General features: G+C 39.7%; 5 protein-coding genes across 10 annotated transcripts in view; 3 read left to right on the top strand and 2 right to left on the bottom strand.

Annotated features, from left to right (window-relative positions):
- plekho1b (pleckstrin homology domain containing, family O member 1b) overlaps positions 1-20,882 on the bottom strand; it is a 33,233-nt gene extending 12,351 nt beyond the window's left edge. The window contains exons 1-3 of the mRNA XM_017706875.2: positions 20,454-20,882; positions 18,845-18,991; positions 892-1,032 (exon numbers count right to left, since the gene is read on the bottom strand). Coding sequence (XP_017562364.1) covers positions 892-1,032; positions 18,845-18,991; positions 20,454-20,480 — 315 coding nt within the window. The 5' untranslated portion in view covers positions 20,481-20,882. The remainder of the gene's footprint in view (positions 1-891; positions 1,033-18,844; positions 18,992-20,453) is intronic.
- A 27,570-nt stretch (positions 20,883-48,452) lies between these two features.
- Positions 48,453-57,315, bottom strand: LOC108432772 (retinol dehydrogenase 13). 2 transcript variants are annotated; one of them, XM_017706872.2, is made up of 7 exons: positions 57,134-57,315; positions 54,071-54,205; positions 53,800-53,991; positions 52,747-52,908; positions 51,067-51,186; positions 50,749-50,953; positions 48,453-49,559 (listed from the first exon to the last, which is right to left on the bottom strand). In XM_017706872.2, exons 1-7 carry the CDS (start codon positions 57,198-57,200, stop codon positions 49,454-49,456), a joined length of 987 nt encoding a protein of 328 aa, XP_017562361.1. In that variant the 5' UTR covers positions 57,201-57,315; the 3' UTR covers positions 48,453-49,453. The 2 variants fall into 2 exon arrangements, with proteins under 2 accessions (XP_017562361.1, XP_017562360.1); XM_017706871.2 differs by lacking the exon at positions 52,747-52,908 and having other exon boundaries at positions 57,134-57,302.
- A 3,994-nt stretch (positions 57,316-61,309) lies between these two features.
- Positions 61,310-82,551, top strand: pogzb (pogo transposable element derived with ZNF domain b). Of its 4 annotated transcripts, none has more exons than XM_017706869.2 (21): positions 61,310-61,341; positions 61,986-62,103; positions 62,298-62,422; positions 65,936-66,040; positions 66,130-66,287; positions 66,453-66,552; positions 69,478-69,741; positions 69,920-70,105; positions 70,341-70,426; positions 70,511-70,782; positions 70,973-71,127; positions 71,517-71,617; positions 71,744-71,890; positions 71,978-72,112; positions 72,312-72,538; positions 73,376-73,516; positions 73,644-73,697; positions 73,806-73,918; positions 77,896-79,560; positions 79,741-79,774; positions 80,374-82,551. In XM_017706869.2, exons 3-21 carry the CDS (start codon positions 62,305-62,307, stop codon positions 82,190-82,192), a joined length of 5,880 nt encoding a protein of 1,959 aa, XP_017562358.2. In that variant the 5' UTR covers positions 61,310-61,341; positions 61,986-62,103; positions 62,298-62,304; the 3' UTR covers positions 82,193-82,551. The 4 variants fall into 4 exon arrangements, with proteins under 4 accessions (XP_017562358.2, XP_017562359.2, XP_017562356.2 ...); XM_017706870.2 differs by having other exon boundaries at positions 61,334-61,437; positions 77,896-79,359; XM_017706867.2 differs by having other exon boundaries at positions 61,334-61,437.
- A 3,397-nt stretch (positions 82,552-85,948) lies between these two features.
- selenbp1 (selenium binding protein 1) lies at positions 85,949-100,634 on the top strand. The gene is made up of 12 exons (XM_037537322.1): positions 85,949-86,275; positions 91,794-91,850; positions 91,935-92,047; positions 93,462-93,647; positions 94,449-94,569; positions 94,710-94,892; positions 96,556-96,737; positions 96,860-96,938; positions 97,025-97,146; positions 98,929-99,021; positions 99,476-99,594; positions 99,696-100,634. Exons 1-12 carry the CDS (start codon positions 86,272-86,274, stop codon positions 99,856-99,858), a joined length of 1,422 nt encoding a protein of 473 aa, XP_037393219.1. The 5' UTR covers positions 85,949-86,271; the 3' UTR covers positions 99,859-100,634.
- A 6,673-nt stretch (positions 100,635-107,307) lies between these two features.
- pi4kb (phosphatidylinositol 4-kinase, catalytic, beta) lies at positions 107,308-131,785 on the top strand. 2 transcript variants are annotated; one of them, XM_017706864.2, is made up of 12 exons: positions 107,308-107,441; positions 111,681-112,741; positions 119,549-119,593; positions 123,063-123,290; positions 123,982-124,209; positions 124,301-124,410; positions 126,865-126,969; positions 127,060-127,183; positions 127,456-127,721; positions 128,834-128,966; positions 129,066-129,186; positions 129,878-131,785. In XM_017706864.2, exons 2-12 carry the CDS (start codon positions 111,701-111,703, stop codon positions 130,057-130,059), a joined length of 2,583 nt encoding a protein of 860 aa, XP_017562353.1. In that variant the 5' UTR covers positions 107,308-107,441; positions 111,681-111,700; the 3' UTR covers positions 130,060-131,785. The 2 variants fall into 2 exon arrangements, with proteins under 2 accessions (XP_017562353.1, XP_017562354.1); XM_017706865.2 differs by lacking the exon at positions 119,549-119,593.
- Positions 131,786-132,247: the final 462 nt, after the last annotated feature.

Raw genomic sequence — 132,247 nt, 5'->3', positions numbered from 1 at the left:
GTTGATGTGAGAGGTCAGAGGAGAATGAGCAGACTGGTTCCAGATGATAGAAAGGCAACAGGAACTCAAATAACCAACCAAAATCTCTGAGGAACGTTTCCAACACATTGGTGAAAGTATGCCATGAAGAATTAAGGCAGTTCTGAAGACAAAAGCGGGCCCAACCCTGTACTAGCAATGTGTACCTAATAAAGTGGCCGATGAGTGTATATATGAAAATGAGCTTTGTTCTAATTGGCTGTCCTGTGTTGTGCCTCATTCATAAAGCTGTCCAGGCTGACATACTCCTTATAGCTTTAATGTGAATGTATCAGGCTAAACTTCTGTAGGCTTAATAGGCAGATATTTGTAAATGATTAGTTTTTCTTCACAAAAAGACTTCACAAAAACAGTGAATTACAATGGGTTGTTGCAGCTTAGATTCCATATATGCAGCATACGGACTGAGGAGTGAATGTTACATTCTGAAACTTTAACACTGTACTACATTAAACTTAATTGAAACCTTATTTTTAAAAAAGTGAGAAAAATGTAGTTTTCACATATGGGCACCTTTAAGTATTTATTTTTTGGCCTTGTTATGCATGAGTGTCAAAATTTCAGCAAAGAGTGAAGAAGTAATTTGTTAAGACGTTGCATCACTGACTTGAGAAGGATTGGTCTGGAAGGTAACGCTCTAGTCACATGAACAGGATGTGTGGTGCTGAGCACTTGTGAAAGGCGATTAGCTGAAACATTCTTACTGAAAGCTAATTATCCAGGACATGATGATGACAAGACCTTGGACTGAGGGTGTTTTAAGGTGTGTCCCAGGTTGTTTACATGGTCCATCATTCACTGCACATAAATACAGAATACAGCCAATAACTCATTCCCCTCTGTACTACTCACTGTGTTGCCTGGCTGGCGGGAGCACAGAAGAGTGAACTTGCTGTGGTTTTTCTTGGTGCGACTCTTGGCCTTGCGAAGCTCCTCAGACCTCTCGTAGTCTGTAAGGTCCACCACCTCATGGATTTTCTTCTCATCCTTCACCTGAACCAAAAACAAGACATTTAAACATTCCTGTAACTGCTGTTTGAATGATTCATGGTGCTCTACTGCATTAAACAAGAAGTTGAGGGGTAGAGATGGGCTGCTCTGTGTTTTTGGCCAAGATGACCAACAAACACAACATTTTGTCACTCAAGAACGCCGAACATACATTGCCCAACTGACAGTTAGTAGTGTTTGGGTTTTCGTGACATGGCACATTGGTGTTTGGTTTCTTGTGCTTGGTCTCACTGATCTACAGATGATGATACATTTCCACACTTTCAACTTGTTCAGACAACACTGTTGATAACATAGGCTAAAATTTGCACCCTTTCAAATTGCCATTACAGTATAAAAATGAAAACTTCCATGTTGCTGTTTTTGTCCATAACCATCTAAAATATGTTCCTGTTGGGATATTCTAATAATGTTCATTATGTTCATTTTATTCATGGTACAGCTTTGTTTTTTGTAGCATGGTCTCATCTCTGTTTGGGTTTGATGGGTCTATAAGGGGCTATTATGTGTCTACAGACCTAATTTCATGCAGCAATTAGGTCTGCGGGCCAGGGTAATTATACCATTGCATGGACAGTGGCTAATACAGCCTTGATTGCACAGCGGAGTGGCCATAATGTGAAGCACTTGGCCTTCTGTGTGGCAGCTTTGGACCCTGGCAACAGTCACAGCACACATGACACTACTGAGACACATCCAACCTGCCAAAATGTGGTCTAAGGACAAAGCTGTACCTGCAATATTTATACTGCCTGCAGTTCACTAGGGCTGTTAAGAGAGGGATGATTAGCAGTCAGCTTATACCGACAGAGATACTCATGCCAGTCAGTCAGACATGGAAAAGCAATCTGACCATTTCCAGAAGTCACCATGGTGCAACATCTTAAACAATATGAAAAACAGATATTAGGTCACTATGCTTTGTGTGCTTTGTTTTAGATTGATCATTTACATGACAGCACTACTGATTGTGTACCATGCATTTTTTTCTTTAAAAACTAATAACAGAATTTTAATTTAAGCACTTCTCTTAGGGCTGCAACCTAATAGTATGCTGAGTAGTCTAGAATTAGGATGAATTAGGATTTTTCATATTCTGTGTAGACTTTCTGCAAAGCTCTATGTTCTCACACTGAAAAATCATGAGATATCTGAACTGAATATTCCACCAGAGGGAAGTGAAAAGCCTGTGTCTTATGTTTTGGTCAGTTTTTTATGTGTTTAGGCCAAAAAAGGAAGCACATAAAGCCACCAGCCGACAGCTGCAGCCAGCTACATGCTACCCACATAACATCACCAACTGCTCTCTGACATGAGGCAGTCAACTGTACAAAGTGTAACTCTCTGTTACTTAAGAAGACAATTTTATTTAATAATTAGTCGGCAGACAGCTAACAGGCTCATCGATACCATTCAAGTTTTAGTTTGAAGTATTTACTAAATCAGGGGTCAGCAACCCAAATGTTAAGAAGAGCCACGTTGTTCTTACAACAAAAATCAAAACACCTTGGGGACCATGTCCATTTTACCATCTTGGCTGTAAATATGTCTCAGTATGTGCTGATGTCCTAGCACAGGCTAAAAATATAAACGAAAATCCAGACTTACTGTGCTCTGCTTTAAGCTTTAGCTCAGCTGTAGCTGCTTTTCTCACATTTCCAGCAGGAAACTCAAAAGTAGAATAGTTTCTTGTAAAATGTCTCTGAATGTTTGTTTTTTCACGAGGCTGAAGTCAGCTCCTCATTCACCAACTTCTTGTTTGAATTTTCCCGTTCCACCTTAAAGTTTGCCTGAAGTGCCAGAATGTAACTGCTGCACCATTTAAGGTGGAACGGGAAAATTCGAACAAGAAACTGACTTCACCATCATGACATTTTAGTGTTTGACACTAAAAAGTCTTGAACTTACTGAAAATGGTTAAAATGCTTTTCCACACTAGCTACTTCCTTGCTTCCTTGGCTGTCAGTAATTCTGTGATATTTCAGGCTAGATCTGTTGCAGAATCAGTTCAGATATCTGATCCAGCACTGTCTGCTGATATCACCCAGATACCGTTACCAGGTATCAGACGGATGCCATTTCTATTCGATGGCATGTGCAACAGACTGACACATTTCAATCATGTTTATATTCCACTCAAGACTACTACATTGAACTACCCTGATCATCTTTACACAAACAGTCATGAACACCACTCTGGACCTGAACCTGAGACGCAACAAAATAGCATTTCTGGGGGAAAATGTCAAAACCTGAACCTTTAGAGTTTTGCCCCAAACGTCATGGCCTACATTAGCGTCAGATAACCCTGCAGAAAGACCCCATTAATTGCAATCAATTTCCATTAGTGAAGTAGAGGAGGGCACACATGGCCACATCTAGGTGAGGGACAGAATTGGTCAGGCTCAGTGTTTTGGCAGACTGCAGTATTGGTGTCAAAGAGGGGACAGACTGCACAGACAATACAAGTACTGTTCCAGCAGCGCAAATTAAGTGCCAACCACATCAGCCCCCTGTCCCAGCAGGGATACAACGTGTTTACAGTTATTGCTGTTAGCAACCTATCAATGCTATTTGTATATTTGCCATTCTGTTCACTTTATGCTTAATCACACTGTGAACTTAGTGGCCTCTTAAACCTCCACTAATGCAGTAAAATCCATTCACACTGGCACAAACTCAATAAATGTCTCACTGGCAGAATGCTTGCATATCTGTCCCCCGTCCTTCATATGTGTACTAGACCAATTCATTTCATTTTTTGAATTAGTTCATAGTTATTTAGTATATAATCCACACACCTGAATAAATAGACCAAGGTAAACAGTATCTTTTATCCAGCAGCTATCCTCAGTGTCTGCTTGGGGAGTATAAGAATGAATGTGACAGTGTTTGCTTGTTTTCCTTTAGAATGTATTAAGAAACCTGTCCTCAGAAAGCCTCTTTTCAGTGCCCAGAGCCTTTCATTTGTTATTTTCAATAGCAACTGAGCAACGGTTTCTCCTTCAACTGAAGTGGATCATACACATGCTCTTTAATAAATGATCAAACAGTAAAGCCATCACAGTGAACTTTTCTAGAACAGGTCACTGTTTACTAGTGCTAATGTCATGCATTTAACTTTAAGAGGAAACAATGTGGTTTTCAGGAGGTGCAATGTGCAGTACCATAAATAGAATAGAAAATAACCTCAAAATGAAACTAAAGTATGCAGTACATCCTTTCACAGACAACTATGTAGTTGTATGCAAAAATTTGGGAGTCCCTGGTCAAATGGCATGTTTGGTTGATTTTCTAAGTGAAAATAAGTTAACACATCCTCTAACACATTTAAATATGCCACTCTTTTGCAACTTTTAGTGCCCTACTTATATTTGTTTGCACAGTTTAACATACTGGGGAAAAACATAAAATAACTTGCACAGGCCACATTTAATGGCTTTTGTTTTCCCAATATGTTAAATTCAGCAAATAAACTGTAATTGTGTATTAAAATGTGCAAAAGTGTGCTCTTATTGTAGAACAGAAGATGTGTACTTATTTTCACTTGGCCAAGTGTGCCAAAACCTTTGCAAATGACTATATATATATATAAGGGTAAAAGGACGTTTAATTACTTTGGAAATATTTATTCAGTTCACCCTCAAACACTTCTAATTGCACAGTGAGGAACTTCTTTTGAGGAACAAATGACTATTAATAAACTTCCCTTTCTGTAACAGGATACGATGAAGGGTGGATTGCTCAGAGATGCTTTGCTCAATTGCTTCATGCTTAAGGCCAGTCTGTTTGGAATCTTTTAGGCCTTGTCGTATTTTGTTTGCTTCCTCTATTAAGATTGTTTGACCTTGCAACAATATTAGATATACAGAACATCCCAGGCAGGGAAATGACATCAGTGAAGCTATGGGAGCAACCTGAAGAGGTGGGAAAAATAAACCACCTCCATGAAAGTGGTGCACGCATGAAACAATCACAGCATGTTGTTTGAGCAGAAACCTGTGAATGAGAGAGCTAAGAGGCCAACGACACACTGCTGCAGCTGCACGACAGCCTAACACAACAGATTGCCATGTGTCTGCTCAGACTCTAAGTGCATGGGCCAAAGGAGCAGGATTACTCTGGTTTGTGATGCATCAAAATAGAAACGATCCTGCACTCTTAAAAAAAAGGCACCAAAAAGGTTCTGTGCACTTCCTATGAAGACCCTTTTTGGTTCCCTAAAGAAGCTTCCATTTTTGTAAAAGTAATGTGGGAGAGTGAAAACCCTTTTTAAAGTTTTAAAAACCTCCACACAATATAATGCTTCTGATCTGTACCAAATACAGGATTCATAGAATTTTCTAACCTCTCTCTATCCCCTAGAATTAAACAGGCAGTTTTTGCAACTGTAACTTCAAAACTGAAAAAAAAAAAAAATAAATGTAAATTAGCTTTATTCCGATTACCTGTCCTGTATTGTGCCTCATTCAAAAAGCAGTCCAGGCTGAAACACTCCTAACTTCTTTGTGAATGGGTGGATATATTTAAGCAGGTCGGTTTTTGTGATGTCACAAAAACAACGGCCTGCTTTTGCAGCTTAGTTTCCACACATGAACTGTATGGACTGGGGAGTGAGCAGTGAGTGGTTCTGAAGCTTTAACCGTGTTTAAATACTATGTCAAAACTCTTATTTAAAAAAAGAAGACGACTCCATGATGCAAACCCTTTAAAGACTGTGCCTAGAACCATGTCTAAGGCGAAAATCAGTTAGGATACAGTGGTAGTGTACACAGGTTAAATACTGATGCAAAAAGAAAATGAGGCAGAGCAAACATAAAGCTCAGAAACTCCTCATACACTGTGCAGTAAAATCCTCCAGAGAGCAGCTGAGCTAACTGCAGGCAGGGTGGGTTCAAATGAACTTTGAATGAGTTAATGTTGTCTTTGTGCCATGAATGAGCAATAATAGTGTTAAAAAAGTGGTGAATCTAAAAATAAATAAATAAATGTTCTTCCTGTACCTCTTCACCTTGAATTTATATGTAACAAAAAAGAAGCCAAAATCTTATCGCAAACCTATCATGAAACAACGTCTCGGACGTCAGACAACAGTCATAACCACTTCATGTAATAACGTTCATGAGGGCGAGATTTAGAGGAATTATACACCATATATGAATGGTAATTTACAAAAAGCTGAAACCTGTCAACTATTCAAAAGTCTGTGAAGCTACTTATGTAAGCTTTGTAGATTGCAATATGAAACATTTTATCATCATCATCACTAGGTTTTCTTTAAACCCTCCTCAAATAGTGGGCCCTCCATAAAGAACATACTGGTTAGGCTGGGTATCCTGGGTGAAACCGAACGGCGCTTTCATTTTTCACACCAGTGCACTCTGAATGAGCCTGAAGGCACAGTAACCTCAGACAGTCTCTTCTCAACAGAGGTTTTATAACACTACTGTCAGACAGCGGGGCAGAACCAAGCCACGGCCTGACCTGTGAAATGAACTCATTTTATTTGATGCTCCACATGTATTAATCTAGTTGAATAACTGTCCTCCTCAACTTGCTCTTTTTTGATGCTCTTCCTCTTAGCAACATACGAATAACCCATAACTGTAGGAAACAGCTACAGAGGGAAGAGCACAGTCATTTGCCAAAAAAATAAGCATGACTTGGGCTTTTCAGGTCATCTTTAAAAAGAAATAAAGCCATCTGCTGATTACAGTGCAATGCCTTTTTACTGAGCTAATAATTATTTTAAATAGTGCTTTCAGCTTTATTTTCTTCTAAATACTTATCTTAACCTTCAGCAGCTCTCATAAACTGACATCAGACGGAGCCTAAAGAAGAACACCCACACAGAGCTGCTCATGAATGCCAGGAGTAGGAAAAGACTTTTAAAAATGTGACATGCCAAACTTTCAGTGCAGCAACATCCAAATGTCCTCGTCTGCACACTGGTACCTTCTTGTCTTGAGTCCTTTTGCTATTTGTTTTGCAATGGTTATTTAGCTCTTGATGTGACTTAAAATAACTTGCAATGGTTACTTGCAAAGTCCTTAAAGGCAAGTCTGTTCACTCAGCAGCCATCTTTACAACATCACCAGGCAGTTATTTCCAGCCATACAAGACCAGATTTACATCTCATAGAATGGAGAGAGACCAAAATACTCAAAATTGAAAGTCAAATTGCCGCTTAAGAGCATCAACTCATAGTCTGTAGCATTTGGCTCAATAATGCACAAAACAATTTTTTTCAGGTTGTTCTGGCAACTGCGTTTGCGCAGGTCTCCCAACTCACGCCCCAATGTCACCATAACTTCCTCACCTGTGGTATAACCAGCAAGCTGATTGGCTCTTTTCCTTAAGCACAGGGTTTTCTCTGGAAACAGATGCCATGTTGAGCATTACAAATTTTCCCACTCGTATTTTAACCAGTGACTGGTCTCCTCATTTCTAACATCTCTGGTCATCCCTATCTGTCAGAAGGGCTAGACTTTACATTCATTAGAAAAGCATATAGAAGTATGTTGTCATCCTGCCATATCGGTGTCATATTTTACCACCTTCTTATGAACAAATGCTATGAAAAGCAAAGTAAGCTATATGAAAGGCAGGGATGTATATTTGATTTACTTTTATATTTGAGTATTTCTAAGTGTTAGTGACTGGGCAGCTAGGGTAGTTAGCCTAGTTACAGCAAAGGCAACATCACACATTGATGATGCAAATGTTTCTATATAAAACTCATGGCTTTACTTAGAACATTCCCTTTTCTGAAGTACCCTTAAAGAACCATTCTTTTTTTAAAGTCATGGAGAAAAAAGTCACTTTGGCCAAAATTAACATGTGGCTAGAGGCTTACTCTTTCAGGCAACAGCTCTGGTGTTAAAAATACACTGCTCAAAAAAATAAAGGGAACACTTAAACAACACAATATAACTCCAAGTAAATCAAACTTCTGTGAAATCAAACTGTCCACTTAGGAAGCAACACTGACTGACAATCAATTTCACATGCTGTTGTGCAAATGGAATAGACAACAGGTGGAAATCATTGGCAATTAGCAAGACACACTCAATAAAGGAGTGGTTTTGCAGGTGGGGACCGCAGACCACTTCTCAGTACCGATGCTTTCTGGCTGATGTTTTGGTCACTTTTGAATGTTGGTGGTGCTTTCACACTTGTGGTAACATGAAACAGACTCTACAACCCACACAAGTGGTTCAGGTAGTGCAGCTCATCCAGGATGGCACATCAGTGCGAGCTGTGGCAAGAAGGTTTGCTGTGTCTGTCAGCGTGGTGTCCAGAGGCTGGAGGCGCTACCAGGAGACAGGCCAGTACACCAGGAGACGTGGAGGAGGCCGTAGGACGGCAACAACCCAGCAGCAGGACCGCTACCTCCGCCTTTGTGCAAGGAGGAACAGGAGGAGCACTGCCAGAGCCCTGCAAAATGGCCTCCAGCAGGCCACAAATGTGCATGTGTCTGCACAAACGGTTAGAAACCGACTCCATGAGGATGGTATGAGGGCCTGACGTCCACAGATGGGGGTTGTGCTCACAGCCCAACACCGTGCAGGACGCTTGGCATTTGCCAGAGAACACCAGGATTGGCAAATTTGCCACTGGCGCCCTGTGCTCTTCACAGATGAAAGCAGGTTCACACTGAGCACATGTGACAGACGTGACAGAGTCTGGAGACACCGTGGAGAGCGATCTGCTGCCTGCAACATCCTTCAGCATGACCGGTTTGGCAGTGGGTCAGAAATGGTGTGGGGTGGCATTTCTTTGGAGGGCCGCACAGCCCTCCATGTGCTCGCCAGAGGTAGCCAGAGGTAGCCTGACTGCCATTAGGTACCGAGATGAGATCCTCAGACCCCTTGTGAGACCATATGCTCGTGTGGTTGGCCCTGGGTTCCTCCTAATGCAGGACAATGCTAGACCTCATGTGGCTGGAGTGTGTCAGCAGTTCCTGCAAGATGAAGGCACTGAAGCTATGGACTGGCCCACCCGTTCCCCAGACCTGAATCTGATTGAGCACATCTGGGACATCATGTCTCGCTTCATCCACCAACGCCATGTTGCACCACAGACTGTCCAGGAGTTGGTGGATGTGGATCCCTCAGGAGACCATCCGCCACCTCATCAGGAGCATGCCCAGGCATTGTAGGGAGGTCATACAGGCACGTGGAGGCCACACACAATACTGAGCCTCATTTTGACTTGTTTTAAGGACATCACATCAAAGTTGGATCAGCCTGTAGTGAGTTTTTCCACTTTAATTTTGTGTGTGAGTCCAAATCCAGGCCTCCATTGGTTAATAAATTTGATTTCCATTGATGATTTTTGTGTAATTTTGTTGTCAGCACATTCAACTTTGTACAGAACAAAGTATTCAATGAGAATATTTCATTCATTCAGATCTAGGATGTTTTATTTGAGTGTTCCCTTTATTTTTTTGAGCAGTATATATAAATAAATTAAATATCGGACGCTATCTGTGGTTTTTGTATTAGATGTGTAGCGGAGGCTTCCTCCTCAGATGTGAGCTAAAGTATGGCTACCTGGTGCAACACTGGATGCTGGAGGACAAGGTACACAATTTTTTTTCCCCAATATCAGCAGGAGCAGTCAGCCTAATTAGAAATACAGCCACATTCTCAGCTACATCTTTAAGTTAAGTGATACTTTTTTAATCCCACAAATGGGGAAATTCCTCCTCCGCATTTAACCCATCTGTGAAGTGAAACACCACATACACACTACTGTATACACACACACTAGGGGGCAGTGAACACACTTGCCCGGAGCGGTGGGCAGCCCTATCCACGGCGCCCAGGGAGCAATTGGGGGTTAGGCACATAGAGTGGCAAAGTGTAACATATTTACACTCAAATACAGGCAAAACATAGTCTTGTAAAAAATCAATACTGTGTTTCATTGAATTTGTTTGTCTTAATATTGTCTCTATTCCCTGTGATACAACAAGTATCCCAATAGTGATTTCAGTAGTTGAACTCAAATGGTTAACCATAGTGAAAGACTCTAAAAGCTCAATACAATCTTAATTGGATGATGCATAAGAGATAAATAACCCCTAAACTGTTTTTCATATTTGGTTTTATCTCACTGTTGATATAATCTGTTTACCCATATTAGGTATATTTAAACCTGAAGCACTACAGAATTTATTTCTGATATTTCCACTGAATTGCCTTTGTCTGTCCACACCAATTCTCTGGAGGTTTGATCATGGGTAGCTTCTAGGAAATCAGCAAAAGATGGCAGGAACACACATCATGAAAGCTTGCACATCTTTGTCTCCAACTAATGACGCACATTTCACACTGCAGAATGATGAAATGGCTAACAGGGCATAAACTGAGAAACCTCTTTACTACATGTTTTTGGTCATGCGTGTGGTAATCAAACACTAGGAGAGGTCATTGTGCCACACTGAAGAACTGGAGATGCGGACATTTTCATGTGACTACACCCTCATGCATGTATTGAAAAAGCAGAACAAAGCACAGGGGAACATTTCAACATACAGAAATATCACCACGCTGCCTTATTTGGAATAGTAACATGGTGTACAGACACTGCATCCTGTGGGTTTTCTGTTTCTTTTATCAGGTTCTCATCTGAACTGCTTGGAGTAAAACCATCTGCCTTTTATCACAAATAATGGCTGTGTATAAAAGTGAAAAGTAAATGCTTTCAAATGCTTGAGCACCAATGATACAAAGCCTTACTACTGCTTTATCTTACATGATAACTTCAGAATGTGCAATATTACAGTAGAGTTTACATTCTTCCATCATATCCTAAGGTTTATGGCTACCAGCTTGAACCTACATGCTTTATAAATACCCGATTACAACAATTTTAGTGCTGTTATTTAAATATACTGGAGCTAACAAAATCTACAGTGAAGTTGGTCTGAACTGGCAAGCAGGCTGCATTTAACAATGAAACATCCAGTTTATGGTAAAATGCTGAGTGGTTATGTAATCTCAGGTCAGATGGTCTTATGTGGTTTCTATATGACACTATATGATATTCTGGCACTCTTATGTATAAAAATGAACAAAAGTACAAACAAATTCAAGCTTCAAGTGGTAGCCACTGTTTTTAGTTGTTTTTAGTTTTACATGACAGTCTGATTTTTGTAGGTGATGCCAAATGGCGGCTTTAAGTTTCTATTATTTGTTAGCCTCATTAGGCTCACAGAAGCAAACTTCAGATTTCAAAAATTGTCTTGGTTGATGGACTGCATGCTTTCTTTTCAGGCCGACCTTTTGAAGACCTTTTGAAGGTTGTGTGTATGTAGTGTTATAAATGTAGGGCTGAAATAGTAAATACAGAGAATACATTCTCTATACATTTAATTACACAAAGCGCACCTGTGTGTTCAGGAAGTCATTTCATTTATAGTCACTGGTTTTCACGGATTTAGTTCTCTTTTTCACTGTGACCAGCTTCTGACAGCAGTTACTAGTTTCACAGATCTACATCTCCTTTGTTGCTCTTTGTCATCGGTTGTCGCTGGTTAATCTGAACACTTCTGTCTAATGTCAGGCTCAGTTCTTTTATTTACTTAGCATTTACTATTACATGTTCACTGTCAAAGCTTTATTCTTTGTTTAGATTGCTCTTGTTGTGTTATTGTGTGGCTCTCTGGTGTCATCTAGAGAAGGGTGATTCCCTTTTTGAAGTTTTGGTTCCTCTGAAGGTTTCTTCCTCTTGCTCTTGGGGCATTTTTCCCTTGCCACTGTTGTTCTTGGCTTGCTCATTTGGAGCTTGGACCTGGATTTTCTGTAAAGCTGCTTTGTGATAAAGTCCATTGTAAAAAAGCCACTATACAAGTAAATACTGAACTGAACTGACTTGAATTTCAGAATAATGAATGTGCGACTGAATGTTTCACAATTCACACTGGGACAGTCAATTATTCACATCTGTTTTTGTAGAAATGTGTAGGAATGATGTTAATAATTCCTTAAGACACCACTAAGTATTGTTTGGACTGTCAAGTCTATAAGAAAGTCCAAATATACCTGCTATTGATTATTTGGATTGGAAGAATTCTATAGGAAGTCTATTGCTAGATTTCTGCAAACACCCTGAAGAAGCCATGAAGCTGGGGGTCCTTCCCCAACAACCATTTCACTCAGTATTATTATTATATCATCTCTGCTATGGACAATAACACTTTATCACTAAGGCACTTTAAAGAAAAATAACACTGAGTCACTTAAGTCACTTTAAAATGTATATTTCTCTATTTTGTGTATATTTCTCTATATTTTGTGTCTATTTAATATATTTCAATTGGATTATTTTACTTTTACTTATTTACTTTCTGTAGAGTGATTATCTGAGCCTCACCACAAGCATTTCAATGCATAAATGTCCTGACGTTGCGTAAATGACAAATAATCTTGAAACTTCAGCTTGAACACCCACAATCGATGATAAAACAGTAACGATGCAAAAAAAAAAAAAACAACCCTCATTCACATTTTTTAAGACCACATTTTAAAAAAGCCACTACAAACTTAGATTTCGTCCTTTTTGTTCTTTGAGGAAGACGATCTTCTGAGATTAAAGGGTACTGTGACTAAGATGTTAGATGACTAGAGCGGAAGCATTATAATAGAATTAGCTAGATGCTTCGGATTTGGCACATGCCAGCTTTTCTCTGCCACACACTGCTATATCGCGCTGCTGAATCAATGATCGGACCTGCACTGGACCACAAATCTGAATTTAGCACATATTTGCATTTGAAAATAGATTGAGGATTTTGCTTTGACCAAAAAATGAGTGCATATTACATAAAAACAAATGCTAAGAAGCAAATGTTAGCCTGCCAATTACATCCTAATGTCAGTATCTCATCCAAGCTGGGCAGCACATTGAACTTTCCTGTTTTATGGTAAGAGAAACACTGGCGTGAATTTGGGGAACAGGGTAAAACTGTGTCAATCTGATTTCTAAATTAAGTATTATAAAAAAAAGCACAGAGACAAAGATGAGTCAGACAAAGAGCAGAGAGAGTAAAGAGAGTGAAATTAAGCTCTCCCACACGTCTGTCCCACTCCCCACAGCTGTCCCGCTATGAGGACACCCATCAGCGTGGGAAATCTGATCCCATGCACAGATGAGGAGAGACTCCAGCGCTGAGATCCCGTTAGGGCCCACACCCCTTTGAGCGCAAGAGAGGACACTGGTTCAGTTTACAGTGACTCACTGACTCTCTACCACTTATTTGACACGATTCTCATCGTCAAATGTTTTGTTAGTGAAACAGAATCATTTGTGAAATCCGGTGCCGTTCCTGAGCCCAAACAAAAAAGTCAATGAAAATCAATTAAATCCTGCCAGATGTCTCAGTGTTTAAAGAAAAAGGGTATTTTATTAACTGTGCCAGCTGGCAGGGATCTTTAGAGGTCTTCGTGAAAACGTTGGCAATCCTCTTGTTTGCCCTTCGTCTAATAAACGATTACACCAAAACAACAGCGCTGGTTCATCAAGGGTGTCTGTCTAGACAGCTGCACGAAACATCTAGTCAATGATGAAACCTCAGTCTGTTAAGCACTAGCTAAAAGGGTCAATCCTCCCTGTAGCCACGAGCCATATGCTGGCTCGGCATTGTTTGATCTGATGCTGAGCACAGCAAACAGCTTTCTGCATGAGCATGACTCAAACCCGTTCCATCTTACCCTCACTTAGCCCACTCAGTCTTCGCTGCAAAACAGCCAAATGAATAACAGGCCATTTATATTCCTCATGCTTATAGGAACCAGTTAACCCTTTAAGATAAACCCTAGCTTTATTATTTTAGTATTAATCTTAAGACATACTATAAGGGTGCTATTGTGTGATACATATAAATGAATATATAATATATAAATGAATATGTAGGCTATGTAGCATAGCAAGTAATTCAACCAGGAAAAAAAGAGACACTATAAAACACAACAGCACTGCACACATCTTGAAGGGAGGAACAGTTGTTTACATGATATTTTCTTCCACAGCTTTATACACTGGTGGCCTGTCACGTTACATCCTGATCCACATAGTGTGTCCATGATTGGATCAAAGTGTTAATCTTGCTGAAAGGCACTCTTAGATCTCTCAGTAAGCCTTAGCTTGGCACAACGTTAAGAATGTTCCTGTTGAGGAAAAGCCAGATAGACTGGAGCTGGTTCTCTGCATCTCATCAGCTGCTATGATGCATCGCCCATTTCATACATGAACTATTTACAGGCAGCTAACACACCACATGAATGATGGTTTATCAAATATGATACGTCCACTGGCTCCTTGAACCCTAGGCTTATTATTCAGTGGTTAATATAAATGAATTGTCGGTTGATATGTATGTTATGTAATTATGAGATATGGATGGTATTTCAGTTATTTGTAAGGCATTATTGGAAAAGTGGATTTGGAATATTTATAGAAATATGAGGCAAAAGAACTGAGTGTTCATTTTAGGGGCCATTGACCATGTTTGTTTTAAGGTAGGGGTGGGCAATTTGGCAAAAATATCACAACACAATATTCCGACACATATACTAACAGCATATTTAAAAAGTGCCATCAAAAAATCTGGGCACGTGACTTTCACCGAACATTTTAAACACTGCACTGGACTATATCGAGTTAAATAGGACTAATTATGTTCTCTTTTTAATTAAGCATGCGCTAGGTCAGAGTTCTTTAAGCGCTGATGGTCTCCATTATATGCTTTAAGAAACATCAGCAAACAACGTCATCCTGTCCGCTTCCATTTTAATGCTCTGTCCAGACCCTGCATTTTACAAGAGCACATTGGAACAGATGAATGAATTTCGGTTTTAAATGCTTCTAGTTGCACAAATAACTGTTGCTTATTCGATATACGAATGAATGTTTGGATGTGCACTCCCGGGTTTTACCATTTGCTTCTGTGTTTGTTGTAAGTCCATAAGTCTTGAGAGTCAGTAGAGACTCAATATCACTCAGTAAAAAAAGCTCAATCATTATGGATACTTAAAAAGTAGTCAGTAAGAGCAACAGCATAAGCAACTGTCACAATATGTATTCCAAAGAAATCCCCAAAAGATGCTGTAATGACAATAAAATAAAGAATTACTTCAAAGTAGGGATGTAAATGAACAACAGATTAACTGTTAACCAACAAATATTCAACTAAGGCTATCAGTTAAAAATGTTAATTCAACTGAAGTTCATTTCTAACGATCGTTTCTAACTGAGCAGGTGGGTTTATCATTCATGTTAAAGAACGTTTTTGAATCGGATGTATGAGGATGCGATAGGTTCCGTTAGATAGGCCTACTGAAAAACGAAGCATGTGCTAAAAAAGATCAGGAAACATAAGCAGACAGCTACAGACAGACAACTATTTTGAGAGAAAGTGTGATGAACGGCAGTGTGAGGAAATCAAACATGCAAGCACAAAAATGATCGTGGTGGACGCCGACGGCTTAAGAAAGCTATTATAGTACAGTGAGCCAAAGCTAGCTCCCATCATAGCATTTATGTTCATTCAAACTTGGGCCAGTAAGGACTGATAAATAAAACTTTAGAAAATCGGAATGTGAGACTTTCAGTAAGTCATCGTTACGTATTTCAGCCATTCAGTATCTTTGTAACATTTAATAACAGACATATTACACAGTGCCGTTATTAGAATGAAAAAGCTGTTTATTTGGCACACTAACACTGATGTTAGAATAAATAAAAATAACATTAATAAAATACATTCATTTACCCATTACCAAGCCTCTCCTCGTGGCAGCCCAGTATTATGTGTAGCTATCATCTAACCTGATTTGACTAATCAATGATTCCTAATTAATGCTTCACAGGGGTTAAATCAAGCATGCTGATGATGTTATTTGTAAAATCCATGTAATTGCTAGGAGCGTGAAATCTTTAACCAAACTTTGTTCTTTAAACCAGCTCACAAAATCTAAAAAGACTACTTTTTCAAACTAAGAAATTCTTGTTACTTTTTACTATAGATTATTAGCATCTATTCTAAAGGTTTTTACTAGCAAAAACATATTTAATGCCAAGATAAATGCTTTGAAATAATGTGCTTAGATGCCTTAGACTGCGTTTACACCTGGTCACTTTATATGACTAGTATAAGGACTGGATCCTGATGAGATTTTAGCCACGTGCATTAATACTTGGTGGTCAACTGCCTTTTTGTCTGCAGTTTGTTTTGCATAATAGTGTCTGTTCATCATTGCTATTGAGCATTTCATTTCATCCAGTCCTCAACCTTGTGCATCCTCCATGATTATCTTCCTTGCAGACATGGGCCCGCACCCAGTGACATTCTGCATGGGGAGGGGTTTCGGTTGTACTAGGAGAGGTCTTGGATGTACCAGGAGGGGTATTGTGTCTTGAAAAGATGGCTGTGTTTACACTGTTAAAACGTGGACTTAATTCGCCTCAGACCACCTCCTGAAGTGCTTTGAGCCATCAGATTTGTATCTGTTTTGCATCTGTGTGTTTGCATTTGTGTTTACACTTGCATTTTTATGTGGCTTGGCCTTATCCAGATATTATCCTAATACTCAAGATGCATGAAGTGCCCGGATGCAAACGGGGTCCTAGACTTTTGCGCAGTACTGCAGTTGTCAGCCCCTCAGTTTATACCAAACCAGACTGTTTAATACAGTTTTGGGCCTTTCACATACACATTTATGCCTGGCCCCACCACTACATTCCACAGCCTATACAAGGAGGACTCATATCTCATTAAAGCAGAATTCAGTTGATGATAACTGTCTGTAAGTATTTGACAGTCACTTTGAATGTGACTTAACCAATCAGATTTCAGAACCAGAACTATTCATTGAACAACTGATATTCTGATGGGTCGCGTCCTTGATCTTAGACTTGCTGCTTAACAATTAATCATTAAACTAGTAATCAGTAATGTCTCAGTAAAAAAAACTTGCCAAAATTTGCATCCCTATGAAAAATAAAAGATGATATTGTGCACAATCTTCATTTATCTTCAATTCAAAGCTAAAACATTTCAAAGATAATACTATTTCACTGCTTTTGGAGAGCAAGGCAGACTGAGGTATACCACAATCCTTCACAATCAGGTGGTGCAATTTCTTTTTGAAACACACAGATTGCACATCTTACTGCAAGTTAACTGGTTATGACTGCTGGAACAAACAGACTTGTAATGTAGGTGGCTGGCTCTGCTCAGCTCAGTACATTTTCGCACAGAGTGTGTTGTCACTCCCATCAGGGGACAGAGACAGAGGGGGACAGTTGCTCGCTTGCAGAGCAACAGGTGTAGTAGAAAAATGCACAAACTAGGACAACAACACAAGCATGCAGCACTGCTAAGAAACAGTTGCTGTTACCTATAACTGCAACATTACTGTATTATTACTAATAAGTCATTACAATTCATTACATAACAGGGTTTACATAGTACTTCACACTACTTAAAAAGCAAGGGAAATTTGGTCTTCCATGATATGGGCCACTTAATAGACTGCTATCTATATAAATGGACAAAAAGTGCACACTAAATTCAGGCTTCAAGGTGCTATTGCAAAATATCAACAAGGTAAAAAAGCAGCTTGTACAGAAAGGATCACAAAAACAATCAATCTGGTAACAGTGCTGCACCATGCCAGTGCCAACTCCTAAAACAGTTCCCTGACCAGCTGTAAAGCAGATGACCATTGATCTCAGTGACCTGTCAGTGTGTGTGCAGGAGGAGCATCAGGCATTGCAGACAAACAACACACCAATTACTGTTTAAACATCCTTAAAGCCAAACTGAACTATTGTGAATTTGGTTCTATCAGGTTTACTTCATGTAAACATAGCAATTCCTTGTAGATGCTTCAAGAACTCAAGAGACATTTTCTGACAGTTTAAAGTTCCTGATTTGTTGTTCACAGACAATGATATCGTAAATATAGCAGTCAGAGTTCCACTTCTAATCTGAATTACAAATGAATCAGAGATCTACTTCTCATCTACTGGATTAAATACTTCCTCATATTTGGAGCGAAATGAGTGTCATGTTCTCTGTTTTATTATTCTAAAAGCCTAGGGTGAACATTTACATGAACCAGCATAGTTTAGCAACAAGAAAGCTTTCACTCATCATCAATCAGCTTGACAAAAGCACCTGATTTGTCAGACAATAAAGTAGATTTATTTACAATGTAAATGATCTCTATGCATATTGCTCCTTTTCACATCTTTAACTATTTACATGTTGCTCAGTGAGTGCCCTCCACACTATAAACCTGAAATTCTGTATAAATTCTTTTAGCTCACCGTTTGTCTGCATTATGTAGCGTAATAGTCAGCCACTTAGAAAGCATTAAAAACAATGGGGCTAATTCACCAATATATTTCCAAGTTCTTTTTCTTAAATGTGTTCTACTCTGTGTCAGATTCATGGCGTGATTTTAGAAGATTTCAAAAAGAGAAAACCTTGGAGAATGTCAGAATCTTAGAAGTACTAAGAAGTAGTTTCTTCTTAAGAACGGTTGGTGAATAAGGCCCAATTTTTTTTTTTTTTTATTTAGACTCAAACCAGCCCCTGTTAGATGCAGCGAATATTATACATATGTAAGGTTTATAGTTCATGTATTAAAGAAGTGTATGAATTAAAAAAACAAGTTTAATGTTGGACATATGACGGGTCACTGAACAGCATATTAATATCACAAAAAACATGTAAATACTTTTGCAAGTAAGTGCTTCACACCACCAAATGTAAACTAACCTCTTTTTCGGAGATGTAGAGCTTCTCTCCTTTTAGCACGACGAATCTGTTTTTCCATATTTCCCTGAAGAGGCCTTTGCCACAGTACTTACGGATCCAGCCGATTTTGTCTGGTTGAGCGGGGTGCTGGCTGGTGTCCTGCAAGCCCTGAGTGTTAAAAGGAACCAAAAAGAGGACACAGCAGTGAAAAATAGGCTTCCGATTGTTTGAGTGGCTCACTAAGGTACAAAAAGGTATTTCACCAAATCTCGATAGGCTAGGTGGAGACGCCAAGACCTCTCCTTTGTCATGTAGATTCTTTGTCCTCCACACAAGACTTTAGATCAAGTGAGAGCATGTAGAAGCTGCCTCTTGTGAGAACAGAATAGGGCTCTAGCTCTACAACTTGCCAAGAATATTTGTTGCAGGCTGTGAACTGGGCCTACGCATAGAAGCGTTGATCAAGCAGTAGAAGAGAAGGCAAAGGAAATGACAATGGAGAACGGTCAGTTCGGCAACAAGCCATTTGTTTAAATGCGGTGATGAAGTCTGGCAGCCCATGCCACAGCCTAATGAACACTATAATATCACAGGATAGAGCTCAACACAGGGCTGCGTGACATACTGTCTGTATAAGTACACAGTGATACTGACACACTTTAATTGCCTTTTAGCATTAACAATATTTTTTGTGAGCATTAAATCCAGGATAAAATTCCCATAGCGGTTTCCTTCAGCCAAACTATTTGTTTTTCCATGACTTCACAGTTGACTATAATGTATGTCACTTTGTGAGCTGAGAACAGCTTAAAATTCATAAAAAACTGAATAAGTAGCTAGTTTTCTTTCTGGAAAATATTGTTTCACAAGACTTTATAACATTTCCACAATACACGCTATGATGTTTAGTTTTTCTGCGATTTAATAAGTTGGAATAGACAAAATAGAACCTATAGTGGCACATATAGTAATAATAATAATAATAATAATAATGACATATAACTATGATTATTGGTAAATCTGTACTAAATCCAGTTCAACAACAGTTTAAGCTCACTTTGTGATGAAACATGTAGTTAGTCAGCACTGATGATGTTCACGATATGCTCAGAAAAGCATACTGTGACTTAATTTATCACGAGAACGATATAATATGGTCATATTGCCCAGCCCTATTTATTCCCAAGCCACTTACTTTATAAGACGTTCTTTCAGTGCAGCAGTGCTGATCAGCCATGGTCCAATCACCGTTTTAACACTAACTCAAAAATCATCTGAAACCGCGATACCGAGATTTATTTGGAAAATATCGTGATACTGAATTTGAAATCAATCCAATTCGCCCAGCGTACATCAGCATGCGTGCTAAACGGCGACGTTTCAGACGAGAGTGTTAAACACAAAGACGCACGCGAAGCTGAAGTTCGTCTCCCAATTTTCAGTTCCACCTTAAATGGTGCAGCCCTTCCATCCTGCTCTACAGACACGAGGGAGCAAGGCGAACTGCTGCGCCGTTTAAGGTGGAACGGAACATTCCTATAAGAACCCAACTTCAGCCTCGTAGGACACACGTTAGTTAAAGCCACAGCGCAGATGCAGAAAGCAGCCCAGCCGGGAGCCGCAGCGTTACCCGCTTTGTTGAATTGTTCTTCTTCATCGTGGGGTCTCTCGCCGAGCTCCCTCGGAGTGGTCCCGCGTCCTCGGCCGAATCCGTATCTGCTTTTCTTCAAACAAGTCCAGCCTCTGGAAGAAAGAGGAGACGAGGCGAAAACTACCGTGCGGTGTCGTGTCTCTCACACCGCCGCCTCTCTCCCTCTTTCCCTCCCTCTCTCCCGCTCTCTCTCTCTTTCTCTCTCTCTCTCTCTCGCCTGTCTTCTTCCACTCTCTGCCCTCCCGCTCCGCAATGTTCAGCATGCAGCGCGAAGCTTATCAGCTCCCATTTACACGGAACGAGAACAATAGAAAACTGGCTTTCAGTAGCGCAGATTATAAGAGAGCTGCCATCTCCGCTTCCACCTTTCCTCCACCCGTTAGAAGTGCCTCCAGACTTGTATGGGTTGGAGGAACTTGCAGCTGTGGACCCTCCACAGCGCCCCCTATGGGCTGCATTAAGGGGAGGTACACGCAAACTGAACACAAAGACACAAAGAACTGAGCCGTTTCAGATGCTCAGGCGGTCCATCAGCATGTCCAAAAGTTTGTAGACACCTGCTCCTACATTTCTTATGAAACCAAGAGCATACTGAGTCTATCCTTCGCTGCTACAGCAACAGTCTTTACTCTTCTGAGAAGTCTTGTTGGAACGATTGGTGTGAGGATTTGATTGCATTCAGCAGCGAGAGCATTAGTGAGGTCAGGTACTGATGTTGGGTGATCAGTTTTCGATCACAAATTCCTCTCCAGCTCATCCCAGAGGTATTGGATAGAGCTCCATTACTACAAAGAACACAGTTACACTACTCCACAGTCCTGTGCTGGGGGGGGCTTTTTACCCCTTTAGCCGATGCTTGGCAATAGGGAATGGTGACCTTCGATTCACGTGTTGCTGCTCCAGAGCATCTCATTCTACTACCAAGGCTTTTCTACAGAGATACGTGGAATCGCAACACCTGTGACAGCAATCGCTTCACTTAAATGGGAATTCTGCCATTCTTTTTCATTTTTAATTCCTATATGATTGAATGATTAGCATGAGGGGGTTGATGTGAAGTGCTACATTCTAGAGAAATGTACGGAGTCAGAATTATTCAGGTGATGGGAACCAGACATCATCCCCGAAGAAAACTTATTTTTCAGATTTTTCACAATTTTAACATCGTCAACACTACATTCAGAACAAAAATTCAGATGTGTGGTTCACTGGTCATTTTGTATAGTAAATAAAATGGTTATATTTGTGTTGTAGATTTTGTGATTCCTGTTTCCTATCACCACAACTATAAAGAAATCTGAGTCAGTAAGGTGCTCTCCAATGAATCATTTCACATCAGACCACTCTGAATGACTTTATTTACAACTCACCCACTGAATTATGCAGAGTGTTTGGAAAAATTGGCGGTGTATTGGACATGTATTGTTGTGGATGTGTGTTGTACATCAATCTAAATCAAGATTACAGAGATATAACTTTTATGTCTGTAAGGTTACAAAAGCAATAAAGTCAATAAAAAGTGAGTGAAAAGATATTTTACGCCCTGGCCCGGTGTCACCGAAACATTCTGCTCTTCTGGAGAGTCAAATCCAAACATCTGACCGATGCTGATATAATTCCAAAGTTATGGCACATCCTGAAAAATGTAAACAACTGAATAGGAATTAAACCCTTTAACAGGCCATCTTTAATGTCCATGCTGTTCCCTCATGAAGGAGAAACTGGTTGGAGTAACCAAGTTGGAAAGCACTTTTCAAAGCCTTTTCCAGTAATAGTAGTCTGAGATTCTGAAAACGGCAAATGTGTCATGGAAAATGACATTATTAGTCTCTGGTCTAGCAGTTTCTGTTCCTCAAACTGGTGTGAATGTGCTACATTTTCATTTTGGAAATGAAAAACTGTCCAAATGACATTCAGACACTTCTAAATATAGGCTCAAACAGTTCCCTCTAACTTGTAGGCTATTCATACATTTCCTTTAAAGTCAATGCAGAATGATACATGCATTTTCATTAACGTGACGTATTTCTGACTGAAACATGGAATCATGTTGTCTAGCTGGGGAGGCACAGTGTTTTTGATGTAATCAAAATCATTATGTTTGGATGGCAGAATAAAAACCAAGAATTCTGTCATTTAACTTATACAGTATAATGAATCTTCCCTAATATGACCAGGGACGTAGATTAGCAAGGTAAAAAAGATCAAGTATAATTCCATGTTGATTTTAATTACTAGCTGTTTAGGGAATAGAGAGTTATATTGTTTTAAAAGAGAAACCATGTTCAGTGAGGGCACCACTGAAGGCTTGACTTGCATTTGAACAAAGGGCATTACCTGTTCTAGGGTGCAAAAAACACGATTGGGTCGTGAACCTGATGCAAATGCACATGCCCATATGGAAATCTCATATATGGCAATAGACTGATTTCAAATACACAACATATACTGTATTTGCATATGTGGTTTTTCCTTATGTGCAGCATGTATTTGTTACATATAGATATATCTGTAACATGTATGCTATCTTATTTGAAACTGGCCATTTTCAAATCTGGGGCATATATTTCAGCCATTTATCAACATAAACAAGCTAATACATTTAACAACAGTTGATAGAAAACATTCATATATGGATGACATATATTACTCATATATGCTATCATCCTGTTATATAATATAAGGTTTTTGGCTGTGCAAATGTGTGCCTAAGACTGTATTCATATGGACATGCATATAAATAGATCAATAGGAAATATGTTTATTTTTTGTCATACTTTGGAAATAAAAATATATAGACACACATCTTCCATGTTTCTTCCACATAGTACTTCCTAATGAAGTGAAAGTTAGCATGAAATGCAATAAAATCATTAAAACAAGAAATAAATGAAAAGATTGTTCATTGAAACATTATATAAATTAATATTTAAAAACCAGTAATGGAGAAACATTTATTACTGTTCACCCACCTATCAGACCTGTATGTATGCTCCAGATATTAAGCACACGTCCAATTTTTAATGCTTACATACATATATTTACACAACTTATACTGTTTGTACATATATTTTGAAATATTTGTGTGACCCTTTATGATACATGTGCATACATGGCCATATATCAGATTGTCAGATTTCCACATGGGTACAGTCTCAGCTTGGTTGGTTTAAAGAAATATCTGTATTTCCTGAGACCCTAATATCTGTATATAATGGTCTTATACATTGACTTGTAAAAGCATTACTCAAAGTGGCAGCACTGTTTTCTCCCAGGAAGTGGATCCTCTAAACAACTACGTCTCTACTGCTGTGTATTTACATATAAGCTACATTCAAATAGTGTCCCTTTCATGTGTGGAGGAACAGACATACATTAGGCCTCAACAATCAGCAGTAAAAACATGACCACCTGCTGTCTGTAACTCATCATGACCTTTCTTAGATATCCCAAAACAGCAGGATTGGAAAGCTTGTGTCAGCAAAGTTCAACTGAAACTCTTGAAAGCTGATCAAATCAGCCTGCAGTTCTGCAGATTTGATGGTGAAAGCTTCTGCAGTTGAACTCCATAAACCTTAAGGCATCATATATGGCCCACATTTCAGTTTATCACTCTCATAACTATATACTTTACATATTAGTGGCTTTAGGATGCAATATTATGTAATACTATGTAGTAACTGAATAATAAAGCTCAATATTAATAACTACACAATAGTCTACAGTACTGCATAAAAGTTGGAGACCAAACTTCATTTTCCACTCGAACTTTAAGTAAAAGTTATTTATTTTTCCGTAGATTTTCTGAGGAGATTATATGTAAGTTAATCCACTTATATAAGGAGGGAGAAAGTCAGGGATATAACTGAAAGAAAGTGTTCTGTCTCCATCAGATAAACAGCACTAAAAGTTTTCATCTTTGAGTGAGAGGAGAAAATCAAGCTCCACTCTTGATTCAAATCTGAAAAAATCCACAGGTGTTTCTGTCCATCCTTCCACGGTGAGAAGACAACTCAGCGCTATGGGTCTGAAATGATGATGTGTAGCTGTCAAGAAGCCGTTACTGAGAAAAGAAATAGATAAAAGTGGGAAATTTCCACTAGAACACAGAATATCTGAGAACACTGGACATCTGAGATGTGGAGTAAGATTGTATGGACTGTTGAGTTTAAGTTTGGATGGTGAGAAGCAGAAAATGCAACCAACTGATGAAAAGTGTATGTAGTTGTTGAGGCGTTTGTTAAATATATGTTTTAAGCTTTTTCCTGACACTAAAAATGAACAACTTCTATTTAATGACTTTTAACTGGAAAAGAAATAAATGAAGGGGTGGATTTTTGCAGGGGACTAATTAAACCAGAGAGGTATCTAGAAGAATTTAGTGAAAAGAATCTGTGATTTCAGGTTTCAATACAATGAATGTTGTGTGCAAGCATAATGAACTGACTCTGGTCACCTATAACCCTCCATTGTAAACCTGACTGAAGCTGAATTACATGTCTGTCTAATTTTGTACATCCCGTTTGTATCTTTCATGAGATCACATCGACACCCAACCACCAAGTTCCTAATGAGGCCATGTTCCCAGCTTATGTCTTTAAATAATTTGCCACAATGGAGCTGAGTTATAGTTTTGGTCAGTTGTTCAAAGTTAAATTTAAAGTCTTTTGGAGTTGCTTCAGGCTTTACTGTGTAAAGACATTTGTATTCCTTCCAGTACATGTTCTTTCATCATTTCAGTCGACAGCAAGCATTAAAACCTAAAGTAATCACACAGTGGCATCAGAGCAATGACACCCACTAATCCAGCACAGAGGCGGAATTAAGAAGAACCACTGCTCCAGTTTCAGTGGGCCTATTGCACAATCATGGTGGAAATCAGCTTATAGAGTGGCCTCTCACAAGCCACTCAATTACTGAGAAAAACACAGGCTTGAGTATGTTTTTAAGGCAAGTGAAGGTAAAGGAATATCTGCTTCAAGCAGAGAAACAGATGTATGTGAGAATTTTCTAGTCATCTGCAGTGCAGTACAAAAGCCAGAGACCAGCCTTCATGTGTTTACTCTCCTTTCAAAGCATCAGGAAAAACTCAGCAAAACATTTATGTAACAGAAAATTACAGCTACAAATATTATTATATTTTTCAATATTCATTTTGTCCACATTTTGCCTTTACTATAGCTTCTATTGATTCTTTGAGGCTTGCTTTCAGTTTTTCAAAGAATTCAGTTGGGATATTTTTCCACCCCTCCCAAGTTCAGTCTTAGAAGTTTGTTGCTTTTTCTGCTTCTTATGATCCAAGTGACACAGTGATTCAGGGATTTTGAGGTTTGGACTTTGTTGGATTAGCAAAGTTTCTTTTGTCTTCGTTTCTTCGTTTGCTTTTTTCATGTAAGAGCTTCTCGACAGCTAAACGTCCTTTCAGACCCATAGTGCTGAGTTGTTTTCTCCCAGTGGAAGGATGGACAAAAGCACTTGTGGATTTTCAGATCTGAAGCATGAGAGGAGCTTGATTGTACATAAACTGTATCATGTCTTTAACAACAATTCCATCCTTTTGTTGAATATCAAGCATCACAACTGAAAGTAAACAAGATGTTTTGAGTACTAAATGAACATTTGTGTTATTCTATTGGCTTTTATATTATTCTGCTTACAGCCCATCAGGCATTGCAGGTCAGTACAAGACAATGTCATCCTTCTGACCATGTCCAGACAGTCTCGTTAACTGTCCGTACAGCTCCTCCTGCTCCTGTAGTGTGTTCAGACACTGATAAGATCAAGCCCTCTTATAAAGTGCTCACACTCACATCTCCCTTTGTTGTGAGAGAAAAGGTCGCCCCTATAAATAGAAGTTGGTTTTCTGAGAGAGCTGTCAGCCGCCTGGTGGACTGCTGGTTGGCAATCACATTTGTGTTCCCATCCAAGGTCTATTAATTTGACTCTGGGCCACTAATTGTCCATTAGTATTAATCAGACTCAGAGTGCACAGAAAGCTCAGTTCAACAGCAGACATGGCAGAATGATTTGATGAGACTGTCTATGAACATATCAATAGTGCAAATATAACCAGCAGCATGCAGATCTCACTTTCCTAGCAGATGTAAGAAATTAAAAATGTTGTTTTTTTTCCCACGAGGGCCACTTCTAACATTAGCATGGGTTTATTTATCAAACCCACTCCAGCTTTTCAACAATGGTGTTCCAGCTTCTCTTTATCAGTATTAAACAGGCTTGTGTTACTCCACCTTTAATACTGATATATGTAAATAATCTCTGTTCTGATTGGCTTTCCAATATTGTGGTTCATTTAAAAAGCAATTCAAACTGAAACACTCTTTATACATTCACTGTGACCATGCAGAGCTAATCTGTTATAGGCTGAGTAGCTGGATATGTGTAAATGTGACATTTTCATAACATCAAAGAAACTATGAATTCAAAATTGGCTGTTTAAGCAACTTAGTATATAAACCATATATAGACCTTTTATTTTAGCAATGGTTTTATACTATATCAAACTATTTTTGTTTTCCAAGAATGATGATGTATTTACTGACTCAACCTAAATTCTAACCAAAATATTGTTTTATTCCACTCATCTCTGCACAGACCAAGCACCCTTTAAACAGAATTACAAAGTGGCGTCTCACCTCATGACACATTTTTATAAGTCCAATGTACTGAGTGCAGAGTGAAAAGCATGTAATCATTTTTATATATGATTGATATCTGACTGAAAGCAGAATGACGACAATAACAAAATTGAGCCCAGGCTGTTTTCCTCCTAAAGCTTTATATTTAGTAACTAATGGACTACAGTGCAAACCAAAAGAGTTAGGGTATTCCAACCTTTTAAAAGGGTATTCCACCAAAAAACTCTGCATAATTCAGTCATTCAGAGTGGTTTGATGTGAAATGATTTGCTGTAGAGAAACTTACTGACTCAAATTTCTTTGATATGTTAGGGACCAGCAGTTGTTATGTCTACAAATATAAAGCCATTCTATTTACTATCCAAAATGACATCTGAGTTTATATGTATGTTTGTATGTAGATGATGGTAAAATAGTGGTTAATCTGGAAAAATACAAGTTTTCTTTACAGACTATTTTGTCTTACCACACACTGTATATACCACTCTGCCATGAATGGATAAAAAATACAGTTTAGAGCAAAAGCCTATCACAAAACTTTTGCAAAACGATGCAAAACAAGGCTCTGTTCAGAGGCTTTAAACCCGTCAGACGTCAGGTTCCTATCACCGTAACCGGGAACAATCCTAACTCTATAGGCTTTTCTAGCATTTCTGATATCAAACCATTCTGAATTACATTGTTTACATCTTCATGTTTTCATTTCACAGAAAATTTGAAAAATCACTGGAATTATTTTTTAAGTTCTAGAAATGTGTGATAGAAGTTTGGACGTGCTGGTGAGTCCTGGCCACTAAAGAAATAACATTTCATGTGATGTTAGATGTGTACAGGCACAATCACGTGATCTTAAAGAGTTTGAAAGAACACAATGACATGTAATCATTGGTGACTGTTGTGAGCATAAAGCTGATTTAGTGGTTTTATAAACCCACATATATACCCAAAACCTGCATGATGGCTGTTTACCAACAATTTCATGCATCATTTTAGACATTACTGTGGCTCTCACTCAGTTCCTTTGGTGGTTGATGAGCTCCACCACTATGTTTGATCTGTAGGGAAAGAGCAGCATTGCAGTTCCAGCACCACTGGGAGAGACAGATTAGGGGAAAATCAGACCCCTAGACAAAAGCACTGCTGCAGGAACTGGGGGCAGATGGTCTGGGTTTATCCAACAATTTAGGCCAAAAGAGCTTGGACAAACACAACCAGACCAGGGGGGTGGTGCTTCTTGTTTGGTATTTTGAAGGTTAGGATACACCCAATATTCAGAGATTAGAGGCTGTAAGGACTCCAGCAGCATTACAGTAAGCAGTGAGCCCCCCAAGATAGCTTTTACTCAGTAAGTATATATATATATATATATATATATATATATATATATATATATATATATATATATATATATATATATATATATATGCCAAGGATGGCATGTTGACATGATTATGAAACTCCAAAAATGCAGGGAACAAGTGAAATGGGTTACAAACATCTACTGGTGGAGAATAATGAACACCAACATCCTTATTATTGTACTTGCAAACATTTAGTGGCGGAGAACAATGAAGATCACCATCCTTATTACCGTACTTAAAGAGGAATTCAGCTGAGTTTTCTCTGAAAGTCATTCAGTGTGGTTTGATGTCAAATATCCAATTGCAGAGAAGCTTACTGAGTCTGAACTGTGTGATAGGAAGTGGTTGTGATAGGAACCAGACATCCCAGGGGCCTTAATGTCTCTAAAAGCTCCCTCAGAAAATGATTAGACGCAATGGTTATGAACACCCCTCCTGATGCCTGAGATGTTGTTTTATTATAGATTTAGGATTTTTGAAGGTTTTGGCCATGAACCTTTTTAAAGAGGGACTTCCAGGGTGTTGTAAAGCAAAATAGTCCCTCCCCCAAAAAAGCTTTTTAGACTTAACACTATTGTACCATTAGGAAAAATTAGATACATTTCATCAAGATTATGAACAAACTTTATTCAAGAATTTTATTCAAGAATAAAATGCTTGACTAAAGTGTATACATATATATATATATATATATATATATATATATATAGTCATTTTGTTCTGAAACATGGTCACTGCTCCATTAGTACCCTCTTTACAAAGATGGTTCTTCAAGGATTCCTCAGTAAAGACAATGAAGATTGAACGTGAACACTCAAAGAACCCATTGAATGGTTCTTTGCATGGTGAAATGGTTCTTCATATTGATGGAGAAAGTGATGTATGTGGTTCTTTTGTTCATTTTGAAAATGATTCTCAATAGCCTAAATACAGTTCTACTATTGTTATGATGTCAAGCTTGTAACAATCTGTCAGCTTCAACATAAAGACTGGTTTGTAATTTGAATGGTTAAATATGCTGATGAACTACTGCTATTGCTACTTTAGCACGTTGAAAAGTATATACTTTTATAATTGAAGCTTTATAGAACATTTATCTCAGTAATTCCCCTTTGACTATTTCCGCTTCTGCAAACGTGGTGAGATCTTTGCTCTGTCTGGAGATTTGAATATGTGGCTTGTATTGCTGGGCTGTTTGAATGAGTATGTTTGGTTTGGAAATTTTTTGTGTGTATTTTTTCTAAAAGGAGTGTATACTTAAAATGGTAAAGGCATCCAAATGATGATTTCACATCTTAGAAAAGAAATTCGTCAGAACTGCATTAGAAAAATACGGGGTAAGTGTGTGGTTGTTCAAAAATATAACAAAATATGTGGCTTGCATTTGTGCATGATTATACAATGAAAATTAAACAGTTCATGAATTTGTTAAACTATCCTATGCTTTACGTAATATTCTAACATAGTAGTATGGTTTCTCTATATGGTTGGTATATTCAAATATTAGTTGTTTAAAAAAAAAATAACTGCATGTTCATGATACTAAGCCTACTTGCTAGCTAAGTTTGATTAATTTCCCTGATGTGGGTGAACATCCATTATGCCAGTGACAGAAAATGTTGCAGCAGTTATGCCAATGTTTTAGGCTTTATCAGACATACAAATGCTATGTAGATCAATCAGTTTTCATACTACATGTCAGAGCTCTTCTACATCCCTAGAGATAATCTGTATGCTGCGGTCTTAGGAGTTAGGAGTTAGGCTGTCTAAATGCATTTCCCCCAAAACTCAACAGCACAACAAATTAAACTGAGGATAAAATGCATTGGCTCCATCACTCCAGGGAACACATTCCCACTGCTCCACAGCCCAATGCCGAAGAGCTTCAATTTTGGTACAAAAAACACACAAATGCTATGGACCTCAAAAAATATTGTTTGTTAGCTTGATAAGCCAACATGAGTCCAACATGACTGGATGATTGATTGAGATGGTTGTGTCTGTATAATGTTATGTCTCTGTTGTCTTTCATCTACTATGCAGATGTTACTGGCAAATATAATTAAAGTGTTCATATCATGGAAACCTGATTTTAATACTGGACAATATTAAACATACTAAAACAACATATATAAACAAACATACTTAAACAAACTTTAACACAGTTAAAGTTTAAAGTTAAAGCATACCGTTCACTCCCCAGTCTTTGGGATGTCACACGAACTATAACAAACACATTTTTAAAATCCTACTCAAAAGTATAAGCTACAGAAATTCAGCCCTGCTCATCTGTGCTGAAGATATAAGTAGTGTTTCATCCAGGTCTACTTTTTGAATGAGGCACAATACAGTACAGCCAATCAGAAGCTCCTTTATGCTATATGCACAAAAGTACTAGGACACATACACTTTACACCTGCCCTAGGTTTTCTGACATCCCATTCTAAACCTTTCGCCATTAATATGGAGTTGGTCCCTTTGCAGCTATAAAAACTTCCACTCTTCTGGGAAGCTTTCTACAAGATTTTGGAGTGTGTCTGTGGAAATTGTACGAGATGTCTTGGTAGGCTGATGCATTAAGATTTCCCCTCATTGGAACTAAGTGTCCTAAGCCAACCCTTGAAAAACAATCCCATGGCATTATCTCTCATCCACCAAATTTTACAGTTGGCACAATGCAGTCAGGCAGGTAACGTTCTCCTGGCATTTATCAAACCCAGACTTGTCCATCAATCTGCCAGATAGACAAGCATGATTCGTCACTCCACAGAATGCATTTCCACTGCTCCAGTGGTGGTGTGCTTTACACCACTCCGCCTGATGCTTGGCACAGCTTTGGTGAAGTATTGATGCCAGAGGAGGTTTAGAAGTCTGCAGTTGTTGGTTCAGCAGAGCATTGGCAACTGTGCACCTCAGCACTCAGAGACCCCACTCTGTAACTTTACATGGTCTGACACTTTGTGTTGCTGTGGTTCCTACATGCTTCCACTTTTCAATAATACCACTCACAGCTGATCATGGAATATTTAGGAGAGAAGAAATTTCACAAACTGACTTGTTGGCAACCCGTTTTTTCACAAATGTTTGGAAAGGCAGACTGCAGGGCTAGATGCTTGATTTTATACACCAATGGCAATTAAACTGAATGAAACAGCTAAATCCAAAGATTAAAATGATATTTGTCCATATAGTGTCTCATTGTTAAAGAAACAAAAACAGCATGTTTAATTCTAAGGCATAAATAGAAGTTAGACGTAGTCTTGTAAAATACATTTCTGCTGTTTTTGGAACATGAAGCCACACAAATGTTGAAAGTGGACCTCAGAAAAAAACTAAAATAAATGAAAAATATATGATACAGGCTCTTTAAAGGGGAAGATTTGTAGAAAACCAAGTACTCAAGTGAAGTTAAAAGGCAAAGAGACCTCGGAATGGAAGTGCTGAGGTTTTGTGCTTTTTGCAGCACATGTGAATACTTGGCCTTAAAATCTGAAGTGGCCCCTTCAGCAGTGCTCATGCACACTCAAGCTGACTCAACAGAAAAAGCAGCCGCAACAACAAACTCCATCCTACCCCACTGGCCAGTCCTCTCCTTCCGTGTTTAATTTTAACTGGAGGAATGTGTTGCGACCACGAGAGCCTGGAAGTAATGGGAAAGGATTTCGCTGTTTGTAAAAGAAATGTCCTGCAGAAAAAGCAGTTCTCATGAATCACATGATGCTTTTGCCCATTTGATGACCCTTGGAAAATATTATTTTTCTTTGAAACTCGAGAAACATATCTAAAAGCAGTCCAGCTATGACTGCGGTATGAAAGACGCATCAGGGATGTAGCTGTCTCTTTATTGTGTTGTTACCTTACACTTGCAAATGAAAGATTTAGTGAAACCTCATCTGCCAGGCAACACTGGGTCCTCTAGCAAGTCTCTGAATGACGCCACTGCAGGAAGTTAAAGGCCAGAGCAGCTGGAGTCATGAAACTGCACTGTGTTTGTATACACACAATCAAATCAGTTGAGCATTTAAGTCCTAGAGTGCTGTTGAACACAGAAAAGTAATGTACGGTGCTGTGCAAAAGTCAGAGACCACCTTCATTTATTTTTAATTCCCACTTGAAAAGCCTAAAAATACAAGTTATTGATTTTTCATTAAACATTTCAGAGAAGATCAGATATAAGATAATCAATTTGCATGAGGGAGGAGAGAGTCAAAGGAAGAGTGAAAACACAAGAGTGTCTGAAACTAGAATTCAAAAAATGAATAAAAGACCCAGAGAACACAAGACTCCTAACAAGTGTGCAAGAGCTGGTAGACCACCAACAGTGTCACCATCAGATAAGCAGCATTTGAAGCTTTGATCTTTGAGAGAGAGGAGAACATCAAGCTCCACTCTTGCTTCACATCTGAAAGAATCCACAGATGTTTCTGTTCATCCTTCAACTGTGAGAAGACAACTCAACACTATGAGTCTGAAAGGATGTGTAGCTGTCAAGAAGAAGTTACTGAGAAACGACAAAAGATTTAATTCCAAAATACATTACAAAACACTTTCAAGTAACTTTGTTATGATCTGTGTTGTTGAGTGTGTTTTACACATATAAGACATCTCAGTGCTGTATTATAATTAATACTACTCTTATTCAAACAAAAAAAGCACTTTTTATTATACAATAGTTCACAATCTTCAAGTAAGAAGTTTATATATATAAAACAAAGCTGCTGATGTTCTCAGAACAATTAACTGACCACCCCAGAGTCCAGGCATAACATCACTGAATGTGCTTGAGATTACTTGGATTGTGAGAAGCTGAAAAAGTAACCAAAAAAGTAAGTGAACTTTGGAGGTGTGGGAAAAAATCCCTGCAGATTTCTTTAAAGAAATGCAAAAAGCAAGCCTCCTGAAAAGAATGGAAGCTGTAATAAAGGTAAAGAGTGGACATACTGAGTGCTGAAAAAAAGATGTTACATTTAGTTATTGAGTCTTCTGTGTAATATCTGCTTTTTCCTCACGCTGAGAAATGAATGACTTGTGGTTAGTGGCCCTTTGACTGAAAATTAAATTTAAAGTTGGTCTCTGATCACCTGACCTCTAAGCGAAACAGTTCAACTTTTGCAGATATGGAATCAAATGAACAAACGTACATGAGAGTTCCTGTTGTGAGTTGTCACAATGTGTGTTCCCCGTTTATTTCTATGGAACACTGTGAATGGAACAAGCTCAGATATATGAGAAAGTCTTACTTTGTCCAGATTACGTAAGAGAATAGATGGATTAGGGGGAAATAATAGAGGGCAGACTGTACTAGTGTAGTCTTTTGATAATACCATTGTAATTGAACACGGTGATTTTAGATCAAGAGCTGGATTAGTCCTCAGTGTTCTGTCATAACACAGATATGTGCAGATTTCAGCTATTAACTATAACTGAGTTCCTCGGTGCTTTGAGCAGTAGCATTAGTCTGCATAAGCTTTCTTGCGTACAGTTTTTGTTTTGTTTTCATATATTGAAATATTATGTCTGCAATAGACATACTAAGTGGGTTAAAGAGGTTAGATCATGTGGAACATTATACTCAAGATTAATGGCTATCTACAATAAGCAATGATGTGGCATGTACAGGGTTAAATTTCCATTAAGAGATCTCTGGAACTTTCATCATCTAGCTTTTCAAGTCCTGTAAGAAAAGCTTGTAATTGCTGCTCTCTTGGACTTCCCTAGAGTCGGAGTGCTACTGAAAAGCATGCTGTAACTGTACCTGGAGCATTGACCGGCTCCTCTCCTACTGCGTTAAATGTAAGAGGTGTGAAAAGTGCTATTGATCACAAAGCTTATTAACAATGCAAAGGGCCACAGTGAGATGGTCAAGTTTGCAGTCCACAGCAAGGGAAACAACTGAAGATCTGTAGGTTCTCTTCGACTTACTTACACAGTCAATTTGTTAAAGAAACCTTTGAAGGTGTTTACTGGACATTTCCTCTAGTTTTTCAATTGCTTCTGCATATTTCAGTGAAAGGCAGTAGTGTAGATTTTAGTCGGGGGGCACGGGGACTTTTTGAAATGATGCAAGTTCATTTTGGTTGTCAAAAAAGTGCACAGTAGTTCTGAGCTGCAAAAGAGCTGTCATATTTCAATTATCCTCTAGCAGTCGATTACAGTTTAAAACTTCAACTCAAAGTAGATAGAAATTCTGTACTGCCATTATTTGTTAACTTGCTACAACAGTTATAAATATACTGACATTTAAAGCACGAGATATCAATATAATAATCGTAGTTGTAGGCGTATAGTTTTATGTTTGAATTGCTGTATGTAGGTTTTAGCCTCCTAATGTTGACCCCCCACTTTATTTACTATCCAAAACCACCAGTGAACACGTCATCTGAGTTTTATGTGATGTTGATAATGGAAAAATAGCATTAACCGGACCCTTCTGCCATGAATTAATATAAAATATATATTTTTATTTAGGCCCTGTGATGGAGTGGCGACCTGTCCAGGGTGTATCCTGTCTTCTGCCCAATGACCGCTGGGATAGGCTCCAGCAACCCCCCACGACCATGAGGGAGAAGCGGCTTAGAAAATGTGTGTATGTGGGTGTGTGTGTGAGTGTGTGGGTGTGTGTGTGTGTGTGTGTGTGTGTGTGTGTGTGTGTGTGTGTGTGTGTTTGTGTGTGTGTGTATTTTTATTTAGGCCAAACCTTTCTCAAAACAACGTGTCAGGCACAAAGCAGCGTATTTGTAACCATATTATGTAATAATTTTCTGCAATGTAGCTTTTAAAGGCATTCAATTTGTCAGACATCTGGTTCCCATCACCACCTCCGTGACAATCCTGACACCATAAGTTTCTCTAGAATGGAACATTTCACACAACCCACTCTGAATGCCTTTGTTCATGTCTTAACCATTTAATTATGCAGCAAAGTTTCCTTTGTGCTGCAAAACAAGTTATGATCCCATTTGCATGCATCATAAGTCTTACCAACTTTTAGTTCCTCTCTGCTGGATCACGAAAAAAGATGCAAAAATTTTTAACAAAAATTGCATGTATAACTCTGCGGACAAGAAGGTCAACCTTTGCGTAAACACTGCCACTATATTTGGTTAAGTGAGATGCACCTGGTCCTGGTAATGCTAGCCATGAAACTCTACCCTGTACACCCATCAATTATGGAGTGAGCCAAGAACAGGACCGTTCAGTGACACTCTCTTCTGTAAGAACCATCTTCCTAAATATCCCTGGCAGCGTTCAAGCGCAACACTGATATGACAGTGGTTTCTCCTTCCGCTTGAATGAGTGAGTCCTTTTATTGTTTCTGGGCCACAAATTGAGAGAACGTTGGAATGCCAAAATCATCCTACAGCACGTCTCTTCGGCTGGGAACACAAAGGTCAGCTTGTCTTGTCTTAGCTGAGGGGCACTCCATCATACAGTGAATTATAAGGACGTTTTCCGCTGACTGATGGTCCTTACTGGGTGGTCACAAACTGTGTGGCTTCTTTAAATGGGTAACCGTACCGAAAGCTCGCCCTCCAAAAACCTCAGCAATTCACAACAGCCTTTGGGTGTGGGTTCTAAATTTGAGCGTTCGTTTATAAGAACTTGACCTTCATTGTTGGTTATTATATCCCAGAGTGTTTTGTCTTTTGGCATTAAAGGCCAGGTGCTAATCAGAGGTTCCTCTGAGATCTGAGTGCCCCTCATCAATTATTAAAACACCTTTTATTGGTTTGCTCATTATTCATAAGGCTTAAAAAGGCTGTGTCCTCTCTCTCAACCTGTAGTCAAGGCCTAGCTCACACAGCATGCTAATCAAAGTAATGCAGACTTTTATCTGGCCCCTGAAGAGTGATCCCTTCCCCTCTTTGCAAATGCATGATGCCATCTTCTGCCATTCAAGCAAACGCTTCATGCTCTTGGTGTCTGTTTCATGTCTTGTTTCATTCTCTAAATTGTACAAAAAAATTGCATATGTCTAAGTTAACTGACAGTTTATTTTGGTTGCTATCTTAGTTATACTCTAGCATTTACAGTCATTGATTCCTACTGATCCTTCAGAATACTAAAATATACATACTGTAGATGAAGCAATAGGCTGTTTAAAAATATAACAATTACATTGGAAGTAATAATCACAATTCCGAACAGATAAAAGAGTGATGTCTATAGGCATGATTTGTGTACAAGCACAGGCACAGTGAAAATGTTCTTGAATGTGACCGCAAGATGCACCCACAATGCCCCTTAATTTAGCGTTAGGTTTACTAACTGCAGCTTATTATACATACTGTGTAGCTCTGCCTACCAACTGCCCACACGTGAGGTACAGGGTTTAAAAGAGGCTGTGGAGCCATCACTAGACTCAGTACAAAACAGAAAATGATAAGTTAAGGGGGCAGTCGTAGGCTAGAGGTTAGGGAACTGACCCTGTAACATGATGGTTGCCGGTTCGATGCCCTGTGCCAACAGCACATGACTGAGGTGTCCTTGAGCCAGACACCTAACCCCCAATTGCTCCCCGGGTGCCATGGATAGGGCTGCCCACTGCTCCGGGCAAGTGTGCTCACCGCCCCCTAGTGTGTGTGTATTCACCCGTGTGTGTATTCACCCGTGTGTGTATTCACCCGTGTGTAGTGTGGTGTTTCACTTCACGGATGGGTTAAATGCAGAGGTGGAATTTCCCCAATTGTGGGATTAAAAAAGTATCACTTAACTTTAACTTACGTGATGAAGTGCCAGCAGTTAAGTTAATAAATGTGTTAATTATCGTGTTAAGTTAATAAAAGAGTTAATAAATAAATAAGTTCATTCCCTCCACAACTTTCACAGGGGAGTAATTTTACTCCAGCTAAGAAAGCTGTGAAACGATTACACAGACTCTGTGCACATTACAGCTGCTTCATGGCATATAGCCCAAGTTCATGAGGACACTTTGGTATCTGTAAAAAAATGCACGTCTCGGCACTTATTTCAATTATCGTAATATGTTAATGCACAACAGCTACCAACGCATGGTAACATGCAAAAAATAGACATACTCTGGCGCACTCATGCATCAGCCAATAGGAGATGGTGTGGGATGGGGCTTCAGTCAGTCATGCTGATTTTTTTCCCCAAATCATCTGGACTGTCAAATCCAACTCTAAGGGCTCAGTCCGACAGCAGCCAGTTTCATAGTCTTTTTGGCTTCATTTTGTGAAAAAGAACAGCAAGTTTTCAGACAGAAGCTTTTACACTTGTATGAGTTTCCTGCTCGCATCGATCTCCACCCACAACAAACCACTCAAATTGGATAGTAAATAAAATGTTGTAGATGTTGTGACACCTGGTTCTTATCACCACCACTGTAAAGAAAGCTAAGTCAGTTATTGTACAGTGACACATTTCACTTCAATGACTTTATTATTCAGAAATTTTAAACATTTTTGGAATTGTCCTTCAATTTGTTTATTAGGTTATTAGTTTATTAGCTTATTAGGTGATTAGAGAGTGATGTATGATATGAAGTACAGTGAAGGAGTATGGCTGTCCATTTGTTGTGCTTTTGTCAGCCTGACTCTATTGCCTATTGAATTACCTCTGAGTTTACTATTGAATGACATTGCAAAACCACATAATGCTGTGATGTACATAGTGTGTGGAGTTCTTACTGGAAGCCTTACTGGATTCCTGCCTGGAGCGTAACTTATTAGAGCGCATTGTGTCAGTGTTGTGTAATAAGGCCCTATATATAGGCTTATATTACACTGAGATTATAGAACAAAGCTCATGCTGCCACAGCAGTTCAGGGCAGGACAGTGTGATATTGACTGGATTGACTGGATCAGTCGCATTGCATCTCTGCAGTTTGAGGTTTGCATGGCTGTGCTTCCCTTTCACAAGTTGATTTGCATTTGTTTTCCATCTAGAGGATGGTGCACCGAGGTGGTCACTGGAAATGGCCAGTAGCTACATTAGGTTGGATAACACAATCAAAGCTTTTGAGATCAATAAAGTACTCTCTCTCTCCCTCTGTGCCATTACTAGGCAGGCAGGCAACGGCTCACTGGGCAATGTCATAATGACATTTAGGAAACATCTGAGACAGGAAAAAAAAATGGAGTGCTCTGGGTGAGACTTGTTTTGATGCATTGTTTTTAAGCCTGAGTTTGGATTACCATGGTTTCCGCCTAAAGGGCTACAGATAAGACGATGAATGGAAATGTTTCCGAAACCATCTGTAAACAATACAGCATATTCTGCATTCTGTTCTTTCTCAAAGTATTTGAAGACTTTACAAACACCAGTGAGATTCTTTTGACTCCTGAGGATTCTAACTGTAAAGCATTAAAAATGCATCAGCATCGACTACACACCAGTGGAAATAAAGTGATGTGGCCTGACTGGCAAATACAAATGTTTGCCTGATCCTTTAGGATGGGCAGCCCTGTGTGTGGATAGAGGTATCTTGATGGTAATGTTCTTCTTCTTTTTCATCTTCTTCTTTCGGCTGCTCCCTTTAGGGGTCGCCACAGCGGATCATCTGCCTCCATCTTGCCCTATCCATTGCCTCCTCTACTTTCACACCAACCATCTCCATGTCCACCTTCACTACATATCTTATAGGTATGTTGATGGTAATGATTTCTCTAATATTACCAATGCACCTAAAATCAATTTGTTATCAAACAATTTTCCATCTGAATTCAGGAAAGCTACTTTAAATTAGCCTGTAGCAGTGGAAAAAATAAATATCTGGCAGCTGCATCTCACAAAATAAAAAAATCAAATACGTTTTAAAGTGTTTGTTGTGAACTAGTGATGTCTTGATCTGATGAATCAGGACTGGAGGCAGTTCAGGCATATTTAAACTGATCAAGTATTGGATATGTATTAAGGCTGATCTAGTTTAAATCCTTTGTTGCGTTTATTTCTGCGTTGTATTTGGTTGAAGAGGTGCCATAAACAGGCATGCATAACCTGTGGCACATTTTCAGAAGGTAACAAGCGGTCTAAATGTCTGCAGTGTGAAACTTTGTAAAAGGGGATAAAGTAATCAGTAGTGCAAGCTGTAGAATAAATGTGTGAGGTTACAGCAAGCATGTAGAAAACACAATGGCAAACCATGGCTATTAGAGCTAGGTTTTCAGTTCAAAGGGGTTTTTTTGGCTATTTTGTATGTTTTTACTCACAAAATTGGTCCCACCCATTGTAAATCGAAACGAGTGGCTGGTTCCACTATCAGGTCCTAATTATGTTAGTGATTAATCTGATATGTTAGGCCTTCAGATCAGCTCCTGAAGTCCAAATCAATGGAAGAGCAGGCTTGGAAAAAAATACTGATTGGATCATTTTCTATTGGGCATTTAACTCCTGTTATTGGTGATGGAAATACAAAAACATTGCAGTAACTTTCCTTTTTATTCTGTAGAAACTTTTGTTACAAACCCTAAAATACTGTATACTGTGTGACTGTATGTTATCTGTGTAAATGCAAATATCTAATCAAATTTGGTATTGGCAGATACTCTATATTAAATGACCCAGATCAGAATTGATAGGACATCCCTGTACATATTAGGACATCCCTGGTTTGAGTAAGAAGGCCCATGGAAAACTTAAAACATGTAAAATATATGGTGCCCAATCTTGGTTCTGGAGATCTACCACCCTGCACAGTTAGCTCCAACCCTAATCTAACACACTTGATTCAGGTAAGGAAGGCCTTCTGGGGTCTTAAGTTAATAGAATCAGGTGTGTTGGATCTCTTGGAACTCTTCAGGGTGGTAGATATCTGGGACCAGGAATCAGCACCCCTGCAGTAAATCATTTATGGTATATTCTAGTGGGTTAAGTTAAACAGACTGTAAATCATGTTGGACATGTTCCACTGGGCTAAAATAAAGTGTTGCTAAATGAAAGGCTGTGAAACACCCAGATTCTGTGGTCTCAAAAAGCAAATCATTACTCTCTCATGGTACATAATGCATCAAAAAAGCAGCTGCGATCACCGCTTTGTTCTTCTGGAGATGTGGAAGTTGCACTGCTTGTATGTGTGTCAGGGCGCCAGCTGTCTCTGTACAATCTCGCTGATTCTGTGAGTAGCACTGATTGCAGCGTGCCCACATGTAGCAGTGTAATACAGAGCAGTGATTACTGTACCCCACCAACTGTAAGCTGCGATCCCAGCTCAGCGTTAATTACATCCCAGCCATGATCAGCCCATCCTCCTCCACTGAGCACCAGCTTCAGCTCCCATTAGTTCAGCCTGGATGTGCCTGCAAGACAGCTGTGGACTAAAACAGTTCAGGATTAGCCATATTTCTGATGTTCCTATCAAAACTATAAGCTCCATTTGGATTCATAACAAAAAGCAAAATCTGATTCAGTCACGCAAACTTACAAAGAGTTTATTAGTCTACAACTGTTACACACACAGGCATTTCTGAGCAGGTGTTTTGTGCTGGTGCTGCTTAAGCAGTTTTAACATTTCTTCACCTGTTACCATCCTGGTCAGACGTCTCCACCTTCTGACATATTTACTGATTTAGAGACAATTTCAGTCAGTAGACCTCATCTTCCTGAACTGTAGCATATATTAGCAGAACAGGCGTCACCGTGGTGTAACTACTGACAGTCAGTGGGGTCAGTCAACGCAACGCACAACATGTTTTGGTGCTACATGGAACCATTTATGAAAAGCAGCAGTTGTGAAATTAGGGGGCCACAGAAAAATCTCAGAGGTTGGTAACTATACTTAGTAAGTTTACATTTTTTCAGTTTATTAAATCTGCTTCAGTTATACTAAAATGGCACTTGTTTAAAAACGGTGGCTGATATTGAATGTGTAAAATGAAGTGTGTTCCAAAAACGTCAAAAAGAAGAACCATTTATCGTTCAGAGAACCATAGGTTCATTCAAATGGTTCTCTGAGTGTTCTCAGCCTACATATAGCCATTACTTTCACAAAAGAGGTGTATAGTAACTTAATAACATAATTCAACAATTTTCATATATGCATGTTCCATAAACAAGCCTAGAGGCTTTTTGTCTCCCTTTTATTCGTGATGATTTTTTAACTTGAAAAAACATGTATATATTAAATGTAATATATATATATATATATATATATATATATATATATATATATATATATATATATATATACATACATATACATATATATATCATTGCTGTCCAATGACAGGGCATGTTCCCTAACCGCCAAACCACAACTGTGCGGGTTACAATACTGTGGAAAATAATAATAATATGAAATATTGAAACTGAGAAATTTTTATTCGCCCATTTTGAATTTGATGCCCGCAACATGCTTGACAAGGGCAAGAAAAAACAAATTAAATTATCTGGCAACAGGTCAGTAACATGATTGTGTATAAATAAAGCAATAATGGCTTTCAAAAGTAAAGATGACTTTCACTTTGTGAAAGCCTGCACGATCAAATAGTGCAACAATTCAGGAGTAACATTTCGTAACATTTCTTTCTAAACAGCAAAGCATCATTTACAGTATATAATGCCATTAATCAGAGAATCCTGAGAAAACTTTGTAAACAAGGGAAAGGGCTATACTAGCTGACGGTGATCTTTGGGCCCACAGGCACAGACACTATTCAATAGTGCAGAGGTCACTAATAGGTCGACTGCTGTCCGAATCCGGACCCAGATGCTGCCCTATGCGGACCTGGACCTATAACCGATAACTAGAGGATTATTTCATTTCAACCGGGTGGTCCTAGCACTTACGGTATGGCTTTAGCGGCCCAGGAAACTCACAGGCCAATCGCATGCATTGTAAAAATCACACATGATGATACTCAGCCAATCAGATCTGTGTATTACAATAAGCAGTGAGACCAGAGTGGGTGGCACACACACAAGGGAAGGATGAGGCGAGACATAGCAGTTGGAGAAGAAAGTGAGCCAGATCATTTTACATGGTGTGCTCTAAAAAGACAAAACTGGCGATAAATATTGTTGAAATTTTACTGAATTGTACTTTATTTGACTACATAAGATGTTAACATAACTACTGCTTCAGTAAACAGTACATGGCACTGAATCATGATGCAAGTTAGACATTAGGATGTTCCGGAACTTTGCTTGAGAAAACTTTATTTGACTGGACCTTATTGAATTTGTATGCTAGTGTTACACCGCACCTCTCTGGAAGGAAATCATAAATCATGAATAGGGTGTTAGGAAGTCAAGATTAGACCAGAAGAACTACAGTATAAATTTAGGCTTGGGAGATCTCCCCTTCTTTACAGTATGTATTTTACATATTATGTTTTACATATTATGTTTTGCATTGTATTTTTTACAATAGTTTTTACAGTCACATCTCAAATCTCATTTAAAACAGTAAAGCACCTTGTCTCTAATGGAATTGGATTTGTTCATTAGACTTTTTTGTTATTGCTATCACAGAAAAACTTTGAACCTGCATTTTTTTGCCGTTTTGTAATAATTTGAAAATACTAGCTGTTGTTTACGCTGTGTTACTTTACTGTAAAGTTACTCATTTGGACCCATGAGGTTTTGATCCAACAGCAACATTATATATGTACACTCTTAAAAGAGATGGTTATTCAAGGGTTCTTAAGGAAAGAAAAGGGCTCTATCTGGAACCATGCAAACTCATGATTAAAGGTTTGTTTGTGTCATGAAAGGGTTCTTCAGACTGATAGAGCATCTGTTGTATGTGGTTCTACATAGAACCTTTTTGAAAAGGGTTCTATACAGCAGCAAAAAAGGTTCTGCATCAATCTAAAAAATGCTTTATTGATGCAAAGAATCCTTTGATCGTGCAAAGAGTTCTTTGAGAGTTCATGGTTCTAAATAGAACAATTTTCTTTACTAAAGAGGTACTTAAAGTTTCCTGAGTAACATAATCACACTGCACATAACACATATACATATAACAAACTTTATTTCATAGTAGTTACTGAATAGCAGGTCCTAAGTTTAATAACAGAATACTAAGACGAGGCTTAATGTTTTTCCTGCTTTAAGTTTGGGATGCCCTGCCGACATTTTGAGAAGGCGAATGAATGACTTCAGGACCCATTCCTAGCAATACCCCATTACTATTCAGCATGCTGCATTCCTGCTCTGACTCACTGTTGCCCAGAAAAACAGGGCAGTTAAGCTAAATCAAATTCTCAGAGAGGCTGTTAATGGCTAGTTTAATGGGCCCCAAGTCAACTGAGCAGGTCAGCAATTATTGTGGCATCTTAGTCCCCAGAGCAATCTACGCAGAAGCTCTGGGAGATTTGGCTTTCGATTTCATTTTAAAGCTCAGTTCCCAACAAAACCTCCCAATCGCCACATCAAGAGCCATTTACAGGGGTCACACACAACATTAACCCCAAGAGGCAACAAACAGGGAGCCCACTGATTTCATAAAGTCTGTTTTTGTTGCGTCACAAGTGCGCTAACTGATTCCATTGTGGCATCGGATTGTCATGAGTAAAACAAATTCTTTGTCTATTTTATTACTCTCATCTTTTTCTGCAATTCGGCACATTGTTACTTTACAATATATTTATAAAGGCTGTAACTGATATACCACCTTTTAAACAAAAGTTAAAGTTATTACATTATGAAGAATGAGCTGCCCCTTTACCGATTTCTTTAACTCATCATCAGTGTTACATGAGTCATAAGCAATTCAATCCATGTCATGTGTGATGATGTGGTCATGTGAAAGCATGTAAATACCAGCCTGATTCAGCATAAAAATCACGAGTCTGCATGTTGTCACTTTTGCCACAAAACTTTGTATCTCCAAAATGCTATATTAAGCAGAGAAGTAAAAACTTTCTTAACTTTGAATGGAAGTTAAGCTGCACTATACAGCTTTTTTGGCTAAAATTAAGAAATACTATAACTTAATCAGTAGAATCTATGCTGTGTGTCCACTACTGTATAGTCTGAAATCATATAAAAGTCAGAGATGTTGGGTCAGATTTTATGGAAGTTTTTTGGACCATAGTTGTCTGCCTTTACACATTAACATCACACAGACAGACTCAAACAGAAGGTCCAGCTCAATGTTTAGGTCTCAAATGCAAAATCAATTTAATACTGACCAGTGGTATTTTGGTTTTAAATGGGGTCAAAATGGGGTCATAGATTCTGTTCAGGGACCCAATAAATCCTTCAAGTTCAAAGCAGTCTATAATTGTCTTATAATATCTCTAAATACAATTGCTATAAAGAGAACATGTTATGAAGCATCAGCCACACTACTGATATACAGTATACGGCCAAAAGTATGATGACACCCCTCCTAATTATTGTTTTTGCCACACCCAGTACTAACAGGTGCATAAAATTAAGCACAGTCATGCAATCTCAATAGACAAGCATTGACAGTAAGATCGCACTGTGAACATATCGACTCAAGTTCTTCATGAAGCGACTGCACATGGCTAAGATCACTGTGCTTAGTGCCAAGCATAAAGCACGTGGCCATAATGACCTCTGGAGCAGTGGTAACATGTTCTTTGGAGTCGTGCTTCATTTGCTGCCAGTCCGATGGATGAATCTGGGTTTTGCTGATTCTAGGAGAATGCTACCTACTGGAATACTGTAAAGTGGTGAAAAAGGAATAATGGTCTGGGGCTGTTTTTCAGGGATTGGGCTTAGCCCTTTAGGTCCAACAAAGGTCATTTTAACACCACATAGACATCACATAGACATGATTTAGACAATGATATGCTTCCAACTTTGTGGCAACAGTTTGGAGAAGGCCCTTTCCTGTTCCAGCACAACTGTGCAAGGTCCAGAAAGACAGGGTTTCATGAGTTTGATGAGGAGGAACTTCAGTGGCCTGCACAGAGCCACACACCATCTGTCCTACTCAAGTGGCTTTCTCTCTCACTATTTCTGCACTTTCTTTTCCCTGAGCCCAACCCCACTAAACAATTTTGGAATGAAGTGTAACATCAAATGTGTCTTTTTCTCCAACATTAGTGCCTGGCCTCACAAATGCTTTTTGACTGAATGGGCACAAATTCCCATAGACACTCTCCAATCTCCAACATCTTGTGGAAAGCCTTCTTAAAAGAGTGGAGGCTGTTACAGCCATAAAAGAGGGGGGTCTCTGTATAAGTCTCCACATCCACAAATATTATATAGTGTAGCTTTATTAGAATTATAAAAAAAAAAAATGTGGTTTTGTTTCTGAAAGCAACAACTTTATACACCTATGGAAAAATACACAAGCCATTGCAAAATTATTGTCAACTGTTGACAGTTTTTCATTATTGCATTATGAACACAGACTACTAACATTGAAACGCTGAACATCCACAAAGCATAGACGTTGAGTGGCAGTTGAGGATTCATAGTGCATTATCTGGTGTCTCTTGTGCCTAATAAATGGGTGGGTAAAAGGTCTGCATACAAAAAACCACACAGATTTCAGAGTCAATGCACTGCTGTCTACAGAAGTGAAGACAGAAGGCAGTCCGACCATCGTCTCCTGTGGGACTGCATGTACAGACGGCTCATTGATCGGGCACGTCCCTTCCAAAGCCCCTGAATGGAACGAGACAAACTCAAGTCTGTTTGAGTAAGAAGTGCAATATTGGCCATAGAGTGTGAGCTAATGCTTCTGCAACTTCAGAGGGTGCCACATATCCTGTTAATATCAAAGCCTTTGAGTAAAGGAGTAATGATCACTAATGCACTTTTTGACTAAATTCTCTCTCTCTTCCATAGGTTGATAAAAGATGTTTAGCACACAGTGAACACAATGTTTAATCTTTGCTGTTATTTTTGGGAAACAGCAAAAAAATTGCAACACAACTTTTGAAGTTAACCACAATGATGTATTCTCATATGGAGTCTATGCTATGGCAATTTCTACAAAAGAAAAAGGTTATATTGGTTGTTATTGTAAGAAACAGCAGCTACTGACTAACAGACTATGATTGCTCACCTGCATTAGCCATGTGCTTTAACAGAGTCATGATTAAGGTCAGATTTAGAGGCAGCAAACCAAATCAGCAAACCAAATGCATCAACCTTTCAGAAAAGTAGTAAAAGCTGGTTTAATAGTTACAAATTATCATGCGTAAGTAATTAGTACTAAAAGATTATTCAAAGTGAAACAATAACTATATACATACACACACACGGCCTTTGCCCTTCATTTCAGAAGAAGCTACTGTCACAAACCTTTTCTCGTTTTCAGCCAAAAGCTGCTGTCCATTTCTAGGTCATTATTCAAATTTAAGCAAATCTGCAAACTTGGGAACACAGGAATTCCACAAGATTGCTCTCAGATCAGAGTGGTCTAATGTGAAATCTGTTCTAGAGAAAGTCAGAACTGTTCACTGTGGTGTCGACAGGAACCAAACGTCTGAAGAGTTTACTGCTTCTAAAGGGTGCATCACAGAAAGCATTTTAAATTCATTCATGGGGTAGAGGGAAATGCAGGGTATTGTAAGGTAAAATAGCCTGGAAGAAAAATATTTTTTACAGTTTTTTCATTATCATTATTACATAAATAAACTCTGAACATGTGTAGGTTTCCTGACCAATTGGAGAGTAAATAAAATGCCATTACTTGATTTGTAGACATCTTATCACCATCACTGTAAAGATATTTGAGTTGGTAATTTTCTCAATAAAGAATCATTTCACATCAAACCATGCTGAATGACTTTATTTACATCTAAACCATTAAATTATGCAATTAAAAAATGGTGGAATTCCCCTTTAAGGTCTTTTGTCACAAAAAAAAGATGTTTTTTTGTCCTATTTCTTCTATTGAAGCTCATGTTGAGGTAACTCATTAGAGGCTTTTGTACAAACGTGTGGAGTCCATGCCAGCACAAGCGCACAGTGTCAGTAAAGCAAAAGGGGAACATACAGTCAAACAGTAAAAAAAAAAAAAAGTAAAATTTGACTGGCTGTACATTTCAATCATCAAAAGATTCAGGAAATCCAGAGAAATATTATGTGCACATTACCCAAGGCAGAAAACCACAACTTAATGCCCATGACCTTTTATCTCTCAAATGAGACTGCATTTAAAACTGGCACGATTCTGTGATGGATTTCACCCCATGGGCTCGGCAATACTTTGACAAACTGCTGTCAGTGAATGCCAACTGAAATTGTTATGCTGGTAATATACTTTGTAATGAAATACTTTTGTATTGTATAATGAAGTAGTGAAAAATAGAAGCATTTTCACTAGTGAATCCCACTGTATGTTCAATTAAAACAATTTTTTTTCAAACATATTTTGTTTTCTCGACAGACTTAAAGGGGAATTGATGTACTCCCAAACCTATTTTTCATAGGGCAGAGTAACTTAATACAATTTGGAGAGAATGACTTCCTTGTCTGGGTTGAAACTTGGCCTCAACAACAACAATCCAGACCCTTTTAAGGAATGAGTTCAGTCTTTATCTTACTCTGCTGCCATCTAGTGCTCACAAACCCCTATCAAAACCTTGTATGTGCATGTCCATTCGTGTTCAGCACTGCTTCCTGGGAATTGCTGAATTAGTGCACTTACACTCTGTGTGAAATCCAACAGCATAAGCCACAGTAAGCTACACTGCATGTCCAAAATAATATATACAGCTGTATAGAAAAGCATTGCCAATAGAAAGGGACGCTGTATAGCAACAGCAGGTGAGCCTAAAGTCACCATGCCCAATGCCAAGCTTCAGTTATAGGGGAATGAAGCCCCCAGCATTGGGCTGTGAAGTAGTGGAACTGTTGTCTGTGGAGCTCCATCCAATACCTTTGGGATGAGCTGGAGTGGAGTTTATGATCCAGACTTGTCATTCAACCTGATTATTAAATTATGATCAATAGCATCTTTATTAGAGAAATAAAAATGCATTTTCCATTACACGTCAGCTGTTACACTTTTTAAAAACTTTTTATAACCACAAATGTTACAAATGAGAGACTGAATGAAGCTCTTCATATGCAGTTTTACATTTTTTTACTTAAGTACAATAATTCAAATAGATGTTTTAATGTTTATCACTTTTAATAGAGTAATTACAATGTTGTCAGAATGTTATTACATCGTTTCTTCTTCCTCCACCGCTAATATCCATTATATGAGCTCAGATGGGTTTTAAAGCACTCACCTGAGAAATCAGTGATGGCTACACATGTAACAGTGTTAACTGTACACAGCAGCTCATGAACATGTAAAAACAGAGATGCCATATTGCAGATAAACATACAGTGCAGTAAGTAGAGACCCTCTGATATTAGTAATAGCCCTTTTAGTGCAAAGTAATAGTGCAAAACAGCCCTTTTTTCAAAGGCTCAGATATAAAGTTGGTCAAGGATAACATTAATTCCTGAGATTAGTACATTTTTGTGAATAAATGGGCATCATGCTAGTTTCCCTGGTGACGCCAGTACTTCTGTGACTTGAGTTGTCCTCCTATTTTCGGATCTCTCACGCCAACGCTTGGAAGCATGTGGGCTGCAGCCATAACCATGAGGAGAAGCGTTAAGAGTGTGACACACAGCAGGGGTGACAAAGTGATGCATCACTCTTTGAGCTGCACTTGGATTGCAGCTGAAACACGGTCAGTTTGGCCTTTTTCGGGTAGCAGCGCAGCTATTTTAAATACAAGCCCTGTCACTTTCACTAAGGCAGCCAAAGGCAAATGATATACCTCAGCAGTGGAAGATCAACAACACCTCCAACATCCTTTTAGTCTATAGCTAAATGTAGCTAACTTGGCCTGACTGAACCAAAGTGTCTTAAATATAGCGAGCAGGCCTGGTAAGTAGAGGGGATTTAGGGGACAAATAGAACTGTTCATCACTAAACACAAGGCAGTTTAACCACTGTTAGGTTTCTGGATACTAATGTGTGACGGTGGTACCCATCAAATTCCATTCCATAGTGAAACTGCATCAGATCCATCCGTCTTTGTGGAGCACAAGCCTTCTGACGCAGAGACTAACGTTCTTTAGTCAAACCCACGAGCCGAGCACTCTCCTCCCACAGTCTCCGAGCCACTTCATCATCTTTACCCTCTGGAGACGGCTGCCTCTCAACACAGTCACTGTACAAACCAAAATTTGATTCACATTACATTGTTATTTAAATGTATTAACATAGGTTAGATGTAAATGTACATAGTTAATTACATTTACATATTGAATTACACTAGGACTGTCACAGTCATCACATTTTAGCTGACAATTAATTGCCACATAAATAACTGTAATGAATAATTGATCATTTTTTAATTCAGGTATTAAAGTACGAGCCAAAAGTGCCCAAATTAGCTGATTAGCTTTCAGATATTGCTTTCTAGCTTTCAATTCTTAATAGCTCCCAGCTGATGACAGACACAGCCCCAGCTCAAATAAACAAATACTACTCAGTGCTGCCCTCTAAACGTGTTACAGCACCAGTCAGAAGTAAGGCTATCTTGTCCCATATCAAGATCAATACTGATACAATGTCTTTAATCAGTTCCTGAATAATACTTTCTTTTAATTTACAAGCCAAAAGTGAGCATGGCTTTATCAACAAATTAAAAAGGTGCTGGATGTGTGTATATTTATGGACCACAGCAGACTGCAGACTAATCAAGAAGCGTAATAATAACATGTATGCAAAATTAAATTCAGACAGCCAATCAGTAGTCTAGATAGCCCTTGCCTTATGTTAACATTTCATGGTGAGTAGCCCAACAAAAATAGTCCAAAATCACTTGGAAAAACATCTTGTTATATGAACTTCCATTACAGGTTAAGGATATTTTTAACAATTCCTCTATTTTGGAGATACATAGAATACAAGACACAATAAGATGCATCTCATATACAACTACTGTTACTGTTAAATAACTGAGATCACTTCAAACCATTGCAATAAGGCAATTCTAATTGTGACAGCCCTTGCATTTACATTTAATTTACATTCTGTACCAACAGGTTTAAATCTGTTTGAGCCTGTTTAAATCAATTTGGTTTACATTGATTTGGCAATAATGTAATTCTCTTTGTAATTGTTTTTCTTTGTGTAAAACAAGACTACATACAATATCCTAACACAAATCATTTTTATTTCACCCCTTGTATCAGTGAGTTACGAAATGAGAAATAAGTAACATGAAATTACAACAAACTTTTGTTATGTGATAGTTGCAACTTGATTAATAATAGACGGTTAACAACTGCAACTTGGCTAATAATACTAGACTAACTGCTAGCAATGGATGTGACTAATGCTACTAAACCTACCTGAAGTAGCAGCCAGACTTGCTCTCTAGGCCCTCAGTCACAGCACAGTAGATGGTTGTCTGTGCGCCCTGCCAGGGTGTTTTCATCAGCAGGATGCAAGGGAGAGAGAGTACAGTCTTCAGCAGCGGGTGCCAAGACTCCACATGGCGGCCCAGCTCTGTGCGGATCACTCCAGGGTGCAGGCTATAAGACGTCACCCCAGTACCTTTGGAATCCACCATGGAGCAAACAAAGAAATATGCTGTTACTTTATGTGACTTGCAAAATGAATCCTCATAATTAACCCATTGTTTGTTCAGATCAACGGCTGCATTTTACCTCTCATCCGACGAGCAAGTTCCCTGGAGAACAGCACATTGGCCAGCTTGCTCTGTTTGTAGCTGACCAGAGAGTTGTATGGCCGCTTGTCAAAAAACATATCATCAAAGTCAACCTTTCCTGCATAAAAACAGATTCAAAGATTGCAAGATGCTTAGAACGCGTCACTTACAGAGAATAAGATACAAACCCAATTCCAAAAGATTTTGAACAGTATGTAAATGCTAATAAAAGCAGAAAGCAGTGATAATAATAAGCTGTAATAAATTCTGTTTGACCTGTATTAAATGGAAAATTGTACAAACACACAATAATTTATGTTATACTTTATGAATTCATTGTTTTTCATTGTGATACCTGCACTATGTTCCATAAAATAAGTTGGGACAGGAGCATGTTTACCACTGTGTTACATCACCTTTCCTTTCACCAACAACTAATAATCTGAGAAGTAGAAAAGACTGAAGAGACTGATGATAAAGTTTTGAAAGCATACATTTTTACTATTCTTCTGTTACACTTGTCTTCAGCTGTGCAATTGTACAGGACCTTTGCTGTCGCTTTGCTGTTGTATTTTGAGCTTAATAATGCAACTCATGTTTTCAATGGGAGCCATGCTGTTGTGACACATGCAGAATGTGGCCTGCTGTTATTCTGAAATAAGCGTGGATGTCCCTGAAAAAGACATTGTCTAGAAGTCAGTACATGTTGCTCCTTTCACAGAGCTAATATCACCAATATTCCCCAAACCATAATAGGCCCTGGCTTTTGAACTTTATGCCAGTAACAATTCAGATCTTTTTCTTCCAGAACAACCTAGTCTTTGGCCCCAAGAGCAAAACATCCATTTTTTTCCATCAACAATCTGAAATATTTCCACTGAACATCAGTACATCTCAGATGAGCTTGAACCCAGAAAAATTGGCAGTGTTTCTAGACATTGTTGAAAAATGGCTTCCGCTGTGCATAATACAGTCTTAATTTGCAGTTGTAGATGCAGCAACAGAGAGCATTCACTGACAGCAGTTTGTCAAAGTATTGCCAAGCCCATGGGGTGAAATCCATCACAGAATCGTGCCAGTTTTAAATGCAGTCTCATTTGAGAGATAAAAGGTCATGGGCATTAAGTTGTGGTTTTCTGCCTTGGGTAATGTGCACATAATATTTCTCTGGATTTCCTGAATCTTTTGATGATATTATGCACAGTAGACGGCGAAATACCTAAAATCCTTGCAATCACTTTGCTGAGGAACATCACTTTTAAACTGTTGTATTTTTTGCTGAGCCATTTTTGTTAAACTTGTAAAACCAATCTTTGCTATAAAGGACTCGGGCTCTCCTGGATGCTCCTCTTATACCGAAGCATGGTGTTTTTTTACATTTGTTAAATTGCTCCTGTGTCAATTGTTTTGGAACATGCTTCAGTTATCAATTTCAGAAAAGGTGTATATTTACAAAAAACAACAAACTGCTTTTTTCTGTTTTTATTTTCATTTTACTAACTGTTGAAACTTTTTTTTTGGAATTGGGTTAGTAAAATTATTCATATTCATCAAAGCATCTCTATTATTCACAGTTATCTGAAATTGTAGAATTGCATTTAATACTTAGATAGTCTGACCTAGAAACAGATCTGTCAAGAATCTTGGATTTGCTGATTTGCAATCAAAAGAAGATTACCGCCAACATGTGCAATGCTGGACACAGTAACCACACGACTGGGGGTGGAGCTCTTAAGCAAATCCAACAGGAGATTGGTGAGCAGAAAGTGACCCAAATGATTGACTGCCAGCTGTGTCTCGTAGCCATCCTCTGTGATCCACTTAGGACACATCATCACGCCTATTGCAGTAAACACAGTACAATGTTTCTTTAAAGCTTTATAATAATTATTATAATGGCTGTTTTATTACAACTCCTTAATAAGACATCTTCTGGATTAGCACTGCTTATTTTGATCTTTGTTGCTGATTACATGCGCTGCTCCTTGGTATTACATTTTACTTACATTGATTATTCAGCTTCATTTTACTTTAGACAAAATGGAAAACAAAGTAAAACTGAATATTTGTAACAAAAATCTGTCGAAATCAATATTTCCAGTGCCAAAACATCTACACACCTGAAGTAGCTGAAAAAGGAGAATCAGGTACAACTTAGTTAGCCCCCTTTTAGTCAGCTAAGTTGTTTATTAAAAATGAGAAATTCGATTATCAGAAATTATTGTGTGGAACAGACTCCATCAATTCCCATCATTTGGACATTGTAGTCGAAAAATTTCTGGAATAGAACAGCCCTAATTTAAGATACATTTTATGCTAATACTCACCAAATTCATTATTTTAGTGTTTTAAACACTACATTAAACGCTCCACATTCCCCTTCACCTCCCACAAGTGCATTAATCCCATTTTTTCCATTTTCTAACAAGACAATATTCCACAACATTATAAATAAATTTAACACACAATGTCACTGATGCAAAGCATTTTTGTTTCAGACCTGTAGGAAACACAGCTTGGTGTATGAAATATCACTTGCTCTATTAATAATATTCTGGGTTAATATTTTAGACCTAGAACTAGACCTGTTATAGCTGTGTTGGTTACTGGAACAGAACCAAAATGTGGACTGATTACTGATCCTCAAAGGCCAGACAAGGAACCTCTGATGTGTTTTCCACAGGTTTATTAGTATCCACACAGAAAGTTCTTAGTAGATGATAGCCTTTACCTGCATTGTTGACAAGGATGTCAAGTCGTTCCTCTGTGGCTAAGAAGTCTTTGGCAAACTCACGAACAGAATAAAGAGAAGCCAGGTTCAGGTGTCGAATGACCACATTCCCATTTCCTGTGGTTCGCTGGATCTCCTCCGCAGCGTTCTCAGCCCGCGTCAGGTCCCGGCAGGCCATCACCACCCGAGCCCCTTAAATTCACACACCACTCATAGCACAGAGCAGCACGACAGCTTGGCATGAGTAGCAGCTCTGAATGATGTGTCATACCTCTGCGAGCCAGATCCCGTGCTGTTTCCTTTCCGATGCCAGTGTTGGCTCCGGTAATCAACGCTGTCTTTCCATCGAGGCGAGCTTTACTTTTGCATGTGCCGCCAGCTATCCATTTCCGCACCAAAATAAGGCCTGTGTGAGAGATAGAAATCCTGTTCACAGCACAACACTGTTAACCCACACAGCTACACCACAGTCCCACTGCGAATGCTGAGAATCAAGTATTTCCAGCATCCATTTCTGTTCACTCTAACAGCATAAATCTGAATGTCAAATGTCAATTCAATATCTGAATTTCACGTCTCAATCCTAATACAGATCTATATTTATGTTTCTATGCAATTTCTACTATAATTAACAATAATTGGTAGGATATAATTAATTATATAATTAAATAGATTTTAGTAGAATGTACATTTGGTCACTTTTTGCTGTATTTACTTCATTTACGTTCTTCCTTTTTAGCTGGATGTATAATATGCCATTATAATGATATAATATGACTCATTATAACGCCTATTGTTATTTTAATAGTTATTGTTATGTTAAAGTTAGTATCTAATGCTAATATTATCCCAGTACTACAGCTGCTGTTGCTGTGAGAAAAGCTTTTTTTGTGTAGTTCTTATGGATTATATACTAGGTCACATCCTGGATCTGGTAATGAGTAAAGGTTTAAACACAAATGTGTCCCCGAAGTTTTCATATCAGACCTTTTCTGTTCTAAGTCCATACCAAAGTAAGAACAAAGTCCCTGAAAGTTTTTTTTTGTTTTTTTTTATTACACTGACCGAGAAATTATTCAGAGCTTTACAAATGTTTCTCCTGCAATGATATGGTCTGCAATCTAAATGCTAGATTTCAGGAAGCTCCTGACGTTCTTGAACCAGTAAAATGGAAGAAAAACTCACATACTCACAAAACTCTGTAGATCAATGAAGAAATACACCAGCTTAAGAGAAACTGTTGTAAATCAAAGCACTTATGTTAGAAACTAAACTTCAGGTGCATTATGATATTCTCAAAGACCACCTACATTAATGGTACGAAAACATCCAATCATGCCTCTCTAGTGATTTGAATAAAGACAAAGATAATACCAAAGTCCTTTTTCACTGTGGACCAAATAATGAACCCTGTTTTCTGTTAGTATTTTGATAGCGTGTCTTACGGTGATTTATCTTCAAAAATGTGTGGAGAGTTTGAAATGAATTTTCAAAATAAACTTGTTAATTAATTAATCAATTAAATAAAGTTTAATTGTTTTAAACATTTAAATGTTTATCTAATATCAAGCAAGTCATATAAGAAATTTCACTCAGGTTTTTATTCTAACTGTAGTACTGAGACAGGATTGGTGGTGTTCATCATGTTGTCAATGACCTCAAGCTTAGCACCGATGCCCAAAATCCCTCTATTTTGGTCTTATTGGATCTTAGTGCGACCATTGATCACAAGGTTCTAATCCAATGTCTAGAATACTAGGTAGGTTTCTCAGGAACATAATTTAGTTTTAGAATGGTTTAAATCACATTTAGTTCTTAGTTTCACTGAGAAATCATTCATCAAAAAATTTACATTTCCTGTGGAGTTTCACAAGATTCAGTTGTAGGGCCTTTGCTGTTTTCTTTGTACATGTTACCTCTGTGTGATGTTATTAGAAATTATGATATCAATTTTCATAGCTTGGTACTAAAACTCAGAGAAAGCTACTTTGTGAGAAGCTTGTTTAGCTTTGTTTACCAAACCTTAAGTATGAAACCTGGGTGTAATCTTAGATTCTGAGCTCTGTTTTGTCCCATATGTAAACAGTCACTAAAGTACATTTAGAATTTTTTAAGAGCTGTAGCTGAAAGATATACAGAGAAACTTATTCATGCATTTGTAACAAGTAGAGTTGATTACTGCAGTGCTCTTTTTACCGGGCTTTCTAAGAAAACAATCCATCCTCGACAACACGTCAACACATACAAAAGGCAACAGCACAAATTCTAACAAAAAACAAACAAAAAAGTAACTCATATCAATCCCATTTTCAAAAAAAACTACAATGGCTACCTGTTTCATATAGGACAGATATTAAAGTTCTGCTCTAAGGCTCTAAACTACTGAACTGCAAGCTCACTTTTAAGAACTTATCTTTTTAAGAAACTTAAAAATTCTGCATTAAAATTCTTTTGGTACTGTTTCCAAATTCATCTGTCTGCCTTATGATTTTAACTAACTATCTATTGTTTCCTCCGTCACTGTTAAGCTTTATCACCTGTCTGTATATTATTATTATTATTATTATTATTATTATTATTCTATGACAAAAAAAGTTCATTAAAATACTTTTTTTTGACTGACCAAAAATGTTTTTGTACCAGGAAAAAAAGGCAAACTTACCACATTTTTAACACAGTCACTATCAAGTGACCCAAAGTAAAGAAGGTGTGAAATCCAGATCATCCAGTTATGTTTTTATGTGCATAGTTATTTTTAAAAATACAGATAGCAAATACGATATTTTAATTTTATCGTGCTGAATGCTGTTCTGCTTCATTGGTTTAAAAACTAAACACGTTTGCCACAACTTTTTCTCACAAATCATTTATTTTTAAGCACTTTAAGGCATATCTTGTCTTTAGGCCAGGCAGCTTGTCTGGGTAAAGCAACATAGAAATGAACCGAATTCGTTGTGTTTTGTATTGATTTTCCTGCCTGGTGTGACTGTGGCTACTGCCTCTAACTGAGCCCGCTGATGGAGCTGATGGAGTAAACAGCTCTTCTCTGAAATGTCATTCTGTCACATAACGCGGCGCAGTTTGTAGCAAAGTGCTGTTATATAATACTGAAACTCCGTGCTGTTACTGAATGTATGACAGAAAATCAGGAGGACTGGCAAATTCATCAATATTCCCCGCCAGTCACCTTCTCGTTTTCATTTGTTGGTCAACAAGCAAGGCGAAGCTGATTTAAGGTGGAACGGAAAATTCGAAGAAGAAGCCGAGAAGCCAGAGCAGCTGCTTGGTGCCAGCTGGGCTACAACGAGGGCCCGAGACAAAAAGAGCGACTTACAGCCTGCTGTCAGCGAGAGGACTGCGCCATACTTCACATAGGGAGACGACACAACCTGATCCCACATCTCAGAGGAGCTGCCCGTCTGTCTGAGGAGAGTCCAGGAAGAAAAGCCGCCGGGGTTCCCTCCTGAAGACACTTCAGTGTGTGTCGCCTTCGAGTCAGACTCTCTCCCTCCCTCCCTCTCCCTCTCCCTCTCCCTCTCCCTCTCCCTCTCTCTCTCTCTCTCTCTGTTTGCGGGCGAATGGGGACATGCAGCAGCTTAGGGCCCTATAAGCTTCGCCTACTGGCTGATTATGTGCCCAGAATTACATGTCAGGCGAGTCGAATTGGAAGCAGATAAAAACACTGAGTAAAACAGTCCGTGTCGCCTCTGAGTAGATATCCATCTACTGTGCCGCTTAATGAGAGAGCAGGAGCAGGCCCACGGTCCACAGAGCACCACACTGACCGTGCAAAAGGAGATTTGACTGATCTCAACTCGGCTATAAATCCAATCATCGTGCTATAAAACACTAACGGATTATGTAAAGGCTACCGGGGGCTTTCTGAAACGCTTAGCGTGAAACAAAAGCTTAGCGTGGCTTAATGAACCAAAACAGCGACATACAATCTCCAGATCTCTCATATATTACAGGCTATCTGTCCCAGCGTTTGTGGACCCCCCTCATTGTTAGCAGGGTTGGGGTAGCTGCTGAAAAATGTGTAGTTAGCTACTTTGTAGCCACTTTCCCAAAAGTTGTAGCAGCTACAGTGCAGCTACTTTTCCAGAAAGAGTAGCGGCTACTTTTTAGTTACTTTTTGAAAAGTAGAGGCTACTTTTGAGCTACTTTCAAAGCGTGAAAGAACGTTTGTGAATCTTCACCTGACACACCAAACAGGCCCATCTGACAGTGTGAAGAAGACACTGCGCTTAATGACGTGCCAGAAAGAAACACACAAACGAAAAGCTGCAAATATACAAAAAGATCACCAGAAAGTGTAACCAGCAATCAGACTTACACACCCAAAGGCGGGATATCCAACAAACATTAAGACTAAAGGCAACATCCCAGGTTTTTCCTAAGGAAAAAATTTACAGAAATGATTGTATACACACCAAACAACTTTGTGAAAAGCATTGTCAACTGTTGTAATAAAACTGCTCCAATTTCAACATTTCAGCAAGATTCACAGACATTCAGAGTCCTTTAAACTTCAGCAACACTTTCCTCAAAATCCTCATCAGTGACTCTGGCTCTGTTTGAGGTGAGAATCAGGCCTGAATAATCTCTCCACTGCTGCAGAGCTGCTGCGGCTCCACTGCAGAACGAGATTTAAAGGTAAAATAACACAATAATCCTCCTTTACTGTAAAATCATAATAACACATAGTTCTAACACAGTTTTCACAACAAAGTCTTAAACGCTGGAGTGAACACACACACAGACACACACACACACATTTTCTAAGCCGCTTCTCCCTCAGGGTCGCGGGGGGGGGGGTGCTGGAGCCTATCCCAGCGGTCATCGAGTAGAAGGCAGGATACACCCTGGACAGGTCGCCAGTCCATCACAGGGCTGGAGTGAACACATAACTGCTAATTCACCAACCTTTAACACTGAAGACTGGTGCGCAGACTGCTGGACCCACAGCAATGCAGATAACGAAACAGCAAAGAGAGAGATTTAAGACGAACATTGATAATTTGGAGATTAATGGACTTATTTGCATTTATAAGTGCTCAGCTGGCTTCCTTCTTAGTCTTCTGCTTCTCGTTCAATTGTCCCATTTCATCTTAAATGGCGCAGCAGTACGATCTGGCGCCTCAGGCACCATTTAAGGTGGATCTGGTGAATTCGACCGAGAAGCTGGAGAATGAGAAGCGACTTCAGCCTCATAAAAAGTCAAACATTGAGAGAGAAGTTTCCTGACTGCAGTGCGAGAAAAGCTGAGCTAAAGGTTAAAGCAGAGCAAAGTAAGTCTGCGTTTGCATTTATATTAAATTTTTAGCCTGAACTAACACATCAGCACCTACTAATACATATTAACAGCCAAGATAGTAAAACAGACATAAAATGTTGTGGTTCTGAAGGTGGTTTCATTTTTGTTGAAAGGACAAGCTGGCTCTTCTTAACATTTCAGTTGCAAACCCTGAGCTAAGCTAGTAGTAAGAGGTGATCAGTGTGTGCCTGTTTGCTCAAACTATCCAGCTCAGTCAGGATTGCACACCAGCCCAGTACACAGCCGCATTCTGTGGCTCCGATTATGCGCAGAGTTCCTGAGGCCTGTAGCGAAATTTGAGTGAACATTTTCATTATAGCTACATAAAAACATGTAGGCACTACAGCCATTAGCTACATTTAATAAAACTGTAGCGGCTACAGCTGCTAGCTACAAAAATTGTAGCTAACTACAAAAAGTAGTGTGCTACTTAGCTACTCCCCCATCCCTAATTGTTAGTGAAATCAGCTGCTTTAAGGCACATCCACTGCTGACACAGGGGTTCAAATCCACGCACAACTGGTATAGTAAAACATTGGAAATAGAACGGGATGTTCTGAATCAGCTGCACATGAGTCTAAGGTCACCATGATCAATGCCAAACATAGGCTAGAGGGGTATAAAGCCCCCCAACACTGGACTGTGGAGCAGTGTTCTCTGTAGTGATGGAGCTCCATCCATCAACGATTGGATAAGCTGGAGTGGAGTTTGTAATCCAGAACTGATAACCCAGCATCAGTAACTGACCTCACAAATGGTCTTGTAGCTAAATACAAGCAAGTCCTCATAGCAATGTTCCAGCATCTAGTGTAAAGCCTTTCTAGAAGAGTAGACAGGTACTGCAGCAGGGGGGACTCATTTTACAACTCTTGATTTTGGAAGAGACATGTCCACAAACTTTTGGCCATGTAGTGTATGACTGATCAACAATGAAGCTGTATTGTAAACATAAAGTGCTATATTTTTCTCCATTAAACTCATTATAAGGAAAAAGCCATTTATGTGTCTTGCTCAGAATGCTGTTTAGTCCAGGACTCCCTGTGTGGGAAGTCGTGATGTAGTGAAACAATGATATAGGAACACCAAATTTCCCTAATCATTATCACTTTCTACTAACCAAAACATTAACATGTAATCTAAAAACAGAGTAATGATTTCCCCACAGTAATATTTCCCCACGTGCTAGGGAAAAACTTGACATGGACCAACAAGCTATAACAACATGGTCGCACAGTAAAATGGTACATTGTACCTTGCACTACATTGTATTACTTGTATTACCAATCTACTCTGAGCCAAGGCAACGAAATTTCGTTCTAATGCGCACTGTACGGTGTTCATTTGAATGACAATAAATTCTGTCTAAGTCTAAGTTTTTCAGCTTGATGGAGAATGTGTTGCATTTAGTTCTACATAGAACCTCTTTGAAAAGGGAAAGCACCAAAAGGGTTATTCTATTCTTACAACCTTGACATAACAATAGCAGCACCCTTTCTGTTCCTATATAGGATTATATAAGCATGCAGATGGTTCTAAATAGAGCGATTGCCTTACTAAAGAGCCCCTGAAAAAAAACCCCATCATTTCTGTGTGTATTTAACGCCAACTTTGTCTAACATATAACTGATATAAGCTCAGATGTAAGAGACCTGTGTTTCTATGTCATATGTAGTGCTATGTCCTCTACCATACACTGAATCAGTGGAAAACCTTCTGCATCATTTTAATGAAATTAAATCAATCAACTCTGACACAACCAATGCTCACACCAACGACTACCGTGATATACCAAATCATTTATTGAAACCAGAGGAAGTTATCTTGTGTATTTTATTGTTTATTTCACAACAAGGCAACCGTCATCTTATTTAAGCAGACACTGGGCTGGATCACGAGCCTCTGGGGGTCACAGGACCCCAACAGTTCCCTAAAAACAGCACTATTCATCAAACCCAGTGTGGGGCGTGGAACACTGGAACGGTCTAATTGGCAGTGGGAGCCGATGCTGCAGCAGTAGTTTAGCTGTAGCTACAATGTCATCCACCGATGCTGGCTGGGCGTGATTATGCACACAGACGGATCCGCTTCGCCTACAACAGCGTTAGTAAACGTGACGGTGCGGCCGCCATTGTTCCTAAAGCGTGTTTTTCTGTCTGAGCGCTGGGAGCCAATCAGAGCGCGGCGCTGGGGCAGGATGTGACGCAGGAGCAGCCTCCACCAGTCGGGTAGGTGCTCCTGAAAACGGAAAACCGTCGTCGTCGTGTCGGCTTTTTTATCCCGGGGTGTTAAGAAGTCGCTTCTCGATGCGCTTTTTAAAAATGGTGAGTACGATTCATAACGTTCGTGCCTTCCCTGCGAGCGCGTGCTCCGCGGCGGAGAGCGAGCGGCGCGTCGGCGAGCCTGGCTTGTTTTTATCGCCCGCGCAGTGAGAACAATGTGCGGAGTAAAGCGGCCGCCGAGCGAGCGCACTCCGCCATCCCGACCAATTGAGAGCGCTCAATTTCAGGAAATGTCATGTGTATCTCTGACGAGCGACCTTGTGAGGACAGTTACACCGTCGCCGTCTGTTTTTCAGCGCGCTGTGCACTTAAAAAAATATGTGGTGCTCCTCTTAATCCAGTTGTGTCAGTTTTGCACCAAGGTGTCTTGGTGCGGCACAGGGACTACTTTTTTCTCCGCCCCTTTCTCCAGATCTGTGAAATTGCTCTGCGTCGGGAATTTTGGTGATTAGTGCCTACAGAGTCAGACTCGGGCGCGTGTGCGCTGTGAACACTCTTTTCTGTTTGGTGTAAAATGATGTGAAGTAAAAGATGTCTTGCACAGTTCAGTGTATTGTATGATATTTGTGTTTGTGTGTGGTTTTTTGCAGGTGATAAAATAATGCTGCCAGCGTTACTTGCGTTAACACGCCGGCCTAAGGGAGCATAGTTTCAGACCACTGGAAGACGAGGACGCTCACAAACGTCATCTTAGACTAATCCACACAGGTAATCCAGAGGCACATCTGTAGCTAAGGAAAAGTTTTCTAGAAACTAGTAGCAAATTATTTATTTATTGAAAAGTACACCACTGTAACCATGCTAGAGTATGAGGACAGAAACGCCTTATGCTGACGTCCTTTCTGCTCATGTAAACGAGCGTATTCGTTAGTGACTTGATTAATTGACGTTGTTCATCGCAGCAGCCAGATGGAGGACGCTGATTTGTTTATGGAGTGTGAGGAGGAGGAGCTGGAGCCATGGCAACAGTTAAACCAGAACCAACTGGATGAATCATCAGGGACGGCTGGGAGTAAGACCTCTACTGGTAAGTGTGATTATTCTCTCATTCTTTATAGTGACTGGATTCATTTCACTTGGACTTCTGACATCACACATTCACTAAATCAGAGTTGATGTTTTTGAGCTGCCGTGGTGGCTCACACATAAACAGCAGCTTTGCTCAGTGGTCGCGCGCTCGTGGGTGGCCGATCCTGACCAAATAAGGAGCCCCAGGACTAAGCCGTTTTTCGCTATGGGGGAAAAAAAAAGAATAATTATTTTTTTATTTGTCCTATATAACAAATGTAAAATATAATTATATTGTTCCCCTAAAATATTGCTGGATTGCTGTAAATTAGAAGGTCACTAAGAAGTCACTTAGGCAGGTTGGGATAGTGTAGTGTATAGCACCTCTGCCTTCCAAGCTGTAGACTGGGGTTCAATCCCCCACCCGGGCAAGCACCCTACACTATACCAATAAGAGTCCTTGGGCAAGACTCCTAACACCACCTTGGCCTACCTGTGTAAAATGATCAAGTTGTAAGTCGCTCTGGATAAGAGCGTTTGCCAAATGCCGTAAATGTAAAGTCGAAATATGATTATTGCTTGTCTACATCCATGCAACAAGCAGGCTAACACTCCTGAGTGTTGATAGCAAGCTCGTTGTTTTGTGTGGGGTATTTTGGTGAGGTTGATGGGTTTTGTGATGTCAATGCGGTGTTAGTTTGCATGTAATTCAACTCCTTAACAACTTCGGATTAGAGGATCCAGTGACGTTCTGCGGGAAAATGTATGTAGGACAAAACGTTGCAGTTTTGGGATGTTTGTTGTTTGCTACAGGGTGATGAATCCAAACTTGCCAAACCAGGGAACAGCCTTATGTCTTGGAAATTGAATTTTTGTTTCTTGCACGCAGGTACCAGACGTCAAGCCAGCCCGTTAGACAGTGGATGGTCACAATTATATAGGCTGGATTGATGCCAATATTAGGCCCAGACTGTACATGAAAGGGACCGGTGTGACAGACATGACCATGTAGGGACAAGCAGATTTGAGTGTTCTAGGTACAGTCACATCACATAGATGAAATAACACAGTACTAAATATAATGATATATAAAACGGCACCAAACACTTCACACAGCAGTGCAATCCTTCGTGTCATCATTCAATAAATATCAAACCATCTATCGAACGGTTGATAAATGTTAAACAGTGCTGCTAACGAGGAAAGAGGAGCTGTTTAGAGTTAGCTTCGCTAGTGTCGTGACTCGACACTTGTTTGACCACCAAGCCTAAGTACTATTTATGGTTTGTAAAATAAAATGAATTCAATTGTTTGTTGAAAGAAAATAAAAAGAATCGAACAAACTAAAAAATGCGAGAAGACTCTTCAGAGTTCAGAAGTGCAGGTCCTTTATTCCTTTTGAGCATGGAGAGTGTATTCCCAATGGGCACTTGGGCGACACTCACAAATATACAGAGTTTGTACACATGTTTTATACCCTCAGTGAAGGTGGGGTGACATCGCCCCACCTCTTTTTATCATCTCCTGATTTCATAAAACCACCATTATATCCAAGTTGACCTTCATACGTCTATCATATAGGGTCTTGTATAAACCATTATCTCTAAGTCTAGTCTGAATCATTAAAAAAAAAACAAAAAAAAAACATTGTGCCAGGTGCATGCTGGTGCTTTTCCATCTCGGCTTTTGGCCTTGAGAAGTTCACAAGTTCACTCGCTCCCTATAAAGTGTCTGTCTTCTCTCTTACGCCCTACTGAGGAAGCTTGTTTTAGGGCACTTACTCCAATGTGCTAGGCCTTTATTTATGATATATCCTGCATAGTACATGGCATTTTAAGTTTGAGAATCTTTAATTTGCATCACTAGCTAGCCAACAGCTCTGCCCACCACAGAACGTGTTCGATTCTGACTAATAAAAGCACTGACATAAGTTAGGATGGTTTAAAATAATAATAAATATGGCTCCTGAGTGGCACAACCGTCTTAAGTGTTGGCCCTATCATCAGGAGATCGCAAGTTCGGTCCCTGGTGATGCTACAGCCGTCCATAACCAGGAGTTCGACCTCGCTCTCTGGGGGAGTAGATAGCCCCCCTCTCCCACCTTCACCCCCCCATCACTCAACGCGATACTAGTCAGTGCAGGCGTCTGTTAGCTGATGTAACAGATCTGGCTGTTGGCGCTTTCCTCCGAGCACGTTCGGCTGTCCCATGACAATGAATGAGCGGCAGTTAGAAAAGAAGCGGTGGTTGGTTTCACAGGTTTTGGAGGAAGCCTGTGCTGCCTTCACCCTCTAGCATTTGTAGTATCATGTGATTGAGGGAGTCCTAAGTAGCGGGTGGAATTGGAAACAACTAAATTGGGGAGAAAATTGGGTAAAAAATAAAATAATAATAATAAATAAAATCAGAGCGTGAAGTTGAGCAACCGCTCAAGAGACAGAAAGGTGACATTAAGCCTCTTCTGTGGTGTTTGGATCTGCAGCCTGATGGGCTACTTTAATGTTAGTTTAGTGAGCAGATTGGACACTAACAGCGCCGCCACTCATAGTACAGGCTTGATTCTGAAAATTGGTGATCTGTTGACACAAACTTTGATGATAAACTTTTAAGAGCCAAAATTGAACCTGTGTTTGGTTTGGCTATGCTTGGCTGTAGCTAACTGTTGCTAAAATGACACTAGTTTAGAGCATAGCTCACTCCTTAAGAGGACAGCGTAAGTTGAATGACAGGTGTTGGAGTGAAAGCTGAAATCAAATGTGTCCTGTGGTGTGTACAGAGAATGTGCGGTTCTAATATGTGTAACTCTTTGCTGTGACTTGGTTTTACAGTTTTTTTTTTCCTGGCCCTAATTTCCCCTCTGTGTTTTGTTAGCTTCACCTATCGATGAGATTCCACACCACCCCTCTGTCAGCCATGCACAGAGTAAATGAGTAGAATATGTTTATCCATTTGGATGTGGAATAGAGAAATTTGACGTCTTGATTTCTACATAGTCACCGTTTTCAAATATTATCATCTTTACCTACCATTGAATCAAAGTTCTGATAATGTGTAGCAAACTCCAGATGCTTACATTTGCAGTTTAGTGAGAGTACAGGCTTTTCTCTGGCAAGCCTACAAATAGCTTGTTGCCATGGAGTTTGTCTTATAATTTTATTGGGTTTGATGATCCCACGACGCAGCCAACTCCTACATTATCTGTGATTCTTCGAGAATGTTTTCTTTTAAAACTTTTTCCTCACTGTTGAGGCAAAATGCACATGCATCTTATTTCTCAGCAGGTTTGCATTTCCAGCTTTTTTATTTATTTATTTTTTTGTGTGTTTACTTTGTGCATAAAGACCCATAGCCTGTTTTTCATTACTCTTTCTTTGACCTTCCATGCCTAAAAATTAATGGCAATTATTCTACAGGTCATTGTTTTTTTTGTTTGTTTTTTTTTTTTTTTTTTTTAAAGCTGACCAATTTTGTGGTCAAATTCTTCTTTCTTTCATTCTAGTCTGAGCATGTATTATTGGTGTTATGTTCTCAGGAGCTGTTGCTGTTGAAAACCCAGCATTGTCTAAACCAGTTGTAATTTCCAGTCTGCCTCCTGCCAGCAATAACATGAGCACTGTCCCCTTGCTCACCAATACACGTGAGTTATGGTCATCTCTTCTTGCCTGCTTTACTGTCATAGCATTTAAGCCTTGATTGTATAATATTTGTCCCTTTTTCTTTTCCCAGTTCCTACAACTGCACCTGCTGGGATCTCTAAAAGTGCTCCTGGGCAGCAGCTGATTCTGGCGCAGGGTGCAGGAGGGTTAACTCCTGTGGCTTTGTCCCAGGTTATCCTACCTGGCTCAAGTGCTGCTACTAGCCAGCCCATCTACTTAACCACACAGGTGCAGTCCTGCTGTTTTTAGCTGATAACATGTTCAATGAATCTGAGCATTCATGAGCAGAATATAAAACCAGTGAGTGGCTGCTGAACAGCGGACTGTAAATGGTTTGCATATCACCTGATTTTATTAAGGTATCTAATTTTTTTTTTTTTTTTATTCTTGCAGGGCATCCCTGTGCAAAATATCCAGTCAGGTCAGAGCCCAATGAGCATTGTGTTGAATGTCCAGCAGGGCCAAGCTGTCCGACCCATTACTTTGGTCCAAGGTATGACTTCTTTTAGTATTAACAATTGTAAGGATAGTTAAATATTACTGAAAAAAATGTAGTATTTGAATACAATACGTTTAAAGCACTGTTTATTGATATGAAATGAAGCTGGATGTACTTTGCACAACTTTTAAAATTCTAAAAGATTTCAAAAGTCGAGTTCGTCACCCATAATGTCTTTTTTCATAAGGGCACATACGTTAGATGATGAGGCAGAAGGAGGTTATCAAACATGAGTTTTGACTGTGACGAACTCTCTGTTATGTGACACAAACAAAACTAAACCAGTCTGGGCAGCTGAAATTGTAAATGGGGTCTTTGCAGTCTGCTACACAAGAAGTGTACATGCATGTGTCATCACCTTTATTTCTCTCTCTTAGCTCTTTTGTGAATGATCTTAGTCAATGTAATCAAACATTTCTAAGAATATTGTAATGCCTCCAGTTGCTCCAGAGTTTGACTGGAATGCTAAAGACAGACTTGTTTACCCTCTTACACCACCAGATTATTCACATCATCAGTCGCTGCTGGCTCAGCTCCCATCCTGGAAAATTACTTCAGGTTATGAAAATTTTAGTTATGTAGTGTGGGCCCAGCTTGGCTCACGCAGTTTTGATGTTAGCGGAGGAACATACTGTTCTACCACTGTGTTAGAACATGCACTTTGATTTTGGCAAGGGATGCATCAGCACAAATACTGGTATTGGGTATCAGTCTGATGCTCATGCTCATTTAATTTTGCTCATAAAAATTGACCAATACCAGTATTCAGTACCAGCTGATACCGTGTGATGTAAGCAGAGTGTATGCTGCTGCGCTAATGAGCAAACACAGTGAAAGAGGCTCTGCTCACACACAAAAGTGTTACTGATACGGTCAGAAACAAAGCCATCGGTCACTTTAAACATTTCACATGGCAGATTCCCACCAGACCTACACAGTGTGATTTTAGGCGTTTATACACAGTCACAGCAGCTTCACCAGTGTGGGGGGAGACACAACCCAGCCACACAGACATGGAAAAAGTAGCAGTTTGCTCCTTCTTTGCTGACTTTGTTCTGTTTGACTGAGTAGAAAAGTGAGGTTTAAAGGTTATTAAGCATTTTGTTTTTGCAAAATAGGCTATACAGAGACCGTATTGTCCTACCGTTTACATCACAGCCTGCCTTTAGCTTCAGTGCACAGCATTAGGTTAACAGTTGTTAATAATAATAATAATAAATTTTCTCTTGCTCATTACTTGGTGTGCAGAATTAGGGGTGGGTGATATGGCTCTAAAATAATATCACAGTATTTCAGGGTATTTTTGCAATAACGATATTTTTCACGATATGACAAAACACTAACATTTTATTAATTTCAAAAACATGCTATTGCAACAAAATAAATGTTAACATTTTATTTAGTCAAATTATGTTTCAAATATTCAGTACACACACAAAAAAAACTGATTCCGATTGAGATATTAGTCAGATTATTAACAGATTATTTGGATGCATTTAAATGTGGCTATCAGCTGTTGAGCACTCTTCGTGGCATTAACCACGTTTAATAGAGTACAGAATGGAATACGTCCATGTAAACACCTCAATCGAAATAGTCTAGTCTGATTGAGGCCATTCGGAATGCAATTTTTATCCGATTGAGCGGGTGAGTAATCCTCTAAATAATCTGTTAAATAGAAGAGTGATATCCGTGTAAACGCCTGAATCCAATTGCACTCCACTCGGAAGGTGGAAGAACGTTCTGCGCATGCGCGGCGCGTCATAGCGAAAGGTTTAAACCGTTCAACATGGCAGAGCTGAAACTGGTCAGCAGAGGAGACGAGGTTCATACTCTGAGCTTTAAAAGACTGCAGTGGGACGGACGTCCTGCTTATGTGTCTCAGAGCACGACGTCTTCCTTTATAAGTGCATGTGAAGGATGTTTTTCTGAGCCTGACATCAGTTTAAAGCCATTAAAAACAAGCGCGCCGACTGGACCTCACATGATGTTCGCTGTCATGGTAACGTTCACTCTCAGCGCTGCTCCACGCATGCGTGTCATTTTGCATCGGCTCACTTGTAGTCGGCATGTAAACGAAGATTTTCGTCAGGCTGTTGAGTAGAGTGAGCAGATAAACCCCTCAGTCTGAGTCTGTAATACGATTGTATTCAATCAGATTGGCAAAGGTCTTTGTGTGTAAACACGGCCACTTTTTATTTTCCTCATACTCAACTGAGTGCTTCTGCTTGAGGTGGTGAAACAGATGAATTGTGTTTTCTCCTTTTGTTGTTACAGGCTTCTTGTATATCTTGCATATTACTGTGATCTGTTGCACATCCGAGATTTTATAACCAAACCACCTCCACTCTACTGAAGTCACTCCCCTTTTTGGGAGAAACTCCACCACAGAGCTGCTTTGCGCCATTGCCACTTCTTTCTGTTCCAAAATGACTCACGCAATGAACGTACGCCATGCGCATGACGCCATTATGTCAACAAGCCAGAATATCGCTGTTATCACGATATGGATTTTTAAAATATCATTTAGAGAGTTATACCGGTATTGCCGTGAACGATACGATATGGTACACTCCTATGCAGAATGTTATTTTGAATGAAACCGCTTTATTTGAAGTTGTTCATGGACAGAACATTTACATTTTTGTACAGTTTGAGTATATTAATTGTAGGCTTTGTCCATATGTGGTGGACTATTCATACTTACTGATAATAATGCAGCTAGCTAATACACTTCATTTATAATCTGTAAATTTACTGATTTTTACTGTTAAGGTAGCACTCATTTCCACTAACAACTACTTAATTCTAACTTGATTACTCTGTATGGTATTGGACTCTGGGAAAATACCTACTCTTATTCAGCCTTTCAAAAATGGTATCAGTGCATCCCTAATTTTGAATCTTTTTCTGAAACAGCACCTGGTACACCTGGGATTTTTAAACCAGCCGTTAGAACAGCACAAATAATTACCCAGCAAGCTCCGATGAGGCCTGCGACTCCAGTGGTAAACCGGGCACAGGCACCTGGTTCTTTCACTGCTGTACAGATCCCCGCCACCCTTACCATCCGAACCACAACACCAGCCAGCCAGCCCAGAGCAAAGACTGTCCCCCCAGCTCCAGGCCCTCAGCCTTCCACCTCACCAAGGGCCATCCCCATTAACACACAGACTAAAATTGGTGAGAGAGCATTGAGATGAACTGGATTCTGATTTTACTTTTGTTTGTTTGCAGGGACTTTTTAAAAAAAAAAATTAAAAAAAAATGATGGAATAAAATAATACCAAGCATTTCATCTTACTGAAATACCACGTGCAGTGTTTTTTACAATGATTTGTTGTTCTCATATCCTCAACAGTGACAGTTAAGGCAGGTGAGGGCAACTTGGATGTGCAGAACTTGATGAGCTTCATGAATTCTGTCAGTCTTCCTGCCATGGGCCAGCCTCAGACCTTTGTTGTCATGAGCAATCAGAAGACTAATGGTGCTGGCTCTGCTGCTGTTCATACAGCTGCTCCTTCTGCTCATAACAGTATAGTACAAGGTACACTGTGGCTTGGATAAGCTGTCTTTATGCTGCTGGCAGGTTTTTTTGTTGTTGTTTTGAGTAGTTTTTCGTACTAAAAGTAGAAGAGGAAAATATTTGGGCATGTCAGTGAAGGGAATCTGGTACTCATTTTGGATCAATGATCTGTATCAACTTAGTTAATTGATTAAATAGCTTTATATGAATCTTGAAACAACAGATGTTTTCCAATATCCCTTTTTTTTCTTTTTAGTTACTTCTGCAGCACCATCATCCCACACATGCCCACGGTGTGGAGCCAAGTTCAAAATGATTGAGGCACTACGAGGACATATGTGTGTAAGTACATGCGTAATCTTGTGCCACAAGAAACGTCTGAAGCCAAGAAGATGGTAGAGAATAATTTGTTTTCTTGTTCTTCAGTTCTGCTGTCCTGATATGCCTCGTACTACAAACACTGATGCACCTGCGACAAAGCCTCAGATAATTCAGACCAAGAGCCTTTCCATGCCTGTAAAGATGGAAAGAATGGACCTCAGTCTGTCAGAGCCCCAGTCAAGGATTGTCATGTTGGTGGATGACTTCTACTATGGAACTTATGAGGGAAATCGAGTCTATGTGCCCTCAGACAACTTAAAAGAGCCTATATCGTTCAAATGCCTCACCTGTGGAAAAAAGCTGAAGAACAACATCAGGTCAAAATCCAAATATTTTGAATATAAGTAGTGCTAAGACTGCTGCGTTAAGACACATAACTTGATAACTTGATGAGCGGGAATTTACTTTTAATGTCGTATTGCTGTTTTTGCTTGTCTCGCAAAATTGGCTTTTGTTGGATGTGTGTGAGTAATTGCAGCCACTTGGAACTTTTTTCCCTCTTGTCAGGCTCATGAACCACATGAAATTCCATGTAGATGTGGAGCAGCAGACTGGTGAGGTGGCATCACACACATCTTGCCCACACTGTTTCCGCCAGTTTCCAACTCCGTTTCGTCTTCAGTGCCATGTGGAGAGCGTACACAATGCTCTTGAGTCAACTAGTAAGAAGGACTTTTTTCTTCCTAATTAATGAAGTTGCTTTACAGTGCTTGTAAACAAAATCTTTGAAAGTGTAACATTTATACTAAATATTTAACTTGTCAATATTTCAATAGTTCAGTTATTACATATAGGACTAGTGTTTGAAGTGTGGTGAATTTAGATTTCTGATCTTTTAACATTGCAATCAAGATTTAAAAAATTTTCCACATCATTTAAAATTGACTTAAAATTCATTTGAAACATTGTTTCATTACAGGGAATATTTTGTGAGATGTTTATCATTGCTTATCGTGCAATAATTTGGCTGTTTGTGTGTGGCTAAGCATTGGTCATTTGTACTATGTGGATTCTTGTTATATTGATGGTGTGCTTGGTGCACTTTTTGCAGCGAGGTGTAAAATTTGTGAGTGGGCCTTTGACAGTGAACCTGTTTTCCTGCAACACATGAAGAACACTCATAAACCTGGAGAGATGCCATATGTCTGCCAGGTGAGCTATGTCCTGTGAAACAATTTGTGCAGTTATTTGAGGAAAAATTACTTTCCTTTATCACAAGTGTATTTGTCTTCAAGTTAATCATGATTATTTTTTGTTGCCAATGAAAACATTTTTCAGGTGTGTCAGTATCGATCCTCATTCTACTCTGATGTGCATAATCACTTTCGTACATGGCACGAGGATACCCGCTACCTGCTCTGCATTTACTGTTTAAAGGTTTTTAAACACTCCAGTACCTACCAGCAGCACTTCTCTCGCCATCAGGTTTGTGTATCCACTTGTGGATAGTGATGTCTTACAGAAGCTTCCATAATACAGCATTTTGTAATTGCTTTTGGCTTTTGTTTGCAGAATGCCACAGTTTACAACTGCAACAAATGTCGGCTGCAGTTTCTCTTCACAAAGGAGAAGGTCGAGCATAAAGTTAATCACCACAAAACTTTCCGCAAGCCAAGTCAACTGGAAGGTCTCCAGGCTGGGACTAAAGTAAGTCTTCATTAGCCTTATTCATCAGCCAAATATGTGAAGTGTCAGCAACACGGAGACATCAACATGCATTCGTAAAGCAACGTTTTTTTATTTTCTGTGTTAACATTATTGTCATACTGTCTGAAGTGTTGCTGTTTGTATTTAATTATTCTTTCTGTGTGTGGATCACTCTTAATTATCCCTTTTGATTGTCTAGGTGACCATAAGGGCGTATGCAGCGCAAAAGAAAATGGCAGGCCAGATGTCTTCCAAACCTAGTAGAGAGCCCACCAACACTGAGAGGGACATAAGGACAGCTCAGTTTGGCCAGACTTCCTCAGCACACACTCTCAACACTAAACTGCTCTCACCGCAAAGTACTACAGCTGGGAAGAAACAAGTCAGCAAGATGTATGACTATCTGGTCAAGTTCCAGGAGCACAGGTAAGTTTATTTCTTGTTCCTGACAAATAATGAGGAACAAAATATATAACCAGCAGCTTGTGTGATAAAGTGAAGCGATTGTCCACTAGAAGGTGCTGTGGTCTCAAGGAACAAAGCAAACTCTTTTAAATCTTGTAATTACAGTTTCTGTTGTCCTGAAGTTGCAAAAATTTTAGGCACTGACAGAACACACACCCAGATGATCTTTTTTTTTGCATAATAATTTTAATTGATACTCTAATTTCCATTGTATGATCTGGTCACAGTTAAACTCTTAGCTTTCAGTCTAACCCTTGGTTTTGGCAAATTAATGTGGAAAATTTTTAATTGACTGAAAGCCTAGAAACTCTTGTTCTCCCAAAACGATTGGACTTCATATTTGTACACAAATTGTATTTATATATATTTGCGATCTCCCTCTCAAAGTTAAATACAAAGACTGAGATTGTGATACGGAGCTTGTCAGAAAGAGAAAACAAACCAATGCTTTACCTGCCTAACCTTTTTCTTTTTTTTTTTTTTTCCGTTTCATATCCGTAAAACAGATATGACCAACTAAGTAGTTCCTGTTATCACCTAATAGATTAAGAATTTTTTTTTTTTTTTTTTTGCAGATCTTTTTAAATCCTACCTGAGTCATTTTAATATATGGTCTAAGATCAGATATGTATCCAATTTGTGGCCACATGACCTTAATGATAACGTTCAGATCAGAATTCATGTGGATGGATACATGAGAGATTGAGTGTGTATATAGACAGCAGTTTGACCCTTAAAACTGTTGAATTTCCTGATGGGGGCAAGTTGAAGGCAACAAAAATATTGTTCTTTTTTCAGAGCGCTGCTGGGGAGACAGAAATGTGTGGAATGCACCTTTGACATCCCAGACTTTGCCAATCATTACCCTACGTATGTCCACTGCTCGCTGTGTGCATATAGCACATGTTGCTCCCGCGCTTATGCTAACCACATGATCAAGTGAGTCATGTCTGTGTTGTACATTTTAGTGCCCAGCATGAATACCACAGTGTTCATGAAGAACTGGAGATTTCAGTAGTCATTACCAGGAACATTACTTACTATTCGTAATTTTTTATTTTTTCAGCAATCATGTTCCTGGCAGAACCCAGAGAGGTCGCTCTAAGAAAGGGTCTCTCAGGTAATGCTTTTATCTGCAGTCTCTGTGCATTCTTCATTGCTTTAATAGATGCATAATATAAACTGTGGGCTCTGCTATTTACTTTTGGGAACTGTTGTTCGTTTACAGTTGGCTAAACCTGACATGTGCATGTTGTAACTACAAGACAAACCAGGGAGACCTGATGGCCAAGCACTTGGTCCAATACCCAGATCATTATTACTGTGTCTTCTTCATGAAAGGTGAGTGTGCTTTTGTTTAAGCTTTTTTCAACAAGCTTAAACACAGAGCAGTTCGTAAGTAATCGGGCAGCTATAGTTTTGGGTGGTTTGACAACCAGCCCATTTGAAAGGATTTAAAATGCAGAATGTCAACTTTTAATTTAAGTCTGCATTGAGTGAACTAAGTAGGAATCTCAGCCCTTTCCTTTCCAATTTCAGAGGAACATAAGTAATTGGACATGGCATTGCTTTGTTTAGTAACTTGCCTTACAGTTAATGGCTTAAAAATGATCCACAGCCCATAAACATCACCAAATTCTGCAGCATTTTGTACTGTTTTAGTTCAGAGCTCATCCTACTGATATCAGCAATTATCCCTTTTTTCCCTTATTCCATCAGTACATGTTAAATTTGTTCATATATGTCCATAAACTTTGTCTAAGAATTATACCACCTTCCTTACGTATTGTTTTGCTGTTACCTGACCTTTCTGTGTTTTGGTTGTGGTTTGCATGTATTTGTACTTTCTGAGGTTATGCTGGTGTTTTTGGGTTTTTTTTTCCCTTTGTTTTTTTGTTGTTGTGTTTTTTTTTGTTTTTTTTTTCCTATTCTTACACCCAACAGATTTTAGATGTTTCATCATGATTAAATGAATGCTTTGATCATCCTGTAATATGGCCTTCCTTGATCCAATTATTTATGTTCCTCTGAAATGTTACTTTGTTTGAAAAGGGCTGTGATTCATATATCTAATCAAGATTAGTATGTCTTTGAGATAAAGTTAACGCTATAATACAAAATACGGTAAGTCTATAGGGTCCAGGACTCACCAGTGAACCTTTTAGGCCTCTGAAGCAGCATAAGCTTTGGGATAGACACTTGTATACTGTCATAAAAAGGTACTGTGCGGGTACATTTCATTCATCAAGGTACATATGATGCAAATGTACCCTCAGAGTTACAGCAGGGTTTTTTTAACGCTGAATAAGTTTTTCTCAGCACAAAGGAAACTTGCTTTAAAGCAGGACCAAAAAAAAAGCATTAAGACAGGGTGTGTAAATGCAATTGCAATGGAATTCGATACAATTATCTACTGAAGTGATACCATTAAGGGTACCACACTGCAGCAGCGCAGTATAGGGATTAAGTAAAAGTGTATATACACTCACAGGCCACTTTTATTAGGTACACCTTGCTAGTAAAAGGTTGGACCCTCTTTTGCCTTCAGAACTGCCTTAATTCTTCATGTCATACTTTCAACAAGGTGTTGGAAACATTCCTCAGAGATTTTGGTTGGTTATTTGAGTTCCTGTTGTCTTTCTATCATCTGGAACCAGTCTGCCCATTCTCCTCTGACCTCTCACATCAACAAGCCATTTTCGTCCACACAACTGCTGCTCACTGGATATTTCCTCTTTTTCGGACCGTTCTCTGTAAAACCTAGAGATGGCTGTGTGTGAAAATCCCAGTAGATCAGCAGTTTCTGAGATACTCAGACCAGCCCATCTGTCACCAACAACCACGCCATGTTCAAAGTCACTGAAATCACCTTTCTTCCCCATTCTGATGCTCGGTCTGCACTTCAGCAAATTGTCTTGACCACCTCTACATGCCTAAATGCATTAAGTTGTGGCCATGTGATTGGCAGATTAGCTATTTGTGTTAACAAGCAATTGAACAGGTGTACCCAATAAAGTGGCCGGTAAGTGTATAGTTTTTTTTTTTTCTTTAGTACTCTCTGATACTGTGTCTGATACCACTGCTCAGAATTAAGTTCTTGTGACTGTACATAAGTGCAATGTATCTTAACAGTTAAATAACTAAAATCTAGCTGATTTAAATTACGTGTTAGCTAGCTGTTACATAACTTTCGCTCAAGGAGCGCAGCAGTGGAGAGAAGCAGGTTTTGTTCCACACCAGAAAAGTGCTTCTGTGCAGCTGAAAGTAAAGTAAGTTTCGTAGTTTTATCTTGATCTGTCTTTCAACATGTCTGTGTAGCACAGTGACAGCAGGAAACACTTCTGAGGCTAATGCATCTGAAGAGCTCACGTTTCGTGTTGAAGTCTTATTGAATGGTTGAGCTGTAGTTGAATGTCCTCTAAAGGCAGACATACGCTGCGGTTTTAGAAATATTGTTTCTTTGGTGACTCACACTGTACATTTGAATAGACCATTGTGTACAGAAAAGGCCTGCAGTTTACACATGCTATGTGAAACGCAGCCCTGTAAGCCCTATGAATAATTTAAAATAAATTTTTCATTCAGTGAGCTGCAGCAGTGCTGCCAACTACTGAAACCAGGCGATGTGTATGGCAGGACGATACTGTCTCTCTACAGCCTATCTTCCAGTTTAAAGACATTGACATTAACATTCATACCTCACTATTCTATTGCATCCCTAGTTCTCTACATTTTTTTTTCTTTATAGTAAATACAAATTCAGAAAAAAGTTTATTTTGAAAAGTGCAAGTTTTCAAATTAGCCTGCTTCTTTTTTCTGTGAAACATGGTTCATAGCCATTTTTACAGTTTATGCTGCATACAAACTAAACTAAACAATTCTAATGTTGTAAACTGTTCTGCCAAACTGGAGCACTATCAGGTCCCCCATGGGGTATTTTGACAACTGACTTTAATCTCATGCTTCATTTCAAATGTGCTAAAATACTAAATAACACTAACAATTCATAGTCCAATTACTTGATATTAATTACGCTGTGTTCAGCATGTATACTAAAGCTTTATTATCTGGTGAAACTTTAGTATTTAGCTAGCTGGAGTATTTGTATGACTGTTAAACGTTACAAATTACGTTTGATTCAATTTGCCTTTTACTTTTAAAGTCACAACTGAGTGCAAGTTTAGATTTTTTTTTTTTTTTTTTTTGTTTTAAATATATACACTTTCTTAAAAGATAAAATACTGGCCCATCTTGTGCTGTTCCAATTAGATAATAATTGATAGTACATACATTAGGAGACGTTTTATTATTGGACAAAATACATCATTGTAGATTTAGCAACAATAGCTATGTATGGCACAAGATCAGTCTCAGCATCTTGCTATAATGGCTGTAGAGGTACTGCATAGCTCTGGTCCCAATGGGTCACATTGGTAATTCTCTTGCAACACACTTTCTAAAACCTGGTTCTTAGCTGATGAATTGACTCAGGCATGTTGATTCAAATGAACAACCTGTGCTGCACATTGGCCCTTTAGGATCAGAGTTGCCCACCACATTTTAGATGATGATTGAATGATTTACCAAAATAAAATCAAGGTGCTACGATCTTCTGTAGATGGCCTTTTGTTTGGCGAAGGGATAAAGCATTAAGTTAGAAAATCCTGGCCCCGTTTCTTCTTTTGAAGAGCAAAATTCTATGCTTGTTATAATAGATCAGAATTTTAAATTCTAGTAGTAATTATGCGAAAACAGTTGAGGAGCGTGGTTTCATGTTTTGTCTTCTAATAATATTTGTTTTTTTCCATGAATATTATAACATGGTCTTGTTTGTAAATGCAAAAGAAATAACGGTTTAGATATGTTGTACAATGTCTCTAGCGACTACTGCATACAACCATAAATGGCACGGTCTACAATATTAGTTTACATGATTTGAGCTTGAGCTGTTTATAAATGTGTTACTTGGTGTTATTTCACAGTAATTCCTGTGACTTCACAGCAAGTTTGTCAGAGCACTGGGGGGTGGGTGGGAAATCTGTGATTACACAATTCCCTAGGTACAGCACGTGAACGGAGACAGCCAGAAGGAGTTCTAAAACACCTTAAAAGGAGTGTTAAAAAAAAAGATTTACAAAAGGATTGTATGCCAAGGGATTACCTTCTGCTTCTGAACTTCTTACTCTTTCAAAAAGTTAACGGGCATGGGAACCACTTCAGCATTGAGTGTAGGATAGTAAAGTGGAGTGGTAGTAGTCATAAGGCTCCAAAAAAGAAGACTAACTGTGTGTTCCTATGATCCCTCCCCTCCCCTACAGAATGTCTGGAGACTGATATTGAGTTCTGCCAGGTTGAGGAGGAGGAGGAGGAGGAGGAGGAGCAGGTGGAGGTGGTGGAGCCACAAGAGGAAGGAGCTAGTGATGATGCAAAGCCTGACTGGCTGTCCATGGAGAACTGGAGGGTTCCAGGTGATGGAGGATCTGTGCCGGAATTCACAGACATCTGTGGACCGCAGCATTTCATGGGCAAAAGCAGTGATGTCCTTGAGTATTTCCAGCTACTCTTCCCAGACACTCTCATAGACCAAATAGTTTATGAGACCAATACCTATGCCAAGTGTCAACGCTCTCTAGGCAGAGGGGACCCCACCTGGAACCCTCTCAGCAATGAAGAAGTCAAAGGCTTCATAGGCCTCTGTATCCTGATGGGGGTCCAATGTCTTCCTGAGCTAGAGATGTACTGGTCCTGGAAGCACTACCATAGCTGCACCACCTTCTATAGGACCATGTCCGTCACACGCTTCAAGCAGATCAGAGCTCATATTCGAATGAGCAGCATGCTTGCAGAGGAAGACAACCGGCCTATGGACAAGATGTCTTTCTTCCAGTCCATGTTGAAAATCCTAGAGACAAGCATGCAGGAAGCATACAAGCCAAACAAATGTTTGACTGTTGATCAGGCTTTGCTGCCAGCCCAGGACAAAGGAGATGACCGGGAGAAGTGTACAAACTCTCTGCCACGAATTTGGCTCTTGTGTGACTCAAAATCCGGATACTGTCATAAATTGCTTATTCTGACACAACAGGAAAAGCACACAGACTTGGGGAGTTTAGTTGTGCCTTATCTTGTGGAAGGTCTTGAAGGAAAAAATCATCAAATTTTCATATCTAACAAGCTAACAAGTGTTCCCCTCATGATAAAGTTGCACAAAAAGAGCGTATACTGCTCCAGCTCCATCCCCACCCATAGTCCAGTCCTCCCTGCAGAGTTTTGGAGTCGGTCTGCATTAGAGAGCCCTGGGGCCTTCATTCAGGTTGAACACCCTCCTGTGCTGTTTACCAGATGGAAAGATGCAAAAGAGATGATCTGCCTTTCCACGAATGCTGCAGCTGGTCAGCCTGACACAGTGTGGAGGAAGTCCACCAGTAAGGCAGGTGAGCTGTCCACCATCTCAAGACCACTGGCCTTTAAGCTGCTTCAGGATAACATGCGTGGCGTGGACATCTGCAATCAGCTGTTGGCCTGCAACCAGCTTGGTGGACTGGTCCTGGACACAAATTGGCGGCGCCTGTTCTGGTTTCTAGTCAACTTAAGCATCATTAACTCCTTCATTATACTGCGAGAGACCCGAAAAGGCAACCCACCCGGATGGCTTCAGGGGGGCCACTTCTCTCAGGCCGACTACCGCAAACGCCTAGGATACCAGTTGGCCAAGTGTGCTGAAAGAGAAGCTCTCCTGAAGAAAATTGCCAATGACCGAATGCAGCAGCGAAGATATGAGGGTAGGAGTGAAGTTTCTGAGACTTTTGAGGGGGTCAGACATCGTTTAGCCAAAATTACATTTAAGACCAGAAGATGTAAAAGTTGCAACCTAAAGAATCAGCGTCATGAGAGTGTCTATGGCTGCACTGCATGCCATGTCAACCTGTGCAAGGGTACCCGCTGCTTCTGGGACTACCATGGTTTCTCTGCAAAGTTCAAAGGTTATGAGACCTATACACACTGAGTATTTGTGTGTGTGTGTGTGTGTGTGTGTGTGTGTGTGTGTGTGTAAGAGAGAGAGAGTTACAAAGGTTAAAAGAACTTAAAATTTTTAAATGTTCCTACTTCATAATTCAATATAGATAAGTGTTCTCTTAGTCATTTCTTTTTTGTCTTTACAGGTAACCCAAAAATTGGATTTGTGGAGCCTAAGAGGTACATCTTTTTGTCTGTGTGAATGAAATGTATCTGATTTCTCAACTGAATATGCATATGCTGTGAAATACTATCTACAAAATATTTAATACAACCCTTTATATACAAATTTCACTTGAATCACTTCAGAAAAGTGCTGAAGATCACATTGCACATACTATTTAGAAGTTGTAGGCAACATAAAATAATGTTTATTAATAATAATAATAATAATAATAATAATAATAATATAAAGCTATTTATCATGACTATAAGCATTTATTTTGGAAAACACCAGTATTAGTCTCAACAAAGGAGAGGCTACATGATGCTCAGTAGGGAGACTTTATTAGATGGCAGAATGGCTTTACTTGTGTGCTTTTACTGTTCATGGTAGGCTTTATGGTAGAGTCAACTAGACCGCTGAACATACAAGTCACCACTTTTGCCAACCTTGTAGTTATCTTCACGTTTTTACTACTATTGTGCAGCACTATGCTCTAATGAATGTATGGTTAACATATGTGCATGTACGGAACATGGCCTAAAGGAACATGAGTCAACTGTATTCTTAGCTCACTTGTAAAATTTCCTCATGTATATATTTTGTCTTCTTTTAGAGAATGTACTCAGCCTGCCCTGGACTCCAAAAACGTTCCACGCAGCTCTTCAGTAGATGAATCTGCAACATCGCTGGAGGTCTCCTCTGTTCAAGATGAAGACCTCGATCAGGAATTGGCACCACTGGAGGAGTCAGACTCAGACTTTGAGACCGACGACAGTAGTCAGCAAGAGCCCCTTACGATAGAAGATGAGCAAACAGTCAGTGAGACCACAGCAAAACCTGGTTCTCCAAAGACCAACAAAGAAAGAGAGGAGACGCTATCTGTTAGACAGCTGAGAATACTGCTGTTTGCTTTGTGCTCTGGGGTTGAGAAAGCAGCCAAAGACATGGACACAAGACCTCAACTCATTAGAGCCTGGCTTCGAGACAAAGAGAAAAGACTGGACCGTGAAGGTAGGAGTGGAGAGGCTGTAGAGCGCCTGGTGGAGTGGGTGTTAGTCCAACGAGAACAGCAGAGTATTATCAATGAGAAGAACCTCTTTCAGAAAGCTTCAGAGGTCCACAGTCAAACTAATCAGAGCAGTTCTTTCCGTATTTCATATGAGTGGGCAGTCTGCTTTATGCTGCAGCATAAGCTAGGTCTGCAAAGTTTGGCTTTGCCCACTTGCCAGCTTCCACGCGGCCTGGAGGAAAACTGCCACCATTTTACTGGGTTTGTACAGAGACAGATTCAAATGCACAATGTTCCTCGTTCCGCTGTTGGTGCTATGGATGAACTATCTATTTTTGTTGACTTTGACACCCTTGTTGATGGTTCCATTACTTCCAAAGAGGCAGCCTTCCAGTTAGAGGGTACTGGGAAACCTTGGGTGAATATTTACCTTGCTTTGCTGGCAGATGGCGCAATGCTGCCAACAGTGCTGTTTTTTAAAGGCACCCCTTTTGGCAGTTTTAGTAAAAGGCTACCAGACTCGCTGCTTCTTGAGGCAAGAGTTGAAGGTTTTTCAGAGAATGAGGAGCTCGACATCTGGAATGCTCGTGTGTGGCAGCAGCATTTAAACTCCCAAAAAGGGAGCAAGACCATTCTAGTTATGGATGGCCATCATAGCCACATGTCTGAAGGCTTTGTGTCCACCATGAGCGGCACAAAAACCTTACCTGTCATTATTCCATCAGGTTGCACTAGCAAGCTGCAGCCTTTGGAGATTTGTGTACGTCCTGTGCTGAAGAAGTTCTTGCTAGCTCGTTGGTCTCAATTGACAACCCAAGGTTGTGTAGCTGAGGTCACGCCTGAAGAACTGGTGCGGCTCCTTGTCACCTGGCTAGAGGAGTTCTTGGCTTGTTGTTCCAGCAAGCCTGAACTAACTCAGTACTCTTTTTGCCTTTCCCGTGTGATTGCCGAGCAAGAAGAATGTATAAAGGAAGCTAATACTCAGGTGGCGCTGATAAATACGTTGACGGAAGCCATGCTTGGACCAGAGGCAGTAGATTCTGAGCCATTATCAGAGGAAGAATCTGTGGAGACACTTGCTGAAGGTGCAATGGAGACAAGTAAAAATGTAACTGGTGAAGAATCGCCTGGGACTGCAAAGGAGGATGTTCAACAAACCGGGACGAAAAGAGACAGTCAGACTAGAGATGAAGGCAGAACAGAGACTGAGGTCAGTGAGAATGAGCAGCAAGCACAGAAAATGGTAAATAAAGGTTTGGAGGCATCAAGTGAGACTTCAGAGACTTGCTCTTCCCTTCTTCCACATGTCTTTCCACAGTCACCAGCCTCAACCCAGGTTTCTGAGAAAGAGGACCTTTTAGGGCCCAGTGAAGCCTGTCAGGACTCTGGTGTAACTCAAACAGATGCAGGATTCAGTAGCTAATCTGCTATGTGAAGGCTCAAGATGATGTTACCATGAGCTGTATTTCAAAAGAAATGTAGAGACTGAGTATATAGATGTAAAATGCTCCAATTCTTTGTGCACGACAAGCCTGCTTGCTTGTTGAATAAATCATGTTTTTGTGGGACTGAATGAAATCTTGAAACTTGGAAGATTGATAAAATGTAGCTTTTCATTTCTCTGCAAACGCTACATTAACTTGGCTGATAGCAGAATGTGATCGACTTTTTTTTACTATTTGTACTATCTTTCAACAAAACCTCACTCACATTGTAACTATTTTAATTGATTTCTATGGACTGAGATCTCTGGTACATAAATGTTAATATTCTTTACCCGTCTTTTGTCTCCGTGTTACTGATGTGATGTTAATAATAGTCGAACCTGGATGTGTCTTGAAAATTCTGTCTGATTTTAACTGCAGGCAAATCGGATTTGTTCTTCAAATCAGATCTTTTGAGACATTATTTACATGTGATCAGATTGGATTTGTGTGTCCACACATCACCAACCTATCTGAATGGGTTACTGTGGTAACAACGTAGGTGTCAGTAATTATGTAGCTTTGCTGGTGACACGGGTTTCACATGTGGATTAGTACAATCTCTTCAGAATTCTCTGGCATAAGCAGGAATCTTTTGGTGCTTTTCCGTCATTCTGGACTGGATTTGAAATTTGTCGTTTGTTGCATTGCGAGTGACGCAAAAGATGCTTTGAAATTCGATTTTAGCGGCCAGAGCGTCTAGACATGAGATGCATCTGTAAAAATCTGATTGGAACTGCGTTTCAAACCAGCTCCAAATGTGGTTTTGGTTACCACTTGGAAAAATCAGCTTTTGTGGTTTTCTTGCTGTCCACACTATCAAAGATCAGTCTAGATATCCAGACAGACTTGAGCTGAACCTAGCCTAGTACACCTAATCGAATTATCAATTTAATCATCTCTTCTTGAATTGAAGTGGGTGTGTTGGAGCAGGGGGAACATGTGTTCCAGGGGTTGGGATTCACTTACCCTAGAATCTAAACTGCAGTTATGTGCAAAATAATAGTGTGTTTAAAACAACTGAGAAAAAGCTCAATCCTCATAATCCGCATTTATTTCCATGTACATAAAGGCACTGGAAGCACTGCACATTCAAGTAAAATTGAAAACAAACAAAATATCAATTTTAAACTGAAAAATAATAATAGGCTGCTAATATAGCAGTCTGTATTTTCATTTACAAACTTGCATATTTACAATATAAACTGTAACATTATCAGAAAAGCTAAATCTGTTAATCACTAATTTAGTTGTATAACCTTTTTCTGATAACTGCTTTATATCTGTGTGGCATGGAGTCAACTAACATGACACCTGTGAACAGATATTCCAGCCCAAGCTACATTCCACAGTTCTTCTGCATTCTTGGATTTTGCATTAAAAACAGGATTTTTGATGTCACTCCACAAATTCGCAATTGGATTGAGGTCTGGGGATTCGGCTGGCAACTTCATAACATCAATCTTGTTGGACTGGAACCAGGATGTTGTCCTTGCTGGTGTGTTTGGGGTCATTGTCCTGCTGAAACGTCCATTTTGAGGGCATTTCTTCTTCAGCATAATGCAACATGACCTCTATATTCTAACTGGTCCATGGTGCCTGGTATGCGATAGACGGGCCTGACTGCAAAGTATGAGAAAAATCCCCAAACCATTATGCTTGCACCTCCATGTTTTAGAGTCTTCACAGTGTACTGTGGCTTGAATTCAGTGTTTATAGGTCGTCTCACAAACTGTGGCCTTTACACCTATTAAGAACAGTCTTGCTCTCATTTGTCCGGAGAATGTTGCGCCACTTCTCTTTAGGCCGGTCGATGTGTTCTTTGGCAAACTAACCATTTCAACACGTCTGTTTTTCAGCAATGCTACTTCATGAGAATTTCTTGCAAATAGTTTGGCTTCATGTAGGCATCTTCTGATTGTTGCAGTGCTCACAGGTAACTGAAGATCTTTGATTTCCCCGGAGCTGATCATTGGATGCTTCTTTGCTATTATTCTATGATCATATGCGGATGGTAGTATTTCTTTTCCTACCACGTGTTTTGGGTTTTGTTTGCCATTTTAAAGCATTTCAGGATTTTAGCTGAGCAGCCAGTTATTTTTTGCACTTTTTTATATGGTTTCCCCTCTCCAATCAACTTCTTGATCAAAGTTTTTTCTCCTTCAGTACAATGTCTGGAATGACCCATTTTACTCACTGAGCAGGGGCTAAAACAAGCAGGTACAACATTTGCTGCCTTCCTTCTTTAAATAAAGGCCATAATTGATACCTGATTCTTCACAGAATTAATGACCTCACTAATTGAACTCCACACTGCTATTAACTTGAACGCGCCCCTTTTATTAAATGAGTCAATTACACCCAAGCAGCAGTGTGCATGTCATGACTGCTGATTCTTTTGGTTGATCATTACTGGGCTGCACCTAGACATGAATTTTTTCTACCATGTTGTATCATCTTTGCTGCCAAAATCAGTGATTTAAACACATTAGTGATGTTAGACTGCTATTAATTTGCACATAACGGTATTTGTCCACACCCAGTGGGATCCAGCAGGTTCTGTCCTGTTTGTTCAAAGCTGACCAGTGTTTTGCGGATATTTATTGGGCTCAGGTCAGGCTGAAATTTCACATTCAGGTTTCCCAAAACCTGTCATCCCTAATCAGTCTGGGCCTGCATTTAGATCTCCCTTATTCATCCTTCCGACTGGGGCGGCACGGTGGCGTGGTGGGTAGCACTGTCGCCTCACAGCAAGGAGGCGACCAGGGTCCTCTCTGTGTGGGGAGAACATGCAAACTCCACGTGTCGGCGTGGGTTTCCTCCCACAGTCCAAAGACATGCAGTCAGGCCAATTGGACATGCTAAATTGCCCCTGGGTGTGTGTGAGTGAATGTGTCTGTCTGTCTGCCCTGCGATGGACTGGCAACCTGTCCAGGGTGTATCCTACCTTCCGCCCGAAGACTGCTGGGATAGGCTCCAACACCCCCCCGCGACCCTGACGGAGAAGCGGCTTAGAAGATGGATGGATGGATGGATGGATGGATGGATGGATGGATGGATGGATGGATGGATGGATGGATGGATCCTTCCGACCTTCTGTTGATGTCTTCAGGGAGGCTGGAGGTTAGGGAAGGCTGTAAGGTTGCCGGTTCGATCCCTCGGCTGACAGTCCATGACTGAAGCACCCTTGAGCAAGACACCTAACCCCAAAGTGCTCCCCGGGTGCCATGGATAGGGCTGCCCACTGCCCACAGTGACAAGTGGTTCTTAATTCATTAATTCAACTTGAAATTTGACCCATTTGGAGAAATCACAGTACTGCACACATGCAGTCCTCATTTGTTTAAATACTAACAAATCCTGCATGGATGTGGTACTTTTTTGCATTTACTAGACTACTTTGGCACAGTATGCAAATTTCGCTCTCACTTTTATTGCCATCCAGCTTAACTTTACTGCAGCCTGTCTCTGGTCATTTTATAAGCTGCACCGACTACTCAAATAAAGTGAATAACTCGATCCAGGAAGCTTTGGATCCTGGAGCTCCAACTTTCTGTGGGCTCTAGCCTCAGTCCGCCACACCTGCGCTAGCCCTTTTTCGGCCGGAAGAGATCCGTGAAGGTAAGCCTGGGGTAGATGCAGGTTTGAGCTGCGGTGGAAGAGTTGGTGACCATATTTCCTCGACGCTGACTGTTGGCGCTTCGTTCTCCAGCTGCTTATTTGGGTTTTCCGTTGCTCCTAAAGTGGTGCAGCAGTTGCACTCTGGCGCCTTCATCCACGCCCGAATGTAAGGGTGCCAGTTAAGGTGGAACTTAAAAATTAGATAAAGCAACTTTTCGCCTCCCTGCAGTCGTAAATGTTTAACAGTGTGTCCAGCCTGCTTTAGCCTCAGTCATGCTTATATAAGAGCGGAGCGTTTCCCCACAGCAGCCCCTGCCGTCGCCTCCGCTCACTCTCCACCTCTGCCTGGGAAAGGCGGTCGTTTCAACGTCTGTCGGCCGAGCTACGGTTGAACAAAATGGGTACGTATAGGTTACATTTCCTTCTTGCGTGGTGTTTATTGTTTGTGGACTTGGCAGAGAATAGCAGCAAACGCACAACGTAGACCACGTCGTCAAACGGTCGTTTACGTTGTCCGGGCAAGGACCAGAGCCTCGTGTTCAGAACCGATCCACCGCGGTGCTGTGAGATCTGTGGACTGCTCAGAAACCCGTTTTCACTTCGCACAACATTGAAACGTAGCCGTTCGCCTCACAGGGCCTGTGGGACTTTGGGTCAGTCACCGAAGTGAACTTGGTTAGGTTTGCAGTTTGGACTTCCGTCAGTTACGGACTTCTCCACACACTGGCGCGTTCGGCTAGTCCTGATTTGTGAGTTCAGATGAAGTCAGATTCACACCGAAATCCGCCAATATTACACACCAAGGGTTTATTTTCTAAAGCTCAGATTAATGAAACCTGGCCAGGCCGGTTCGGGGACGCGTCCACACTTCTTGCTTTGTCCGTCCGTGTGTAGACAAAGAGCAGGGGACGTGAAAAATACGCGCTTTTTACTTTGACAGGTGATTTTCAACACCAGTGACCTCAGAATCCATAAGACTGAAATTTTCTCAAAGGGAGCTCGGTGTGTTTGCTCCGTGCAGCTCCGTCTCCTCAGAGTGAGACCATCTGGCTTTGGAGTTTAATCTCCTATGCAAATCATCAACGACTGCAAATTCACTTGTACAAATATTCACAAACAGATGCTGTGGTGTTTTATTGTTTTATACAGGTCTATTTCTATTACAATCAATAGAAAATTGGGTATTTCTCTCATTTGCACAAACATTGGCCCAGTAATACACTTTACTCATTATTGGTTAAAAATATTTTGCACAAAAAGCACAATTTAAGATGTCTACACTACCAGTAATCCCGCAGAGTTGGTTATTACCTGATCTGTGAACACTTTCAAACACAGTTTGGTATATTTGAGTGATTTTATGCAGTTCTACTCGCATTTCTATGGCTGGCTACTGCAGAACAGCAGATCGCTACATGTGCTGCTATGAAGTGACTGTATTTAGCCTCAACATCGTTTGCTGGGTTATGTACACGTTAGAACACTGATGGACTAAAACACTAGCTGGATACAAAATCCTGAATTCTGTTTAACTGATAAGGGGGAGGCTGCAGTGCAAATAACATTAATTGCTAGTTTTAAGCAATGCAGGAATGCCCCTTTGAGTCAATGCCTAAGTGGAGTTTTTTAATGGTGAAGGAACTTGGCTTACTCAGCTTAGTGTAAGAGTAGACTTAATCTACTCCACAAAACCAGCCTAAAAGTCTTCAGTACAATGAGTTCACAGGCCTGGGACTGAGGGCTGTTTGACTTAGCTAATTCTTCAGATATTCTCATGAGACTGCTGGTCAAGAAATTTGACCAGCTGGGGCGAGAGACTGCATTAATTTAAGAGAGCTATGGATAAAATTGATGTTGTTGTTGTTGTTGTTGTTGTTGTTGTTGTTGTTGTTGTTGTTGTTGTTGTTGTTGTTGTTGTTGTTGTTGTTGTTATTTTAGAGGTGTTTGATTTGCATTTCAATCTCCCCTAATACATTTAAAAGGGGAGCAGTAATATAGTACATGAAAGGTGAATTTAAATGTAAATGTGAAGCTCATGGTTTTTGACCTCTTCCTGTGGGACCCCACTACATGCATGGGACCCCAGAATATACATGTTCTCTCAACAAAATGCTGTCCACTGTACCTCCAGTCACCTGGGATGGGGTGCACTGACCAGCTTACTTTGTGCACCTTTGTCTCCATTATTGAAGAGGCTGTGCCCAACCCACACATGTTTTAGATGACCTCAAGGTTTGGTATTGCCTGCAAACCAGGTTGCCTTCAGCGCTCATGCTGGCACCTGAACCAGTGTTTACTGAATGTGTTTGATCAGTGCTTGATACATTTATAAATGCCCACATCTCTTCCATGGTGTACTTGAGATCTGCAGGTGGCGAGTATTATCGCATGTTCCACATAATGCCATTCAGAGCCTGGTACCTGAATGAGCGGAACAGATAGGTACGCTTTGTTAGCCACTCATTTTTCGTGGTTAAACAGCGCCTGTAATGTTGTTTTATAGAATGTTGTGCAAGGATCCAAACCAAAACCCTCCTGGAACATGCTTAGAGTATTTTCCCAGGCTTCAACATGAGTTGATCAAGCTGTTCAAGTGCTGAAAGCTCCTCTTTTTGGAAGGGGTCCATAATAACTGAATTGAGTTGCATTTGAAATTAGCATTTAAAGAACTTGAGCAAATTTGGAAACTAACATGTACAACCCCAATTCCAATGAAGTTGGGACGTTGTGTAAAACATAAATAAAAACAGAATACGATGATTTGCAAATCCTTTTCAACCTGTATTCAATTGAATACACTACAAAGACCAGATATTTAATGTTCAAACGGATAAACTTTATTCACTCATTTTGAATTTGATGCCTGCAACACGTTCCACAGAAGTTGGCACAGGGGTATGTTTACCACTATGTTACATCACCTTTCCTTTTAATAACACTCAATAAGCGTTTGGGAACTGAGGACACTAATTATTGAAGCTTTGTAGGTGGAATTCTTTCCCATTCTTGCTTGATGTACAACTTCAGCTGCTCAACAGTCCGGGGTCTCCGTTGTCGTATTTTGCGCTTCATAATGCGCCACACATTTTCAATGGGAGACAGGTCTGGACTGCAGGCAGGCCAGTCTAGTACCCGCACTCTTTTACTACGAAGCCACGCTGTTGTAATACGTGCAGAATGTGGCTTGGCATTGTCTTGCTGAAATAAGCAGGATGTCCCTGATAAAGACGTTGCTTGGATGGCAGCATATGTTGCTCCAAAACCTGTATGTACCTTTCAGCATTAATGATGCCTTCACAGATGTGCAAGTTACCCATGCCATGGGCACTAACACACCCCCACACCATCAGAGATGCTGGCTTTTTAACTTTGAGCTGATAACAAGACAGACAGTCCTTTTCCTCTTTGGCCTGGAGGACACAATGTCCATGATTTCCAAAAACAATTTGAAATGTGGACTCGTCAGACCACAGGACACTTTTCCACTTCTCAGATGAGCTCGGGCCCAGAGAATCCGGCGGTGTTTCTGGGGGTTGTTGATATGTGGCTTTCGCTTTGCATGACAGAGTTTTAACTTGCACTTGTAGATGGAGCGGCAAACTGTGTTCACTGACAGTGGTTTTCTGAAGTGTTCCTGAGCCCATGTGGTTAATATCCATTACAGAATGATGTCGGTTTTTAATGCAGTGCCGCCTGAGGGACCGAAGGTCACGGGCATTTAATGTTGGTTTTCTGCCTTGCCGCTTCCTTCAGAGATTTCTCCAGATTCTCTGATTCTTATGATATTATGGACTGTAGATGATGAAATCTCTAAATCCCTTGCAATTTCACGTTGAGAAACATTGTTCTTAAACTGTTGCACTATTTACTCACGCAGTTGCTCACAAAGTGGTGAACCTCACCCCATCGCCCGTTGTGAACGACAGAGCCTTTCAGGGATGCTCCCTTTATACCCAATCATGACACTCACCTGTTTCCAATTAACCTGTTCACCTGTGGAATGTTCCAAACAGGTGTCTTTTGAGCATTCCTCAACTTTCCCAGTCTTTTGTTGCCCCTGTCCCAACTTCTTTGGAACGTGTTGCAGGCATCAAATTCAAAATGAGTGAATATTTGCAAAAAACAATAAAGTTTATCTGTTTGGACATTAAATATCTTGTCTTTGTAGTGTATTCAATTGAATATAGGTTGAAAAGGATTTGCAAATCATCGTATTCTGTTTTTATTTATGTTTTACACAACGTCCCAACTTCATTGGAATTTGGGTTGTAAAAACAGCAGAATATGATGACCAATAAAAGAGGTAAGGGCTGTAAAACGGGCAGCTGTAACCTTGCTGCATTTTTAGTAGCAAGAAACATGTTCACAGCAGAACGTGTTACTTGTAGTCTGACCGTTCACCTATATTAACACTTCATAAAGGAACTGAAATTTGAGTGACAATAAAAAAATAAAAACTGTATTGCAAAGTAATGAGAGCTTTTGGTTTACATCATGCAGGATTTGTGGAGAAATGACCTGAGAATAACCTTCAAGTGTTGTTTATCATGGGGAGGATGTTGTACAATCCTTGGCAAGGCTCCTTGTCTCCTGCATTGCTGTGAAATTACACATCTGTTGCATGGTTCACATTAACCCCTTCAGTTTATGTTAGTGTCTACCACTCTTTATTTGGTATATACTATGAAACTAATTAGGCACGTTAGGTAGTCATATGGTTAAGAAAGGGATGTCTGGCCCTGCCCACGGTTCCTTAGAGTTTAAGAGGGTTTAAAATAAGAAGCCAGTGTGGCCTTTGGCTGTCCACTCCTGTTTTGAACTGTATGGGATTATAATCATCTAATGATAAGATTTGTTATGGGTTCTTTGCATTTAGAAAGTAAAGGTTTTTAGAGTATTTGCCGAGCCACCCGCTTACAGTAGTTCCACCATATTACGTATGTACTCAGTTTGCCTGTAACCATGTAGTCTGCAACAGGACACCTCTCTGATGATGGCAGTCTCTCTAATGAACTAGCCTGTTATACAATGTTGTTAGAATTTCATTAGATTAGTTCATTAGACAGTTATGATAAGGGTAATACACAATAAAAGGAATATGTGCAAAAATACTGTCTACAGGCTTATGCACAACTAAATATATACACAATATATGCAATAGAACTATCCTGCGATAAAAAGGCAGTGTGATAATGAATGTACAAGGAGGCACATGTAATGGCATAAAATGACTATACTGAATAAGTGTGTGCAGATATTGGTAATGAAATGGTGTCTAGGTGTGGAGTGTCCAGATGTGCAATAAAGTGTGCATAAGTGCAGTATGTACAGTGAGGTGTCCGTATGTGCAGACAGATAAAAGAAACCTGTGATTTAGCATAAGAGATTCAGTCCTAATCCATTCTCTTCCCTCTTTTCTCTTCTGGCCCTACTGGTGAGAGTGGGCTCTAGGGACAAAAGATCTCCTGAGTCTCTGTGACAGCAACCTGCCACTAAAGAACCTCCTCTTGTCTATATGTACAATTGTCCATTATGTATGTTCACACACATCAGAGAGCCCATATTCCAGGAGTTAGCATGGGGGCTGAAATTTTATCCTTTTCTAAAACATTTGCTTTTGCTACTGAAAGCACATTTAAAAGCAGTTACTTTTGTGCTTCAACTCAAAAATATAGAGCACTTAATATTTTACCAAGTTTATCTCTACTTTCACTTCAGTTTGTGTCCACCACTGTTTCCACATCACTGTCCTAAGAAATGCATTTCCACTTGCAGCAAGAATTAAGTATTATTAAGATTTTATGGTAATAAGTCACTGAGGCCCATATGAATTGAACATAAACATGCAAGAAGTAGAACATTTTGCAACCTCTGTAGAGTTCTTAGAGATGTGATCAGTATGACTGTTTCTCTCCACAGCATCGAAGTGCTCAGGATGTGGACCGGGATACAAAAGCCCTCTGGATGCCATGAAGGGTGAGTGCAATACAGAGCTTGGTAACTGTAGCTAAATAACAAATGGGGCACATTTAAAAACCTGGTACCTGAACATTCCTCAAGGGCCCCGAGAGGAGATCGTTTACCTGCCCTGTATTTACCGGAACACCGGAGTCAGAAAGCCTGACTATCTTGCGACCGTTGATGTCGATCCCAAGTCTCCCACTTACTGCAAGGTAATGTGACATTAAGGAAGGTTTGTTTATTATTTATATCTTTTGTGTACGTGTGTCTCTATAAATAAGAATAGATTCCTAGGTGAACGTGTACCACAGGAAAATAAAAAGCAAAAACATTATATAGTTCGATGTGACCCAACAAAATTCACAGAGGGTTGAAAGCTTTGATTTCCTTAAGACAAAATATCAGTTGGCTTTTATTAGTATTGTATGGCTTGTGCTGGTTAAGCACTGTATGTGATGGTATTTGTTTTTTGTTTGTTTTGAAATATGTAAATGAGACCATGCATGTCCATTAATTGTAAAACATTTTTGTTTTAAATGTGCCACATAAATAAAACTTATCTGCATATTACAGATGCTGAGATGTAAACAGTCATTCAGGGTGGTTTGATGTGAAATGGTTTATCATAGAGAAACTGATACACTCCGGTTTCTTTACTGTTGTGGTGATGGGAACCGGGATTTCAATGTCTACAGCAAATGCGTCCTAAGTTTTTATTAAATAAAATTAGGATTTTGGCCTAGATGTACCTCTTTGCCCTAAATGGTTTTAGAAAGGTGTATATATTAAGCAAAAAATCTTCTCAAAGCTATCATGTCACAAATGTTTCAAGCATCAGGCAGTGCATTCATAGCCTTTTTTCTGCAATATCATTTTGTGATGGAGCTTTTAGAGGCATTGAACTCTTCAGACGTCCAGTTCCTATCACCAGCACTGGGAGCATTTGTGGCTCAGTAAGTTTCTCTTGAGCAGAACATTTCACATCAAACTACTCTGAATGACTAGGTTTAGCTGTCAATGATTTAATGAGTTATACAGAAATTTTTAAAAATCGCTGAAATTACCCTTTAACAATATGTCTTTAGCAGCAGCTCTGATCAAGGTGGTTGTTTCATAGTAACAAAGTGTAATATACATACTTGCGCTCACATTTTACAGTTCCATAAAACATAAAATTGATGTTTCAATGAATTGTTGGCATGAATATTTTTTTATCCTCGTGCAAGGAACAAATACCCTAATAGTGGTTTCAGTGTTCCGACGCCGACACCTTGAGCAATTACAGGGGGTTCTATCATTTTATTTCCTCTCAAAGTTTCTGCATGACTACATTGTTATTTGTATATATACATATTTTTTATATATATATATGAGAGAGAGAGAGAGACATTTTGTTTACAATTCAAAATGACCGGTGAAAACACACCTGATTCAGCTCGGTAGTATTAGTGTTGTAGTGTTCAGTTGTTTTGTTAATAACTAGAAAATCACCACATAGAGCTGGGAGGAAGTGGGGTTGGTCATCGCTGCTGTAGTAAGAAATTCCTGCTTTTCAAACAGCCACTCTGATTTTCTGTTTAAGCTTGCACATTTCAATAATTCTCTCCATACACTGGATGTGTTCAGGTGATTCACAGGTTGCCCATGCCCAACATGAACGATGAGCTGCACCACTCTGGCTGGAACGCCTGCAGCAGCTGTTATGACGATGCCTCCAAAAAGCGCAGTCGGCTCATTTTACCTTCTCTCATCTCCTCCCGCATCTACGTTATTGACGTGGATACGGATCCGCGAGCTCCTCGACTTCACAAGGTAAGACTAAAGTTGGTGAGATCTGAGCACTTGCACAATTACAATTCACAATAATTACACACATAATGAATGGCCTGTAATCGTCAAAGTTGCTTAAAAAGATGCACAGATTTGACCGCCTTTATTTTATTCAAGAGCTGCTCTATGCCTGATTCGTGAGACTTTTGTACGATGTGGAAACAAGCAGAGGTTTTACTGCAGATGATGAATCGGATTCAGTGCGTGAAAACAAGTGGCAGCGTACTGGCACTGTACGCCCTGTTTCATGCTGTTTACAAGCCAATGGCTGTGCTGTAGTTGGAGTTTGAGGTTGAGTAGTAAGTGCATTGCTACCCATACTGAACAAACATTATAGTGATAAAATTACAATGAATAAATAAAAAATGAATAACATGTAAAATAAACAAAACTTTTTTTTAAAGATGGTAGAAGTACTGTAGTGTGATTATTTTAGATGGTGTATTATTGCAGATTGAGATGTTTTGAGGCTAGCTGTGTTTTGTATTGTTTTTATCATTTTTGGACAGCATCATTAATATAAATCAAAAGCACAGTGTAATGTTTTAAATGGAAGAGTTGCAGCATTTGTTCACACCAAAATGGGTACATCTGATATTGTACTGGATTGTCCATAAATTGTTATTCTTAGTCTCTGTTTTTATTTTTGTCATTGGTATTGGAGATATTGTATTATAGATATTGATATTATAGATAATTGGGATGAATTTGCTCGTTTCATCCTGGCAAGATTCATGTGTAGTTCCAAGCACACTTTTTCCAGTAATTCTTCTCTTCTCTCAGACTGTTGAGCCTGTGGAGATGTATTGGAAGTGTGGACTGGCCAATCCTCACACATCCCACTGCCTTGGCAGTGGGCAAGTTATGATTAGCACCCTTGGTGACCCCTCAGGAAATGGCAAAGGTTAGATATTACTCTGATTTCAGAGTCCCTCAGTTTGGATGTTTGATGTTTATGTTGTATATAATCTGTACCATTTCCATTCATTAATCTACAGTGAAACCCCACCCATGGAAACATGTCTTTTCAATGTGTATCGTTAGGTGGATTTGTGTTGTTGGATGGTGAGACCTTTGAAGTGCTTTGTAACTGGGAGTTACCTGGTGAAGCAGCTCCTTTTGGCTATGATTTCTGGTACCAACCACGCCACAACGTCATGATAAGCACAGAGTGGGGAGCACCCAAAATACTTGCAAATGGATTTAATCCTGCCGATCTCAAAGATGGTGAGTCTGTTTATGGGGTGCATGTGTGTTTGCTCAACTGTGCAACATTAGAATCAATTATAATGGATCTGTAATATTCACTAAGGTATGCACTCATTTTTAGGCAAAGTACATTTATATACTATATTCGAACATGGAAACGTCCTTTCAGGAATACTTCTTTCGGTCACATTTATGTATTCGGTGTATATTTAAATATGTATATAACATATTTATTAGACTCACTGGTCAAATTCCATGTTTGGTGATTTGATGAAGTGAAAATAAGTTGACAGGGAATGCACTTCTGCACATTTTGATAAACAGGCACTGTTTATTTTTCTGAATTTATCATATTGAGAAAAAATATATAAATTGTGGCCTGTGGAAAAGTTATGACAAACTTTAATATTTTAGCATTTGTTTTATATCACATTTTATTATTACATGTGTATTAGAATTTGTTGTTTAAGCTGTAAAGAAAATATAATAAAAGCAATAAGAGTATTGAGAGAAATGCAAGTATAGATCCTTCCAGGCCATATCCTGCTATGCAGGTCTAGTTGACCACACTGTTATTTGCACTTTGATCAGATCTGTGTATCCAGGCATCACCGATCTATCTGCATGGGTTGCTGTGGTAATTACGTGGACATCAGTAACTATGCAGCTACACTGGTGACTGATTCCCAAAACAAATCCCAGCACTTCCATCTCTCTGGATTTGACATCATTATTTGTCGGGTTACAAGTGTCACAAATGTCACTTTGAAATCCAATTTCAGCACCCACGTCCAAATGCCTCTGTAAAAATCTGATTGGCGTTACATTTCAAACATCCTACAAATGTGGCTTGAGTCTGTTTTGTTTTTTTGTTTGTTTGTTTTCGCTGTCCAAACTATCAAAGTTATCTAGATCTTGTATCTAGACATCGAGATACAAAGCGGACAGGCCAAACATCGAATTTGGGCTGGCAGTCTGAACACGGCTAAAGACTGCTCAGCTGGCTAATGTCTCAGTAGGTAACAGTGAGTGAAGTGGTGTCTGCGTGTAGATATGAGAAAGATGTCATTAAACTGGGTTGGAAATTGAAAGTGAATGAAAGTGACCACATTCGGTGACCATAATGTTCGTTCATTAGTGTAATATGTATAGGATAATTATAGAAAAGCACAAGCGCCATATTCAGTGGGTGAGTGCATGTGTGCCATACATCTAGAGAATGATTTAGGCCTGAATGCTTGACCCCTACAGCAAGGGAATCATGTGGTTCTGTTATACTGTGGAGGGCATTTTACTGGCTTGTTTTGGGTCCCCTTTGATTGCTGCAGATCAATAGTTATTCTGACTGATATAAATTGTTGTGAGCCTTATCAAGTTATGGAACATGTCTACTTTGATGGGTGTGGTCACTCCCTGGAACACATTTGCCAGATCCACAGGGCAAGAGGGGTCACTGAATGGTTTGATAGGATGAAAATAATGTAAATCAAATGTGATGACCTTCACAGTCACCAGATCTCAACCAGTCTGAACATCTGACAGATTCTGGACTGACATGTGAAACAGCACTTTCTTTGATGTCTGCAGTTGTTGTTCAGTGGTACCTGAATTGTGTGGTTTTTTTTTTTTTTTTTTTCCCCCTCCGCTCCCCTCCCCCTTATTCCCACTCACCTCTTTCCAGGTCACTATGGCCAGTGCATCCACGTGTGGGACTGGACCACTCACAAGCATGTGCAGACTCTCGATCTGGGAGAAGAGGGTGCCATCCCTCTAGAGATCCGCTTCCTGCACGACCCTGCTGCAGCTGAGGGCTATGTGGGCTGTGCACTGCAGGGCACTGTGTTCCGCTTCTACAAGACTCCGGCAAGCAGTTCCTATAGGCAGCTAGTCAACCAGATGTTAATCATTATCTTAAGGACACAAATCTGAGAAATGATCGTGATAATAGTGGCTATATGTTGTAAAAATGTGTTTGTGCTTCTCAGAAGGGTGATTGGGCTGCAGAGAGAGTCATCAAGGTTCCCAGTAAAAAAGTAGAGGGTTGGATTCTGCCTGAAATGCCAAGTAAGGTTTTTTCATTGTATGCAACGAAACCTTTCTAGAGAGATTTGCTGAGGCATGTTTATGAGCGTTTATCTGTTTTGCTTCAGGTCTTATCACTGACATTATAATCTCATTGGATGATCGCTTCCTGTACTTCAGCAATTGGTTGCACGGTGACATTCGGCAATATGATATCACTGACAGGAGGAATCCACGTATGGTGGGCCAGGTGAGAAGCCACAGGTTCTTCTAGGCATCAGATAATTAACAATAAGAATGCATTTTCTTTATGATGCGCCTTTCGTTTGGGTAATAATCTCAACATGCTACAAAGGTGAACTCAGTACAATGATAAAACTAACGTTTTAGAAAAATACAGCATGCAGCTGAAATACAGTAAAAGCAGTGAACCATCATTACATTTAAATAAATGCCACCATGGCAATTTAAAAAGTACAATGTCACACTTTAATATTCATGAAAAGGCCTTTCTAAATAAAAGCATCTTTAATCTGGTTTTAAAAGAAGTCTGTTGATGCCTGAGGCAATCAGTAAGGGCAGGCAAGGGCCAGCTGCACAAAAGGCATGATCGCCCTTTGTATGCAGTTTACTTCTGGGAAGTTGGAGAAGGGGATTAGTGTTGGTTCTGCGATAGTGACTACAATTAAAGCATATCAAAAGTTCCTTGAGATAATCTGTTGTGTTTCCAAGGTTGCACTGAAAAGCTAGGAAGGGGATTTTATTGTCAATTTTTTGAGACAGGAAGCCAGTGCAGAGAAGTGTGTGTGTGTGTGTGTGTGTATGTGTGTGTGTGTGTATATATATATATATATATATATATATATATATATATATATATATATATATATATATATATATATATATATATATATGATGTCGGCCGCCCCTTTGCAGCTATAACAGTTTCACCTCTTCTGGGATTCCACAAGATGTAGGAGATTATGGGAATTTTTGAATATTCTTCCAGAAGTGCATTTGTGAGATCAGGTGCTGATGTTGGACGAGAAGGCCTGGCTCGCAGTCTGTGCTCTAATTTATCCTAAAGGTGTTCTGTCGGGTTGAGGTCAGGATTCTGTGCAGGCCAGTCAAGTTCTTCCACACCAAACTCGTTTTTGTGTGGACCTGCTTTGTGCACTGGTGTGCAGTCATGTTGGAACAGGAAGAGACTGTTGCCAAACTGTTCCCACAAAGTTGGGAGCGTGAGATAGTCCAAAATCTCTTGGTGCTGAAGCATTGAGTTCCTTTCACTGGAACTAAAGGGCCAAGCCCAACTCCTGAAAAACAATGGATGGGTGACTGAATGGTTTTGACAATATAGTGTATAGAAAGTGTGTGTGTGTGTGTGTGTGTGTGTGTGTGTGTGTGTGTGTGTGTGTGTGTGTGTGTGTGTGTGTGTGTGTGTGTGTGAGAGAGAGAGAGTGGCAGCTGATGATTATTGTAGTAGTATCTGTATTGTCAAGTCGATATTGACTCCTGGTGACCCTTATCAAAAGTTGTTGTTTTTTCCTGTCTTCTCTTTGGGTGTTCAGGATACTTAATGGCTTGTGCATGATTCCTCTGATTGTATCCATCAAGTTTGTTGCTGGCTATCTTCTTCCTCTTTTGCCTACTTTTTTAGCTACTTTGCTGATGTGGAACCACTCTTTCCTTTCAGTCAGGTGTGGCTAGTTGGTAAGTGTGTAGGGGTTCTTCACTAGAAAGGTAACAGTAGAACAGGAACATTTCCGGAGGACATTCCATAGTTTTATGTGGTTAACACAGTTGAAGGCTTTGCTGTAGTCAGTGACTTCACCGTGTGAAAATTTTGTGATGAATGGTCCAAAACAAATAGTCCAAAATCACTTGTAATTAAATCTTGTTACGTTAACTTGCATTAAATTTAAGAGCAGTCTTTGTTACAAGAACCATTTTGGAGATGCAAGGTTTTATTCCACCAGCATCTGATGGTCTTACTGCTGAATTATGCTGAATAATTAACTGTCATTTTAAGATCTTTCTTGGAGGCAGCATTCAAAATGATGGCCCTGTCAAAGTACTGGATGACAAGGAACTGGACAGCCAGCCATCTCCAAGGATAGTGAAGGTACATAAAGAGCACCTGCAGTCATATGGAAAAGTTAAAACACCTTTGGTCAAATTGCATGATCTGTGCAAAAGTTTGGGTACACATGGTCAAAATACATGTTTTGTTGATTTTTTTTTTTTTTTTTTTTTTTTTTTTTTTTTTTTTTTTGCCAAAAAAAGTTGTCCAATGTAGAAGTTATAGCATGTTTTGTACAAATACGTAAGTTTGTACTACATTTTACATCTAATCCCTAAAGCAGATATGTTTATACATATTTTAACTTCAATGAAAATCAACAACGCATGTAATTTGGCCAGATGTGTTCAAAATATTGCATATGACTGTATATATAAATTGCCATAGGAAATTACATCTGCTAAGTTCATTAGCTCTGACAATGTACTTGTGGACGCATAGCCTCAGCCCTTGCCCCCAGAATTAGACTGAAGGTAACAGTGTTCTTCTGCATCAGGGCAAGCGTATACCAGGGAGTCCACAGATGCTGCAGCTGAGCTTGGATGGGAAAAGACTCTATGTAACCACTTCTTTGTACAGTGCATGGGACAAGCAGTTCTATCCTGAGCTCATCAAGTGAGACAAACCTTTACTGAACATTTTACTTTGATTTTTTTGATTTTTGCTCTGTGGAAACTTAAATTGCTTAATTTTGATGTTTCCTTTTTTAAATTCAGACAAGGCTCAGTCATGATGCGCATTGATGTGGACACAGTGAAGGGTGGCTTGAAGCTTAATGAGGACTTCTTGGTGGATTTCGGAAAGGAGCCTGATGGTCCTGTGCTTGCCCATGAGATCCGATACCCTGGGGGCGACTGCACCTCTGACATTTGGCTGTGAAACAACAGCTCACTCTTTTATTATTCAGGAAATTCACATGAAATATTATTCCTAGTTATGCTTCTCACTTATTTCACATATGCGGTATGTCCAAAAGTCTGCAGAAACATGCTCATCCAATATTTCTTTTGAAATCAAGGGAGTTTGTTGCCGTAACAGCCTCTGCTTTTCGGTGAAGACTTCGTGCTAGATATAGTAACATTGTTGTGAGAATTTGATTACATACAACCACAAGAGCAGTAGTAAGGTCAGGCACTGATGTTGGATAATTTAGATGCCACTGAACTTTGAATATTGGATGGACCTCCATAGAAAAGCAATTCCGCTGCTCCATATACCAACACTGGGGGGGGTTTAGACCACCTCTAGCTGACACTTGACACTAACTATGGTGACCTTAAATTCTTGTGCAGCTGCTCAGGAGCATCTTATTCTATTGACTGTGCTATTATATTGACATTCCCTAAGCTTTTTGTGCAGTTGAACACCTGTATCAACAATGAGTGCACCTTTAATGTAGCTATATTCAGTAATTATAGCAGAATGTTCTGGACACTTTTGGACATACTGTGTGTCTACTTCACTCAATCATGCTTTTGTCTTACTTCAGATGTCTTTTTGAATATCAATATATGTTTGCTGTAATTCATTAATACACCATTCTGTAGTTACCAGACACAAATGATAGACATTTAATATTTTATACGGTTATGTGAATGGGAGAATGAAGTGTATGCATAATAATTACTTTTGTCAAATAAAAAAACTGATCTATTTTTTGCAAACTTTATTAACTATAAAAAGCAGCAAATACAAAATGTTCAAGGCGCATTCCAAAGTATATTATTTTAAAAATAGGTATTCTAGCCCAAAACTAGCATGTATTAGTTATTAGCATCTAATAGTAATTGCGTACTTATTTGTCATATTATGTAATAATCTGTACACACTTAAAGAATATGGTTCTTCAGGGGTTCATTAGTAGAGAAAAATGGTTCTAGATGGAAGCGTGAACACTCAAATAACCCGCTGCACATTTAAATGGTTCTTTGCATCATACACAGTTCTTCAGATCGATGGAGAATGTGTTGATGGTTCTATTTAGAACCTTTTTGAAAAGAGCTCCAAATATATGGCTCCAAATAGGGTTATTCCATTATTACAAACTTGACATAAGAAAAATAGAAGAACCTTTTCGTAATGCAAAGAGGATAAGCAGTAGAAGTAGCAGTAGCTTCCTTTTACATTAGCCAGTTAGCAGGGGAATACATTTCAGCCCACACTCAAGTATCCACCAGAAAGCCCTTGTAGTTTTTTTTAAAGGTTGCTCCAGAACGCTTTCCTAGTTTTTAAACCAGAAAGCCTTGCTCTAGAAATTATTGCAGCACCACTGTAGGAGGGGAAGTAGACATGCTTACGTTTTTCAATTTGACTGGAGTGGCTTTCGCCCTGCAATGGACTGGCTACCAGGGTGGGCCTTTCGCCCAATGGCAGCTGGGATAGGCTCCAGCACCCCCCACAGCCCAGAAGGAGAAGTGGCTTAGGGTGTGTGTGTGTGTGTGTGGAGTGGCTTTCCATATTGATTTGCTCTGTGTTTCGTTCTCTGACATTTTTTATGTTAGAAATGGAACAGGTAAATAATTGCTGTATTTTGTTGAAAGATGATGGCTTGATGTTCACATTTTTAGGGACCCTTTTTTCTTTGTTTTTATTCATCTTTGTTGATGAAAATGGCTTTAAACCAGTACAGACAGCTGCATTACATATGGTTTCAGAGGGTTCTCGAGGATGCCTAGGGTTAGAGCTTATATATAAGCAGTTGGACAATGACAACTTTGGTAAACTGGTAAAGTTCAGAATGTGGACTACAATTCAAGGACATGCTTACCGAGTCAACGCTAGAAATCACAGCTCTTTTCACACAAAGTCCTCTCTGCCTTTAAGGTGTGTCAGCTGTGTGATGCTGTATTATTATATCGTTAACAAGACCGCTTGCAAAAAGGTCCAGAGGTGATTCTAGGTGAGGCATTTGGCATCTGTACAGCGCAACCTAGACACTTAATTTGGTACCAATATCTGCACATATTTATTCATTCAGGGTCAGTTTCCTTCAGGGTCAATAAAGTATCTATTTTTCCATCCATCAACACAAGTACGACACAAGCAGCCAATCAGAACCCGAGCTTGTGAAGGTATTTCTATATGGGTAATTTTAAAGGAAAAGTCTGGCAAAAAAAACATTTTCCTTTTATCTCAAACGTAGTCAATTGGACAATAGCTTTTTTAGTTTTGCACTTGGGCAATGAGGCTCATATAGTTTCCAAATAATGGAAGTCTGTCATGCAAAATCTGCAAATGAGGTAGACAAAAGTACTGACCACCCGGGGCACCAAAGCATTGCTCAGAAAGTGCACAGCTTTAGATTCCTTTAATCAAACACTTTTTGAAACATTAAGTTAAATCTGTTCATACACCAGCCTGGTCAGCCTGATAATCTGGACATAAATATCCAAAAGCATCATTCCTGTGTAAATTTGGTGGAGAGTAGTTTCTGTGTGGGTAAAAGATTGACAGAATCATATTGGCCTCTTATAGTAATCATCTGATCCTCTTGTTAGCATACCTGACTGATCTTAACAAGGTCTTAGCAATGTCTCACCAAACATACTGCCAAGTGTCGAATACAGTGGTGTAAAGCGCCTCCACTGGACTCTAGAGCAGTGGAGACATGTTCTCTGGAGTGACCAATAACGCTTCTCCGTCTGGCAATCCAGCAGGCGAGTCTGGGTTTGGCGGTTGCCAGGAGAACAGTACTTGTCTGACTGCATTGTGCCAAGTGTAAAGTTTGGTGGTGGGGGGATCATGGTGTGAGGAGGTTTTTCAGGGCTCGGCCCCTTGCAAAAAGCAAGGTCCATAAAGACATGGATGAGTGAGTTTGGTGTGGAAGAACTTGACTGGCCTGCACAGAGTCCTGACCTCAACCCAACAGAACACCTTTGGGATGAATTAGAGTGAAGACTGTGAGCCAGGCCTTCTCATCCAACATCAGTGACTGACCTCACAAATGTGCTTCTGGAAGAATGGTCAAAAATTCCCATAAACACTCTCATACCTTGTGGAAATCCTTCCCAGAAGGGTTGAAGCTGTTATAGCTGCAAAGAGTGGACCGACATCATATTAAACCCTAATGGATTAAGAATGTCATTCAATTTCATATTCATGTGAAGCCAGACGAGCAAATACTTTCGGCAATATATTGTATAACCCATCACCAGTGAAGATACCCAGTGTGTATTAAGGTCTTTGTTTCTGAGATTTCAGGCAGTCATAAGCCAAGTACGTTAACACTACCAAAAACAGTAGATTACATTTGTCAGATTACTTCTGGTACCCTGAAATGAGGGTATAATTCTTATTTGATTTGCTCAATCCAGATGTAAATACTCTCAGATTAAATCAAGGAGGTTTTCATGAAAGCGGTGTTTACCATAAGTGTGCTGTTCCAACACTTCCAGGACTTGGTTATGTAATCAAGCCTCACCAAAACAAATCAGCGCAGCAGTGGCTCAGGATTAGTGCTGCAATATAACAGCAGCATAAAACCTGAGAATGGGTGTGTTCACAGCTGCCTGAGGCCTGAGGGCTGTCCTGGTGGTAAATGAGTAGATGTGCATGCTCTTTGTTTAGTGACAATATTTGAGCTGTTTATTCTAACAATCCCATATACACAGTTAATAAGAGTTAAATTAATGCTATTAATACATAGATTGACAAAGTCAATTGTAAACAAAACAGTTCTTTGTTTTAGGTTTTGTTTTTTGTTTTTTGGGTGTTTTTGTATTTTGGTAAAGCTAAACGTGTGTTAAGTTCGTCCACTCTTGCTGAACCTTTTGCGTACAAACTGTATCCACATACTGCTCTGCACAGAAAAAATACTATCACAGTACTCAAAGGCTGAACTCTCTAAAAGAGAAAGACTGCATACTATGAAAGCACTTTACTTAATTCTGTCTGAAACCAAGAGCTGAATGTATGAAATATACACTCACCTGCCACTTTATTGCTAGTAAAAGGGTGGACCCTCTTTTGCCTTCAGAACTGCCTTAATTGTTCGTGACATACTTTCAACAAGGTGTTGGAAACATTCCTCAGAGATTTTGGTTGGTTATTTGAGTTACTGTTGCCTTTCTATCATCTGGAACCAGTCTGCCCATTCTCCTCTGACCTCTCACATCAACAAGCCATTTTCGTCCACACAACTGCTGCTCACTGGATATTTCCTCTTTTCCGGACCGTTCTCTGTAAAACCTAGAGATGGCTGTGTGTGAAAATCCCAGTAGATCAGCAGTTTCTGAGATACTCAGACCAGCCCGTCTGGCTCCAACAACCACGCCACGTTCAAAGTCACTTAAATCCCCTTTCTTCCCCATTCTGATGCTCGGTCTGCACTTCAGCAAGTTGTCTTGACCACCTCTACATACCTAAATGCATTGAGTTGTAGCCATGTGATTGGCTGATTAGCTATTAGTGTTAACAAGCAATTGAACAATTGAACAAATAAAGTGGCCAGTGAGTGTACAACAGTATGTTATACTATATCAGTCAAGACACTGTAACTAGTACTCCATACAAACCCCATGATGCAATGTTGAATTTAGTCTGCATTCCTCAGCAGCGCTGCATATTTGATCTGAGAAGTGGGGGACCAACGTCAGAAGGCTAAAACCTTCATAAAGCAATTCAAACACAAGACAAAGTATACCTACAATTACATCTATTACACTGGCATCTTGTGCTTTATATGTCAATGATAAAATACAATAACAAATCATATGAACAGGCATAATAATATCATGCGTGTGATGAGTAGAGACTCGGTTTAGTCATCTATTCAAGCTGCACTTTTTCTTTTCATTGTGTCACTGAAATTCTTAGTCTGATCTGCATGTTGCTATAAGAATTTTTGCAAAATATCCCAATAATAATAAAAATGGGGATAATTAAGTAGGAAGAGGAAGGACAATTATTTGTTAATAACTAGTAGGACAGACGTTATTAACAAATAATGATAGTACACTAAGGGGTGAAACTGATTCCAGAGCAGGTTAATGCTTCTTGTTGTCATTGCTGGCAACAACAATAAGTACAAAACAAAATAACAATCTGTTTTGGCTTTAATTATTAGTTTTAAACTGCCATTGACAGCTGTGTATTAACTTATATCTGACTGCTCTTCTGCAGCTAAGTGGCCCAAACCATCCAGTGGCCCAAAAAGTGGAAGTGACAAATTCCTACTGTGATAAAGAACAGTTATTTGTTTTCATTTCATTATAGTTGGTTAAATATTGAGGAACTATTTTTCTTAGCACTGTATTCGCTTTCTCTTGTAATCTTTAGGATTGATGGAGAATATGCAGCCTACAGAGTCACATGCCTTCCCTGTTGGGCTGTTTTTGGTACAGCTTGTGTCTCCAGCTTGCTCTCATTTGTGCTAGTATCTGACAAAGGTGATGCAATGCTTGTTCACTAAGGTAATACAACAGGTATCGCTTTAAACACTCACCAACAGTCAAAGGGGAAGTCCACCAGTTTTTCTAAACATCTATCTAATTTGATCGTTAAGATGTAAACATCAAGATCTAAAAAACACAGTTCAGAGCGGTTTGTGTGAAACGCTCCATTCTACAGAAACGTACTAAGTCAGAATTGTTCACAGTGGTGGTGATGGGAACCAGAAGTCTGAGTTTAATGCCTTTAAAAGCCCTCTCAAAGAATGTTATCATGTGAATTGGTTATGAATATGTTGCCTGTCTAAGTCTTTTTTGAGAGAAAATTTTGGACCGCAGTGACTTTTTTCATTTATTCATGCAAAGTGTTGTAAGGAAAACAAATGGTATTCAGATTTTCACCATTTTCGGTTTATTAGCATTACATTTAAAAACTTAGAAGACATGTAGGTTCACAGATTGTTTAAAACAGCAAATGAAATGGCCCATACATGGTAACTGGATTCTTCACAGCCTGCAATGTGTTTCATTCATTATTTATCATCAACCTGTTTAAGACACAACAGAAGCAAAGGACGCTGTGGCTTTGTTATTCATTGAAAGTAATTTTAGTATCGGAAGTGGGTACATTTTTGCAATGGAACCCATACGATCCTGGTTATAGCTACTGTCTAGACCTTTATTCTCTCATATTCTCTCCTACACCCTTTAAAAATGGTTCTTCAAGGTTTTTAGTAAAGAAAGTTGTTCTAGAACCATGAACACTCAAAGAACCCTGCATGAATAAAGGGTTCGTTGCATCATTCAATGGTTCTTCAGACTGATGGAGAAGGTGTTTTATATGGTTCTATATAAAACCTTTTTTAAAGGGTTCTACATAGCACCAAAGAGTTTCAAAGAGCATCAAAGAGGCTTAACATCCTAACAACAGAAGAACCTTTTTGGTGCTACATAGTGTGCTATACAAGCTTTGACTGACTCACTGCTAACATTACTGGAATCAGAAATTCAAAATAGATGCAAATGTGTGATTAATAGTGTTTCCTCTCAGGTGACAGAGATGATATCAAGCTGATAGAGACTTGTTTCAAGTCCTTCATCATTTCTGCAGAGCCTGTTCATAACACATGCTGAAAGATTAAGCATGCAGAGGGTTGCTTCTTCTTAAAGGAATGATTTACCGACAAATCAAAGTTGATCAGCCAAATCGTTTTGGTGTCCAAAGTTTATTTTATCTTGTCATTATGGTTATATTTCGAACTTTCAGTGAACTTTCATTCATCTTGGTGATAGTAATCATTCAGTTCACACAGTATGTGATTTTATCTGCAACAGAAGACAGTCAGTGTTATGCTATTGTTCTAATTGGTTCTAGGTACATGTAACTGTTACACATTGAATCATTTTATTCCCGTGACAGCATCTGAAATCAGTTAGACTGTGGGCCTACAAGTCTCCTCAACTTTCAAAGTTTTGTGCTTTTCTTGAAGAAGGTTCTCTTAAACAGACGCGGAGATCTGAGCGGACATCGCTGATTACAATCATTCGTAATACAGTGGGGTGTCTTAGTTTTCTCCACAGGCATGATTATCTCGAGGAGATCTTAATGTGTTTATAGCAATTAATTAGACCAAAAATGTGATGCACGCCACCGACACCCGAAACTGACAACTCTCGTCCAAATTCACCCTCTGCGCACTTCCTCTTGTCACTTCTACTCGGAAAAGTCCACACTGCGGGGGTACACTTTCTATCCAGTGCAATGTTGTTTGAAAAAGTAGCGCCTTTCTATAAAACCACACCTGCATTATAATTTATTCAGACGCACTCTCTCGTATAAAAGACAGCTACTCAGAATAAGTCGTTAATTTATCACCTAAAACGGGTAAGTTTGTACGCCTACGTTGTGGACTGCACCAAGATGAAGTGAGTAGGGGAAGTGTGTGAGTCTGAATTGGGACGTTTGTAAGTAAGCAAGCCGGTTGTTCGGCAGTCGAGGAGGAGTCGTGTCTTCCTTCCAAATGGAGTTGTTACACCAGAGATAGACCGAATAATCCCACCACCCAGTTTACTGAGGTAAGATACACTCGGCGGCCTCGTTTCTGTCTGTTAGTCTGCGCGGTTACTGGCCAGGTAGTCGGAGAGTAAACTCACTCCGTGTCCGACAGCCTTAGCTAGTTTGCTAACTAGCTAACTGAACGGGCTGTGTGTGCTAGCCTAAGCTAGCATCACTAACCGCTTAATCCTCTTGACCGAAAATCTAAACTTAGGTTACCTAACACTAGCTGGTATCATTTCAGCTAGCCAAGACGGTCTGGAGCTCCTACAAGACAGCAGACCGCTGTAAAGTTCCGGAGTATTTTAGCTGACAAACGCTGCGCTGAGTTAGCTAACCTAGCTTTAAATGTCTAGCTGGTGAGTTAGCTTGAGAGGGATGCACCGCTTTCACTGCACGCTTGGCCTGTTCGTTAACGCTAAACTCTCCCTCGGTTTTCAGGGAAACCGTGGACTGAGCACTTTAGCCAGCTTCTCTCGGTCAGTGTCAGGAGGAGCTGTTGTTCTGAATGTGCTTAATCAGTCGGAATATGTGGGTGATGTTTAGGTGAACTTGTTAGCTGCGTAACATTAGTTGCATGTCAAAGCTAGAAACCTGCTGTGTAACCTTAACGCTGCCCAGCGTGAATTAAAGGGGAATTCCACCCATTTCCATCGTTGCGATGTAAACAAAGTCCTTCAAAGTGATCTGATATCAAATCATCCGTCGTAGAGAAAGTTAACCTACCCTACACACTCCGATTTCTTTACAGCAGTGGTGGCAGGATCCAGGGGTCGCAGTGACCACAACACAGACCTGGCCATTTCATTTACTATGCAACCCACCAGTAGACCTACGCTTGTCTTCCGAAGTTTCAAATGTAACGTCGATGATGATAAAATAGCGCTAAATTTGAAAAGTTAGGTAAACTAACGTTAAGTTTTTGAGGGGATCATTTTGCCATATAACCTCCTGCATATATCCTTCCGCCGTGAATGGACGAATATAAATGGATTAAGACGTTTTAGGGCAAAAGTTTGTGGCGAAACTATTGCGAAACGATGTGTCCGGCATCAAGCAGCGTGTTCATGACCATTTTGTGTTCTAGCTTTCTGCTAGCGAGCTTTCAGAGGCGTTAAACTCTTCAGCCGTCTGGTTCCTATCACCAGCACGCTGAAGCATTTCGACTGTAGGTTTCTCTAAAAGAGAGCATTTCGCATCAAACCACTCTAAATGACTGTGTTTACATCTTAGCCATTTAATTATGCGGAACCTTTACAATATTGGTGGAGTTCACCTTCCCCAGAGCCCGGCGTCTCAGGTTACCTTCCTGAACAGTTTACTCAGAAACGTCTGATTAAAACATCCAAGCCACGATGGTTTGCCGAGCTGTCGCCTAATCTAATCTAAGTCAGTCTAGGCTAAACTACAGCTGTTTTAAATCTGCTTTGGTAAGTTAAGACTGTGCTGCGGGTGCTGTTGCTGTCCGTCAGTATATAAACTTTTGTTAAGCAGGAAAGATAACGCGATACAGGCTGTGCTCTGCCGGCTCAGTGCTTTGTTGAGCTTCAGCCGGCCAGGCGAGGTGGAGGTGGCATCAACTGTCAGCATTGGATCCAGTCGGAGCTCTTTCCATTGCAACCGGAGATGCAAGTTCAGTCATTTTGTGACAGCGCAGAGACAGAGAGAGGCTTTGGTATCACCGCAAGTCAGAGACCATTCACGAAAGGTTGTTACCCCTGTACAGATGGAAGTGTGGTTAATGGCATCAACAGATGGAAAAGGAGCAGTATTGTTACCTTACCCACCCACATTTCTTTACAGTGGTAGTGATGAGAACCAGAGGGCCGAGTGTCCACAACATAAATAAGGGCGTTTTTTTTACTTTTTCAAAATGACCAGCAAACCAGCATGTGTCTTCTGAGTTATTGTATGTCATGTTGACGACGGTCAAATAGTGGTAAATCTTCGGGGACTCTTTGGTTTAACAATGCCCTTCATGCATTTAAAAAAATACCCTTTAGTCCAGAACTGTATCCTAAAAACTACCGCAAAACAATGTCTCAGGCAGCTCATTCATAGTCTTTTCACGTAACTACTTGCTGTTAGTGATCTTTTAGGGCTATCGTGCAAAAATATATCATAGATACATGATAAGTGTTATAATCTTTAGTATTTCTGAAGTTTGGTAAGTTTATTCAATGTTGGCCAATTTAACATGACTTCTTATGGTCTCTTTGAGATGAAACCTGAGGTTGGTCGGTGTTCTTTAAGTGGTGATGAGATCTATGATAAGCTCAGGCAAGCTTTTCGTGACATAATCCATCAAAATATCTTCATATCACCCGCCTCTATTTTGGATGCAATCAATGTTTCAGAAATCTGGTTCCCATCACTACCATTTTAAAGAAATAGTTCTGACTTGATGAGTTTGTGTAGAATGGAGAATTTCACATCAGTGAAATCCACTCTGAATGACTTTGTTTACATCTCAGTGATTGAATTATGCAAATATTTGACAAACCTGCCCTTTACATATGAGTAATTTATAGAACTGCAGTGTAACTTTGCGCTGTTTACAGCATCTGTCAGTGTAAGAGCTGAAGTTTGGTAGGCACCATTCTTCTCTTTATTAGATCTTTTTGGTCTAAAATAAAATGAAACATCTCAAAAGTGAGTGTATGAACAGCTGCAAAACAGCAAACCTCCCTGTGTCACCGTGACGGACATTACACTGAAAGAATTAGTACCTAAATGTGAATGACAAAAAGAGTTGACTGAAGCTATCAACAAACTGGTTGATTACTTTTACACTTTGTCTCAAGATTTGCTTTAAATTCTAAATATCTGATTGCCTACATTTCATCGAAGCAAGGGTAAAGACATGGGCTGGAATATATATCAGAGTATTTTTGGTGTTTGCCTAGGAATCTTGTAAGATTATTGTGAAAAACTCTTGACAAAACGTCTTGAAAAAACGTCAAGCCAGCCTACTGGTGAGTTAACATCGCCTGGAACACTTTATGGCACTGAGTGGAAGTGGAGAGTAATGTGGCTAAGGGGAAGTGTCCTCCCTGGGTCACAGCAACGGACATTCACGTGAAAGTTAGGATCACGTGGAACTTCCCTTTTCAAAATCTTGAGGAGCAGAGCTACGATTTTTCCTGTTCAAAAGGTCATTACAAAGGTGTTTGTTATTGGCTTGCATGTTATTAGCTTGCATGTTATTGGTTTTTGTGAAAATAACTGGTGAAAATTGAACACTGCAGTCTTGTTTCTATAGCTTTTTAAAAGTGATCCTTGGTAGATCTCTCTTATCTGGGGTAAACCGCTATTTAGGCCTGGTGTCGTGACCCTGAGCTGTGGCTTTGTTGCTCCTCATTGACAGAAACTTAATGAGTTAGCATAGAGCAGGTAATACAGTATAGATTGTGCTGAATTAGTTCATTGTTTTGTAGATTACAACTGAAACTTGTAAAAAGAAAAAAGAATTAACATTTGGACAGATTTTAGTTGTAATAATTCCTGCTGATGGCTTTCTCTTCCTTTTAGCTGACACATGAAATTTAAGCTTTTTGTCTGTAATGTTAATGTTATTGCTACGATAATTAACGAAACAGCAAGTAACTTCTTTTAGAACTTGAGTATTTCTTTGTAGCATGCCACAGTATGGCTTTTCTGCTTTACTTAAGTGCTGACCAAAAAAAAAAAAAAAAAAAGCAATCAATCAAATACTGATAACCACCACAAAAAAAGAATTGGGAAGCTCAAAGAAAGAAAAAATTGTGTGTGTGGGATTTTTTTGTCGAGCACAACAGGCAGACACCACTAGTTCATTTTTTTAAAGCGAGCAAATAATTTGGAGAGCACAATATTCAAAAGCTGTCAACACAAACACTGTCTTAATGCACCAATCTTCTGCAGTGCTAGTGGGTCAGTGGGATCAAATGGTAAAAATCATCAGTCTGTGTAGGAAAACTAGGATCTGTTCACACCGTTCATTAGTTTGACCAAATTCTATAATAATATAATAATAACGGTCACAATATTTACTGACTTGGTGGCCCAAGTGGCCAGTGCAAATGTGAGAGAGGTTCATTTCAACTTTGAAGAAGATTCAGTTTAATGTCTTGTCTAGACACAAGTCAGTTTTTCAGTAACTAAAAATAACTGAATAAAATTGGAGTGGGGTAATAATTTGTATTCAAAAGCCCAACCGTAAAGGGTTTAAACATTTTAATCAGTAATCTTAATACTGTTGCTCTCTGTATTTTATACAGTGGCCTAAAGAAACCTGGCCATGGGTGACACGGAGCTGGAGCTTTCCCCTTCCCAGCTGGAGGAGCTGCAGAAAAGCCCATCAGCCTCCTCTACATCCACTACCTCGTCACTCTCTCTGCCCTCCTCCCCATCATCTGGTCCACGGGCATTCACTAGTTCCAGCCCCAGTGCCAGTGAAAGCCTGCCAGCTTCTAGTCCTCCACTGGACGTCATTTCCGAGGGTGTGAATGAGCTGAGCCTGGTCATTGATACTGAGGTGGCGAAGAAAGCCTGCCAAGAGGTTCTGCAGAAGGTCAAGCTTCTCAAAGGTGATGGAGAAATGACTCCAGCTGCTGTTGAGCCCACGCTGGTGAATGGGACTGCGCACACTGATCCTTCAGAGAGAGACAGTGGAGGAGTAGGACAGCCCTCAAAGACAAATGAGGATGAGCCTCCGCCAGGTACAGTGAAGAGCGCCCGACGGCGGCAGAAGAACAACTCCTCCAAGCAGTCGTGGCTTTTGCGGCTGTTCGAGTCAAAGCTTTTTGACATCTCAATGGCCATTTCCTATCTGTACAATTCCAAGGAACCAGGAGTGCAGGCCTATATTGGCAACCGACTCTTCAGTTTCCGCAACGAGGATGTGGACTTCTACTTGCCCCAGTTACTTAATATGTACATCCACATGGACGAAGATGTGGGCGATGCTATTAAGCCCTATGTGGTGCATCGCTGTCGTCAGAGCATCAATTTCTCCCTGCAGTGTGCCTGGCTGCTGGGGGCCTACTCCTCTGACATGCACATCTCTACGCAGCGCCACTCGCGTGGCACCAAGCTGCGTAAGCTTATCCTGTCAGATGAGCTCAAGCCCGCCAGCCAGCGCATACGCAGGGAGGTCCTGCAGCCTCCCCCGCCCTGCCCCCCTCCCCTTCACCATGGGCAGGGCCTGAGCGAGCACAGCCTCTCGCCCTCCAAACGCACTCACCAGCGCTCCAAATCTGATGCCACTGTCAGCATCAGCCTCAGCAGCAACCTGAAGAGGACAGCCAGCAACCCTAAAGTAGAGAGCAGTCAAGATGAGGTGAGTCTCATTAACACAGACAGATGGAGTATGTAACCTTGCAGGTGAAAGTAGTGCAGTGGCTTAATTTGTGTTCTTCATTATCTGTATTCTGTGCTCATTAGGAATGTGCATTTTTATTTTTCACTGCTTTAGTACTCATTTCAGGGTAGACTGCGGCCCAATCCTATTTCTTGTTTTTACCCCTACCCTTTGTTTTCAAGTGTTACCTTGCCTCTTGGAACGGAGTTATAAGGGGTAGTGGTTGAAATCTTCTTCTCCTATGAAATGGACTAGCCCTCAAATAAAAAAACACATTCATTAACTGGGTACTAGCTGTGCTCTGTAAGCCACCCTTGCAGTCTGCAGTAATAGCAGAGGAGGGTAAAATTCAAAATCTCACTACTGGTCTTTAGTTAAATTTAAGGAGCCATATGTCTTCAAAGAGGGCAGCCAATTATTTATCAGTCACCCCAAATTCTTCAGTTATATGAAGCTGGAGTGAGCTATTTCCTAGTCTCTTGATCAGATTTTCTTGTTTTACCTTAAATGGTGCAGCAGTTCTCAAGCCTAATCTGCCAGAATGTAACTGCTGGACCTGGAAGTTTAGCTTGCTTTGTTTTGAAGAAAAGTACCATAATACGTTGAAATGACATTACACAAAGATGACACAATGGTTATCGTTATTTTTTTTAACTGAGAAAATACTTACCTTTGGTTGCTTGCATAGCCATCTTACTCTTTTTTTTTTTTTTTTTTTTTTTTTTTTTTTTTTTTTTTTTTTTTTAATTTAAATCATAACCCTTACACTAAAGTGTGCCTCTTAGAAACCTCTGTGTGGAAAGCCATGTAACCCTACCACTTTTCCCTACCTCTCAAAAAATATCAGGTCATCTTCCCTTAGAAGTGAACGTGCAATATAGAGGGGTTAAGGGCTAAGTGGTAGGGGCAAGAGGTGAAATGGGATTGGGCCATATGTGCTTGTAGCCTGCATATTTCAAATGTGGTGTCTTTTGATGTTTCTCTTAAGATTAAAAGGGAATTCCAGATTTTTTCAGTTTTCTGCATAGTTCAGTCAACTCAAGTCATTTTGAGTGGTTTGATTCTGAGTGGAATGAACCATTCTAGAGAAACTTCACTTGTACACAGTGGCAGTGATGGGAATCAGATGTCCACAGTGTTTAATAACCATAACCGACAGCTGTTATGTGATATGGTTGCAAGTATATTGTCTAATGCCCGAGACATAGTTTGATCAAAACTATCATAAAACAATGTACTTTTAATTTAATTTGTGGTGGAGAGACACTCTCATAATGTCATAAAGTACTTTTTCAGATTTAGCCCCATTTTACTAATATCAACATTAAATATAAAAACACAAGACACATGCAAATTCACTGTTGGTTTTGGATTTTAGTTAAATTACTAAATTTGCAGTGTAGATTTTGTGACCCCTGGTTCTTACCACCATAAAAAACAAAAATACTCATTCATTTTGCATCAGTCTGCTCTTATTATGTTATGCAGTTATGCAGAAGTTGTAAAATCTCTGTAGAATTCTGTGGATTATTTGTGCTTAAAAGATACACGTCTATACTGTCTGCAGACGTCTATACTTTGCAGACTACATGAGTTGTTAATTTACTGTAATACATGCTGCTAGCCAGCTTCCATTGCTGTAAAATTGTGTGAAAGTGGTTGTTCGTTTAATGCTATGGTGCAGATTCACAGCTTAACACCCTAAGGGATGTTCTTTGTACACAGTTCTGTGTAGTGGGCTGTGGTCAGAATGTAGCTTTAAGATGCACATACGTTATGTTGACTCTTCTTAATATACATGTATAACCCCTGGATTGGCAATTGCTAAATTAAAAAGAGGACCATCTGTAATATATTGAGTGGCCTGGGAGTTATCAGTGCTTTGACTTGCGCTGCACGTGCATTTTTTTTATCTGATTGGCAGCCATGTGGCCACAGCAATGAGTGAACTTTGATCCTGGTAAAGGACGTAGGCACAAACCAATTACAAAACCAATTGATTGCTGTCCCATAAATTGTCCTCCACTTTAAAAACTGATAGAAGCTGAATGTTGAGCAGAATTCATTGGCATCATTAGATGTAGAGATCGATGTCTGCACTACAACTAAGGGTGTGTTTCTTTTCAGTTCATTAGCCTGTCAGTTCAGCTGTGCAAATGCTTCTGAGGGCAAGCATGCAAGCCACAAATATCCTCTAAACGGGTGTCATTTAGCCTTAGTTAGCAGGAACCCTGCGCCTGCTGTAGCGTGAGGTGCACTTGGCCTGCTAACCAACGTAGCTTAGCCAAAACACTATAGTCCCACACACCACAGAACAGGTTCAGTTTGATCTTTGTCACAACAATACAAGTCACTTGACGTTTGCTCTTTCTTGCAGTAGTTTTTATCATATACAGTCCTTTCTGGGTGGTTTTGGTCTGTGGGCTGCCCAGTAAGCTAACATTAGATTAGCCAATTAGGCAATAGATCCAGACAGGAACAATTTAAAATTCATCTTTAATTTCAGAGCAGAGCAGATGCTAATGTTAATGCTTAAAAAAAAAAAATACACACGCACAGTACTGTGCAAAAGTCTGAGGCACCCAAGACGCATTTTCAAAATCTATTTATTTGTGTAGTATGTGTTTATTTGCTGAGAAAACCGTTTATATATGTGTGTAGTTAAAAAGCAATTCCTGGATATTAGTCTCTGTGTTGGCTGCGAAGGTGTCAAGGAAAAATATATTCTTGTTACTTTTTATTGTTTTTATATTTATTAGAATTATGAATATGACTTTATTCTAATGTATATTGTGATAAACTCACTGCTGAGGTAAATTCTTTAAAAATTTGCTTAGGTGCCTAAGACCTTTGCACAGTACTGTGTGTGTGTGTGTGTGTGTGTGTGTGTGTGTGTGTGTGTGTGTGTGTGTGTGTGTGTGTGTGTGTGTGTATATATATATATATATATATATATATATATATATATATATATATATATATATATATATAGTTGTGTATGTATTAGTCCATGTTACATTATGCTGAATGCAAGAGAAACTAACTTCCTCCTGTTTTGCAAATAGTGTGGTTTTTTTTATTTATTTAAATAATTGCCATACATATTCACCCCCTCCCCTGCTGCCCCACAGACATCCTATTGTGGTGTGAAGTGGAGGCAACATAACCAGTGGTTGTGATCATTATCTCTCCTTATTTATCTCCGTTCTGGATCCTCTGCTTCCCTCCCATCTCTTTCATTTGCCTGTTTGCGCTGTCATGGCAACAATGGCGTCACTGTTCATATGAAGAGTTTGCAGCTGTGGCGAATTGGGCGAGGATTAGTCGAGTCTTACGAAAGCTTTTGCTTGTTCACCTCTGCCATACATCTCTGACAAAGAATTACATTTACATTAGGGAAGAGCAATGAGTCGTTTCACATGGATGACTACCATTTAATGGGTATCTCCTTGATTAGCACTGCAGAGCCTGGTGATGATCACAGATGCCTCCCAGCTATAAGGCATGGCATCCACTCTTAAGTTTGATCTTTCTGTCTATACAGTCTGACGAATATTGAGTGAACTTCTGAATCTAGTGTACATTGATCATTGGTTTTTACTTCACTATTGAGTTTCCTCATTGCTGCCAATTGTGCTGAGTAATGTGCTTGTAAAAACGTAGTTGTAATGCTATCATTATAAGGGGCCAGTGCGTTTGTCCTAACTGAGTGTCGCACCAAATGTAGGGACTGCATCGTTACCCAGAGGCTCAGTCTTCTAGAGACAGTGTTGTGATTTTGTTTCTCAGTCATGAGGTTTAATTTCCGGTCAACCCCCTCCTTTGTTCACAATTTATTTAGGACTGGCACAAACCACATTTTACAGGTTTTGAGTGCTTGTTTATATTGCCGATTGAATATTTATTCACAAACTCAGTTAGAAAGTTTTAAATATTTGAAGCCTTTTTTTTGGTTGACTAAACAAATACACTTGTGTTTTTATGTTTCAGTCCTCTCCTGCTGTGCTAGATTATAGCGCAAACCTATTTTTTTTTTTTTCCCCCCACTTGTGAACATGAGGGAAGCGTAAGCTCCATAGAGATGCAGTCAAATCACACACTTCCACTTCCTACAGCAATGTAAAGTCTATCTACAATAATAATGCTTGGTTTGGTAGTGGCAGAGCAACTGCTGCACTGTACTGACAGTGCGTAAAGGACGCAATTCTCAGAAGAAAGACGTACTGTTTGTGCGATCACATCTTAAACTTGCTGTAATACTGTTAAAGTAGAAAATAAAGGAGAAAATGGAGCTAGCTTTCCCACGTCAAGCCATTACGCGACAGGGCGGGGTCGGAGGTTGGTGGAACTTGGATAAAGATCACTATACTTGCATTTTTCTCATCATCTGATAATTTAAAGTGCGTCTTTGCATTTAAAAAAAATTTTTTATGAAAAAATGAAACAATGAAAATTGTGCATTGAGCAAAGGTGACCTAGATGCCAAAACTAGCTAAACCAGCTAGAATTTATATATTTAATGTCTTTAATATCTGAAGACATTTATTGATGACTTGTAGTTTATGGCTCCAGCCCTAGCATTACTGTTTTGGTGTGGCAATAGTCATTTATATATTATGTCAAACGTATATCCATGTGAAAGGGGAATGTTTTACACTCCTTTACAGCTCTAGCCACTGTCATTTTAAGATTGCTTGTGACTAGCTGAATATTTTGCTCCTCAGTTTACTGCTCTTGTTTTCCACGTGTCGTTTTCCAGACTTTGTGTGCTGCACCAAAGCCTGGGAATGAGGTTACGACATAGGAGATTATTACTGTTATCTATGAGAGACAAACACAGCACAGCTGTAGCAGCCTGTTTGACCACTGGATTCATAAAAACTCTAGGGTGTTGTTGGCTCCCTGAATGGCGCTTAGTCTTTTATCTAGAGGAGTTTGGACTTCTGCTTGATAAATCACAGCCTCTGCCTGACCAATGAGACGCACACGTTTGTAAACATGCTGGACGGAATGCTTGGCAAGAACGCCTTCTCTGTTTCTTTGTGCTGTTTTGACCCTCTCTGCTCTTTCTGTCTTGTGTTTGAGAGATGCCTCTGTCATGTGAGAGAGTGGATGATCACTCTGTGCACTCCTGAGGTTAATATAAGGAGAGATCCTGGTAATGTGTGCTGGGGAGTATTGCACAAAGCAGGATTTTTCAGTAAGTTGGATAATAAGTCAACAGCAAGAATTTTCCAATAGGAACATTTATGACAACTTTTCTGCATAAACAGACTTGACTTTTGGCTGAAGTAATCTGGCTAACTGAGAAATCCTCCTTTGGGTAAAAGCCTTCTGGTCTTCGTTCTTTCGTGTTTTTAGGGAAGATAAATCTGTTGCGTTTGACTAAAAGTCCTGCAAGGCCCGCACTGACCACTGTGATTAGAACTATGAATTAGCCTACATTGCAGAAACATAATTAGCATGGGATGGCAGAAATCATCCAGGAGAAATTTGGGGCAGATTGTGGTTTGCATTTTTGTACGCTTTAACTGCCGGAGTCATGAAAGTTAAGAGTGCTGATTCAGCACTTGTGTCATACTGGAAGACATGACTTTGTTCCCATTGAAAACATGTAGGTACACAGTTAACTTCAGGAAATCAGATTTGTGCTGTTGTAAATGTGTTATAAGGAAGACTTCAGCTGTACAAGGGCTGGTGTGGGTGCAAACTGTCATTCTAACTAAGCAGGAGAACACCTGATTAATTAATTCAAAGATAAATTGAACAAATTAGGGCTGTCATAAATAACTCATTAAAATCATTGATTAAAGCTTACATTAATAAATTGTAGTGATTAGTTGATCATTTTCATGGTTATTAGGGTGTAATTATGTGTTCAGACTTTGATTCAGTAAGAAATTATGGTGTCTTTTTGTGTCTTTTTGAAAGTCTGACAGATACACCCATTTCTTTTTCTATATGCTTTTTTCCTCCTTCGTGTTTTTTATATATTTTGAAATACTTTTCATTTTGTGGATTTTTTTTCCTTTGCTTCCTAGTACATATTTTCCACTTCGGTATGTAAAATAACATCGGAATCATAAAGGTATAGATAATTGCATTGAGAAAATGATGGACATTGGACAGATGTTTTGAAGGGGATATTTCAGACCAATATCTGATTATGCATTTGTTGTACTCCAGAAACATTCGGAATGTATAGGAAACACTGGTACACTTGTACCTACTCTGCATGTTGTAAATATTGTAAATGTATGTATTTCTCTGTAGTGCTAATCCAGGAAAATGTGGTCCCAGTTCCTACTCATATTAATCTTTTATACAGATCTTCTCATATTAAGTTAATAACATTGATAATGACAGCCCTAAGACAAATAGTATCAGGTGTGCTCTTGCTTGTGTTTAATGGAAACCTGCAGCCACACTGGCGCTTTGTTAATAAAACTGGACACCCCTGCTGTAAAGTCTACTTTTTGAGAGTGAGAGAGAGATTGAGAGATCAGTGCTGCTCTCGTTTGTCTAATCCCTGGCCTTGTCCAGTGCTGGTCATGGTGCAGTGTGGTAGTCAGATCAGCGCTGGTCTGTCACCTCTCTGGGGATTAAGCACAGGCTGCAGCCACAGATAAACATGACCGAGGATGAACCGAGTCATGGCCAGGTCCATGGAGTTATAGCAGATCTTATAACATAACTGTGAGCATTGTGTTTTTTGTTTTATTTTTTTGTCTTGATCCCCCTCCCCCCCGCTCTTGTACCATAACCCGCCCCCCCCCCCTTTCCCAGGACATGAGCTCCAGCTCCGACAGTCTCGAGTTAGAGGCTGGTACCGTAAGTCAACCACTGTCTAATAACGTCCTTATCTGTGCATTGTGGGATGATGGCTGTTTCTGTTCGCAGTTGGGGTTGGACTCCCAGATTCCTTCAAATGTGTGCCTTTAAGATTTGCAAGCATGTCATCACAGGCGGCACATTTTGAGTTTTAACAGTTGTATTGTTATTTGTCAGCGGCCCATGTTTCTAAAATGACTTCTGATTGTTGTGTCCATCAGCTGACATGCTTGGAAATATGGTATATATTCTTTGGCTTTTTCCCCCCTGATACTACTCATTAATTAATACCACAATTCAAGAAGGGTTTCTCATTTCTGGTGAAGTTTTGTCAACAAAGGCAAAAGCCCATGTTTTCTGTCTATCAAAAATGACTAATTTAAAGAGCATTAAGCTACACAAAAGCAATAATTCAGTGTGCGTTTCTTGACTGTGAAGTCAGTTTGAATTCTTCGACCACTCTAGCTGGAAAAAGGACAGTTATGTCCTCACATTACTTGATGGCTTTGGTATAGGGAAGTGAATGCCTCAATCAGTAGTAGGAATATAAATGTTAATCGTTTGTTTAACCGTAACCATTGGTTTTAAAAAAGTTTATTTCGTTTTATCTAAGGTGGTGAGAAAAACTGGCAAGAATGTGTTGGGTGTTTCTTCTGGTCAGAGGAAAGAAGACAAGGAAAGTTGGTGGTGGAATGAGGAAGTCCAGGAGAGTATTCAGAAGAAGAAGGCAGCTAAGAAAAAGTGGGATAACCAGAGAGATGAAGGAAGTAGGCAGGAGTATTGTGAGGCTAGTCGCATAGCGAAAAGAATGGTGGCAAAGGCAAAGGCTCAGGCCTATGATGAGCTGTATGAGAGGCTGGACAGTAAAGAAGGAGTAAAGGACTTCTATTGTTTGGCTAAATAGAGAGATAGAGCTGGAAAGGATGTACAGCAGGTTAGGCTGATAAAGGATAGAGAGGGAAATGTACTAGTGAGTGAACAGAGTGTTGTAGATGGAAGGAGTACTTTGAAGAACTAATGAATGAGGAAAATGAGAGAGAGAGAGGAGGACAACAGGGGGAGAGATAGTGGATCAGGAAGTGCAGAGAATTAGTAAGGTGGAAGTGAGGGCAGCTTTAAAAAGGATGAAGAATGGAAAGGCAGTTGGTCCAGATGACATACCTGTGGAGGTATGGAGATGTTTTGGAGAGAAGGCAGTGGACTTTTTAACCAGGTTGTTAAACCAAATCCTGGAGAGTGAGAGGATGCCTGATGAGTGGAGAAGTAGTGTACTGGTCCCCATTTTTAAGAACAAGGGTGATGTGCAGTGCTGCAGTAACTACAGAGGTATAAAGTTGATGAGCCACACCATGAAGGTATGGGAAAGAGTTGTTGAAGCAAGGCTAAGGCAAGAGGTTCAGATCAGTGAGCAGCAGTTTGGCTACATGTCCAGAAAGAGTACCACAGATGCAATTTTTGCATTGAGAGTGTTGGTAGAGAAGTACAGAGAAGGTCAGAAGGAGCTGCATTGTGTCTTTGTGGATCTAGAGAAGGCATATGATATGGTACCAAGAGAGGAACTGTGGTACTGTATGAGGAAGTCAGGTGTAGCTGAAAAGTATGTTAGGGTGGTGCAGGACATGTATGAGGATAGTGAGACAGTGGTGAGGTGTGCAGTTGGAGTGACAAATGGTTTCAAGGTGAAGGTAGGGTTACATCAGGGATCAGCTTTGAGCCCCTTCTTGTTTGCAATGGTGATGGACAGGTTGACAGATGAGGTCAGGCAGGAGGCTCCATGGACCATGATGTTTGCAGATGACATTGTAATCTGTGGTGAGAGTAGAGAGCAGGTGGAAGAGAATCTGGAGAGGTGGAGGTTTGCACTGGAGAGGAGAGGAATGAAGGTCAGTAGAGACAAGACGGAATACATGTGTGTGAATGAGAGGGAGGTAGGTGGAAAGGTGAAGATGCAAGGAGTAGAGGTCATAAAGGTGGATGACTTCAAATATCTTGGGTCAACCATCCAGAGCAATGGACAGTGTAGAAAAAAAGGTGAAGAAGAGGGTGCAGGCAGGATGGAGTGGGTGGCGACGGATGTCAGGGCTGATGTGTGACAGAAGGATAGCAGCAAGACTGAAAGGGAAGGTTTACAAGACAGTAGTGCGTCCTGCTATGATGTATGGTTTGGAGACTGTGGCTCTGTCTAAAAGACAGGAGGCTGAGCTGGAGGTGGCGGAGATGAAGATGCTGAGATTTTCATTGGGAGTGACAAGGATGGGCAAGATTAGAAATGAGCAAATCAGAGGGACAGAGAAGGTGGAGCAGTTTGGAGATAAAGCCAGAGAGGCCAGGTTGAGATGGTTTGGACATGTGTTGAGGAGGAATAGTACAAAAATTTACAAACATTTTTTGCCAAGTAACAATTAATCTCCATCTAATTTCAGACACTGTCAGTAATCATTCAAAATTTACATGCCTAATCAGTAGTTTAAAACAAAACAAAAAAAGTAATAGGGAAAGCCATAAAATCCTTCTTACATGTCTTTTTAACTTGCCATTCACTTCTTCATTCCAATGTTGCTTCAGCTTTTAGTCCAGCTACAGAGAACCAGACTGACCTCACACTGGGAATATTAAGTTATGGATTTTGCATAGAATGCTTCTTTAAAGAGATGGGGCTGCGTTTTATGAATCAGTTCTTTGTGGGGTTCTCTTGTTAAATGAACTCTGCTTATCTTGTCTGTTGTGTTCAGACGTCGCATTCTGTAAAGATTGAGCCTTGAGGTTTAAGCTTTTATGGCCTTGAGGTTTTATCTTTAATTACAGTAAGTAAATCACTGTACAATCATCAGCACTCTATTTCCTTTACTAATTTGATCAGAGGGGATACTTTTTGTAGGCACATTGTCCATGCTCTTGTTTATGTTCATATACTAAAAGAGACTCTCACCCTCAGGTCATCTCAGTCGGGTGTTCAGTCCTCTGTATAAGCTCTTCTTCGTGGTACTCATTATCTTTCGAGTGGTAAATATATATTGCTCATGTGGAAAACACAGATGGAGGAGTTTGATGAGTCTTACTCCACATTTGCCATTGTGGAATGGGCTCATTTGTTTGTGTAAATAATTCTCTCATTTCAGGTGATGTTATTCATTCATGCCTCACTTGTGCCACCCTATGGTCAGCTGATGCTAGAAAGCACCTTTTCCCTCATTTGTTTAAATCCTCATGCTTTGCTTTGATTTCAGAATGATTTGATCATGCATGTAGACTTCTGTTTGGCCTAGTACTCATTTTTGTTTAATAGTAGTAGCAGTCTAGATAATGTCACTAGTCCAAATAACTATTACTACCTATAGCAACTCAAGTATAACTTCTAAATAAATAAGTTCTTTGGTAATGTATGTAGTTAAATGTTTCTCTCTGTCTCTCTTTCCTGTCCCCATGTCTGTGGCGTTCCTCTCTCTCTCCCTGTTTTTCCTCCCGTTAGCCTGTACGCCTGACTCCTCAGAGGGAGTTCATTAAGTCTTTGATGGGGATCGGGAAGAGACTGGCCACTCTGCCCACCAAAGAGCAGAAGACACAGAGACTTATCTCGGAGCTGTCACTGCTCAACCACAAGCTGCCCGCTCGAGTCTGGCTGCCCACGGCAGCTTTTGACCACCATGTGGTGCGGGTACCACACACGCAGGCTGTCGTGTTAAATTCGAAGGACAAGGTGAACTTTTAAAGTTGTTTAAATTAATGAAGATGTGCCAATTGTTCTGATTGGATGGCCTGTATTTTGCCTCCTTCATAAAGCAGCCCAGGCTGGAACATGCCTTGTGTCTTCAGTGAGAATTGTCTGAGCTAAACTGCTGTAGACAGAATAAGTAGATACAGTCTCATTCAAAAGATTGGATGGCTCTGGTCAAATTACATGTTTTGTTTATTTTCTGAGTAAAAACATGTTACACATCCTGATAACACATTTTAACACATCTCTGCAAAGTTTAATGTGCAATTACTCTTTAATAAAGGTAATGGCACATTAAATGTTCTTTTTTTTTGTGCCTCCAATGTGTTAAATTGAGCAACTAAAAAGAAATTCTCCTCTAGAATGTGCCATATTTAAGTGTGTTTAGTGTAGAAGCTATTTTCCCCAGAATAATTCAGCCGTAATTGATGGGATGCATGTTCCTTATAACACAATAATGAAGAAAAATGCTTTTCTTAAGAGATTATAGAGTTTAATTAGTTTTTCAAAAAAGTTGAACATTTTCATGAACTTCTTAGTGTTTGCCTTAAAGATGGGTTACAAGTTGTTTTATTCTTACAAAAGCTTTCATTAAGCTGTCTATTAATCTTTGATCAGCACTCTTAAAATTTATAAAGTTTGATAAATATCTCTCATTCTTTGTTGTCTTCAGGCACCGTACTTAATCTATGTAGAAGTTCTGGAGTGTGAAAACTTTGAGACCTCAAGTGTACCAGTGAGGATCCCAGAGACACGAATCCGCAGCACACGCTCTGTAGAGAATCTTCCAGACTGCGGCATCACGCCTGACCAGCGCGCCAGCAGCTTCTCCACCGTACCCAACTATGACAATGATGACGAAGCCTGGTCTGTGGATGACATAGGAGAGCTACAGGTTGAGGTGCTGAAACAAAGCTTCTTGGCATTCTTTATGAGTGTATTGTTTCTTTGGTCCCTGGTTAAATTCACTCGTCCTTTGTTTCCTTCTTTAGCTGCCTGAGATCCACACTAATAGCTGTGACAACATTTCCCAATTCTCAGTGGATAGCATCACCAGCCAGGAGAGCAAAGAGCCCATTTTTATTGCTGCCGGAGACATCAGGTACACCTTTACATATATAGCTTATTACTTTCTCTTTTTCTCTTCAGGAATAAACCCATTATCACAGCAATGCCATTCCCAGTGGAAGTATCTTTCCCCCATTTTTAAAAAGATTTCGGAATAATTTAGTCATTGAGATGTAAACAGATTCACTCAGAGTAGATTGATGTGTAATGGTTTATTGTAGAGAAATTTTACAGTGGTGTTGGTGATAAGAACTAGGGGTCACGGTGTTTAAAGCACAAATGTAGCCACCTCTTAATCATTGAGGTCAGGTGTGTCATTCAGACTCATTGTCACAGGTGTATAAAATCAAGCACCTTGACATGCAGTCTGCCTTTACAAACATTTGTGAAAGAATAGGTCGTTCTAAAGAGCTCACTGAATTCAAGCGTGGTGCTGTAATAGGACGCCACCATTGGAAGAAGTCAGTTTGCGAAATTCCTTCCTCCCTAGATATTCCACACCGAACTGTGAGTTGTATTCTGGAAAAAATGAAAGCATTTAGGAACAACACCACCTCACCTCAAACAAAAGTCACCATCACTCTGCTGAGTCAATAACTGCAGAGTTCCAAACCTGCTCTGGCATCAATTATCAGCACAAAAAGAGCAGTTTCCATTTTTGAGCAGCTGCATTCAAGCCTTACATCACCAAGTACAATGGCAAGCGTTAAATAGACTGGTGTAAAGGACACCGCCACTGAACTCTAGAGTAGTGGAAACATATTCTGTGGAGTAACGAATCACGCTTCTCTGTCTGGCAGTCTGATGGATGAGTCTGGGTTTGGCAATTGCCAGGAGAACATTACCTGCCTGACTGCATTGTACCAACTGTAAAGTTTGGTGGAGGAGGGATGATGCTATGAGGTTGTTCTTCAGGGGTTTGTCTAGACCCCTTAGTTTCAGTGCAGGAACTTTTAATGGTTCAGCAAACCAAAACATTTTAGACAATTGTATGCTTTCAACTTTGTGGTTGACAGTTTGGGGAAGAACCTTTTCTGTTCCAGCATGACTGTTCCTCAGTGCACAAAGCAAGGCCCATAAAAGCAAGGCTGGTTGAGTTTGATGAGGAAGAAGTTGACTGGCCCACACAGAGCCCTGACCTCAACCTCATGGAACACTTTTAGGATGAACTACAACAAATTATTTTGCCTTACAGAACCCTGCGTGTTCCTTCACTGTGAACTGCTTACAGCAAATGGAATAAAATACATTTTAAGCCAAAACTTAATTTTCAAAAATATCATGAAGTAAACCTCAGATTTTCTGTCTCATGCTCATACGACAATTTATAATTTATGCTAGATTTTTCAATGATTAATTAAAGTAAATCCTAGGACTCTGTTATACCTCCTTTTTCTTCTGCTTTCTTTTGCAGTGATGTGCTTTTTTTCTGCAGAAATAACTAGTCCATTTTTCATTCTTTGTATAGTTTGTTCACCCAGGATTTGAATGAATATATCTATAATATAACTAATAATCACAACCTTTTTGTTTAATTTCCTGTCAAAGTGGCCATTATGTAAAAGTCGGGCATAATTCAGTGTCAAAAAATCATACAGAATGGCAATTAACATGTTTTAAGGTGTGTTTTTGTCAATCTTCACTTTTGTGTACCCACTGCCACTTTAATTGTTCCATCTGTCTAATTTTAAAACTAAAATGTTACAGCTGCATCCTCCCTATAAAATATGTGAAACTCTGTAAAAAAAAATATTTAAAAGCACAATTACTGTTTATTTGCTGAATTTAACATATTGGAGCAATTTAACATGTGTAGCCGGTGCGAAAATTATTGCACATATTATATATATTTTTTCCAGTATTTTGAACTCACCAAAAACATAAATGTACATTCAGTTAGCAAGTGTGTTCAGTTATTTGTATTATTTATATATTTAACTTTTCACTTAAAATCAAAAATCGGACACGGGTCTTCAAACTTTTATAGATGTAGTCTTAATTCAGGATTAGCTGAATGTTACCACTTATGTTTAACCCGTTCAGCATCGCTGTTATTCAGCTGTTAATCACTGCTGTCTAGTGCTGTTATGTATGTATACCCTTTTCTGAACATGTGGATATCGTCTGTGCTTAAAGAACACTAACTATGTGTCATTAGAAATTAAGTAGAATAAGGTCTGTTTAACTGGCTGTAGTGCAGTGCAGTTTGTAAAACATTAAATTATGTGTGGCGCCACAGGATCTACTTTGTTCCATCTTATTAAATCTCAGTAAAACTCAGTATTGAGATCCACATAGTGTTTTGTGAAAATGTCTAGGAGTTTCATTTACCATATTGCCCACTTTTAGCTCAAAGCATGCAATGCTGAGTAGTAAATACATTGCCTCGCTCTCCCTTGTCTTTCTGTGTGTAGTCAGGTCTACTTTAAGGCCAATGACTCTCTTCAATTCTTCATGTCTGGTTTTGGGTTTGTGTGCACTTATTCAGGCGGCGTCTCTCAGAGCAGCTTGCCCACACCCCAACTACATTTAAGAAGGACCCAGAGGATCCCTCAGCAGTAGCCTTAAAAGAACCCTGGCAGGAGAAAGTTAGGTAAGTACAGAAAATCACTTGTGATTATCTTTATTTATTTATTTGTAGAAGAAACCCCTACTAAATTTTCTCTCTTTTGCTGGTAAACAGACGAATCCGGGAGGCCTCTCCCTATGGGCATCTGCCTAACTGGCGTCTCCTCTCAGTAATAGTGAAATGTGGTGATGATCTAAGACAGGAGCTCCTTGCCTTCCAAGTCCTAAAACAGCTGCAGGTTGCATTCTTGTTTCTGTTGGCTAGATTTCATTACCTTTCAATTGCTAATGTCAAGTTTTGTTTTTGTTGGTCAAATCAAGCCTTTAGCATTGAAGCCATGCCAGTATCTAGGGCATTTACCACCTCTTCAGACTCTAATTCTGAATGAATTTATTATTTCCATTTCACACTTAGTTCGTCTAATAATAGGCGTTATTTCTGTAATCTACACTTTACAGCTGGAGCTGACCTTTTGGCCCTCATGATAATTTACATTCTCTGTGTTTACAGGCAATCTGGGAGCAGGAGCGAGTCCCCCTGTGGATCAAGCCCTATAAAATCCTGGTCATCTCTTCTGACAGCGGTATGATTGAGCCAGTGGTCAATGCTGTGTCCATTCACCAAGTGAAGAAGCAGAGCCAGCTCTCACTGCTCGACTACTTCCTACAGGAACACGGCAACTACACTACAGAGGCCTTCCTTACTGCTCAGCGCAACTTTGTGCAGAGTTGTGCTGGCTACTGTCTCATCTGCTATCTGCTGCAGGTTAAGGACAGGTTAGACAGGCAGCTTTCTCTGACACCTAACACCTTCTCACAGCCATATTACTCTAGGCATTATACTGTAGACCTTTAAAGGTACATTGTATGTCCAGAGGCATCTGGACACACCTTCTAATGAGAGATTTCACTTACTTTAGGATGCACCCATTAATGACACAGGCATTCAATTGTGCTCACACATCTTGTAGAATCTACATAGAAAAGCATTGGCAATAGAACGGGGCGCTCCTGAGCTGCCGCCAGTGAGTTCATGCTGTGTTCAAATTATGACGGTAGACCCAGCACCAAACTGGCCTTTCTGTTGGAGCAGTGACAGAAGTGAGAGCGGAATGTTCTGTCAAGAGTTACATTTTCTCAGCTTACGTCGCTGACTGCAGTGGTGGAGTAAACCAGATGGTGATTCTTTTTTTTTGGGAGCTGTGGACACCGAGTGTCTCATTGTTGTCCATGTAGAACCAGTATTATACAACGAAAAATGATGAGTACCAAGCATCCTCCTGATTTTTTTCCACCTTAAATAAACAATCAACACTACTGAAGGTCTTCTCTTATACATTTTCACCAGTGATGCAGTCATCTTGACAACATTGGCAGCATTTTTATGGCTGCATGCCACCATCAGCACGAAACACGAGGCATGGAACAGCGTTTCCTTGTTTGATTGTTTTTGTATTTTGTTCAGTACAAACATATAAACACAGCATCAGGCCATCGTACCAAATACCTAGCCTCTGCTAGAGGGGTATACTCTTGTTGTCTGAAGAAGCATTGGATGACTAAGTGTCTATAAACTTTTTGACAAACAGTGTACCTTAAAGAGTGCCCTTGATTTAAAAACAAAAAAACAAAAAAAGCTTTCACTCTTGGTGTCAAACAAGAAATAATTTGCGTCCTGCTATTCTTGATTATCACATGTAATAATGTGGTCTAATTTAGTCTTCATAAACGTTACATCTTACAGATGTGAGACACATTGCAGGTGGGATATTGTTAATAGGAGCAAGTGATTATTTATCTTGCCCACTGCTTAATTACTGCATTTTGTAGCTTGCACTCAAACACATTTGCAAGATTCCCTGTGTTTCATGTTCTGTTTTGCTTTCCAGGCACAATGGGAACATCTTGCTCGACTCAGAGGGTCACATCATTCACATTGACTTTGGGTTCATTTTGTCAAGCTCTCCCAGAAACTTGGGCTTTGAGACGTCTGCCTTCAAACTGACCAATGAATTTGTAGATGTAAGGAAACATTTACGAGATTGTCAAAGAGGGGAATATTTTGAAAACAGTGAAGATTCTGTCTGATTAGAGGATTTTAAGCCTGTGTTCTTTTTTTAGGTCATGGGAGGTCAAGATGGAGACATGTTCAACTATTACAAGATGCTTATGCTTCAGGGCCTCATTGCTGCACGCAAGCACATGGAGAAAGTCATTCAGATTGTAGAGATCATGCAACAAGGTGCTTTATATCTACCAACACTTCCTTTTGCAGAGCTAAGCATGTTTACTGTCAGTTTTGGTGTCACAATTACTTCAGTTAATATTGCTGCTTAAAATTTACCATCATTATGAATTAGCCCTGTTGGTAATTGCCAGCTTGAATGATGATGATGATGATGATGCTACATATTTTAAAATCTTCTGCTGGTCTTTCTTATAGTATAAAACAGACATTTATGGACACTCCATTTATATGCATATTTGTCAGAATACATTTAATGGAAATATTATTTTAAAAAGACTATGCATGTTATGTTATTGTTCAGTTACTTATTGAACCTAACTGGCCCTTAAAAAAAAGTAATTTATCAAAGTGTGCATAGAACATGTTCTGTGTTTGTGCATATGCACTAGAAAATTGGCAATTCAGCTTTGTTGTTTTATTTACAATATGGAAATGCAAAAAATTGGGCTCGGGCTTGCAGTCTGAACAAGACCTATGAATAAAAACCTGCCTATGTTTGGTTTATGCAGGAAGCTATGCATATGATGAATGAGACCTCTGATTACTCGATTGATTGCTAGACATAATTGGTAGACTGTTTTACTAACATAATCAATAGTGACAGCCAGTCAGTCCAGTTTTGTTTATTAACGGTTCTCTTCTGTGGCCTCTCATGGTGGTTGGGATGTTTGTTCTTGCTCTCCAGGCTCTCAGCTGCCCTGCTTTCACGGCTCCAGTACCATCCGTAACCTGAAGGAGCGTTTCCACATGAGCCTGACGGAAGAACAGCTGCAGGTGCTGGTGGAGCAGATGGTGGATGGCTCCATGCGCTCCATCACCACCAAGCTATATGACGGCTTCCAGTACCTCACCAATGGCATCATGTGACCACATGCAGGAGTGCTGAAGTCCTCCGTTGTCGGACTAGAATGTTTGGAACTGGAAAAGGCTGCACCACTTTGAGAAGCCACTCCTGAACCTTTTCCCAACCTTTCCCCATCTGCCATCCCAGCGTGTTTGTACAGCCAGACTGAGTTTTGATCATAGATTTTATACCCTGACTGAAGAGCTCTCAGCTGTGAAGTTTCGCTTTGTCGTCGTCCCCCTCAATAGCTTTCCCCCAATTCTCCTCTCGCCGTTTCATGTTGTGTTGCATTTCTCTGGATATCCTTTTGGAATCTTATTCTATCCAGTATCCTAGTGCCTCATTCGAAACATTAGGCTGAGGCTCAACTCTGCTTTGACTCGCTGCTTTTGTACTCTTCCATGTGCTGTGTTACTTCCTGTCTTAAATTCCTGCATATTCCTGAGCTGTTTTGTGTCTGTATCACTAATGCTTTCTACTTTGAGTGAACTATCTACAATATATGTTCACAAATGCATATAATTCAGTCACTGCTGAGACATGAGTAATGGACAAACCGAGTGAGTAATGCATTAAGGAATGTGCAGTGTGTAGTATGAGGAAGATGGTGGGTAAACAGCACCAGTGGGTTCTCCAGTTTTGTCAGTGTTATTTTCAGCTACAGTTTCAGAGAAGCACACATTTCTCACAAATATGAACTTAACTGCTAAGATTTCTGGCTTTTGGTTGAGGGACTCTGTGAACAGGCTCTACGGGACTTCATAAACTGTTATATTGGCCATATTTCACCTTCCAAACATACCTGGAACCCCTTTTATTCAATTGCAAGATTGATACTCAACTGCCAGCCTGATGAAAATTGCTGACGCACTAAAGCATGAATATGGTACAACTCCAAATTTTGCTAGTTTCATTTGGTTTGATTCAGTTCAGGGAGTGCGGAAGTTTACTTAAAGTCCAATTCTAACCTTTTTAAGTATTACAGTGTGAAACAGAAGAGCGAGAGGCAAAAAACACTATTTATTGCCCATTTACAGCTACATGCATACTTACATGACATGTCTGACTTGCTTTTTTTGTATTTTGTTTGTTCGTTATAATTGTTTTGGGCAGAGATATTATCAAAGATGCCCTCATCTGTACAGGTGTTCATACCCTGAATTTAAAACTTTCAAAATGTGCATGGACTCTTCTCTAGTCAGGATGAGCTGTGTATAAATACGTTCCTTTGCCACTGAGCATCTGTATTATTTTAACTGGAGAGGGGAGCTTCAGATGGGGTAAGATTGACAGTTGTATGAATGAGCTGATCAGATGACAGTAAGAGAGAGAAAAAAAAATGCAAGGGCTACAAATAAGTGGATGAAATCAGTGGATTGTTTTAGTTTTAGGTTATTAAACCAGTAAATGCACAGGTTTAAGATTAAAACTGGTTTAAGAGGTATTTTTATTATTGAAACGGGAAAAAAGCCCCATTTAACAGGACTTGTTTTCCTAGTAGGCTAACAATTTTAATTCACCTTTTTAGTGAAAGCCCATTTCTCGCAAATTATTTGGACATGGTTGAGTAAGCCGTTTAGGAGTTTGTGTATCTTTCTCGTTACCATTTTATACTACTTTTTGTTTGTGTGTCTGACCCTTTTCTTTCCTTTGTAACTTGTTAGACGGACCAGCTCTTACGATCACGTGAATGACCTCCCTTAACTTGTGAATGTCCCTTTGTATAATAAATTAAATGTATCTGTTTCATGGCCCGTGTCTTCATGTTGGCCGAGGTAGCATTGGCTGAATCTCAGGTAGCTCCCTCCTCCCTATGCAGTCATGAAATGACTAAAACATTGTACTGTATTTTTAATCCATCTAAGCTCTAAAAGGTGGGACTGGAGTTAATTAATATTGACTAAATAACTAATAGTAACCTCTACATAATAAAGACTATGTTCAGTAAGAAATCAAACTGAGCTGAATCCAGTAAATTTGAATGATTAATTAATTGCATTTTTACACAGGTTTTGGTTGAATAAAATTAGCTGTGATGCAGTGAGTAGAATTGAATTATGTTTTATGAGGAACAACAACGAAGCAGAAAATCTGTAGATTTTACTCTTTGGGGGGGTCATTGGTTTTAATCACCTCACATGGACTCCCGTGACTACGTGCTTCAGGGGTTTCAGGCCTCCAACTTCCCAAAGGTAAGACCTCTTTTAATTA

The sequence above is a fragment of the Pygocentrus nattereri genome, chromosome 3 (assembly GCF_015220715.1).
Source record: "Pygocentrus nattereri isolate fPygNat1 chromosome 3, fPygNat1.pri, whole genome shotgun sequence".
Classification (NCBI taxonomy): Eukaryota; Metazoa; Chordata; class Actinopteri; order Characiformes; family Serrasalmidae; genus Pygocentrus; species Pygocentrus nattereri.
The sequence above is the reverse complement of the archived record's forward strand: the minus strand, read 5'-3'. Positions and strand labels throughout refer to the sequence as shown.

What these genes read in the sequence shown, in the direction of transcription:
- LOC108432772 (XM_017706872.2), bottom strand. Translation starts at nt 57,200, where the DNA reads ATGTGGGATCAGGTTGTGTCGTCTCCCTATGTGAAGTATGGCGCAGTC. An exon ending in ACGGGATCTGGCTCGCAGAG is followed by an intron (nt 53,992 to 54,070) that starts GTATGACACATC and finishes TGTGAATTTAAG; the next exon opens with GGGCTCGGGTGGTGATGGCC. An exon ending in CATCCTTGTCAACAATGCAG is followed by an intron (nt 52,909 to 53,799) that starts GTAAAGGCTATC and finishes TTACTGCAATAG; the next exon opens with GCGTGATGATGTGTCCTAAG.
- pogzb (XM_017706869.2), top strand. Translation starts at nt 62,305, where the DNA reads ATGGAGGACGCTGATTTGTTTATGGAGTGTGAGGAGGAGGAGCTGGAG. An exon ending in CACTACGAGGACATATGTGT is followed by an intron (nt 70,427 to 70,510) that starts GTAAGTACATGC and finishes CTTGTTCTTCAG; the next exon opens with TTCTGCTGTCCTGATATGCC. An exon ending in AAGCTGAAGAACAACATCAG is followed by an intron (nt 70,783 to 70,972) that starts GTCAAAATCCAA and finishes CCCTCTTGTCAG; the next exon opens with GCTCATGAACCACATGAAAT.
- selenbp1 (XM_037537322.1), top strand. An exon ending in AGTCTCCCACTTACTGCAAG is followed by an intron (nt 92,048 to 93,461) that starts GTAATGTGACAT and finishes GGATGTGTTCAG; the next exon opens with GTGATTCACAGGTTGCCCAT. An exon ending in CATCTCCAAGGATAGTGAAG is followed by an intron (nt 99,022 to 99,475) that starts GTACATAAAGAG and finishes CTTCTGCATCAG; the next exon opens with GGCAAGCGTATACCAGGGAG.
- pi4kb (XM_017706864.2), top strand. Translation starts at nt 111,701, where the DNA reads ATGGGTGACACGGAGCTGGAGCTTTCCCCTTCCCAGCTGGAGGAGCTG. An exon ending in ATTGCTGCCGGAGACATCAG is followed by an intron (nt 124,411 to 126,864) that starts GTACACCTTTAC and finishes GCACTTATTCAG; the next exon opens with GCGGCGTCTCTCAGAGCAGC. An exon ending in CCCTGGCAGGAGAAAGTTAG is followed by an intron (nt 126,970 to 127,059) that starts GTAAGTACAGAA and finishes GCTGGTAAACAG; the next exon opens with ACGAATCCGGGAGGCCTCTC.